This window comes from Pseudorca crassidens, chromosome 1 (genome assembly GCF_039906515.1).
Source record: "Pseudorca crassidens isolate mPseCra1 chromosome 1, mPseCra1.hap1, whole genome shotgun sequence".
Lineage (NCBI taxonomy): Eukaryota > Metazoa > Chordata > Mammalia > Artiodactyla > Delphinidae > Pseudorca > Pseudorca crassidens.
The window spans coordinates 118,184,606-118,328,784 of NC_090296.1; the positions used below are offsets into that span (position 1 = coordinate 118,184,606).

At 49.0% G+C, this 144,179-nt stretch overlaps 1 long non-coding RNA gene across 1 annotated transcript; it reads right to left on the bottom strand.

Moving 5' to 3' along the window:
* Positions 1-37,554: 37,554 nt before the first annotated feature.
* LOC137231567 (uncharacterized) lies at positions 37,555-80,066 on the bottom strand. Its single transcript, XR_010946660.1, has 2 exons — positions 79,008-80,066; positions 37,555-42,020 (listed from the first exon to the last, which is right to left on the bottom strand). It is a non-coding gene; the product is annotated as an uncharacterized lncRNA (long non-coding RNA).
* Between the last annotated feature and the right edge of the window lie 64,113 nt (positions 80,067-144,179).

The window sequence follows — 144,179 nt, forward strand, 5'->3', positions numbered from 1 at the left end:
CTACCTCCTAGGATTATGCTGTGAGGATTAAATGAGTTAATACATGGAAAGTACCTAGAAGTGTATCTGGTATCACTAGTTATTATCACTTCCATATCACTGTATTGTGATGAAGAAACTATATTCCAGTAAGTTCAGAAGGCCATAGGGCAGCAGGCCTATATCCAGACCTCCCAGGCTCCATGACTAACTGTTCTTCTCTGTGAGTGAGTGTGGGGTAGGCATGGAGCTGAGGGATATGGGGGTTGTCACAGCACCTGACCATCCATGCCCAGCCCCACTGCAGGACCCTTTGCATCCTTCTTCATGATGGGATGTGCTACATGGGTGGGAGGGAATTAGTACATGGGGGAGGGGGAGGAGGCACATTTCAAATGAGAATTCTGAGACAGAGCAGAGCACCATTCTAATGGCTGGCTTGCATAGTCATATTTCAACCTCCAAACCTGAGGATGAGTGGTAAATTGGGGGCAGAGACCTCTCTTTGCATCTCTTCAAGTCACCGCCCGTAAATGACTGCCTGAAATGAGGCTAGGAGAATGTTTTCACCTTGTTCAGGTCCAGTTTTCTCATCTGCCAAGTGGGGATAATTACTGTAAGGAAGAAAGGAGATGATAATTCAGTGAAACCATGTGGAAGAGAGCTTTGGAACCTGTCATGCATTAGCAGAGGTTGACAAACAGTCAGCCTGAGGGCCAGACATATTTTCCTTTGAATTAGCATAGCAGGACTCTCCAGTTGCCCCAGTCCCCACCACTCCCTATTGCCTACTCTCACTGTATTTACGTCACCCCTGAAAGCATGTGAGTTTGTCACCCCTGCTACACAATATTAGTTACCAAGGTGCCCGATTTTCTGCCAACTTCCAGCATGGAGAGCTGGCCAGCTGGGGAGAGATGGTGCAGTTCTTTGAATGCCCGGGATCTTTCCGCTTGGCGCAAGTCATCAGACTCCACCGAGGTCCAGGTCAGAGTCCCATCAATCAGTCCTAGTAGTTTTCCATGAGCTGAGAAGAAGTCAGACCCACATGAATCCTTGGACATGCCTTCCTTTAGCCTTTGGGTACAGAGAATAACTCTGCAGCCTCCTAAACATGCCGAATTCCTGGTCTGCTGGAGCCTGGAAGGCCGGATGCTGCTTACAAATCTGACTCCTGGATGCCTGAAATTCCACCATTATCAACACATTCCTCCCTCTTAAGCGTTGCCCTGTAAAGTTGAAAGATCTACTGGGAGACACAGGAAAGTGAGTCCAAACTAGGCTGAGCAGATCTTTAAGGATAACCTTGGTGGGAAGGCAGATTTTATAAGCTGAAGACAGAGCAGGTGAGAGAGGGGTTGAGGGGTGGCGGGAAGGAGAAGGAAAGAGGGGCAGAGAGGCGCCTGAAGATGAAGTTTCCTTTTAGAGGGTAGGAGTGACTGTGGACGGGAAGGAGAAAGGGAGAAGGGGCTGGAAGCAGGATGGACGCTCAGGCCAGCAGTGGCCCTGGAAAGAAGGCGTGGACAGCCAGCTCCACAGTGGTAGGCAGCAGCATCCTCTCTGAACAAACCTGCAGGGACAGAGGTGGATGAAACAGCCCCCCAAACTACTCACCCCTTCTCCTGCTGCCTTTCATCCCAACCCCCATAAACACAAAGGAATGCCAACCATCCCCCTGCTGGGAGGATTCTGCTCCCACTGGGACAGGAACAAGGATGAATGAGATCCCTGGATCAGAAAATATAATCTGGTCCATCTCATCAAAGGCAGAGGACAGGTGCACAGGACCCAGCTCCCACCCCCAGAAAGAGCCACCTCCTTTAGGGTCAGTTCTAGGAGGGATTAGGGAGGGGTGAGGTAAAGAGACTGATGCCTCCAGATCCCTCGACTTCACTGTGTGACGGACTCTAGGCAAGACACTTACCCTCCGTCCTCAGTCTCCTCATCTGTAAAATGGGGACAGTTATGATAACTGCCTCATAGGGCTGCTCTGAGGATTAAGTGAAGGGATTCTAGGGATGGGTTTTAAGCTGAACCTTATGGGGTGTGTCTGACTTTGACAGGTGTTCTAGGCAGGGAGCAAAGGCCAGGGAGTAGGGGTGGAGACCACAGGGCGTATTTGGGTACTGGTAGAGAAGCTGGAGCATAGCCTCTGGAGGGGGAAACTCATTCTGGAAAGGCAGGCTATGGCTTGATAGTGGAAGGCCTTCACAGCCCAGCTAAGGACCCCGGGCTTTATGCTATAAGCAATGGAGAGCTACTGAGGGACCCTGACATGTAAGAGAGGCCTTCGACGGCCAGAGAAGTGATTTGTCCCAGTCTGCAGTGGATGCCTGGGTTATGTCCCATCTGGCCAAATCACACTGAGGAGGAGCCATCTCCTTTAGGTCAGCTCCTTATAGCGGATCCCGACCTCTTTTCTTCTGCCCTTAGACCCTTTCTTTTTCTACCTTGGGCGAGGACTTGACCGCGAAGTGAGATAGACCTGGTCTCAGACACTGGTTCCAGCACTACTAGCTAGGTAACCCGGTAAGACCCCGAACTATACAAACCTCAGTTTCCTCATCTAAAATATGGGGAATGGCATCGATTTCCCAGAGTTATGAGGGTGAAATGAACTGGTGCACGTGGGCGCTGGGCCCAGCTGGCTCCTGGCAGGTGCTGGCTGGGACCAGGCGTGTCTTCCTCCACCGTGCAGGCAGGACCTTCTGCAGGGGGCTGTTTACTCAGCCGCCGTGGGCAGCTCACACTCACTCCCCTGTACGGCTCGAGAGCAGCGACGGGGAGAACAATCCGTGCCTGGAAACCTCGAGGCCAGGCTTAGACCTATTGGAAAAATATGAAACAATTATGAACCACGAGGAAACTGATTTTCTCTGTGTGCTTTGGCAGAGAGCAGGAAACCCACCTCGAGCCTAGACTTAAGCTGGGGAGAGGCAAGGAGGAGCCCGCTATACATGCCAAAGGTCCTGGGGTAAGAACGCAGGTTTTCTGTGGACCTACTGATGTGCTCGACACCTTCATCCATGCAACAGTGGTTCATCATGCCTCCTGTGTGCAAGCGCTGATGTAGGAGCAGGGACACAGCTGTGAAAAGACAGACAGGGTCCCTGCCCAGGGTGGGGTAGGTAGCAGATAAGAGGAAGTGAAAACAAAAGCATACATCATCTCAGGGATGGATGCTATGACAAAGTAAAGGAGGACAAAGGTGTCATGGAAGGGGCATATTCAGAAAGGGCTCTGAACAAGGAGAAATGACCTGTCAAAGAGAGAAGAGCATTTCAGGGGGCAGGACCTCTGCAGAATGCTCACCTGCATCCTGTCTGCTCAGCCTCGCCACAAGTCTGTGCTCTGAACATTGTCCCCATAGTACAGGTGAAGAAACTGAGGCTTGGGGAGAGAAAGTGTCTCACCCAAGATCAGAGCAGTGGGAGGATTTGAGCCAGCCCTTCAAAGCCCGCGCTCTTCCCTGCGATCTGGTCCACCTGCCCTGGACACAGGCCAAGGGACCCAGCATTTCACACTCTTCCCAGGCTCAGTGAGGTGAAAAAGTGAGTTTGCCTTTCTCCAGATCCCCTACAGGAATGGCCCATAAGCCCGCAAGGACCCATAGCCTGGCACGCTGCAGTGGCAGTGCCCGAAGGTGCTGCCTCAGGAGCTGAGGTGGTTGATGTCCAGCAGTTCAGAATGTTACCCCAAAAGGTCTTCCCTGGGACTTTCCCTGTGAGCCTGTGCGGCTGGAAGTTAGAGCATGCCCATGTGCTTGAGCAGCAGAACCTGGGAAACCTCCCAGTGTGTACAGCCCCGTCTGCTGAAGGGCTCCCAGGAGACCCTCCAGTACTCAGTCTCTGTGGTCCAAGAGGGGCAAGAGCACCATGGGAGGAGTGAGCTGCCCTCCTCGTTGCAGGAGGTGACAGGCTGAACGGGAGCCCTGTTGGAGCTAATAGCCATCTCTCCTCCCGCTCTTCAACAGCCCCCTTCACGGGGTTAGTCCAGGGTTGGGAGCATGTGCTCCCACGGGGCGGGGAAATGTACAGAGGGCCCTGCAAACCTGTGGGGTTCAAGTTGTGGGTGAGGCGGTGGGTTCCAGGGCCAGGGGTTGTGGCCGATTTCTTCGACCTTGTTCACGCACTCACGCGAGGACAGTGGGTCCTATCACACAGTAATTTCATTTACAAAATCTCTAACGTTCTTTATGGTAATGAATTCATCCTAAGGTATAGGTAATAATTACCTCATTCACATACACTTTCTCTCATGGGGGTATTTCAAAGTGAATCATCACAAGAGTAGTTTGACACCTAAGTGCATCCATGGACCAGCAACATGGGCGTCACCCAGAAGCATGTTAGAAATGCAGACCCTTAAGCCCCTCCCTAGACCTGGAATCAGAGTCTGCACTTTAGCAAGATCCCCAGGTGATTTTTATGCACATGTGAAATCTTTAAAAGAAGGTATAATCACGACTCTCAAAAAACATAAAATGAATCTGGGTCAAAGATTTTTTGAAACTCATTTATTAACGAGGAAACCACTAAGATGTTCTAATCATTTACAGGAGAATGCAAAGAGTAGACACAAATACAGGTCATCACGAATCTGAATTAATTTACAAATAGATGCAAAACTGGCAAAAAGTCCATAGAGCAAAAATCAATTGCATTGCATTGCATTGGATATAATTTGCATGTCTACGTACAAGAATCGTTTATATTTCTATCAGTTTTCAACAACTTCCAGAGTTGTAAAATAGCTGAGATAATGAAAGATTGAGAAAAAACAAAAGCCAGAAAGGTACTCTGGACAGGATACCCGGTAATCCCTGCCTTTCTTTCCCTTTCTTTTTCTTCCTCCCTCCCACCCCACCTTAGTCTTTCACAACTTTTCTTGACACACAGTAAAGTTTGGTAAGCCCAGTCCTACACCACTTCTGTCTTCTGGCATGCCTGGACACAGATAGTCTCTGCAGATCATGACTAGAGGAATTTTTGAGCAAATCTCAGTGCTTTCAGGGCTCTGCTGGGGAATTAGCAGAGGGGCCAGACCAGGCCTCAGGCGTCAAGCACTGGTTCAAATAACAGAGCAGAAATTCAGAGGCCTACAGAATCTGCGTTGCTGCCTACTGCTGGTGGGGTTACTTTATGTTCTCTAAAATACTTCATTTGGAAAGTGAAACATGTGTGCACTTGTTAGTTTTAATCTCTACCCTAGGTCTGATCAATTACACCAGTTGGAAATTCATTTTCAGAGGCAGTGACTCCATGCTATGACTTCTCTGATAAGTATTAAGGTTTTGTTAATTAGTAGAATGAATGTTAAAAAGGGGTTTTCATTGTACATCAGTAATGGAAATACGTGAGTTAGCTAGAATCTGGTGGCAGCGTTTCCAGCCTGAAGGAGATATGAGAATGCAGCGAGTCTGGGAAAGAAAGGCTCCCCAGACTTGGTTCCTAAATGGTCTGCGTGCAGCTACCGACTGGGCAGGTTCTTTTCTGGCTGTCTCTGACCGGAAGCATAGCAGACTTTTACTATTACCGCCGTTAACTCAGGTGGACTTTCATTGGCGATGCTATCACAACACCTAAAAAGACAGAGACCCAGGTCTTCACTGAGCTCACGGGGGTTGTCTGGCTGTGGGTTACTTGCAGTAACTGCCCATAGGTGGGACTCCGTTCTGCCCATGCCTCATTTTCACCGAGCCTGGTGTTGAGAACGAGGGAGAAGATCTAAGTTCTCACCTACCCCTTAATTGTTTGCTATCAGTATTTACCAAAAAGAACTACTCATTGTGTATCAGCAGGGTGGCTTAGGGGTCTAGAGAATGGAGCAAATGGTTAGGATCACCATGTCTGGATGGGTCCTCGCTCTTCTGGGGTAGTTCATCACAGAGGTTGAGAAGCAGAACGGCAGCATGCAGGTCTGGGGTTGAATCCTGGCTTCACTCCTCCATGGTCCTGTCACTGAGCTGCTTGTTTATACCCTGCAGGGCACCAGGATTGGGGCTAGGGGCTGTGAACAGCTCAGTGGACATGACGGACAGGGGGTTCATAGAAGCAGGGAAGGGGCATGATAGAAAACATCCCAAACATTGTTTTGTAAGTTACTATTATGATAGCACCATGGAAGGAAAGTCTATTGTGCAAAGGAGTGTATAGGGGAAGACCTTTCCTTGTCTGAAGAATTAAAAAGACTTCCCAGAGGAAGCTGAGACTTAAGAATCAGTTGGAGGGGACTTCCCTGGCAGTCCAGTGGTTAAGATGCCAAGCTCCCAATGCAGGGGACACAGGTTTGATCCTGGTCGGGGAATTAAGATCCAGCATGCCACACGGTGTGGCCAAAAATTAAAAAATAAAACAAAACAACCCCCCCCCCCGCAAAATTGGAACCATCTAATTAAAAAAAAAAAAAAGAAGAGTGAGTTGGAGGTAAGGGGTGTTAATCAAGCCGAAGAAAGAGCAGGGACAAAGGCCCTGAGGTGGGAGGTGTTTGGTCCACTCTAGAGATGCAAAGAAGGCCCATGTGAGCAGCGGCTCTCAATTGTTTGCAGGTTGGCAAACTACCTGGCCCACTGCTGAAAATGTGCCTTCCTGAATCTCACCTCCAGAAATTCTAATTCCAAGGGTATGGGGTGAGGACCTATGGATCTGCATTTTTAACAACCATTGCAGGAAATTTCAGAGAATAACATTGTTTTGGGCCACACTTTGAGATACATTGTGTTAGAGCCTCGTGAGAGTGACATGACATAAAGGTAGGTCATTTCACTTCTCTAAGGAGCTTAGTTCAAGTCCGACATGGGGGTTGTAAGATGGCAGGAGGATTAAAGAAGAGAAGCGACATCCAGTGCCCAGCACAGAGCCTAGCATGCAGCTGGTGCTCAGCAAATCGCTGCACATCTGCTCCTGACCTTCTACGGTCAAGCCCGTGGAGCTCTGATGCCCTGGAGGAGTGAGCACTGGCTAGGAGTCGCATGATCTATACTCCAACCTCAACTGGGCCACTGATGTGTCACCCCACCTTGGCAAGCCCCTCTCTCTCTGAGCCAGTAAATCACAGTTTCCCCACCTGCAAAAGAGGGAGTGTGATCAGGTGACACCTAGTCCTTACCCAATTGGCAGCTCAATCACCACCTGCCATCTTGAATCGCTCACATCTAAGAGCTCAGGCCTCCCTCACCAAATTCAGTGATCCTTGGCCTGGCTGCCCATTAGAACCATCAAGGAGGCTTTAAAAATACCAGTTAGGAGCAGAAGCCAGAAGAACTACAATCCTGCAGCCTGTGGAACGAAAACCACATTCACAGAAAGATAGACAAAATGAAAAGGCAGAGGACTATGTACCAGATGAAGGAACACAATAGACCACATAGACTTAATTGATATTTATAGGACACTGCATCCCAAAACAGCAGATTACACTTTCCTCTCAAGTGCACATGGAACATTCCCCAGGATAGATCACATCTTTGGTCACAAATCAAGCCTCAGTATATTTAAGAAAATTGAAATCATATCAAGCATCTTTTCTGACCACAACTCTGTGAGATTAGAAATAAATTACCGGGGAAAAAAATATATACCAGTTAGGGATTTCCTTGGCGGTCCAGTGGTTAGGACTCCATGCTTCCAATGCAGGAGGCACAGGTTCGATCCCTGGTTGGGGTAAGATCACGCATATGGCACAGCACAGCCCAAAATAACAACAACAACAACATAAAAAAAATAAAAATACCAATTAAATCAGAATCTCTTGGGGATGAGCTCCAGGCACTGGTAACTTTTCAGCTCCCCACAGCAAATCCAGTGAGAACCAGTGATCTAATTCCTTGAGTTCCCCTTTTTTCCAGAAGAGTTAAAACAAAGGGGCCTCAGAGGAAACACTCTCTTCCCCGCTTCTGGTCTAAAGCCTCAGGGAGCAGCCCAGCCGGTAAGAGCCTTAGATATTATCCAGCACCCACCCCCCCAAACTCTGTTTTTTAAAACTAATTTTTGATAATAATTTTTAAGAATCTTGCCTGAGTAAAAATGCACATTGTTTAAACAAAATCAAATAATACAGAATGGCTTTTCACCTACCCCTGCCATCCCCAAAGGTCACCGTATTTGGTTTAATCAACCTTACTGAGGTATAATTTACATACCATTAAATGCACACATTTAAACTGTATGGTTGGATGAATTTTGACAAATGTATTTTGCCTTCCCTTCACCCCACTTCCCACCAACTCCCATGAGACAACACTTTAAACAGTTTTCATTTTACTTTCTCTGGTAGTTTCCCTATGTCACGTGTTTATACTGATACTTTTTGATTTATCTATTTTAGGTAAGGTGACATATCGTTAACCCTCAACCAGCAGACTGTTGAAAGCAAAAAGGAACAGAACTAATAATCCCACAGGACAACAGGTGTGAAACAGGACTGTTCTAGACCAATCAGGGTATCTGGTCGAGCGAATGTTCTCCGTTTATGCCTAGCCCCGATGGATGAGGAGTGGATTAGTATAACCCATCACTAGCTCTCTTCCTCTTCCCAAGTGTTGCTAATTCTGTCCCTATTTTAGTTTGTCTGTTACTTAACTTTGTAAGTTTAACTAATATATATATATATTTTTAAGAAGATGTTCGGGGTAGGAGTTTATTAATTTACTTATTTATTTTTGCTGTGTTGGGTCTTCGTTTCTGTGAGGGGGCTTTCTCTAGTTGTGGCAAGTGGGGGCCACTCTTAATCGCGGTGCGCGGGTCTCTCACTATCACGGCCTCTCTTGTTGCGGAGCACAGGCTCCAGACGCGCAGGCTCAGTAGTTGTGGCTCACGGGCCTAGTTACTCCGTGGCATGTGGGATCCTCCCAGACCAGGGCTCGAACCCGTGTCCCCTGCATTAGCAGGCAGATTCTCAACCACTGTGCCACCAGGGAAGCCCCATAAGTTTAACTAATATTTGTAAGCCCCTACTGCTAGGCCCATTTTATAAGGATATCCCTATTTTCCCCTCCATTTCTGTTCTCTTCTACCTCCCAGTTTCTTATCTCTTTTGTCTTTGTGTTTATTTTGTCAAGGTTGATAGCATCTGCTTCTATTTTGTAGTCATTATTAAGCCGTTCCTATTTTGTCTATAAAAGCCCCAAAGCCCAGTGTTTACATTATGTTGATGATGTGACTTTGTTTCCTGTGAGCCTACAGTGTATATTGTGAGTGATCATAGCTTCTCCATGTTTACACTATGATTATCCCTGGGGCTCTCACAGGAAAATGCTTCCAACATCAACATTAAATGAATTTTTCTTCCTTACTCTCTATCAATTTTTCTAAATCATGTCAAAATTTAGTTTCCTTCATATTTGAGTCCTTGATTTCTGGTTGGATTTTTTTTTTCTTCCTCCCTACCTATTGGCGTTTCCTACTGTTTTGTTTCAGTAGGAGAAATCCATGTCACTTCACCATGTTCCTAGAATCTTCCAGCCTCCTTTTATATATCACTTGGAATCTATTCCTTTCTTCTTTCTGATTTTATTCTATCTGGGTCCCTGAGTCTCTCCTCTTACTTGTTCTGAGGATTTCCTGGGTTGGCTGTCTACCAGTCATCCTGGAATTCTTTTACATTAGATCACTGGATTAATTCTACCAGTTTTTATCCTTCACAGTTTCCAAGTTGCTTTACTGGAATACATGTTCAGATGACTTCTCAGAAAGGCAGCATGGGAGGTAATTTCTGAGTCCTTGAATATCTGAAAATGTATTTTTTGCCTTCACTCTTGACTGATAGTTTAGCTGGGTACAGAATTCCAGGTTCAAAGCCATTTATACTTAGCACTTAGAGAGGGAATATTAGCAAAAAGGTTAAAAACTCAGTCTCTGGCATGAGACAACCAGGGTCAAATATTAACTTTACCATCTACTGGATCCAGCAAGTCAGTTAACTCTCTGTGCCTCAGTTTTCTCATCCAGAAACAGAGATTAAAAATAGTGCTAACTTATGGAGTTGTGATGAAGATTAAATTAATTTATGTAGGTAAAGTGCTTAAAATAGTGCCTGCACATACTAAGCATTGATAGGAAGCTGCTAGTCTTCTGTCTTCTACTGAAGCTGATGAGGATTACGATATCAGCCTGATCCTGCTTCATTGTCAGGAGAACCAGATGTTCTGTTTTTTTTGTAAGTCAATGTTCTGGTCTCTGCAGAAACGTTCAGGATTTTTTCTAATCTTTGACATTTTTCAATTGCTCAATTCCATAGCTGCTTGACATTCTCTCAGGCCTTTCAGTGTAAAGACTCAGTGTCCCTTTCTGTCTCTGGGGATTTTGTCAGTGTTATTATTTCTATGAAAATTTTCTCCCCTCCATCCGTCTTTTCTTATTCTGGAACTCCTACTGGTAGTTGGATGTTGAACACTTGGAATTGATCCCGTTTGAATATTTTTTTTCTCTCTAATATTTTATGCCATGTGCTCAATGTTCTGGAGATTTTCTTGACTTTGTATTTCAACCTTTCCATTGATGTTTACAACTTTTGCAATCATAATTTTAATTTCCAGAGTTCTTTCTCATTCACTGATTGTTTCTTTTCCATGGCACCTTGTTCTTACTTTTGGAACTCCACTCCCTCAGCTTTTCCATCAGCCTCATGGTCACCTCAGAGGTATCTTTGTGGAATTCTTGGGCATTTGGAAACATAGTTTAAAACTCTCTGTCATATGCATTTGATCAATAAACTTTCTTTGAGCACATGACCGGTGCTAGGCACTGAGCTGGGTGCTGTGGACATTCCAAAGAGGACATTATGAAGTTATGGTCCCAGTCCTCAAGAGCCCAACTGTTGCAGAGACAAATATGGAAATAAATAATGACAGTACAACAGGGGCACAAGAGGTCCTCCCGGAGGGAGGAATAACAAACAGCCTTCTGGAGATCAAGGAAGACCTCACAAGGGAGGTGGCACTTGAGTGCCTCTTAAGGGATGATTAGGTTTCCAGACAGAGAAGAAGGAAAAGAGCGTCCCAGGCAGAGGACACAGCTGGGCAAGGTTAGGGAGGCTGAGGGAACAGGCGAGGGAGAACCCATATATCTAGAGCTGAGGTTGTGAGGCTGGCAGGCGCCAGACCATGAAGACCTTGTGTGCCTTCAAGGGGGTCTGGAATGGGCACTTTGGGCAGTAGAAAGTCATCAGAGGGGCATTAGCAAAAGAGGGGCATGGAGGGGATAGTGTGTTAAAAGGTCCCTCTGGAAGTTCTGGGATAGGTGGATTGGAGGGCATCTCTTCATCCGAGAGCTCTCAGACAATCTCCCCCCGACTCCCACCCAAAACTAACCTCCCCAGCACTGAGGAATATTCCTTATCCGTCCTTAGTGAAAGTCTTCTAGGCGCCCCCCTGGCAAGGTCTGAACTCCACATACACACTATACTTTCTATTATCACTGCTGCTAGTAACAGTTACAGTGTCCCTTATGAACACAGGTTGTTTTCCGATGACAGTGTTCTTACATCTATCACCTCACTTGACTTTTCCAGTGGTTCTCTAGGAAGGAAGTCAGATTCTTTCTCTGACTTTTCAGAAACCCTCTGAGGTAGGTACTATAATGATCCCCATTTTACAGATGAGGAAGTGGAGGCACAGAGGGATAAGGAAACTTGCGTAAGATCCCAGCACTCATAAGAAGGAGAGCTAAGATGTAAGCCCCGGAAGCCAGGCTGGAGTCTGTGTGCTTACCCACCGCACATGCCCTGTCGCTTTGCTCTTCTGCATTTTCCTCCACACCTAGGAAAGATCTGGGCACATAGTAGGTCCTCAGTGAAATGTACTGAAAAGGAGGCTGGAGGATGGAGAACAATGCAGGCAATGATTAAACGGGCACCTACTTATGCTAAGCACGTAACAGGGATTATTTCATTCAGCCCTCCTGCCAATCGGGTTGGTCTTGTTTTATCTCCATTTTATAAGAAGGGCCCTATAGCAAGGAGGTGGCCAGAACCTGGACTCAGACAAGGCTGTCTGATGTCTTAACTCCCAGGTCTGACCCTCCTCTCTGATCTCTCCAAATGCCCCTGGAGGTGTATGTCTATGGGGGACACCCCGAAGGCATCCTGGACCCCTTCCTCCCATTGTCTTGGTCTTGACTGCCCATGTGAGCGTCGGGCTCCTTGGGGTCATTCTCTCCTTCCATCTAGCCCACCCTCTACAAGCGTGGCACGGACCCAGCGTGCTGGTTGCCCCCCAGGAAAGTACACGGGAAAGACTCGGGTGCTGCCTTGGCCAGAACGAGTGTTCACTAAGTGTCAGGAACCACTGTTCTTGCTGTGACTGAAGTTTGCTTCCCAGGAATGGGGCGGCCGCGGCACAAGGAAGGGTCCGGGCCTGGGTGGGAAGATGTGGTGGAGCCCCAGCGCATCACTGGCTGGTTGTGTAAACGGCTGCCTGAGGCCTTCACGTGGAGAAAGATTGGGAGACAGAACAGGAGGGAAGGGAGCCCACAGCTCTGGGTCCCAACAGGAAGCCCAACAGGCACATTCAGATGGAAACCAGCTATAATTGGGTGGTACCTCTGGGGGCCGCTTGCAGGGTGTCTGGCTCAGTGGTGAGAGGCCCGTGGCAGGAAGATGAAGTGGTGATGAGGTGACAGACAGGAGGCCTTGCAGGCGGGTAGATGGGTGCGTGGTCACAGTGCGTGCTCCATCAGCTACTGACTGAGGATTTGCGCAACTTTCCTTTGCTGTCTCAGCCGGTAGTTAGGTTTAAAATAAATTCCAGGACATCAAGCTCAGATTTCCAAACCCGCATCCCCAGGCCCCAGGCAGACGTCTGGCACGATGGTGTGACGAGCAAAGTTCATCTCTGGCTGCCTTACCTTCTAGGCCCCCCTCCCCTCCCTCAGAGCTCTCACCACTAAGATCTCGGGCATTTCCTCGTATTCCCCCAGGAGCCTCTGTCCCAGCAAATCCCAGTCCTTCTGGGTCCTGCTCCCAGCTGCCAGCTTGAGGTCAGATCAGCATCTTACACCAAAGCAGCACAGGGCTGGGGGAGCAGCGGCCGTGTATAGAGCACAACTGATGGGTCAAAGCTCGTGGCTTAAGGTGTTAGCATCCCCAAAGAGATCTGGGGACCCCGGAGGGCAGCACAGCACAAGGAAGGAGTCCAATCACCTAACGGTGGGACATCCAGCAGCTGGGCCATCTCTGCAGGAAAAGACTCAGAGCACAAACATGCCTGTCCATGAGAGTGGGTCCCAGAGGTAGAGAATTCCAGAGCTGGGAAGAGCCCGCAGGCTGTCCTGTCTCACTCCTTCCTCTTTTACAGATCTGGGAACCAAGGCTAGGGGAAGTGAGGTGACTTGCTCTCTCTCACACAGCTAGGAAGCTGCTGAGAAACTGAGCCAACACCCAATTTCCTGAGGTGTGGCCCTGCCCCTCCACGGCCAGCAAACTGAGCAGGCTTTCCCCAGGCGGGGAACCACCAAGAATTCCACGCAGGCTGCGCCCGGATTCCTGGCTGCCGCCCTCCCCAGCCAGCTCCACCTCAGCCCTGACCCGGTGGCCTTGGCGGCCTCCCTGCCATCTCCACTTGGAGCTGAGCAGTCTGGGTCTCCAGCGATTCCAGACGCAACAAGGGCTGAGCAGTTCCACTCTGGCTTGCCAGGAGGGTTTGCAGCCAAGCCGTGCTCCTCCAGGGGCAGAGGGCTGACCTGGGATGGCGGTGCTGGGGACATCAGGCACAGCTTGCCTTTGGCCATCCCCAGGGACCTGTCTGCCTCACCAGCTCAAACCCCCGCCCTCGCCCCCACCATAGACTCCTCTCCACCTGGACCTACCCGCCCCCCTCCAGGCCACGCTATTGCTTGAACCGTGCAGCCACTGCTCCCTTGCTCTGTAACTTATGCTTTTGCTGTCCCCTCCAGCTTTTCTTTCTGGGTCACCAAATGTAGTAGTGCTGTTCCCCCCTCCTCCATTTCAACCCCAGCCTTCAAGTTCCACTAGCACCTTGTATATTCTTTATAGCGGCTTGAGTGCTTTGTTTTACTTCACACGCTCTGTTCTTGCCTGTGAGCTGTCACTGTGATCTGGCTTCAGTTGTCATTTGCTCTTCAGAATCTAGCTCACTGTCTGAGCAAACATACTGTTGGGTGAATGAGAACATAGATGGACAGAGGGAAGGATGAATGAATGTTGGATGGATGACGGATGGATGGATGGAGAAGTGGATGTCAGCTGGCTGGATACAAGGATGACAGAATGAAAGGACAAATGGACGGATGCTAAATAGATAAGTAGGTGCGTAGATGTTGGGTGGATGGATGAATGGATGTTGGCTAGCTAGCTGGCTGGCTGGCTGGCTCAGTAGATAGATGGTTGGATAGAGGGAAGGAAGGATGATTGGACGAATAGTTGGGTGAATGGAAGAAAGAATGAATGAATGGATAGATGGATGGATGGATAGAAGAAAGAAAGGAAGGATGAGTGGATGGTTGGGTATTTCATCCCTTTGATAGGACAGTCAAAGACCTCTTACCTCTTATATCTGTGGGATTTCTATTTTCCCAGTGCAGAGCCCTGACCACTGAAGGTCCAAAGTACAATGTATTATGTTGCCAGAGAATCTCTCTGTTCCTCAGGTCCTCCTCAGCCAATCCTGAGAGAAACAAAGCAAGAGTTTTCGGGCCCACTTGATGGATGAAGAAAGTGAGATCTAGAACTGTTTAGGATTCCCAAGAAGTCGCAAAGATAGTATATAAAGGTCCTGTTTACACTTCACCCAGTTTCTCTCAAGGGTCGTGTCTTACATAACTGTAATGCAATGTCAAAACCAGGGAAATGGTGTTGGTGTGGTGTATGTACATAATTCTGTCATTTTATCACGTGCGTACGTTCACTAACCACGGCAATCAAGGTACAGCTCGATCATCTCCAAGATCTGCCTTGTGCTATTTTCCTACAGTCACGCCTCTCCGTTCCCCCAACCGTCCCTTGTTCCTGGGAATCATCAATTTGTTCTCCATCACTGTACTTATGTCATTTCAAGAATGTTACATAAAAGGAGTAATCCAGTGTATGACCTTTGGAGACTGGATTTTTTTGCTCAGTGTAATGTCCTTGACATTCATTCAAGTTGTTATGCGTCTCAAAATTTCACTCACTTTTATTGCTGAGTAGTAGTTCACGGTATGGATGTACCAAGTTTGTTTAACCATTCACCTACTGAAGACATTTTGGTGGTTTCCAATTTGGGGCTAGTACAAATAGAGCTGCTATGAAGTCACATACAGTACAGCTTTTTCATTTCTCTGGGCCAAGTGCCCAGAAGCGCAATTGCTGGGTCATACGGTCAGGGTATGTTTAGACTTGTAAGAAACCACCAAACTTTTCCAGAGTGGCTGTGCTGTCTTACGTTTCCCTCAGCAGCGTATGAGCGCTCTGGGTTCTCTGCCTTCTCATCAGCATTAATCTTGTCACTCTTCTTTCTTTTAGCCTTTCTGATAAGTGTGTAGTGATATCTCACTGTGGCTTTCATTTGCATTTCCTTGTTGGCTAATGACGTTGAACACCTCTTTGCCGTCTGTACCTCTTCTTTGGTGAAATGTCTCTTCTTGTCTTTTGCCCGCTATGTGCTTGGATTGTTTCCTTTCTTACTGTTGAGTGTTGAGAGTCTGTTAATATCTGAGTAGGAGTCCTTTGTCAGATAGGTGGTTTGCAAATAGTTCTCCCTCGTTATTTATTTTAGTGCTGAAATTGCCCTTGTGGACTTTTAAAAGAAAGTTTTCATTTCCTCATCTGACAGGTTGTTTTCTAGACCCTACTGTGTGCTTGCTGGGCACTTGTCTAGGAGCTAGGAATAGATAAGACAGATAAGGCAGGGTCGTTGCCCGTGAGGGGTTCACAGTCCGGTGTCCAGGAGTAGAGAAAAAAAACAGATCATTTCAACACAACGCAGTCAATGGCACAAAGCGACATGGATGCGGTGTGTGGGAACACCATTGCCCAGGGAAGACAGGCAAGTCGGAAGGATGAGTCTGCTCCTGTGGGCGGGCGAGGAGTCACGGGCATCCTGACCAGAAGCAAGGGCTCACGCAGCTGTACTTGGGTAATTCAAAATTCACAGCAGCAGGGCTAGGAGGCCGGAGGGCACTGTGGGGCCGGTGCTTTGGGGAATTCCTTGGAATTGGGTTGGCATCTTGGAAGGCACTCCCCGGTCGTGTGACCTTGGACAAGGTCAGTTAAGGTCTCTCAGGCTCAGTTTTCTCATGGGCAGAATGAGCTTGTGGTACCTACTTCCCAGAGGCTCTGGGAGGATGAGACATAGTGAACATGACACATTTAGACCAGGGCCAGGGAGGTAGGATTAGGTGCTTGATGAACACTGGCCTTGGAAAAGCCCTTTGGGAAAGCTGAGCAGGCTTGGCTCGCAGGAGAGAACTCCACCAAGGTCCTGCCCCTTCCCGAGGGTCTCTCTCTTGGGCCTGTCTCTACCGTGGTTCATCCTGCCCGAGGGAAGGAGGGAACTTCGTCCTGTCTAGGTCAGATGCCTCTCCCTGTGCCCGGGACCACACCCTGGGCCCAGGGGCAGTCTCCACCGATTCACACACACTTCCTTTGGTTCCTCCCAGCAGCCCTGAAACCTCCCTGGGCCTCCAGCCTAGCACTCTCTTTCTTTCTCAGCAGGCTTTCTTGGAAGAGCTGTTTATTTTCAGTGTCGCTTCCCTGTCACTGTTTCACTCCGTGTGGTCTGGCTCCCCGCTGCCCACACCCCAGGGACTTCCCTCGTCAAGGTCCTCGTGGCCTCCGTGACCCTGACAGCCTTCGCTGTCTCACCTGATCGCCCTGCAGCATCTGAGAAGGCCGACCACTTGTCTTCTGGAGCCGTTCTTCTGGCCTGGCTCTCAAGGCTGTGCCCCGGCATGACTTCTCCAGTTGTCGGGGGAGCTTCTGCTGAGGTCCTCAGCAGGTTGCTCTCTGTACCCACTTCTGTCGTGAGGCGTCTCCAGGGGTTGTCCCCCAGCTCCTCTGTCCTCCCTCAACACGCTCACATCCTTCCTGGCGCTTATCTGATCCCTATTCAAGTCTTCCGTTAGTTTCTGCCGTCTGAAGCCTCAAGGATCTCTATCGTGAACTCCAGACCATGGCATCCAACTGTCTAGTCAATACCCGTCTACACCTCAAACCCATTCTGAGTACCATCGCGGTCACCCTCCTCCCCAGACCAGCTCTTCCTCCGCAGTATTCCATCTTTCACTGAGCACACCACAGTCTTCCAGCTGTCGAGAACAGGATGCAAAAACACAGGGAAAGGGATGGTTGGAGAGGAGAGTGATGAGTTCGGTGTCCACTTACACACCAGGGGACACTGGGGTAGGGAGGCCAGAGAGCAGCTGTGGGTGTGCAGCTGGAGTTTGGAAGAAGGATCAGGCAGGAGACATGATTTGCTGATGTTCCAGCTGAGCCAGGGGCAGACCTAAAGCCTAGCTGGAAACCACGGCCCTTTCCCAGGAGTCCCTCAGCCAGATGGCCCTTGTAGGTTCAGGCCTCCCACCTCTAGGCTTGTGGGTTGGAGGGTGTAATGATCTACAAGGGCAGAGAAGGAAGGAAGAAAGGAACGGCTCCTCTCGGTTAAGCAAGGGGAAAGGAGATAGCCAAGAAAGAGGGAACCGGGAGGCTGCAAGTGACAGTGGCTCTGGGGGATTGGGGTCGGGAAGCACAGGGTTAGGGGCCAAAACAAGAGGTGAACTTGATGTGTTTATGAGATTTGGGGAGGAAAGACTGAGTTACGCTGCACCCCACTCCTCGTCAATGTGTGAATTTGCACTTCCTGCCTTCATCTGAGAAAGGTGGGAGGGAGGGACCACTAATGACAATGATAAGACAAGCAACACAAAAGATGGTAAATGAAAACTACCTCTGACTGTTATAGAATGGAAGAGGGATATTTGTGAGGCAACAAGAGAAAGCAGGCACTTGTCCTACCTTGATACACCACAGACAGTTATTGAGGGCACACTAGTGCTTAGCCCTTCAGATACTTGTCACATTCTACCTTCATTGCCGTCGTGTGCAGCGTATGGGTTTATCCCCATTGTACAGATGACGAAACTGAGGCTCAGGAAGATTACTCAACTTGTTGTTGACCACACAGTTAAGAGGTGCTGATGTCTGATGCTGACCCCCATGTTCTTCTGGTTGTAGTTTTGTTAAGTATTTTATCTTTCAAAATAAAGTGATATGATCATAGAGTTTAAAAAGTCAACGAGTTCCACAAAATTTGTCAAGGAGAAGAGCATTCACCAGCCTCCCTCCCTCATACACAAGTACTTGCAACTTTTTTAATGGATTCAGCACGAAGCATATAAATGTTCTCTTATTCCTTGTTTTCAATACAGACCTGCACCCTCAGCTGCGCCTCCTACCCTTCATCTCAGCACAGAGATTCTGTCTTATCTCCAGGCTTTTGTCATGGGAAGAAGTGGACGGTTGCCCAGCTATAAGGAGCAGAGGCAAGGATCCGGAGTTCTTATTGACTTATTGCTTTCATTCTGAAATCCTTACTTTTGCCCCTCCCTTCACTCACTTCCAGAAGTATCTGATGCTTTCAGTTCCTGAGGCTTTTGAGGGTTCTGCTGTGTAAATCAGGTTGGCTTGCAGCTTTTCCCAATACCAGCTTAAGGATCCTTGATATTCTCCTGCTGAGACGGTTGCCACTTGTCCATCTGCTTTCCAGCTTCCCCAATTTTGTGACTCTTGTCTTCTCTCATTCTCCACATCCTTACGGGTTTGTGTCTTCTGCCTTCAAGTTCTACCTTTACCTGGGAATCCAAGGCTGCTGCTCTCTCTCCAGACACAGGTATCTTGTGCTGATCGTGGGCAGGTCCTGTATACATGGGTTACTTCTCAGCCACAAGAGTCTCTCAGAGAGAAAGGAAATGAGCTTCTTGGTGTGAAATCAGCACATTTCCCACACAGGAGTCAAGACACCTAGACCTACACTGACTTGGTTACTATCTTCCTGGGCAACCTAGAGCAAGTCATTTTACCGTTTTTTTTTTTTTTCCTGGATCTCAGTGTTCCCATCAGTAAAACAATACAAATGTCACCTGTAACCCTGAATGAAGAGAATGAGAATCAAATGAGATGAAGAAATACATAAGAGATACAGTTCTCTGCATAGTTTCAGGCAACACAGATATCTGAGATGAACATTTCCGGTCTCTAATTCAGGAGGCATTGAAGCTGTGCTAGGTCCTCCAGATTCAGAGATGGGAAAAGCAGGTCCCTTTCCCTGGAGAAGCTCATGGCGCAGCAGAGGAGACAGAGGAATAAACAAAGGTTGCTATATCGTGAGCTAAGCAAGAATGCAGGTTGTAGGTGAGGGCACAGCAGGGGAAGAAACCAACTCTGCCCACTGGCGTGGGGAGTAGAGAAGAACTTCGTAGGAGCTGGGAAAGTCTGCACCATTCAGAGAAGAAGAGGAAGGTGTTCAAGACAGAAGGGCTAGTATGAGTGAAGGAAAAAAGACATGAATCCGCAAGGCGAGAGCAGCGAGCTGTAGTGTCTTGGGGCCGGGGCTGCGTGGCTGGAGTGGTCCAGCTTGTGCCCCCCAGCTATGCCGTTCTCTTTCTCTGTGAGCCAGAGCTGGGGTTTCACCTGGGCAATGGCATGGTTGATTCTGCCTGAGGGAAGGTTGCCTCTGGCAGCGAGATGAAGGGGGGCCCAGAGAAAGGCCAGTTGGAGCTCAGAGATCTGTCAGGATGCTGTTCCCATAGACCAGGGGAAGAGTGATGTGACCTCAACTAGGGGCGGAGCAGGGGAGATGCAGGGGAGGCTGTGAGCTTCAGGAGATCTGTAAGAGGCCAAATCGTCAGGACTCGGTAATGAACTGGGTATCGGGAAAGGCTGAAGAGTCTAGACTGACCCTTGGGCATCCAGCTCTGATGGCTGGCTGGTTAGTAGGGCTGTCCCCCAAGCCAGGGGGGTACAGGAGGGAGAGGAAAGCAAGAGAAGGCAAAGGGTTTCGAGGTGGGCATTGGGAGTGTGACGGGCCTGCGAGACACAAGAGGGGATGACAGTGAGGGAGCCGAAAGTGTGATTCAGGAGAAAGACTACAGCGAGCAGCTATCTGGGCACTAGTCATTCAAGTAGAACCAACACCATTATCATCACCAGTATCACCATCGCCTTCATTATTACCAACATCACCACCCTCATTGTGACCATCAGTTCTACCACCATGACCGTCACCACGATCACCACCTCCACCACCACCACATCCATCACCAGCCTGTTCTTTGAAGATTAGTGCCCTTCCCCCAACTTCCCAGAAATTATTGTCTCTTCCAGGACAGAGATAAGTCACCTGGGCCCATGCGTGCCCATGGCAGACATGCAGGAACTACGACTATTCCAACCAACTAGGGACAAGTGGACATCAGTGTCAGAAAAACAGAATCTCTGCTCCTTGCCACCTCATCCAGCCGGCCCAGGGTCTCCTCTGAGTGGTTGGTGCACCTGCCCTCAGCCAGGCCCTGAGTCTGCCATCTGCTGTCACCCCAGCCAGAGATATACTGGGCCAGGGCCCACCTTCTCAAAGCGACCAGACTACTGTGTCCCGTGCCTGTTTTAATACCCAGTACCCAGCGTAGAAGTCTCCCACTCTGCCATCTTTACCACAACTTCACCCTCCTCGGGCTCTGAAATTCTATCCCCTTGCTCCCCCAACAGCTCTCTTGCACGTTCCTCCTATTCGAGGTACCTCAGCGGTGGTGTGTTTGTGTAGTGAGCTCCTGGGTCCTCCTTAAGCTTCTCTCAGATCCCTCTGGCCATAATCATACCTCGTCTTCTCAAAGAAGCACATGCTCACTCCTCCTTTGGAGTCAGGCTTCAACATGCACTTGCTGTGTGACCATGGGAAAACCACTGACTTCTCTGAGTCTCAGTTTCTTCATCTGTAAAATGGGCGATAATACCTTCTCCTTTACAGGACTGTCATCAACCTTGACTGACATAGCAGAGTCGGCTGGGACCTTGCCTGATGCATCCTAAGTGTTGTGTCCATTTTCGTTACCTCTTTGTGTCCATTTTCATTACCTCTTTATTTTTCTACCCCACAACCCATTGCCTCCAGATTTCGTTTTTGTCATTGTCATTTATGGTCTTGATTAGCCTATCCTAATGTGGCATTAGTTACATAAGAGCAGAGTCTGCATCGTATATGTCTTTGAATCTCCTGCAGCTCTGTGCCCATAACAGGTGCTCCATAAATGTTGGTTGAATGACTGAGTGAATTGATTTAGCAGAGAAGGTACATCTTACATTCTTTTGTGCATTCTCCAACTACACGACACTGGTTTGGGGGGATGTTTGTACCCTGCTCCCATCCAGTTGTGTGGATATAGCAGGGCTGGCCAGATTTCAAACAGCATCTATTACTGAGACAACATGAGCTGTTTCCATTGGGTCCTTAAATGGACCTGCACTAACCAGGGAAGGCTTCCTGGAGAAGTGACGATTAGACCAGAAGTTCTCTGAACCCAGCTGTACTTCAGAACCACTTGTGGGATTTAAAAACCCAATGTCCACAGGCCAGACTCCGGGCCAATTAAATAAAGGTCTCTGGGGATGGGAGCCAGACGTCAGCAATTGTTATATCTCCCAGGTGACCCTTGTGCAGCTCAGTTTGAAAAGCTCTGGGTTAGAGGCTGTTTTTGAAAGACTCAGGTAACGGGAGGGGCAAGAAGCTGTTGGGCCTGGAGGTCTGATGAGATGCCCAGGGGTGTCGTTGCCCTGCTCTCCTCTGCTGCCTGTGTTCTCTCTGCCTTTTTTTTTTTTTTCCCCCACTCACCTCCAGCTCACTTTCCCTGCTGACGTGATGGAACATTTCCTTCCAGCGGCTGCATTAATAACATCGTGTATCCCCGGGGAGATTATGAGTCTCTCTCTCTCTCTCTCTCTCTCTCTCTCTGTTCACAGCCCCCTTGCCCATCAAAGGCTGAGGGTGCAGGGAGGGGACAGGCGGGATTTACACTGGTAACTCCAATTAAGACAAATGTCAGCTCCCTCTCTGCAGGCTGCCGGCGCTGGCGCCCTGTCGGGTGGCATAGGCTCGGTGTGGGAGAGCAGGAATATTTTGCTGTAACTGTCAGACTCTGACAGAAGCAGCCAGAAGGAAGCAAAAGGAGAGCATGAGCAGGAGGGCAGTCCTGGCCCAGGTATCTGCTGGGAGGCGGCTCACAGATCCCACCCCCACCTTGGAAGCATCCCTGAAGGACCACTTTGGAAACACAGTGGGGCCCGCAGGCCCTTGCTATGGGGGTGACACCTAGAAGCAGCTCCCTGCCCCAGGGACACCAGGACTGGCTGTTTGTCCGAGGCTGTGCCAGGGTCCCCTATCTGCTGATTGAAACAGTCCCTCCTGTGCCAAGTGACGTCTCTGGACCAGCAGCGTCTACGTCACCTGGAGGACTGCAAGAAATGCAGAGTCTCAGGCCCACCCAGCCCTCCTGAGTCCGAACCTGCAGATTAACAAGATCCCTAGTGACTGGAACACACGTTAACATTTGAGAAGTGCTGGAAATGTGGACCTGGACTCGAGGGAAGACAGAGCCGTGGCGTGGTGTGGACAGGAAGACACTGTGGTGTCAGGGGTTCGAGGCCTGGCTCTGCCCAGGAGCTCCTGGATCTCCTTGGACAGGTCATTTTGGCACCATTTTCCCAGCCTGTACAATGGAGACAAGGATACCTCCACATAGGACGAGCAACTCATGGAAATGCTTACAAATGTAGGTCATGATAGTGATGGAGGAACAAAAAATAATAGTGATAGTAACAAGCATGTAGTAGGCACTTCAGATGTTCCTGGACTGTTCAAATAACTTTATGTAAATTATCTCACTTAACTCTCATATATCACTGAAGCATTATTATTATCCCCATTTACAAATGGGAAAATGGTGACTCAGGAAAGTAAAAGAATCCAGCCAGGTGTACACAGGTAGTAAAGGCTGGAGCCACACTGGAACCTATACGCTTAACCATTATGCAATCACTGAAGCTTTCCTCCCAAAGCCACCCTCTACTTATGCTTTTGCAAAAGCAAAGAAGTCTTCCCTCTCCTGGGCAACACCGGGCTGCCTCCAAACCATAGGGACACCACCATCGGGACTACCGAGTTCTCCCAATTACAAGCCAGAGGGCAGCGTCCTAGACCCTGCCTGGCCCCCTAGTAGCCTGTGACCCTGGTCACATTACTACCCCTATCAATGGGCAGCGTTCTGTAATCTTGGCCTCTTATCTTCCTCACAAGGCTTCTTGGGTCAAAAGAGAGAATCACAGTGTGAGTCCTTTGAAAGCTACAGAAGTAGAGCCATGGAAACAATGAACCTTGGAATCAGCGAGAACAGGGTTCATATTCCAGTTCTGCTATGTCCTGTGACCGTAGGCAGTTTACTTTATCTCCATGGGCCTCAGTTTGCTCTTCTGTAAAATGGGAAGAATAACAATCTGCTTCCTAAGGTGGTTGAAGAGATTAAAGATGGTTTGTTTTAAAGGCTCTAGCACAATGCCTGGCATGTAGTAGGCACTCAAGAAGGAGTAACTGCTCTTCTTTATCAACTTCATCAAACTCTTCCTATAAAGGAATCCCGTGGGTAAAACGGGAAGGCTCTGGTATCAAGGACATCAAAGAGGGATTGAGGGGCTTCCCTGGTGGCGCAGTGGTTGAGAGTCCGCCTGCCGATGCAGGGGACACGGGTTCGTGCCCCGGTCCGGGAGGATGCCACATGCCGCGGAGCGACTGGGCCCGTGAGCCATGGCCGCTGAGCCTGCGCATCCGGAGCCTGTGCTCCACAATGGGAGGGGCCGCAACAGTGAGAGGCCCGCGTACTGCAAAAACCAAAACAAAACAAAACAAAAAAAGAGGGATTGAGTCTGCTGAGTCAGCCGACTGTCTTGGGGCTGGGGGCCCTCAGCCAGGTGCCTGCAGCTGTGTCTGGGTGTGTAGTGGGCATGGAGTTTTGGAAAGTCCTGCCGCCAGTGGCCACCTAGTTAGCACAATATCAGAGAGTCTTGTCTGGAGAAATTATCTAGAGAAAAAAAGAATCGTTGGCTTTTTTTTTTCTTTCTTTCTTTTTGGTAATTTAAACCACTTCAGATGTAAATTACTTCTAGAATTTTTTTTCTCTTTTCTCTTTCTTGAACAGAGTGGCCCAAGCCTTTTCCTGGCGACTTGCAGTCACGCTTGTGAGCAGTGTCCGCTGCTGTGTGCTGTGATACGCGATGCCCTCAGGGCCCCGGACTGAGGACAGAGCCCCACACGGCCACAGGTGGCTAACAGCAGATCCTCCCCAGCTGTGGCCTTGTGGTTCCGACACAGAAGGGCCCTGTTAAAATGGAAACATCTGAGTGGGAAGCACATCAAGACACTGTGGTCTGTGACCTCCTCCTCTGAGCGAGCAAGAATTGATTTCTTGGGTTAACAGCAGGTATCTGGCAAGGCCCCAAGGTGAGGGTGGTCTCAGTTTGAGAAGCAATGAGAAGGGAGAAGGACAGGACTTGGCCTTGGAGCTTCTTCTGGTGCAGACAGGAAGGGATTCAGACCTGCCCAGGGGATCTGCTGGTTTAGAGGACGCCACAGTCAGGGTGGCTGAGGGGTGAACTCCCCTTGTCATCACCGAGAACGCTCGGGAGCCAGGGGCAAATACAAGTGCAGGTACAGCAAAGGCTTAACTGCTGATTAAGGGCTGTGAGCCCCCTGCTTCCCACAAGATAAAACCCCCTTGCTCAGCCTTGCACACAAGCAAAGCAGCCTATATCTCTATTTTTATCCATATAAATAGCTTTTTTTAAGCCAGCGATTTGGCTGAAGACATGGAAAGCATGTGCACCGAATTTGCAGATGACTCAAAGCTGGAGGGGGTGAGAGAATTAAGGTTCAAGATGATCTCGACAGTCGAGAATGCTGGGTCAAAAGCAACCAGATGAAATTTAACATCAATAAATCTAATGTCTTGAATGCAGTTTCCAAAAATCAATTGCACAAGAACAGGATGAGGTAGACCTGGCCTGACTGCAATTCACATAAAAAAGATGAGGAGGTTTTAGTCGGCCTCAAGTTCAACGTGAGCCAGCTGAGAGAAGAGGCGGTTTGGGGTGGGGGAAGGAACACATCCTCGGGCTTAGGTGGCGTTAACCCTTGGTGATGAGGGGAGAGGGCGCTGGATGACTACATCTGAGAGTGTCAGGCCCAGGAGGGATAGGAATGAGAGCCAATACTCAGCAGGTACTCAGGACACAGCACATCTGGCCCACTCGCTCGCTTAAGTTCACACAGCCAGTGGGTGGTGGGTCCATGCTCTTGACCGCTCCACTCTGCTGCTTCTCCATCAGACAACAGCCTGTCTACTTTCTCTTCTGCATTTTACAGATGAGGAGACAGGACTGGAACCGCGAGCACGCCTTGTCCACAGTCACCCAGGGAGTGAACTGCAGACTCAGGCCCCCCTGGGACCCTCTAGTCAACGCTCTTTCCCTCTGTCACGCGGGCTGACTGCCATGTCAGGGTGGCTGAATGCTTACCTTTAAAGCATGAAAGCCTGTGTCGCATTCTGTGTGGTACTTATTCCCCAGCAGACTCCACACCACCCTGCCTTATCAGGTGGGGTAATGCACAAGGTTTAGCTTTTTCTTTGTCACCAGGAGTCACTTTCAAGGTTAACGATGACCGGTCACCGTGCCTAATTCAGCCACAGCGGGATACGCACACTGCATAGAACCTGAGATTTTGTGGCAGGTGTCCCTGTTTATGTTCCCATGTTTGTTTCTGCAATTGTTTTCCAGTTAAGCTGCTCAGGGCCTCACTTCTTTCTCATTTGTCACAATCAGCCAGCCTTTCACATTAAGGAGACCTAAATTGAGTTTCTGCCCTGGGCCAGGCATAGTGTTGGGTCCTTCACATATATTATCTCAGTTAAACATCATGACAACACTGTGAGCTAGGTTATTGTTATCCTCATCTCTCCGTGAGGAAATTGGCTTTACAGAGTGACCAATCTCCCAGTTTGCCTGGGGCTGAGGGGTCTCCCAGGACATGGAACTTGACATTTTGAAACAAGGACAGTCTGGGATAAACGGGGGTGATTTGGTCACCCTAGGCCCAGAGAAGTTAAATAACTTGTCTGAGGTCACACAGCTAGAAGGTGGCTGAGCCAGGATTCAAAATTAGTTCCCCTGATACCAGATAAATCTTGGTAGAAATGAATGTGAAGTAAGAGCGAATAAATTCCGGCCAACTCTCTGGTGTCTGACTCAGACTCCTAGAAGACTTGTTCTGCTTCTGACTGATTAGGATGTATGAGCATGGTAAGAGAAGGTGACCTCAGTGGTGAGAGGCCCACAGATGAGGTCCCCCAGAAATGAACAAGGAACCCGAGGAAAAAGAGAGAGTGGAAGAGAGGCAGGGAGGCTGACTTTGAGCCATCAAAAAGCTCTCATGGGAAAGAAGATACTCAAGCCGTGAGGTCCTGGGGGCCCATCCAAAACCAGGGAGCAAAGTCACGGGGAGGCAGTTGTGGCCCCATGTCAGAACTTTCCAAAGATGGGGTCAATGGAAGGAGCTTTCTCGGAGGTTGATCATGATCTTCCTTCCCAGCGCTGGAGGCGTGTAAGGAGAGGCCGGGTGATCCTCTGCCAGTGATTCTGCAAGGGGTATTCTTCTAGCACATGTGAGCCTGGGCTGGACGAGCTCTCAGCTCCCTTCCAACTCTGGGACCCTCTGGCAGACGTGGGCTCTCTTCCCTACAACTGTAAATATTTGTGCATTCCCAAGTTATAAAGTGGAGCTCTTGCCTTACAAAGGTCAAGACGACAGGCTCGTTTGGGGAACAGTTTGCTTAGTGTTTCTTTAGGCTGTGTTTCCAAGACTTCTTGTCATCTGTGTTTGGAGTGGACACAGAGGCAGGATTTTTTTTTTTTCTCTTGGTGAAGGAGGATTGTTCAAGAGGAAGGGATGTAAATGGAGATCATTCAAGAATGCTCAGCCATAAAAAGAAACGAAATTGGGCTATTTGTAGTGAGGTGGATAGACTTAGAGTCTGTCATGCAGAGTGAAGTAAGTCAGAAAGCGAAAGACGAATACCGTATGCTAACACATATATATGGAATTTAAGAAAAAAAAATATGTCATGAAGAACCTAGGGGTAAGACAGGAATAAAGACACAGACCTACTAGAGAATGGACTTGAGGATATGGGGAGGGGGAAGGGTGAGCTGTGACAGGGCAAGAGAGAGGCATGGATGTATATACACTAACAAACGTAAGGTAGATAGCTAGTGGGAAGCAGCCGCATAGCACAGGGAGATCAGCTCGGTGCTTTGTGACCGCCTGGGGGGGTGGGATAGGGAGGGTGGGTGGGAGGGAGACACAAGAGGGAAGAGATATGGGGACACATGTATATGTATAACTGATTCACTTTGTTATAAAGCAGAAACTAACACACCATTGTAAAGCAATTATACTCCAATAAAGATGTAAAAAAAAAAAAATGCAGGAGCAAAGCCGAATGGCAAGGACACTTCCTATACGTGGCTACAGCAGAGACACGCTCCCACCCCGCCTCTCCTGGTGAAGGATCAGCCTGGGGGGCTCTCGTCCCATTGCACAGGGCTTCCTGGGAGGGGAGCTGGAAGGGTTACCCCACCCACTGCAGTGAGTTTGGTCCATCACCTGTTTATGGGTGAGTGAGGAGGTGACTGGTCATCAGGTTTTGATGCTCATAGCTGGTGCGGCTGTTTCAGCTCCTTCCCCAGGAGCCGCAGAGGCAGAGATGGGGAGATACAAAGATCACGTGTTGGTTGAGAGTTGGAGGGGAGTCTTATTTTTCTTTGCGGGTCACAGCATGCTTTTTATTGCTGGTCTCCTGTTCTTCACATTCTGGTTCCTCTGCCGCATTGACATATCCTTGAAAACACAGATCTGAGGTGAGCGCCTTTCCACACCTTTCAGAGGAACTCCCGCCTCTGTCCATAAACACGCCCCACTTTGTCACGTGTGCCATTTCCCACGTGCCGTTCCCTTGGCCTGGACTATTCTTCCCCTCTCCATGCTTTGGTTTCCATCTGAGAAGGGGGGCAAAAATAGTATCTGTCTCATCAGATCGTTGTGGGGATTTGATGAGTTAATACATGCAGGGCCCTCAGAATACTGCCTGACATTCCAGGGTAGCTGTTTCTGTTCTTATTTTATTTGATGGCCCACTTCTACTCATCCTAGCAGAGCCCGGGTCACCTGCTCTGTGAAGTCTTCCTTTTCTTCCCCAGAGGTAGCTTTGTTTTTTGTTGATTTTCGGGTTTGGGGTTCTGGGTTTATTTGGGGGCTCTGTGACATTTACTCGTTGGGACATTTCATTGTAATGACCAGCCCACATGCTGGTCTCTCCCACTAGATGGGGGAAAGGAACCCCCAGGCCGGTTGTTTCCAACTCTATGCCTGGTACACAGCGTCTGACATGTGGTAAGAGCTCCAAAATTGTTGTTGCCCAAATGAATGGAAGGGTGAGTAAATTAGAAAAAATGTCTGGTGGTCCTGAGAGCCGGCCCTGTTTGTTCCTATCAGGATGATGTTGTCTTAACCCCAAGAGACCCTGTTCTCTGCATCCCCACTCCTGCCCCACTCTCCTCCCCATGGTGTTGGACAGACATCTCATTTTCCCACTTCTCTAAAACATTTTAGGTTTGGAAAATAGCAATCATTTAGGAAAATGGGTAATTACTGAGGGCTCAATCACGGAAAGCATGTAACTCCTGGAGTCTTTAGTGAAATGTCAAGGACTTGATTAGAACAAGCCCAGTCCCTGGTGATCTGAAAAAAATATGATCTGTTTGTCCTAGAGGGGGAAGAAGGATCACTCTTTATTTACAAACCAGTCTGGCTAATCCCTTCTGACAATATGGGAAGTCATTCGGCTCGGCTGAAGTATTATTTCAGGGCTCCCTTAAGGAAGAACTATCTTCTACTCAATTAAAGCAAAGCCTGAACTTGCTCTGACCCCGTCATTCCATGGACAGGAAAGCTGGCTTGACTCCTTCCAGCAGGGAGGCTGCCCGGGCTCCAGGCCGAGTTCTTTTACATCAGGACGTCTCAGCATTTACTGGGGTGAGAAACAGGGGAGGGGAAACCATCCCTCCCCAGTTCCCTTTAGCCCGGCCCAGGGTTGGGTGCTGGGAAAGAAAGAGGTTGCTGAAGAGGGAAAGAGACCAAGCCTCCCAGCGCTTTGGTCCCTGGGGGCCACCCCTGCCGGCCCAACTCCAGGTGAGGGCCCAGAAGTGATGAGCGGCCTCCCAGTGGCAGGTGAGGGCTCCTCAAAGGCCTTTGAGCCCCCACCTGCCTGGCAGGAGAACTCAGCTTCCCCTATCCTGTTCTATGTAGGTCGGTGCCTCCAAATTAAAACCTGCCTGCCAAGCCCCGCCCCTGTCTGCAGGAATAAGCAGTCTCCTCATTTAGTGGAGACCAAACCAAGATGAATGATCTCACTGGAAAAGCACACGCTCAGAGAGTCTCACCTCCCCCTGCCCCAAGCCTCACCAACCCCTGGGGAATCAGGAGGGAGAAGGCTTAGCAGGGCCAACTGCTGTAGGAAGGGGTATGTTAGAGGAGAAGATCGTCTATGTGGGAAAGTGTCATTTTCTTCTCGCTCTTCTCAATTACGAAATAATAAGATAGTTAACAATCCAATAGCGTGAATGTCAACATTGGCAGGGACAGCCACAGGAAATTTAATTGCACGATGGGTGCCAGTGAAAGATGGTATGTGTTCTTCTTGGCTTTTCTTAATTCTCATTAGGATAAAATTTACTGATCTTACAGACCCACGAACAGAGGCTTGTCACCAGGCCAGGCATGGGTCCTAACAATGTTGGCTTCCTTTTCTGAGTCCCTGGCCTCTTCTTCCCCTTAAGCATCATCTTGGATTGGGGCTCTTCTCTGGTTGTGAACATCATCAGCTCTCCAGTTTCTTTGCCATGTCAGAGGACCAGATGTTTTTTATTTGAGAGCAAATTGACACATTAAATTACACTGTGCAAACATTAAAGCCAGCCGCGGGTAAACAGGCCGAGATTCATTGAATTTTACGGGTCACAATAATGTTTATGTAATTTAACAAATTCCTGCCCTGCTGCTGAGTCTCTCCAAGAGGTATTAATTGAAGAAAGATGGGGTCTGCCCAGAGGCTCCCCATGCCATCCCCGCCTCTCGCTGAGGCCTAGCGCATTTAGATCTGGGCATCAGAAGTTCCTGTGCAGAGGAAGGAACCACTGCTAGGTCTCACTTTGTCTTGAAGACATCTCCTATTTCCATGCACACGAAGCCTTATGAAACCTCCTTGGTCTTGGACATCTGTTGGATTTGCCTGTCCAGGATCCATCTATCCTTTCTCTTGATAATAGCACTGGGATTTTTCTCTAGGAATCATCCTTTCTAACTTATTATCAGTTTCTAAGATTCCTTTAGAGGCAGAACTCACGCTATGGTCCTAGGGATGTGGGCACATGATGTACTCCATTCAAGGCCTGGCCAGTCAGAGCATTCCATTAGCCCCTGGCCTTGTGATTGGTTCAGAGAAGGGAATGTGGTCAAATCCAGGCCAGTGAACACCGGTCGGCCCCAGCATTTTTACAGAAACTGGCAGACTCAGGAGCTCTCTTTCCACTCGTTTCCTTAAGTGGCAAAATGGATGCTGGGAGCTGCTGGGCACCGTTTGCCACCAGTTGGGAAAAGGCTGCCTGGGAATGAGGCCAACACAGAAGAAGGCAAAAATGGAGAAAGGCAAATTCCTATGAAATTGTTTCGAGCCCCTGGATCCAGTTGTGGTTGAAGTCTACACCTGGGCTTTTGGGTTATGTGACTTAATAAATCCACCGTATCTTAATCCACTGGTTAAGCCAGGTTGAGCTGAATTTCTGTGACTGCATATTCAGCGAAGCAAGAGATCACCCAGTGCCTCTCTGTAGGGAATAGGACCTCTTCCCCACATTTCCTGCAACATTGGCATCAGCTCCCGGGGGTCCCCCTCTCATATCTGATTCTCCAGTGCTCCCCTAGGATACCTGCCACCCTCCACTCCAGCCAGGTTCTGCTCCTAAACATGTCCTGCTTTTCTCTCCTCCCTCCCTTCTTTTACTTTCCTCTTATTGTCTGCAGTACCATTTCCACACACCCCCACCCATCTACCTGTCCATCCTTCAAGGCTAAGTTTAATTCTCCCCTCCACAAGGAAGCCACCCTACCTATTGAGAACTCCCTGCTCTGAGATCCCAGATGCCCTCAGTAGGCTCCACATCTTTGGGCCTTTATAGGGATTAAAGATTTATAGAATTTTTTATTGCTTCTTGTATTATATGGTTGTTTTCTTCTCTTCTGTTCCCTATAGCCTAAAAAATTCCTGGTACAGTGCTGGGCACATGAAATCATAGATTATTAATATTTGAAGGTATATTAGAGATTATAAAGATCACCCGGTCCCCACAATTTACAGTTGAGGAAACTGAGGCCCAGAGAGGTGAATTGACTTGCCCAAGGTCAAACAGTTAGTTTATGGCCAGGCCAGGATAAAATTCCAGCTGAATGTTCTTTTCACAACACCAAGCTCCAACATTCTTGTTGATTTATTTTCTGGTTAAGTGTATGTACACCTTGAATTGGCATCGTACCATCTGTTAATGGTACTGAGTCAGCACCTGCAGAAGGAAGAATGGTGGACTTGCCTGGATCAGAAGACCTGGTTTTAAATACCAGCTGGGCTGTATGACCTTGGACAAGTCCTTTTGCCTCCTTTTTTCCCTTTTCACGACTGCAAAATGAGAGTCTTGGCCTAGATCTGAGGACAAGTCTTATTTGTGGCCTTCTCCTGGCGATTGGTGGGACTGACCGCAGCGCTGTGTGGGAAGGATCTGGAGTGGCATCTAGCTCAGTAGGAAAGAGGGCCATGACCTGTTAGCACTGGTTCTCTCAAGTTCAGGAGCATGGGTGGGGGCATGTCAGCAGGCACACAGATATTTGCCCCACCTAGACGAGATGATTTCTGAGGTCCCTCCTACTCTGTTATCCTAGGTAGTTAAGTCCTGGTGCAAACGCAAACACGGAGCTCATATCCATCTTTGGGGCCCCCGTCAGGTCCCATCAGCTGTGGGCTGCCTCTCTCTGTAGCCTTCCCATGCACGTGGCACCATGAAACTTCTGGACTCCAGGATCCACACCTCCACCCAGCAAAAGTTCACTTGGACCTTACGCTAGATCCACTGAGCAAAAGGAAACTTAGGGTGTGAACTTGGTAGATCCAGTGGGTCAAGTGATGCAGAAGAGGCATGAGGTTGTGGAGAGAAGCTAATGGTCAGGGAACTCTGGGGGTCTGAGGAATCTACTTCCATTTTTGCAGTGTTCTCCTTCTGGTAACAGACATCCTCCCAACCCCCAAGGGGAAACAGGGGCCTGGAATGATAGACCATACAACTCTGGTGTGAGTTCCCCTGGAGGGCCAGGGGCCATGAAACAGGGGTCACCTGGAGGATCTTATCTGTCAGCCTGCTCCTGCTGGAGGAGGCCTGCCTAAGGTCCAACTTCTGAGATGTCAGAAAAGTGCCCAGCTGGAAGGTTCACATGCTGTCGGGCTGGCTTTTCACTAGCACCCCTTTCTTCCTCACTTTCCCAATATTTCCAGTGGAGATAGTAGTCCTAATATGCAAAATTGTGATGAAATAATCCACTGAAATAATTTATGTCAAGTGCCTGGCACACAGGGCCAGGTAGGTGCTTGGCAATGTACCTTCCTCCCCAACCTCAGCTCCACTGCCCACCAGTCTAAGGAAGTTCAGACACTCATTTAACAAGCCTGCCTCTGAATGCTGGGTGTTAGTGGTACAAAGGCGAACAAGACGTATTACTTGGCTCTCTTTCAGTCACAGGTAACAGGAATAAAATCCAAAGTAGATATAGCAAAAAAAAAAAAAAAAGAAAGAAAAAAAGTGGGATGGCGATCTTCTGGCTCATAGAAGTAACTACCTTCAGGCATGGCTGCATCCAGAAACTCAAATGATGGCATTGGGGTTGACCTCTCTTGCCCTTTATCTCTCAGCCTAGTTTTCTGCGTGTCACAGGCAAGACGGATATCGGAAGCCCCTGTGAGTTTAACAAACCCAGAGCAGGTGGAAGGAAGGCTTCTGATTGGCCTGGCTTGAGTCATGTGCCCATTATAGATCCGGTCACTGTGGTGAGGTAAGACGGGATATTCTGGTTGCTCAGGCCTGGGTCACGTGACCAGGGAGAAGGCAGGATCAGCCCCGTCCAATCCTCATGGAAGGGGTTCCCTCTGGAAGGAAAAGTTCTTCTCTCAGGAGAAGCTGGATGGAGTAAGGCCTCGGGTGTCTTTATAGCATGGCTTTTGGACAGGGGTGGGGAAGGGGAGGGCATTTCCTCTTTTCCGAAAATGGTTAGGAAGCACGCTGGATCCTTTCTGGACTTCCCTTGGGATTTCATGCCCCAGTGGGCCCTCCTGTCCCCCTCGCTGAGCAGGGATGATGACAGCTCCTCATTGGCACCTCGTCCCCGCCTGCTGCCCTGTCCAGAGACAGGGAGCCAGTGGCAGTGTAACCAGAGGTCTCTGGGTCTCTAGTTTTCTCCGGAGAACATAATGACATGATGCTGACCGCACGGGCCATGGACTGGGGCCTGGCGGCAGAGGTTTCTGAAGATTGCGGTTTGGTTCCTGCCGATGTCGACTCCTTTCTGCCTAACTTTAGAAACCCATGGTTGGCTTCCCCTGCATCAAAGAAGTCAAAGTGTTCAACTCCGGAGGGTGTGTATTTTTAAAACAACAACAACAACAAAATCAAAACAAAACCAGAAAGGGAGAAAAAAAATCCAATGATCTTTCAGAGGCAAAGAGACTGAGCACACACAGCCCTGAGCTTCAGGGAAATGCCCAGTGACTGTGGTCAGCCCAACTTAAACATATCTCCTCTGTTTTTAAAGCTAAAAAAAATTCCAAGTGACCTTTAATTAGTAGACCCACTTCTTTGCTTCCCATCAAAGCCAAGTGTTTCATGCAGAGCTACATTTCCTAAAAAGGCCTGGGGCTGGAGGCTAAGCTCCCTCACCTTGCCCATGGTGATGACCTGCAGACAGCACTCCCTTCCGGTTTCATGGTTCACGGCTACGCTGAGTGGGTGCTGGTGCAGGAGCAGAGGCCTAGGAGAGTGACCAGGCCATGAAACCTCAGTGAGGAGGCCTGGGGGTCCCCCAATCTGTTAAATCCCCGCTCTGCTCTTTCATTAGCTGTGCAACCTTGAGCGAGGGCTCTAAACTCTCGTCTCTGTCTCCCCTTCTATAACATGGGGGGTCCTGATACCTGGTAGCCCACCTTAGGACGAAAGATGTGGGCTTTATGAAGAGCCCCAGACCCTCTACAAAAGGATGAAATTGTTGCAAATCTATCAAATGCCTTGACTCCTCCTCCCCCTTTTCTTTATCCTCTTCTTTTTATTTAAACATCCCTCCCCTTTTATCTGTCATGGCCCCTCTCCTTGTATCTTCTCTTCTTTCTTGGTCCCCTCCTCCCATGTCCCATGGGGACATCATCCGTCTTGTTTCCAAGCAACAGGAAGCTCAAAGGTGATGCCGGTACTAGGGAAGAGCGGGGTTTCCCGAAACGGTCGAGCTGGATTTGTATAGGCGTCATCACCCGGACATTCTATTTGTCCATCCTTTCCAGGTCATCTGGTCTGCTCCAGCCCCTTGGACGCAAAGCTGTGAGAAAGCATTCGCCCTTTTAGACCCAACTGGTGGTGCAACCCTCCAGGAAATTTCCCTCTGCTGTCTGCCCAAGTTGGCCAGACAACTTATCCTCTGACTGGGGGTCACACATCATCCGAAGACAATGATTATTTGTTCTGAAGGCAGCAGAAGGAGAGGCAGGAGGCTTAAAATAAAACATGCGTGCACACACACACACACACACACACACAGAAGTCCAGTGTATAACACTGATGCACTCACATAGACTTCAGGATTAATTTATAGATGCTTCTTAAGCTGAAGTGACTCATTCAGGCAGCTGGGACAGGCCAGGCCATGCTCCCTGGGCTCTCCATCCGCTGAACCTTTCCCTCCTCAGCCCCAGCTAATGCAGAGGAAGAAAAGCACTGATGCTGGCCACACACCCCCATGTGATCAAGCCCCAGGTCTCTGCACTCAAGCCTCCTGGAATGGCAGAGTCCTAATGATTTTTTTTTTTTTTTTTTTTTTTTTTTGTGGTACGCGGGCCTCTCACTGCTGTGGCCTCTCCCGTTGCGGAGCACAGGCTCCGGACGCGCAGGCTCAGCGGCCATGGTTCACGGGCCTAGCCGCTCCGCGGCATGTGGGGTCACCCCGGACCGGTTGCACGAACCCGCATCCCCTGCATCGGCAGGCAGACTCTCAAACCACTGCGCCACCAGGGAAGCCCCCGAATGATTTTTTAACTTCCTTAGTTGTTTTCTTTTTTCAACTGAGGCAGTTTACAGAGAGTGCAATGTACCTATCTTTAGTGTGCAACACAATGACTTTTGATGAACGGATATACCACGTCAGTCACGTTATAGAACATTTCCATTGCCCCAGAAAGTTCTTTTGAGTCCCTTCCGGTTACACCCACCCCAAAGGTATCACTCTTCTGATTTCTATCACCATACCCGAATTCTGCCTTTTCTAGAATTTCATGTCAGAGGAATCACCCTATATTTGTTCTCTAGTGTATCATTTTTTCACTCAACCTAATGTCTGTGAAGTTCAGCCCTGCTGTTGTGTGCATCAGTACTTCAGTCCAATTTCCTCTGACTCCTAACCCAGTGCTCGAACACATCACTGTTTGTTTATCCAGTGCCTCTGTTCATGGACATTTCTGTTGTTTCCAGTTCGGGGCTATTGTGAATAAACCTGCAACAAGCATTCACGTACAAGACATGGTGTCGACGTATGTTTTCATTTCTCTTATAGATAAACACTGAGGAGTGGCATTACTGGCTCATAGGAGGCAAATATTTAAACTTAGAAGAAATTTATAATTGAAGTGGTTGTGCTATTGACACTCTCACCAGAACTGTATGAGGGCTCCAATGCCCTTCATCCTCACCAATATTTCCTGGTTTTAGTCTTTAATTTTAGCCACTGTTGTGTGTATGGAACGGTAGCTGATCGCGGTCTTCATTTGCATTTCCCTGGTGACTAATGATGTTGAGAACAGCTTCCTGTGTTTATTGGCTGTTCATATACCCCAAGGTCACAAATAGTTTCTCCTAGATTTTCTTCTAAAAAACTTTATAGTTTTAACATTTACCGTGGCGTCAATGATTTAGCTCAAATTAACGTTTGTGTGTGGTGAGAGATTCAAGCCTAAGTTTATTTTCACTATATATATCCAGTTGTTTAATATATTTGTTGCAAAAACTTTCTAGGTCCCATGAAACTGCTTCAGCACCTTGGTTGAAAACCAATTCACTGTATATCTATGTCTATTTCTGGTCTTTCTAGTCTGTTCCATTTATGTCTTTCCTTGTGCCAATGCCACACTGTCTTTATCATGTAGCTTTACAATAAGTGTTGACTCAGGTAGTTTAAGTTCTCTAAATTTGTCTTTCTTTTTCAATATTGTTTTGCTTATTCTATACCTTTGCTTTTCCATATGAATTCTTAATAACTTGTTTCTTGTCATTTTCTACAAAAACATCTGTTGAGATTGTAATTGGGGTTACTTTAAATTTGGAGAGAATTGACATCTTAACAATATTGAGTCTTTCAATTCATCAACATGGAAATCTCTTCATTTATAACGTTTTCTAAAAATGTCTTTCAGCGGTGTTTTGTCTTTTTTATGACAAATATTCATATTTTGTTAAATTTTTTCCTACATATTTTGTGCATTGGGATATTCGTGTAAAAAAGCACTTAAAATTTCATTTTCCAATTTTTTGCTGCTAGTATATAGAAATACAATCGATTTTTTGTATTTAGACCTTGTGTCCTATGATCTTGCTAAATTAACTTACTAGGAGTTGCTTTGTCGGTTCCTTAGGATTTTCTATGTAAAAAATCATGCTGTCTGTAAAGACAATTTTAATTCTTTTGTTCACATTTTAATGCCTCTGTTTCTTTTTTGTTCAATTTTATTGCGTTGTCTGGGATCTCCAACACAATGCTGGAAGGGGCAAGAGCAGACATCATTGCCTTATTCCCATCTTAGGTGGAAGCATCTAATTTTTTTTTATTTTTATTTTTTTGTGGTATGCGGGCCTCTCACTGTTGTGGCCTCTCCCATTGCAGAGCACAGGCTCCGGACGCACAGGCTCAGCGGCCATGGCTCACGGGCCCAGCTGCTCCGCGGCATGTGGGATCTTTCCGGACCGGGGCACGAACAAGCGTCCCCTGCATCGGCAGGTGGACTCTCAACCACTGCGCCACCAGGGAAGCCCAGCATCTAATATTTTATATCTAATATTTTGGTTACATTTATGGTAGGGGTTAGTTTTGTATAGATACCCTGCATGAAATTGAGGAAGTCATCCTCTATTCCTAGGTTGCTGAGAATTTTTTATTATGAATAGATGTTGATCTTTGTCAAATGCTCTTTTAGATCTACAGCCATATAGTTTTTCTCCTTTATTCTATTAATATGGTTAATTACATTGTTTGGTTTTTAAAATATTAAACCAACCTTGCATTCCTGGGATAAACCCCAACTGACCATGATGTATTACTTTTTTTATATGTTTCTAGCTTCAGTTTGTAAATATTTTATTAAGGAATTTTGTATCTGTGTTCATAAAGGATATTGGCCTGTATCTTAGTCCACTGAGGCTGATATAACAGAAATATCATAGTCTGAGTGGCTTAAACAACAATCATTTTTTTCCCATAGTCCTGGGGACTGGAAAGTCCAAAATCAAAGCACTGGCAGATTTGTGTGTGGTGAGAGCCCACTTCCTGGTTCACAGATGGCAGCTGTATTCTCTCTGTGTCCCCACATGACAGAAGAGAGCTCTTGGGGGTCTCTTTTATAAGGGCACTAATTCCATTCACGAGAGCTCCATCCTCATGAACTAATCACCTCCCAAAGGCCCCACCGCCAAATACCATCACATTCGGGGTTAGGATTTCAACATATGAATTTTGAGAGGACACAAACATTCAGTCTCTAAGAGTCTGTAATTTTCTTTTCTTATGTCTTTGTCAATTTTGGAATCAGGATTATGCTGGCTACATAAAATAAGCTGGGAAGTATTCTCTCTGCCTCTATTTTCTGAAATAATTTGTGTAAGATTGAATTATTTTTTCCTAAAATGTTTGTTGATGTTTGAGTGAGACCACTAGAGACTGGAATTTTCTCTGTTGGGAGATTTCTTATAATTAAGTCAATCTCTTTAATAGATACAGAACTATTCAATTTTCTGTATTTTTTATATGTCAATTTTGGTAAGTTGTGTTTTTCAAATAATTTGTCTATTTCACCTAGGTTGTAAAATTTGATAGTAATAATGTTTTTCATAATATCATCTTGTTGACCCTTTAATTTATACCAGACGTTGTGGGTAAGACATTGCAGAAACCCTGGATTCTATTATCTTCTTCTGAAGAATGTTAATTTTTGTTATGGCTGGAAGTTAAGTTACTGGATGATCACTTTAAACCTGTAGAGGTTTGAGTTTGTACTTCCTTAGGGATGTAATATCTTCTTTCCCTTAGTTTTAGGGTAAATCCCTTGGTTCTGGGACATACCTTTTATTCTGCTAACTTGGTAAGACTCAAATCCAGATTCTCTCTCTGCATCTGTTGCTGAGCCACAGCTGAAATCTCTTCTCAGCTTTTCCAGCCTCCTAGTTAGTACTTCCACCGGGCTTCTTGATGTCACCCCCATGCATGCACCGTTCAGGGGTCGGTCAAGGATAGAAGGGCAGTTTACATGCAGATTTGGGGGCTCTCCTCTTAGAGGTTCTCCCCTTTCCAGGATTTCTCTCCTCAGTTCCAGCTCCTCTGGCAGACTTGAGCTCCAACTTCTGACACCTAAGATCAGAAATACTATGGTTTTCTAATTGAGTTCTGGCTATCCCATGCCATGCAGACAGGGATACAGTACACTCGGGGGAAGATTCATATAAACATGAATCAACCGGTAGTGTCGTCTTCTTTCAAGGGCCAGTCCCACTCCAGTCTCTGCTGGGTTTTGGCAGCCTTCCAATACTTTCGAATACTTGTTTTGTATATTTTATTCATACATTAAAACTACATTATGTGGGAGAGTTAGTCCAACGCAAGCTACTCTGACATTACCAGCACAGGAACTTAACCACTTTAATATTAAACTTGGGGAAAGTGATGCCCGGAGAAGAATAGTGATCTGTCCAACATCACATAGTAGTTATTGGCTGGGCCAGGTCTCAAGACCAGGTTTGCTGGCCCCTCTTGCTGTATCTTGGTGCTAGGTAACCTCTGATGCTTCACAAGGGGCTAGTGAATGAAATTCACGTAGCCTCAGGGAGCCTCACTGCAGGCATCGGGTGGAAGACAAAAAGGAAACTGAGAAATTATGAGGTCGAGAAATTATGCGATTATTCGGGGCCACCAGAGACTCAAGTAGTAGGTCTTAGAGGCAAAGGCCCAGCCCGCAGGCAGCTGAGAGGACCGGGGATTTCACAACAGCTTCAAGTACAACCTGCCCAGTTTTACATCTGTAGTCCAGACCCACTGGCACCTTAGACTCAATCTGCCCAGAGCTGAACCATCATGGTTGTCTCCATCCATGATGTATTTTCTCCTGTGTTCCCTAGCTCCGATCAAAGCCCTACCATCCATCTCCCTGGGTGTCCGCCCCAGAATCTGAGAACTAGTCCCTGACTGCCTCCTCATGCCTTGTAGAGATTCACACAGATCCCACATCCTGAAAATCCCAGGAGTCCATTTCCTCCCCTTGACCTCTCTGGTTTTCATTCAAGGTTTCTTCCCTTCTCCCTGGTTTACTGCTGTGAAGTCCTGACAGGTCCCAGCTCTGGTGAACTCCTGTACTCATCCTCCCCTCAATTCCTTTTCTTCCAGAGTCTTTGTTTGTTTTTTCCCCCTTAAACCAAAAATATGATCCTTCCCCTCCCTACCAGTCAGGGCGATCACAGCCTAGTGGGGAAAACAGGCAGATTAACATCTGGCTAGGATACAAAATATAGATGTGAATAGTAATTGTGAACTTGGAGAGCATCACATCCCTTGTATGGGCGGCCCTCCCCTCTGCCTGAAGAGGACTTCTGAGGAGACACTAAGGAAGAAAGAGGAGTGTTCTCGATCATCCTGGGCTCCACGCCACTCCCACCCCGCACCCCACCTATGCTTACATTTTCAGAAACATAACCAATAAAGACCAAAAGAAGCAAAACAAAAACAAACGTTTAAATGAGGTGTTTAAACATTTGTAATAACTGCTGCTTTATAATAAAATCAATTTCTCAACATAGGGGTAAGAATTCCTCCTAGACGCACTCTCCAAGATTCTCATTTTAAAACTAAGGGAAAAGATTGACTTAATGTTTTTCAAACTTCAGAAAGTGAAAAGGGCAGAAAGCGAGATGTCGGACAAGATAGAACTTCTCGGGGCTTCCCTGGTGGCGCAGTGGTTGGGGGTCCGCCTGCCGATGCAGGGGACACGGGTTTGTGCCCCGGTCCGGGAAGGTCCCACATGCCGCGGAGCGGCTGGGCCAGTGAGCCATGGCCACTGAGCCTGCACGCTGGAGCCTGTGCTCCACAACGGGAGAGGCCACAACAGTGAGAGGCCCGCGTACCCCCAACAACAACAACAACAAAAAGATAGAACTTCTCTGCACCCTCCTTCCCTCCTCTTTAAGGAACAAAGTGATCCTATCATCCCAGACAGCTCGCAGGTTTGCTGCCTGTTGCAAATTAGACAACAAATGTGAAGGCCCTTTGAGAAATAGAGTACCATGACACAAGGAATTACTATCCCACACGTATTTACGTTCATTTTGCCTTCCGTCGCTATGAGAAATCCCTTGCTTCAGTGCACCCAGGCCAATTCATATCCCAGAGACACAAAATAACTTGAAGAATTATGGGTAGGGACAGGCCCAGAAGGTGGAACTCTGATATTTCCAGGAGACAGTGGGAGTCGCCACTATCTCTAGGAGGCGACAGGACCATACAGGGATCTTCTTAACATCTTTTGACCATCCATGATGACAAGTGCCAGGCAGACCGTGAGAACTGGTGGGGGGTTGAGACCCGAGCCCTCACCTGGTCCCAGCACAGAGCCCCCAGCAAGGACCACATGTGCGTATCAGAGGGAAGTGTCTCGGCTCTACTAACTCTCCACCGTGCCATGTTGGGAACATCACATCTCTCCTCTGAGTTCGGTTTCTGACCCTGCTCTCCACTCCTCCCCCTGTCCCAGAGTTGCTGGGAGAGCGAGATGAGATCAGGGAAAACTACATGAGCTGTGTACATTTACGCTGCTGTTGTCCTCATCATCCGTGCGGCCTGTGCTTTGGTGGAATAAGCCCGTCTGTACAAGCAAGGCCTTTGAAGGTATCCTAAGTGTGGCAGCCTTCAACCCAAGCCAGCGACGGAGCGTGGTTTTCATCAGGAAGGCTGGCAGGAGACCAGACGCCACGTCGCCTGCAAAGCCTCAGGACGCAAACCCTGCCCTGCCGGGCGACCTGATTCCCAGCCATCCCGGCCTCCTGTCCAGACCTTTCCAGGGCCCAGTTTCCACGTGGCACTTATTCCTGGGGTGGCCTGGGGAAGGAGGTATTTTTTTCCTTCCTTTTGCTGGGGACTCTTAGGAAAGGCAGCAGGATTCAGATTCCCAACTGGAACCCCAGGCCGTCCCCTTAATTGATTTCTTTTGTTTCCTTCAAGTCCTCAGAAACGTGTCGACATCCGTTTGGAGCTGCCTTCCGCCTGGCGCACGCTGTCCAACTTTCTTCAATTAATGAGCTGAGACTGGAATTGAGAGCCTCACTTTTCACAGCCCCAGCGGGGACTGACCCTGCTGAGGTGATAAGATAAAAAAAAAAAATATGCTGTCAGTGCTACATCTGTGAAATATAAGTTATTAAAAAGCGGACACGCCAGCTCACACGGACAGGGCATTCTCACCAGCGATTATTGTTTTGGCAGTGGCGGGTCTTCCCCCTTCCCTCACCTCTGAACTTGGCTTGCCTCCTGCTTGTGTCTTTGCGCGAGCCTGTCCCCCACCTAACACGCCCAGTCTGTGAACTTCTGGCTCATCAAAGCTCAGTCAGCTTTCAAGGCCCAGTGCTTTGGATTTTTCATTCACTCAACCAACATTTGTTGAATGCCTACTGTGCACCAGACTCCTTTCTCATTTATTCATTCTATAAAATTTCTTAGGTGAGGAAGATGGATGCCGCCCTTATCTTCACAGAGCTCACGGACTTGGAGGGACCCAGAAAATGTACAGGGTGACTCTCGTATGACGTGTTGGGTGCAGGGCAGTGACAGATACGGTTGTGGGGTGTTCTGGGGGTACTGGGAAGGGGCACTGACTTCTGGAGAAAGTGCTGTAATTTTAAAACTTTTTCATAATTAAAAATTTCAGATTTAAACAAAATTGTATTACAAACCCCTACGTACCCTGCTTTAACACCTATCATATCACGGCCAATCTTTTAACCTATACTCCTATCTACTTTCCCCGCTGAAATCTCACGCTGTTTCTGAGCAAATCCCAGACGGCACAGTGTTTTATTCACGAATCCACAGCCCTTCTTATCAGCACCTCTCATCGGCTTTACAGCAGCATTATAGGCATTATAATTAGGGAGCCACCAAGACGTTGAAGAAACACTCACTGGCTTTGGCATTAAACACGCCTGAGTTCAAATCCTGTCTCCCATATACCCACATGCTGTGTGATATTGGTCAAGTTACCTAACCTCTCTGGGTCTCACATTCTTCATCTATAAAATAAGGATAACATGACTAGCTCCTAGTGTTGTTCTGAAAATTAAATGAGATAAAGTATGTAAAGTGCCTAACACGATACCAGACACATAGTAGGTGCTCTGCAAATATTTCTTTCCTTGTCCTGGTTTGCCCCGGATGACTGTGAAAGTGCAATAAAGCGACTGAGTATGCTTGACAATGACACTTCACCTATGATGTTCTAAGATGCTAGTGGAAGCTCCCGGAGGGCAGACACCTGACCACGCACAGTGCAGACCCAGCCCAGACAGCTGCTCCAGGAAGAGCTCCTCCCTGATGTCAGCCTCCCTCACCTACTCTTTCTATCACGTGAACCGTTCACCAGCCACACTTCCATCATTTTATGGTTTCACCGAAGACAAGCGTTGCGGTAGGTTTTGTAAAGTTCAAGTCGAGAAGGTGGCCATTACCTTCACCTCTCATAGGACATTGGGGAGGAGGGGGCACTCGGCTAAGGGGAATGTGTGCACCAAAACCAAGCCCCCTAAGCTTGCTTTTAAAAAGCTCGACCTGCTTCTGGCGACCGTTGCCAGCACCAGACTCCTCTCTACTCTGGGTGGCAGCCGGCGATACAGCCCCCAGAACTCAGACAAATGCGGCTGTCTCCAGAGAGGAGTCCAGGGCCTGGCTGTGACGTCTGGGGCCAGCCTGGTCTTGGACCTCGCTGTGTGTTTACAAGTCTCCCTTTGACAATTCAGTTTTGAAGATGGGCTTCATTAAAGGGCAATTATAGTTTAAGTAACTTGTTGGCTCACTGCCTAATGTGGAAAACTCGACTGTGACAATCAGATAATTCTGAGATTAAGCAAGACAGCAATTGCTACTGAAAGAAGCAGCTTAGCAAAAGCATAAAAGACTCTCCCCAGCCATGACCTCATCCCAGCTGCCCCGTCTGAGCAGGAAGTCTGAGTCCAAGGAACCAGCAGGCTCTGGGAACCTCTGGCATTGAGGGTGAACTCTTCTGGGAAAGGGGACCACAGAATGCAAAGTGCTTTCCCATCCGAGTGGCAAGATGCCCCCTTGCTCTCAGGCTCAACTCTTCTAGAGGCTTCTCACTGGGTACTGAGGGCCACCCTTCTGTCTCTGCCGTGACCTCTTGCTCTTCCCCACCACACATCTCTGCTTATATTGTCCAGTCTCCCAACTCTGCCCCTAGAAGGCTGTCTCCTTTCACTTCTCTGAGTATCCATGAAGCTTCCTAACCCAGAAAGGATGACACACTTCAAAATTCCTGCAACACTTTGTATCAGATGGGAAGCTTTCTGTTAAATGTCAAAAAAACCCACCCCAAAATATGACTTACGCACAAAGGGGGATTTATTGACTCTTGTAACTGACAAGCCCAAGGATTATTGACTTCAGGCATGGCTGGATCCAGGGGCATTAAACAATGGCCTCGCCTCTGCTTTTGTCTTCTAGGCTCCATTTTCAGAGGCTCTTTCCTCACTGCAGCAAGATGACCACGGGCCATTCTAGTCCATCAGAAGAAAGCCTTGCTTCCTAGTGGTTCTGACAAAGGTCCTAAGATCAGACTTGACTGGACCATGTAAGTCACATGACCGGGTGGACTCAGTTCCCTGATTGGACGCTCCTGAGGCACGTGCTTTACCACAGAGCCAGGTGGGAGCCTATCAGGAACACATGGCCTCAGAGTGAAGGAGACATAGATCTTCAAAAGGAAATTTGGGTGTTGTTATCAAAAGAAGAAATAGATACTGAGGAGCCCCAAACCTAACTAACATACTTTTGTTCTCTGCCATGCATTTAAATGTCTACTCCGTGAAAGCCCTGGCTCCCCAGAGAGGTGTTTAGTTCCAACCAGGCAGTCGTCCTGAAAGAGTGGTCCCCAACTCCTAAAAGGCATCACCTAGGACGTTGTTAGGAGACACTTGTTCTGGGGTCCCACCCCATACCTGCTGAATCAGAAACTCTGGGGTTGGGGCCCAGGAATCTGTGTTCTAACAAGCCCTCCAGGCACCTCTGATGCTGTAAAGCTTGAGAACCACTGCTGTAGGGCAAGAACTGTATTTCATATTCCTCTTGTTGTTAGTATTCAATATTCACTATATGAAATAAGCAAATAAATGAATGTACAGCAGGAGGCCCTGAGCTGCCCCTTTGAAGTAAGGCATTCACTCCTCAAGGTCCGTTGGGTTGCCAGCAACAGAACTTACTCTGGTTAATTTAAGCATGTATTTAGGCTTCCTTCCCTTATTCTACTGGCGCATGGTAAGTGCTTGAAAAAACAAGTTAGCTGTTTCGATTCCTAACTTAGCACTGTGCTAAGTTCTGGCCCTGGGCGGTAACCAAACACAGATCCGGTCTCTGTCCTCTGGAGCCGCAGACTAGCAACTATCAAAGAAATCAGACAAATGAATGAAAATGGGCCATTCTGGGAAGTTCCCCAAATGAAAGATGCTGGTATAATACCAGGGTATATCAGAGGGATTTATCAATGCAAGGAGATAAGAAAGGCAGAAACCGGATTTGTTAGAAACCTCTGGAATCAAAGAATCAAAGGAGATCTGAGCTCCTGGCCTCAGGAAAACCATAACCAGGGCCACCCTGAGCACCACAGCAGCCAGGGCCGGTGGACTCCTTGTCCTGGGCTCTGCCTTTAAAGGGACACGCTGTCAATGTTTTTTCTCAAGGCCCTCCACTCAAGCGTCAGAGTCTAGGGAGGAAGAAATGGCTTGGCCCAACTTGAGCCAGGTGCTCTGTACCTGGGACTCAGCCGCAACTGGAAAGGCAGGAGAGCACCCCAGAAAAGGGTCTTGGGCCATCACGGAGAGCCAGCGTCGTAGAGTGACCAAATCATTCTGATTTTCATGGGACTTTTTCAGTTTTAGCTTTGAAAGTCCCTTGTCCGGCTCCACCCAAGCTCCTGAGGCCCCTTGGGCTGGAGGCAACCTGCCAAGGTCTCCACGCCTCTGCTTCCGTGGCCAGTGCCGTCCTGACTCCACCCAGGTCATATTCATGAGGGCAGCAAGCAGGGGGTGATGGACAGAGCTGTGGTCCAGCCATGATCAGAGCCCAGGCCCTGCAAGACTCAGTGAACCTTCCTGGGCCTCGATTTCTTCCTCTCTAAATGAGAGGCTAAGGAGTCTGGACCCTGGAATCCTCATTTGGGTCTGCAGAACTCTCTGCACGACACTGAGCTGAGACTGGGTCATACAGAAAAAAGAAAGGGTTGTTTCTGCCCTCCTCCCCCCCGCCCCCCGTCCCCCCGTCTTTACAGTCAAGTTACACACAGAACGGAGATTGCACTCAGGTGACAGAAAACCAGGCCAGCTGCTCACACTTCCCAGTCTGGGTGCAGGACACAAACGTGGTGGCCCTGTAAGCACCAGGATACCAGGGGCGGCTTCCTGGAGGAGGGGCTGGGTTTAGCCCGCATGTTGGGGAACATCGATGAGGCTCCCTGGCTCTCCCTGGCTTCCTATCCCACACTTAGCAAAATTTTGCTTCTTCGGCCCCAGACAGCTGAAGGCCTGCTTTGTCAGACGGTGTGCTCAGAATTACATCTGGATGGGCACAGGGATTGGATGGAGAGGGTGGTGAGTGTGATGCTGTGATTAAATCCACCTTTGAGGCTGGACCAACCTCCCCGAGGCTCAGATCCCAGGCCTTTTGCGTGGTATTTAAGAGGAGTTCGGAATGTGGATCTGGACTGTTGAGGGGGGCCTGGGAGTAAACCCTAGGCCAGTGCAGGGAGGGAGAGGGAGGGTGGCCTCTCCCATCACTGTGTTCATTCGTTCCATCAATATCCAAACCTTCACTGAGCTCCTGCTTTGGGTCAAGGCCTATTCATATATTCTGCAGTCAATGCTGGAAATTTAGAGAGTGTCTCCATCCCCTCATTTTACAAATGAGAAAACTAAGGCCAGACCCAAGGCACACAGGGGGTCAGCGGCCTGCCCAAGACGTGTCAGGAACAGGCATGCCCCCACTAGCAAAATGGGAATGACTCTGGGAGGCTGGGGCCCTAAAGGACCCAGGCCTCAGCGGGTAGGAGAGGGACGCAGGGGCAGGTGCTGGGGGTCGGGTGCAGCTTCAGGGGCTGGGAGGGGCTGAAAAAATCAGCAACAGGTGAAATTCAGACAATTGGCCACAGGGCAAGCTCAGCATCCTACTACCACAGGACAAAGACTCCTGGGAGTCTGGCTGGAAGCAGGTGGGAGGTAAAGAGGGCACTTTACTGAAAGACCCAGCTTCGTGATTAAATTCGGGAGAGGCCAGGGTTCCAGCCTTGGAGACACTGAGGTGCTAGGGCTGGTCCTGAGTGAAAAAGGTGGGGCTGTGGCATCACAATATCAATAATAACAAGAATGACAAGAAAAAGCTTCCCCAGTACCTGGTACGCATTGTCTTGGTAAATCCTAGCAACAAGTATATCCCCATCTCACAGATGAGGAAACTGAGGCACAAAAAGGGTAGATTCTTGCCCAAGGTCACACAGCTAGCATGTGGTAGAGCTGAACTTGAACAGAGGCAGCTAGATTCTAAAGCCCATGTCTTGACAGCATTCCCACCCCCTTCCTTTCTGGGTCCTAACTTTTCTAGTATGCACATTGTCAACCATACACAAAAGCGGAGAAAACAGTTATATTGATCCCAAGTGTACCCATCACCCAGCTTTAATGTCGATCCACATTTTGCAATCTTATTTAATCTACAGACCTACTAGTTTTAGGAGGGGGCTGGAATATCTTAAAGCAAATCGCAGACATCGTATTTCAGCGCTAAACACTTCAGTATGGGTATCTAACGGACAAAAAATGTGTCTTTCGCATAACCGTGATGCCATTATCCCACCTAACCAAATCAACATTGACCTCTGGAGGTCTTCTACTGCAAATTTCTCTGATTAGCTCAAAGATGTCTTTTTACAATTGGTTTGTTCCAACCAGGACCTAAGTAAGAGCTACCCAATGCATTTAGTTGCTTGCATCTATCTGATGCTAGTTTCCCCTCCCCCCTTTCCCATGCCAACTATTTGTCCTTCCCGTTTTTTTTTTTAACATCTTTATTGGAGTATAATTGCTTTACAATGGTGTGTTAGTTTCTGCTTTATAACAAAGTGAATCAGTTATACATATACATATGTTCCCATATCTCTTCCCTCTTGCGTCTCCCTCCCTCCCACCCTCCCTATCCCACCCCTCTAGGTGGTCACAAAGCACCAAGTTGATCTCCTTGTGCTATGCAGCTGCTTCCCACTACTGGGCATATACCCTGACAAAACCATAATTCAAAAAGAGTCATGTACCAAAATGTTCATTGCAGCTCTATTTAGAATAGTCAGCAGATGGAAGCAACCTAAGTGTCCATCATTGGATGAATGGATAAAGAAGATATGGCAGATATATACAATGGAATATTACTCAGCCATAAAAAGAAACGAAATTGAGTTATTTGTAGTGAGGTGGATGGACCTAGAGTCTGTCATATAGAGTGAAGTAAGTCAGAAAGAGGAAAACAAATACCGTATGCTAACACATATATATGGAATCTAAGGAAAAAAAATGGTCATGAAGAACCTAGGGGTAAGACGGGAATAAAGACACAGACCTACTAGAGAATGGACTTGAGGATATGGGGAGGGAGAAGGGTAAGCTGTGACAAAGTGAGAGAGTGGCATGGACATAGACCACCAAACGTAAAATGTCCTTCCTTTTTTGGTTTGTTTGTTTCTTTCGGTACGCGGGCCTCTCACTGTTGTGGCCTCTCCCGTTGCGGGGCACAGGCTCCGGATGCGCAGGCTCAGCCGCCATGGCGCACGGACCCAGCCGCTCCGCGACATGTGGAATCTTCCCGGACCGGGGCACGAATCCGCGTCCCCTGCATCAGCAGGAAGCTGAGGCAAGGTTCAACGGGCAAGGCCAGGACTAGAACTCAACGGACTCAGGTTCCCATGGCTCCCCGCTGACCAGTTAGACCCCCTCTCATTTATTCTCTTCTACTTTTGAACCAGCAGAGAAGTTAGGGAGAACGGGCACCCTCAAGCACTGTGAGTTCTCCGAATATAATTCACTTTAATCTTTTAAGCATTTGACAGTATTTGCTTGAAAGAAGGAGCAACAAGTACATAATTATTGCACTAATTAAGCTGCCAAAAACACAAGCGTGCGGCAAGAGCACCTTTGAAACGGGGAGCCCAGGACGCATTAGCATCTGCTGTAAGCTTATTAATCACCTAACAGGCAATTAGCAAGCTGTTACTGTTTGAGGCTGCTATGTAAATAAATTCTTGGGTTAATTTCTTCCTCTGATAATAAAGAAAACATTATGAAAATTAGCTAAGCGACAATGTAAATGATCTTCACTGTTAATTATATGACAGTGTTACATATGCAAGGACCCCAGTGCTGATAAGGGCCCGGCTCCCTCCCTCCCCATCGCCCACCCACAGCCCCCACCTTGGCTCTGCCGCTTTAAAAATAAAAGTGTTGACACAGGTAATGGGGGCGGGGGAGCCTTGGGGACTGGAGTCACAGCTGTTTGCTTGCAGCTTGCCCAGAGCAACTGCCAATGCTGCAGATCAGGACGGGGCTGTTTCTTCGCTGGAACCTGAGGTGGCCCTGGGCTGGCCTGTGACCCCCAACTGGCAGCAGGGGAGGAGAGAAGGGGCAGAAGACCAGGCCTGGGGTCCTCCCCAACCCGGGGCGGCCTGTTCCTACAGCCTTCCCTGCAGTGTTGAATGAAAGCTTCCTAGGCTCTTGTCATTGTCAACCTGTGGCAATTGCTCTGTATGTGGCCTCTGGTAGACGGGGACCTCCTGGCTCATCCGTCTAGTCAGGTGTGTAGTGCAAGGCAGGTGGGAGCCCTTGGCTCCAGAGTTTAAATTCTGCCTCTACCACTCAGAGGCTATGTGACCTTAGACCAACGACCAAACTTCCCTCGACCTCAGTCTCTCCATCTGCAAAATGGGGATGATGGTAATAGCACCTACATAGGGTTGCTGTGAACGGTGAAATGGGATCCTCAGAAAGTCCTTAGCACAGAGCCTGTCTGTCGTGAGTACCCAATACATGTTCACTATTAGCACCATCATTGACCTGATTGTGTGCCAAGTGCCGGAGCCCAAGAGGAAAGGGCGGAACTGCCACCCCAGGATTGAGACAGCAAGGGCATGGGTGTTAAAAATAACCAGCCCAACAGGCTGCACAGACCACAAGCCAGAGGAGAGAAACAGACAAGAACTGACGGTTGAGGCCAGAGGGGAGAGGGACAAAGCCAGTGTCCAGCTTCCTGGGGGTTGGGTCTTGGGCACTGGTTCTAAACAAGTCCGGTGGGACATGGTGTAACGGAGCAAGGACGGCCTTTGGAATCGGGCAGAAGTTTGTCTCTCTTTGAGAAAGTTCTCTGCTTGCGCCTTGCTTATGGGGTTACGAGGATGGAGAGACAGACGGGACAGGCTCATGCAAGGCCTGACACTGGTGGATGAATGCTAAGAATGGGTCCCTTAAGCTGTAGGATGGAGGGCAGCCCAGAAAGCCTCCTCACGAGGCTCGGCCCCTGAGAGCTTCAAGGTCCCCTGGGCAGAGGTGAGGGACCTTGTCATGCTGTTGAAAGTTGCCCAGATGTCAGCATCTTGATGACCAGGTTCTGATGCCAACTGCCTTACACCAGCCTTTCCCAAGCTAGTCCTATGAGAGAATCAAGGGAGAAAAAGGACTTATGGTCCATTTAGTTAGGGAAACACTTGGCTACACAGGTTTCATTTACTGTGGGACTTTTCTAAGCACTTAAATGCTTATATGTCCAAATCACAAACAAAGTATAATTTCTTCCATACTTAAAGAGCCACTACAATCAATAATAAGACTAGAAATCCAATTTTTAAATGGGTGAAGTTGTACTTTCTTAGACCCTAAGAACGCATATACCCCATGAGCCAGCAGTTCCGATCTTAGGTACACACTCTAGTCTGGAAAGTTTTGCCCCTGTGCACCGTGTCCCAGGATCGCGCTTCCTGATAAAGTAAGAGCACAGAGGTCCTCTGCCCCAGGCTCTGCTCTCTGGGCACTCGGGCAAAGCCAAGCCCTTTTGTACCTTTAGATTGGTCCCATGTGATATATCATACGTCTATACGTGTCTAAGTGCTAAGATGCCTTTGAATCTCCAAGAGGGAGGTTGATATAATATATATACATTTTCTACTCTTATTTGACTCTGGACCCCCCCTTTTTCAGGAGATACCTGTTAACCTCCTGGCATTTCAGGGACACAGTTGGTAAACCACAACATGCCCCGTGCTACTTGTTCCCAGTTCTGTCCTCTGGGGCCACCCGGGACCGGCCTCTCCTTTACCCCATGACAACCTCCTTGTAAACGGAAGGCCTCGCTCATGGCCCTTATTCTTCTCCCCTTTTTTTCCAGTTGAGGGTCTTCAGCTCCTTCAATAAGGTCTTGGACTGGCTCTCCCAGACCCTTCGACAGCTCAGCCACGCTCCTCTCAGTAGTCTGCAAACCCTGATACACCTTTTCATCTGCGACACCTAGAAACAAACAGATCTCAAAAAGCTGCCCACGAGCACAGAGGACGGTGAGGCAATCACTCCCCAGGGTGTTTTGCCTTCCAGGCTGTCTGTGTAAGAGGCGAGACTTCCCTGCTGGCGGCTGGATCACGCTGCAGGCTTCTACTGACCTCATGGTCAACAGACGCCACCATCACCCCCTCACCCCAGCCCAGGTCTTTTACACAATACAGCTGCGAACCAGCCTCCCCGTCCTGTACTTAGGCAATTGATTTTCCTGAACATTCATCCCTGTTACGCTCTGTCCTGCTAGAGTGGCCGCTTGGTAAGGCCTGCAGCATAATGCAAATCCTAAGCTGGTCAGCACAGGGGAGGTGGAGAAGGTTGCCCTTGGCTGGCTTTGCCACCAACCAGCGGTGTGACTTTGATCAAGTCCTGTCTCTTCTTAGAGTGAGGAATGGCTCTGAAACACCTGGGTTGCCCCTGTCCCTCCCAGCTGTGTGACAGGCCTGCTTTCTGTGTCTGCCCCCATCCAGCTGCTGGCACCTGCGTGTTGACGAGCTCAGGACCCAGGGGGAGAGGACCTGAAGGCCGCCAGTGACCTCCCTCGGGGTCAAATGGAACCATCCGTCAAGGCACTGGGGCTACATTTGTTCCTTGAGCCCCTTCCTGATTTATGATCCAGCCTACGTTTTGGTCCATCTTCTGTTTCTTATTCTGCCTTTTCTCCTGCATTGGTTCCTACCTGTGGAAACACCTAGCACAGTGTCTGGCCTGAAGGCTCAGCAAAGTATGAGTCCGTTTGTTTCTTCTTCCTTCCATCTCAATCTTGCTATGACAACGGTCTCTGCTTCCTAAGTCCGGTCTTCTGTTATACCTGATAATCACGGCTTTGAGAAATGGAATGAGGGCTCTGTGGCAGACGTGTTCCTTCAACTGACCACTAGGGGCTCACTGAGTGGTCCTGGCTGGTTCCCAGGGGCCTGACCTGGGCGGGGGTGGGGATGGGATGTGGGGGTGTGGGGGTGGGGTGTGGGGGGTGTGGGGGACTCCATATTAACGCCCATTGATCTTGGAACAAGGGAAAAAATCATTGAACTTGTTTTGCCTTAGTCTTGGGTTAGGAACTGGGTTTTATTTCCACTCTCTGTGTTACTAAATCCTAACCCCATTGCAAAGACCATCCTGCGCACCTCAGGAACCCTTTCTTCCAGGGACACAGGAACCCAGATCCAGGAGTGATGCACTTTTTACAAAATAAAAATAAAATGGAAATGTATCCTCCAATACATTGATCTAACAGGTGAACAAAATATACTAATGTGACTAATGAAAGAGATAAAATCATTAGTCCTTTTCCATGAAAGGGACAAAACTGTCTCACTGGGTTATTGGGATGTTTAAATGCCATAGCCGATGTGGTCTGTCCCGGCACGTTACAGGTATTTCATCTTTTGCTTTTTCTGTTGTATGCCGGGGATATTGGTTCCAGTTATTCTGGTGTTAGGGCTTCAGGGGGCCTTAAAGATATGCTAATTAATTCTCTTTTTACACTGAGACCCAGGCAGATGGGCTAGTGGCAGAACCACTTGTTAAACTCATCCTCCTCCTGCCTGGAAACTTTACACATTCATAAGGTGATAACAACAGCTAACATGCATTGAGGGCTGACTACATTTCAGCACTTAATTCTATAACAACCTTATGAGGTTATTGGATAATAATTATAAAAAATTATTATTTTCCAACTTTGCAGATGAGGAAACAGAGACGCAGAGAGGTTGAGAGACTTGCTCGAAGTCACTCAGCTAGACGTGGCAGGGCAGGGCTTACAACCCAGCAGGCTGGCCTCAGGACCTGTGCTCTGATCACCACACACACTGTCACCTCTTTCACAGCCTCCGAGGCTGCAAACTCTCCAGGACCCAAAGGGCCAAAGCACTGACTGGGAAAGGGCTGCTGGGTTCCTGCTTCTCCTCTCGTCCTCTGCAAGTTACTCTCCACGCAGCTGTCGGCACCGGCCCGATCAACTATTTGATAGCCCTTGTGGGTGGGAGAAAGGGAACACAGCAGTCCTTTCTGTTTGTTTCTTTACTCGAGGTAAAATTCACATCATATAAAATTAACCATTGTAAATGTGCAAATCAGTGGTAAACACCACAATGTTGGTGCAACTATCACCTCTATCCAGTCCCAGAACAATTTTCATCAGCTCCAAAGGAAACCCCATGAGGCAGTCCCTCCCCATTCCCTTCCCCCACCCCAGTCTCTGGCAATCACTTTCTGTCTCTATAGACTTGCCTATTCTGGACATTTCATTTAAATGGAATCATAAAATATATGCCCTTTTGTGCCTGGCTTCTTTCACTTAGCATTATGTTTTTGAAGTTCATCCATGGTGTAGCGTGTGTCAGCGCTCCGTTCCTTTTCATGGCTCTATAATATTCCTCAGCAGCACCTCCTAATCAAAATGGAAGGCAAGGGTCCCTTCCACCTTTGAGCAAGGTGTTCCCTGGAGCCAGGCAGGAGGATGCAGGTGCACATGAAACGAATTCAAAGAGGGAAGAGGGAGACAGACAGAGAGAGATGAAAAAGGAGGAGGAGAGGAAGGGAGGGAGAGAAACGCATTTGAACAGGGATGAATGCAAGTAGCAGGGCTCCAGCAGATGCAGCTTTAAAGCCAGGAGGGTGTATTTTGGTGACATTCAAGTGTCAGGAAATAGTAGTCAGGTGGCCCGGCTGGGCACAAGGCCTCAGAAATCACAGTTTGTCCTGTATTTCCCCATCCACCCACTTTTCTCACAACCTTCTCTACTTCTTTCACACGTGTTCTTAGGCAGGGTTGGCATCTGCAGGCCTGTGAAGACAGTGGAAGTCCCCTGGTCCTCCGACTCTGCCCCCGGATTTGGAGCAACCTTCCTCCTTTCCTCTGCTAGGGAAGGCTGCGGGAGGGTCAGGGTCACTGCAGGAGCTGGCGGGACTGCCCGTAGTCCCTCTGCAGGGATCAGAGAGGCCGGGACGCCTACTACTTAGCTGCGGGCTAGGGCTGGGGCCCCACCCCCAGGACTCAGGAGACAGGCCAGGGCAGGGGTACCTCACACACTAGGCAGGGAGGTCGGGGGTTGGGGGGGAAGTGCAGCTCCCTCACTGCAGGATGCAGGACGGGGCTTCCCTGGGAGGGTTCAGTCAATACAGAGACCTTCGCTCTCCCTGGAGCTCAGAGAGCCACCTTCTCACACCTGGGCTTGGCTTCTCTCAAGCCAGGGAGCCGGACCAACAGAAATATTGACTCATGTCAGGTTCAAAGGGTTTTGATGTCCCAGATTTGTTTTAGTTTAATGGTTCAGGGAATTGTAGATTCCCTTCTGATTCACACTGGTTTGCTGAGGGTCTCTCCTTGCCCCTGCCTGTTCTGTTTTGAACGTAGGTTTGGAAAGTGGCTTACAAGAGCAATTCACATTTGGGTTTGGTTCAAGGATCAACAAGTGGGTGCAGTCAGTTCTGGCCTGGGCTTGGGCTTTGGTTCAGAGAGGACAAAGCCACTGTTCACACGGCAGGGGAAGGACAGTCACCACTGCCCGTTCTCAGCCACCCCCAACTGCAGGTTGAGCTCCCCCGCCCTTCCGTGCTGCATTTAGTCCAGGAGCCCTGGCCCTCCACCCCCAGTGAGTCTCCAGAGGACAACACTTGGATTGATTTTGAAACTGTGACAGTAAAATGGTTAATAAAACCCGGATAGATCTGTATAGAGGTGCTTTCCACACGGTACGGGCCCTGCTTACATGAGTGTTATTCATCGTGGCTGGGCACGGATGCCCAGAGCACCTGACACAAAGGAGGGGGTGTGTAATCGCTGCCAGCCTCCAGTAGGGAGCCCCAACTTCCCCTGTCTGCTTCAGCCTCCAGTGAAGACGGAAATGTCTGTCTCTGGTGACCTAGCTTCCCCTTTCTCTAAGGCAATGGCTCTCAAAGTGGGGTTCCCAAAACAGTCGCAACATCACCACCTGAGAACCTGTTAGAAATGCAAATTCTTGAACTCCACCCCTTCTTGGGGACCCCCAGACTCTGGGGGCAGGTCCAGCTCTTGTTCTAATCTCCTTCAGGAGATTCCAATGCAACCTCCATCTGAGAACCCCAGCTCCACACAGCACCCTTCCCACCCCCCTACCAGTCTTCAGACACCCTGGGTTTTCAAACCTTATATTTCCTCTCTGTCAAAAAATACCTGACAAATTCAGATAACACTAGGGCTGAAAGTTTCCTCCTTTATGGACAGGGGTTTCCACTTGAAAAGAGGATAGAATACTGCATCTCCAGCCCTGGAGACTGATGTGTCCGCTGAGAGAGGTCCCTTTATGGGGTGAGGTGGGTGAAGGAGCACCTCGTGGCCCCAACTCTTCCTGCTGGTTCAGAGAATTGGGATCTGAGAGGTAGAAAAGCACAGAGGCTAGAAGTGTGTGTTCTGGAGCCAAAACACCTGGGTTCAGGCCCCAGCTGGGCCCGGTGCTGGCTGTGCAACCGTGGGTAAGTCATTTCCTCTCTACCCTGTAGTTCCCTCACGTGAAAACTGGGGATGGTAATAGGACCTATCTCATAGGGCTGTTGTGAGGATTAAAGCATCAGTGTGCGTACAAGTTCTTAGAACAGGACCCTGTCCCTCTCCCAGGGACCGCCAGGGGCGCTCTCAGCCACCTCCCTTGGGCCCAGGGCTCCGTGCTTCTGCAGATGCCCCCATCCAAGGGCTCCTGTCCTTGGAGAAGCAGGAAACCCAAGGCAGAGGCTTGGAGATGGCGACGCAGCTCTGTCACTGCCACTTTCGGCCTGAATGGAATTGCAGATCCGGGCAGCTACTGGTCCCCTGTGGGACCATTGTGATTACCAGAGGCGGTGGCCCCAAAGAGCTGGCCTGCTCCCCAGAGGAGAGAGCAGAGGGCGTGGAGAAGCAAGAAAGGACTCCAAGGGGGGAGAGAGAGGAGAATAGATGAAGACAAAGAGAAGGGACACAGAGAAAGAAAAGAGGGGGAGGACGGGGGGAGGGAAGATGTACAAAGACAGGGAGAGAGGGAACAGGAGACAGAATGGGGAAGTTGGCCAGAAGGAGACTCCAGACGAGACATGCACTTTTCACTTCCCCTGTCCCTCTGCAGCACATCACTTAGCCAGGCTGTGTCTGGGAGCAAAAGCTCAGCCTCTCGGGGGGCCCAGCCTTAGCAAGACACAAGTGAATCCACTCATACCCGCTCTGGAGACCCAAAGGCAGCCACTCCAGCTGGGGGCTGACCAGGGAGCTGCTGAGGGGCTGGGCATGCGCGGCCCACACGGCCAGACCCTGAGTCCCCAGTGAGGAAGCCCTGCGGGTGCTCGGACCCAAGGCTGATTTCCCCACCAGGAGCGTGGTTCACACGGAGTGGAGGGGAGAGTGGGCCTCAGGCCACCTTTCCTACAGCACGTGCCACAGCCTGGGGCAGTGCTGTCTCCCCTCCCGGCTCCACCCTGGCTTTCACCAGCTGCTGGGGATGGAGAAGGATCCTGGCCTTCTGCTCTGCCCAGCTGGCTGCACCTCTGGGCTCTGCGGAGGGCCTGCGATGCGCTTCCTGACACCCCTGCCGGTGCCACTGAGACACACGGGCCCGTGACTGTCACGTGTCACCTCCACTTTAAGCTTTGCCTGCAGTTTGTGGATCAAGAGGTTGTGTCCTCTGAACAACAGCAGGTCATGGGGAGCGTGCCCCGGGAGTGCCAGGAATCAGGCCTGACCAACGCACACACTTGCCCAGCTGGGTCCCATACAAGGGTCCCAGGAAGGGGGTCCATGGGGGCAGCCACACTCTGCGCACCAAACGGAACATCCCGGAAGAGGCTGCATCCGCCCGGAGGAAGGGACCGTTTCTCTCATTTGCACAAAGTTGCCCCACGGGGTGATGGGACCTTGGATTCCAAAGGGACACACAGCCATCATGGATTCTCCTGTAGATAGCCCAGCCCCTGCGCTCCAAACCCTCACTACTTAGCACTTTACAAAACACCTCTGTACTCCAGGCCAGGGCCACACGCTGGCTGAATCTGAACACTTGCCCGCTCAGGTTTCATTTCTTTCATTGAACTCCAGTGCCTTCAGATGAGGATGTGCCCTCTTGTAGGCCACAGTCCCCGCCTTTCACTCCTGCCCTGCCTGTCTGCCCCTGCAGCCCTGAACTCTGATTCATGTCCTGGAGGAACCAGATGGCCTCAGGCAGCCCACTCGTATCTGGGAAAACTGTGCAGGACGCAAGCATTTGGTCATCCCCCAAGCAAAGGTCCACTTAGGCTGGAAACTCCTAGCTCAGCATGGGGTCCCAGACTGTCCCCTGTCCCCAGCCTGGGCTGTCCCTGCTCCCTGAGATGAGGCCTCTGGGGAAATGGGGTCTACAGGGAACAGAAGAAGGAGTGGGCCGGGGGGGAGCCAGGGAGACCCCATGAGCCCCTTCCCGGGGGAAGTGAAACTGTCTGGAGGCCAGCAGGGATTTCAGGCTGGAGTCCAGGGCATTAAGATTTCTGGAATCTTCGCCCCTCTGATTCCCTGCTGCCCAGTTTGTTCTCTCTGTCCCCTCTGGCCATTTCCCTGTGGAGATTAACAATACAAGCCCTCAAATGCCAAGGCGTGGGTGTTTGTCTTCCCAGATCTGAGTCGGGGGGAAGGGGAAGGCTGGGCTCCATTCTGCACAGCAGAGAGGGGATGGCTTTAGTTCCGAAAGAAAGCAGATTACAGCCCCAGAAAGAATAAACGGGGTCAGTGTAGGGGTCATCAGGGACTGAGGGGAGGCACCAGGGCTGTGTGCAGGGGGTCCCCACACCGACAGACCCTGGGATGGGTGGGTCCCGGCAGACGCTGGTGACCCAGACTATCCCACCCATGAGGATGCTTGCCCTCCCATCAAAGCCCAGGGTGAGATGCTTGTTCCTGAGGGCCTCACGCTCCGCTGGTGCCCCCAGGGGAGATGGACGACATGGATGCCACGTCTGTTGTCTCCTCGCAGCTCACCTCTGCTTCTGCAGAGTAGCACCTCACCCAGGCTCACAGCTCTGTGGTGTTTACCAGGTGGTTCGCACCCTTACCTGGATGCACACGTGTTTACTTGAGCTGTGCTTTTATTCTTGGTATGCAGCAGAAAAAAACGAATACATCAAACCGTGGTTTAATGGACTTATTGCCTAGAATGGGGCTGAGTTAAAGGCATTAGTTGATGTGGGTACAGCTTGTTTTATTGCGCTTCACTTTATAGCACTTCGCAGATATTACGTTTTTTACAAATAGAAAGTTTGTGGCAACCCTGCGTCGAGCAACTGTATTGGTACCATTTTCCCAACAGCATTTTGCTCATTTTGTGTCTCTGGGTCACATATTTGTAATTCTTGTAATATTTCAAACTTTTTCATTATTATTATATTTGTGACGGTGATCTGTGATCAGTGATCTTTGATGTCACTATTGCAAAAAGATTATGACTCACTGAAGGCTCAGATGATGGTTAGTCGTTTTTAGCAGCCAAGTATTTTTTCTGTTTTAAAATAGAGTTTATATTCAATAAATAAAATAAAATATGGACCATAAAACATCAATCAGAACAAAAGCCGGTCTCCCAAGAAGACATGCAAACGTCCAGCAGGCACATGAAAAGATGCTCAGTATCACTAGCAGTCAGGGAAATGTAAATCAAAACCACATGCGAGGGGCTTCCCTGGTGGCGCAGTGGTTAAGAATCCGCCTGCCGATGCAGGGGACACAGGTTCGAGCCCTGGTCCGGCAAGATCTCACATGCCGTGGAGCAACTAAGCCCATGCACCACAACTACTGAGCCTGTGCTCTAGAGCCCACGAGCCACGACTACTGAGCCTATGCTCTAGAGCCTGGGAGCCACGACTACTGAAGCCCACCCACCTAGAGCCCGTGCTCTGCAACAAGAGAAGCCACCGCAATAAGAAGTCCGTGCACCGCAATGAAGAGTAGCCCCCGCTCGCCGCAACTAGAGATTACCACTTCACACCAAAAAAAAAAAGAAAGTAAAATAACAAGTGTTGGTGAGAATATGCAGAAATTGGAATCGTGTGCACTGTTGGTGGGAATGTAAAATGAGTACAACTGCTGTGGAGAACAGTCTGGCAGCTCCTCTAAAGGTTAAACAGAATTACTCAGTAATTCCACTTTTGGGTGTAGCCTCAAAGGAATGAAAGCAGGGACTGGAACAGATACTCGCACTCCCACATTCACAGCAGCATTACTCAGGGTCACCAGAAGGTGGAAACAACCCATGTGCCCATCCATGATAAGTGGATACACAAAGCATGGTCCGTCCACACAGTGGAACACTACTCAGCCTTAAAAAGGAAGGAAATTCTGACAGGCTACGACATGAATGAACCTTGGGGAAAACTATGCTCAGTGAAATGATCCAGTCTCAGAAGGACAAACAGTATCCGATTCCATTCACATGAGGTCCCTAGAGGAGTCAGATTCATAGGGACAGGAAGTAGGACGGTGGGTGCCAGGGGCTGGGGGCTTAGTGTTTAATGGGGACAGAGTGTCAGTTTGGGAAGATGAACAAGTTCTGGGGATGGATGGTGGGGAAGGTAACACAGCCATGTGAATGTGCTTAATGTCACTGAGCTGAGCGCACTTAAAAATGGTTAAGATGGTAAATTTCATGTTATGTGTTTTTTTTACTATAATTTAAAAAACCTTTAAATTAAATGCACTGCAATAAAACTAAAAAAATGGCACAGAATTCTACATACACGTGTGTGTGCACATGCATTCATGTAAAACTGAACTGTGATAAGCTCTGTGGATTGCATCAATATCAATTCTCTAGTTTGATGTTGTCCTATATATTTGTTTAAATTGAAGTAGAGTTGATTTACAATCAACTATACTGGGTTAGTTTGAGGTGTACGTACTGTCCTATATTTATGCAAAATATTGGGGAACTGGGTGAAGGAACATGGGACCTACCTGTACAGTTTTTTCACACTTCTTGTGAATCTTAAACTATTTCAAAACCAAATGTAAAAAAAAAAAAAAAAAAAAACCTCAACATGAGTGGGCAATCTAAAGGTAAAATATAAAACCACGCAGGTTTTAGAAGAAAATACAGGAGAAAATGAACTGGTGTTAGACAAAGAAACCTTAGACATGACATCAAAAGCACGAAAAAAAGACATAACGAAAGCCACGATTAAAGAACGAAGGACCAGCTACAGACTTGGAGAAGATATTTGCAAATTACATCCAACAAAGGACCTTGTACTAGGACTATATAAAAAGCTGTCCTAACTCAACATTATAAAAACAAACCACCCGATTTTTTAAAAGGGCAAAAAAAAACGGACAACAAAAAAAACACTTCACCAAAGAGGATGTTTGTTTCATGGCTCATAAATACGGGAGAAGTTGATCGACATCGTCAGCCATTCTAGAAATGCAATTAAATCCATGATAAGACACTGGCTAAAATAAGGTATTCTGACAATGGCAAGTACTGACGGGGATGAGAGACAACAGAAGCTCTACAACAGTCCTGGCGGGACACAGCCCCTCTGGGTCGCAGCCGGCAGCTCCTCGGAAAGTGAAACAGACACCTGACATATGAAGCAGCAATCCCTCCTGGGTATTTATCCTCAAGAAATGAAAGCTCAGGTCCACACAAAAGCCTGTACCAGAAGGCTCAGAGCAGCTCCACTCGTATTCACCCAAAACTAGACACAACACCAATGTCTTTCGACACCGTGAACGGACAGACGGGGGTACATCCGCCAGGAACACCACCCACGATAGAAAGGAGCGGGTGTTGGCAGCACATGGCTCGGATGAATTTCAGAGACGCCAAAGGTCACGCACTGTACAACTCCATTCACAGGAGATTCTCCAAGAGACAAAACTGTGGTGACGCAGCGGGAACAGATGGTGGTTGCTGGGGTCAGGGCCGGGGAGGTGGCACCCCAGGGGGCATGGGGGCAATGGAATGGCTCTGAGCCCAACTGTGCTGTCTGGAAGGGTACAAAGAAGAGAAGCAGCGCGTAGACCTCACTAACGCAGAGCTGAAACCTCCAGTAAGCAGGACGAGGTCTGGAAAACGGCCTGTCTTTAGCTTGTGTGATTCCCAAACATAAGGAAAGCAAAATGCTGGCCACACAGTACCTCTCTTAGTGTTACAGGCTGTTATCCCCCGGCATCTGTGCCACCAGAGTCACGTGGCCCAACACCCACGTGAGAACGAAGAGCACAGTTAGGGTGTGGGCTCGCCAGGAGAAGATCTTCATAGACGCTGGATTATGTGCTGCATTGGCTGTGCCCGACCTCATTGCTCGGCCCGTGGGCCCGCCCGCCGTCCAGTAGTTCCTCCAGTGAGGCCTTGCCCACGGGCACAGGGGACCCCTGCCGCAGCCCCTCCGCCGCCTTGCATTCGCCCCTCCGCCTGGGACTCGGGCCCAGCCGCCCCCTCCTGCACCTTGATCCCACGCCCCATTTCACAGCGAGACCTCTTCCCAGACCTCTGGGAAGGGGTCTCAGCGCTCACTCTGCAGGGTCTCCTGCAATCAAGTATTTTTTAAATTAAAGTATGTACATTGTTTGTTAAGCCATGATGCTACTGCACACTTAACAGACTACAGGATGGTGTAAACATAACTTCTGTATGCACTGGGAAACCAAAAAACTCGTGTGACTCACTTTACTGCAATATTTGCCTTATTGCGGTGGTCTGGAATCGAACCCGCAGTATCTCCAAGCTGTGCCCGTATAAGCAAGTATATTAAGTAAATAACAGTACAGGTGTTATGTAGGTAAAGCTAAAAATGGTGGTGGATTGCAAAAGACTGAAGTTTGGGAAACCCTGTGTTATCCCAGACTAGGGGAGAGCCTCCACCTGGACTGTGGGCCATTCTGATGCCAACCTGTAGCATGTAAGATGGGCTCAGCTCAGGAGAGCTGGAAAAGGCTGGCGCTGAGTACACGTGTGGAGGATGTGACGTGCCCTGGGCTCACCCAGGACAGAGGAGATGCTCAGGGCGCCTTGTTTCTGGGGCTTATGTCTACATCTTTCCTCCAGCAGCCTTCCCCCTTGTGATTGTCCCCTTTGAGGGGAGTATCTTGGGGAAGCCGGTTTCCTGGGGAGGTCCCGTGGTCCTCCCCCGCAAAAGCTACAGCTGGAGAGAGCAGAGGTGCAAGTGAAAAGAGGCTTCAGAGACGCTCTCCTTCTGGATTATTCCTTCCTTAGGAGCCAGGAGGCCCCATAACCAGCTGGGGGACCCCGGTGGAGCCCCTTAATCCCTCAGAGGCGCACTCTCTTCCTCCCCCAAATGGGGGTCACATTGCTCATTTTGCACTGAGTGGGGAGTGAGATGATGCAGGAAGGACCGTGGGAAATCCACAGCGCCGTGGCAAGTGTCTGACTTGCCCTCTTTCCCCACCTGCCTGCAGGTCAGCCCCGACCCTTCCATCCTGCCACCACTCAGAGCCCCTGGGAAAACCCAGAGAAGGGGACAAGTGGATGAGGTGCTGCCCCTGCAACGCCCCTCAGCCAGCTCGGCGCTGCAAAGGTAGACTGCCCACAGTGCAGTAGCCGGCTTTGTCAGGGAAATTACTTCGGCCCAGCATCATTTTTCATGTGCCTGTTCAATAAAATAATTATTGATGGCCTCATCCATTTAAGTCACAATCAAAACAGCAGCCAGGATGAGGCAGTCCTATATCACATCACCAGAGCAAAAACTATTTTCTATCAATTCGCAAATACATTCACATTTAGGTGAAAAATTACGCCATCTAGGATCAAATATATCAGAGGCTGGGAGCCAGGAGGGAGAGGACCGGGGTCTGAGGGTTTCTTCATTATTCATTGGCGAAGCTTGTGGGAGAGCAGAAGAGCAGCCCTCTGCCTGCGAATGGCATCGGCGGAGGGTGGCGAAGCAAGGCCAGTCCCCGGTGGAATCAAGGGATGGTGGCCCCGTCTGGGAGCCAGGCAGGCAAAGGGCATCTTTCCAAGGAAGGACAGAGGGACACGTGAGAGTTAGACAGGGGATAGGCCCACAGTTCCCAGGTGTTAGCTGTGTGCCAATTCTCCAGCAATTGTCAGCATCCAAGATGGGGGGACAGCCAAAAGGTGGAACCTGAGCAAGAGTAAAGAGAGAGAGGGAGGGAGAAAAGCCAGAGTAAAGAGAGAGAGGGAGGGAGAATAGAATATTCACCAGATGCTGCTGTGTGCCAGGCACTGTGCTGGGTTCTTGGCATCAACCATCTCATTGAATCCTCCAATAACCCATGAGGTAGGCCGTAGTATCTCCACTGCCAAGGGAGGACAGGAGGCCCAGAGAGGGACGTTCACTCTCCCAAAGGTGCACAGCTTGTAAGGGACAGAACTCAATTTTCACATTAAATCTGCCCGAACCCAAGTTGTATTCTGGAATGTAGCTTTATTCAAAAACTTATTGGTAGGCGAGTGCTGGGGGTGCAGAACTGAGATTGTTTGTTAGGGGGTTTTGTTTGTGTTTTGGAAGGAATGTGTTAGGCCAAGGCACCAGCACTGTTTTCTGAGAATTTAAGGGAACTGGGAAGAAATAATGGATAAATAGATTTGTAGTTGCTGTGGGCTGGGTGGACTGGAGGGTTTGGGAGGAATGGGGAGAGACTGCTCATAGGTATGGGGCTTCTTTTGGGGGTGATGGAAATGTTCCACCATTGATGACGGTGTTCGTTGCAAATGGCTGTTACTATACCAAAGCCATTTAATTGTACCCTTTAAATGGGTCAATTGTACGATATATGAATTACATCTCACTAAAACTGTTAAAAACCCATCAAGTCTATGCACATTTCTTGGTCATCAAGGCCTCTGACACCTGGCTTGCCCTTCCTGATGGCAGTGTTTAACCTGCCCTTTAACCCATGTCCACAAATCCGTCACTAGTTAGCTTCCCATGCTTCAATTACCCACCTTCTCCTACACGCGGATGCTTCTGCCCACCGCACCCTGGGCTCCCCACCCAGTGTGCCCTGTTTCCCCGATTTTCATCACCAGTCTCACCAGCCACCACAGCTGAAGCCTCCCGCAGCTGGAGCCGGTAGGAGGGCTGCTGCTCCAGGGTCTGAGATCTCCGGAGATTTCCTTTGCCTGGAATCAGCATTGCTCCTGTGGCCAGGGCCACTCACACCAGCCTGCTTATCACTTCCTGGTTGTGGGAATTTCATGGTGTACTAGTCTAGAATGTGGCTCTGGGACAGATGACTGGGTTTAGATCCTGGCTCTGCCTCTTACCAGCTGTTATAGGCTACACTGTGTCCCCCACCCCAAATTCACATGTTAACGTCCCAAGACTGTGACTGTATTTGGAGATAGGGTGTTTAAAAAGGTAATTAAGGTAAAATGAGGTCATTAGGGTGAGCCCTAATCTGATAGGACTGGTGGCCTTATAACAAAAGGAAATTAGGACACAGGGACAAAGGGAAAATTTGGTGAAAACACAGGGAAAAGATGGCCATCTGCGAGCCAAAGAGAAAGGCCTCTGAAGAAACAACCTTGCTTCCACCTTGATCTCAGACTTCTAGCCTCCAGAGCTGTAAGAAAATTAATTTCTGTTGGGTAAGCCATCACTCGGTGGTACTTTGTTATGGTAGCCAGAGCAAACTTGTAAACTAGCTGTGTGACCTTGGGCAAGTTATTTCACCTCTCTGTGCCTCAGTTTCCTTTCCTGTCAAAGGGAGATAATACTAGTACCTACTTCCTAGGGTTGCTGTGAAAACTAAATGAGCTAGATGTGCAAGGGTCTAGACGGTGTCTAGCACGTAGTAAGTGCTGTACATGTTACTATTATTATTATTATTATTCAGGCACGCAGCTCAGCAAATATTTTCCAGTACCAACAACTTTAATAAAAGGTCAGAGCTTTACTTTAATAGTTACTCCCTTAGATTCACAGAAGCATGCCAAAATATTAGGATATTTTTGTTGCCTTATTTGACAAAGGAAAAGCTGGATACAATCTCTCAGCAGTGGTCAAATTAAATCAGCACATCCTACAATGGACTTTAGGCAGCCATTAACCAAAAGAGGCTGCTCTGAATGCTGGGATACAGCTATACAGGAATAAACAAACATACAGAAACAGACGTACGAAGATAGTAACGCTTAGCACAATGGGTATTGGACAACCCTTTTTGTGTAAGTATAATATATCATGTATATACAGAAATATCAAGGCTGGTATGTATACTTTTTTTTTCCTAGAAAAAGCCGTTTAGGTTGCCTAGGAGAATGCAGCAGCAGCAAGGAGGTTTTAACATTTTATTTTATACCTTTCTGAAATGAACGACTTCCTTTTTTAAAAAGTAATGTCACAGGATTATCTGCACAGTGGATTATGGGTCCTTTGGTTTTCTAGCCATTATTTTTCCTTGTTAAACAACACGACAACAAAGGCCCTAACAAGAAGCTTTTGTAAAACAACCCCTGACTCCAGAGGCACTGCCCTGAGTCTAGGCGTGGATTTGTTCATCACTGTTCCCTGCTATGAAAAGGTCAAAGGCCTGGGTTCACCCATTCTACCATGGGAGGGGTAAGTCCTTAAACTGCCAGGGCCTCACCCCCGCATCTGTAAAACAACACCTGCTCTGGCCACCCTACCTTGCAGGTGGTTGGTGGCATCCAAGTCATCACGAGAACTCAGCTGTCCCTGCTTTGCATTTCTCCCCTGGGGTCAGTTCCAGAGCGTTCAAAATACCAAGGAACACGGCGGGGTCCAAATCACTCCAGAGATGAAGCCGTTCTGGGCGCCCTCTGTTTGTATGACTGTCACACCACTAACCTCCTGTCTTTGGGACATTCTAGCAGGCGTTAAGTGCCTGCTGTGTACAAGGCAGAACTGTGGACTCAGAGGGGATGTGAGCTGAGACAGAGACCCTGACTCAGGGGGTTCCTAACCTGGTACACAGAACAGCTCCAGGACAGAGTTAAGCTCTACAAGGATGCAGAGAAGGATGGGAAAGGTTCCTTCCAGGTGGAGGACACAACAGGAAAAGCTCTTTGAAGTGGTGAAAGAGGGTCCTATTTCCTCCTACAGAGATATGGGGAGGGTATTCCAGATGGAGAAAACAGCATGAGAAGAGGCGCAGGTTGGCAGAAAGAGTGAGAAAGAGCCACCTCAGCGGTTCTCAGGGGGCTGCAGCAGGAACTGGTCCAAACAACGGCACCCACTTCCCGGGCAGTTTTCCAGACCCCACTGCGTGCCACCAGTCTCCTAGTCGTGGCACGCACCTGGGACGGGCTTCCTGTTTCTAGCTCTGTCCCACTGTGCCCCCGGCTGGGGGGCCCAAGGGCCCCTTTCCTAGGCCTCTGCCCCCTTATATTCAGGGGCAGCATCCCTTTCCCTTCAGGGGCCTGTCACACACCCAAAGATCACCACACCCCTCATGATTGCCCCCTTCTAGGGAAAGCATGTCTGGAGACTTGCTCCAAGTCCCAGCCCTCTTGGGCCAAAGGCTGGTGTCCTTCAGCCTTACCTACCTGGTCTGTGATGGAGAAGCCAATCACGTGAAGCCAGGAGTGGCCTTCCACCATCCCCTGGCAGGCACCGCCTCAAAGCTACTGGGCCCAGGAAGGAAGGACCTGCCCAGCATCCCATGGCTGGTCAGTGGACGAGCCAGGGCTCCTAATCCACAAGGGGAGGGTGCATTCGTTCCCTCCAGCTTCACTGCTGGGGAGAATTCCCAAAGACAGCCTCACCTGCCCTCGATACCCTAGACCTCCACTATCAGCGACACCCTCTTACAGATAAGGGGTGACAGCCCCTACTGAAATGAAAGCAGCAGGGCTGAGTGCGGAGGAGCAGGGCCCTGGCAGGCGTTATTGCCCAGCACCTCTTCAGGGTAGCAACGCTCTTGCAAACCTGTACAGAAGCTGTTCACAGAGCGCTTTCCCACCGTTAGCTTGTGCCCTCAGGAGCTGGCCAAACGCCAGCTGGGTTTGAGTGGGAGGGAGGTTGAACTCTGAAGCCCGGGCCCCGCAGATGCAGAGGGCCCCCAGGAGGAGCAGCAGGGAGCAGCTTGGGAGCTGAGGGTGATGGCTTCCCCATAAATGTTCCAAACCTGCACAGCTGGATAAAGATGGGAACGACGCCGGAGCCAAGCTTATCGGCTTCCTTAGGATCAAGGGTCAAGAACCAGGGTCGCTTGCCCGGCTTCCTCAGGCAGCCTTGGCCTTCCAGGCTCTGAGTCAGATTCCGGTTCCAGAGTCTCCACCCGCAGAGGGGAGAGCCCCATCCAACCAGGAGGACTGACCCCGGCTGCTCTCAGAGGGCACACAAAGAAACAGCTCCCTGAAGTCGGGAGATCCCAAGAGGACACCAGGTGCAGGATGTAAACACAGTGATTGAACAGACATCTGTCTGCACAGATCCCCTGTGGGGCTGGCGCCTGTAGAAAAAGGCACTGCCGGGGGCTTCCCTGGTGGCGCAGTGGTTGAGCGTCCGCCTGCCGATGCAGGGGACACGGGTTCGTGCCCCGGTCCGGGAGGATCCCACATGCCGCGGAGCAGCTGGGCCCGTGAGCCATGGCCGCTGAGCCTGCGCGTCCGGAGCCTGTGCTCCGCAACGGGAGAGGCCACAGCAGTGAAAGGTCCGCGTACAGCAAAAAAAAAAAAAAAAAAAAAAGGGCACTGCCAAACCAATAAAACGGGCTGCTCGTAGCTACCTGGGGTTGGGTATCTGGGTCTTTGGCCCTGCAGACATGGCCAGCGGAGTGCAGTGTGGCTGTGGGGTGTTCCTTAAACCACATGGGGCAGTGATGGGGAGAGAGGGTGAGTGAGGGGGTCCTCCTCCTGAGAAGGGTAAAGGGCCCCAGGTGAGTCCCAGAGAGCACCCTCTCCAGGCTGATCCCCTCCCGTGGGCCTGGGAAAAAGTGACAGAGCAAAGACAAGTTTGGAAAGGAGGCCTGTCTGCTCAGTGGGCCTCTATGGCCCTTAAGGGAAGGACCCCCAAGCAGGGTGAGCCACGATGGAGAGAGTGGGATGCAGCAGCGAGGCCCGGCCTGGAGAGGGAGGGGGACCAGAAGGAGGAAGGGAATCTTCCCCCACCATGTGGCCGTGCTGGGCTGCTGCACCTGCCCACCCACCAGCTTTCAGATCCGGGGCCTCCGCCTCCTGTGGGTGGAGGGCGCCTGGGTGCAGGCCTCAGCTGCGGCCAGAGAACGGCTGGGGCTCAGGAGCCCGTTCGGGACATCTTCTGCTTTCTTGGGGGTGGTCTTGCTCCCCTCTGAGCACGTGTGCATCCACACACAGGCACACACAGACATGTTCATTCAGGAAATACTTATTCAGCACGTTGCCCCAGAGCTTGCTCCAGGTGTCGGGAATACAACAGAGAAAGCGAAACAAAACAAAACAACAAAGCCTGCCCTCAGAGCACTTACATTCTCGGCAAAAGGATGGCAATGAGAAAGGCGACACTACTTGGTCTTGTACTGTCCACTATTTAAATTCATTTCCACAGGCCACTAATTACACTCTCCTTTCTGCCCAGAACCCGCTGCAGACCCTTCAGAGACTGAAGGCCCTGACCAACAGCCCTGCCCTGTCCCCCTCCCCCAGTTAGCTTTGCCTTAACTCTTCTTCCCTCTCTTCATGCCCCACCCTGCTCCCTGCACGTCTCCCTTCACCTCTCGGTCACTCCCCAGACCTCTCTCTCCCCCAGTGGGACCTGTAAGGTAGGAGTCAGCTGATCTTCAGGGCTCACACTTGCCCAGGGACCTCAGGAAGCAACTCTGCCCACTGCAGCCAAGCTGATGGGTGGGCTCGGAGGGCCAGCTTGGGGACAAGGGCTGGCCCCCCTGCAAAGTCAGTCAGGTGGGTCTCCTGGGCCCTTAAACATCCCTTAGACCCTCCTGGTCCCCAGATGATAAAGCTGCCATGTAGAGATTGCTTCTTCCCAGCCAGGATCTAGCTAAGCCCTAATAAGCATCGCCTCATTTAACCCTCCCAATAGTCACGTGCAGTGGGTACCATTACCATAACTTCACTTCCCCAGTGAGTTCAAAGAGCTCAAGGGGACTTCCCAAGATCACAGAATAGGAAAGTAGCAAGACCTAGACTGGAACCCGGATCTGCCTGACCCGCAAGCTCAGGCTGTCGACCCTGTCTCTACTGTTTTCCCCCAACCTCTCCTCCGTGGGAACTTCTTTTGTCTTCAAGTGGTGACCAATAAAGGCCACTACATTTGTCACCCAGGGGTATTTGCACTTCATACACTTCAAGTAACTGAATATCTTTCTAGACCTAGATAATATATCTGTAATGGTGGAATTTCAGACAGACAGGGGCAAAGTGATCATTTTCATTTGGGAATAGGGCTTTCCCAGAGGTCCCACAACCATCCCATACGGGAGATTTCCTCCTCAGCTTTCTCATAAAACCGCACCCTTCCCCCTCCAAGTTAAGCAATCAGACCCCTCTGTTCCCTTGTTCATTACTCACCTAACTTGGGAGTTAACTCACCTCCAAGGCAAATGTTCTAGACCTACTAATTATCACAGGATGATTAGGAATGGGGAAATCCAGTTACAGGTAAAATCGGGGCCTTCCCCCACCTGCCCTCACATTCCCCTCTGGAAATCGGGGTGTGCTGTGTTTTCCTGTCATCTCCACCCTACGGCTCCCACCAGACCAACCCAAGCAAGGGCCAAAATGCCCGGAGGAGAGCTGAGCCCTGCCCGGGCCTGCCCAAGCTGCCGCAGTCATGTCAACATGGCAGTCCTGCAGAAAGTCTTCTCCTGCCCTCCCCAGAGGTCTGAGACCTTCAACAGCCTTATCCTTGTTCCTCACCCGCAAGGCTCAGACTATCTTTCACCCTTCCCACCTCCCCACTCAGAGAGTAGAAAACACTGGATAGGGTAAGGGTCTCTGACCAGGCATCCGTGCACCTAAGAATGGGCCTCGATTTCAGGACACCCTCACCCTCACCCTGAGATAGTCGGCAAAATTCTTTACACGTGAACATATCTGCATTCATCTGGGAAGACTCCACAGCTTGCAAGAGACCCTTGAAAAGCCCTGGGACCTCCCCTCTCACCACACAAAGGGGTAAGAATCTAAGGCGTCACTGAGACCACCCCTTATTACACTTTACAAAGAACTGAAGCATCTGTGAACTCCTCTAAGGCTTGCAACTGCCGGAGAGGCAGGTTGTGAATTAGTGGTTTGGGAGCGCCAACCCGCAGCTGGACCGCCTGAGTTTCATTCCAGTGCTGCAATTTGTTATAGCACCTCGGTTTCCCTATCTGAAAAGTGGGATCACAGAAGTGTGGGGGGAGGAGGAATTGGAGGAAGCCGGTCAAAAGGTACAAACTTCCAGTTATAAGATAAATAAGTACTAGGGATGTAATGGGCAACATGATAAACATAATTGACCCTGCCCGACATTATACACAAAAGTTGCTAAGAGAGTACGTCCTAAGAGTTCTCATCACAAGGAAAAAATAATTTTTTCTATTTCTTTAATGTTTTTATAGAGATGAGGTGATACACGTTCACTAAACTTATTCTGGTAATCATTCTGTGACGTACACAGGTCGAATCATTCTGCTGTACACCTTAAACTTATACAGTGCTGTATGTCAGTTATATCTCAAGAAAACTGGAAGAAACAATTGGAATCACAATTGTCTCCACCACACAGAATTATCAGAAGGATTAAAATAAAAGTGGTTCACCAAGATAAGTACTAAACAGTATTCCCGGCCTATAGTAAGTGCTCAATACACGTTAACTACCATTTATCAGCCCGTTTAGGAAAGGAGACTGGAGCTCAGAGAGGAATCGACTTGTTCTGGGGCAGCAGGGCGGGTCACACGTAGCACATCCCTAGCTGGGAGCCCTCTCTGGAGCAGAGACTGGGAAGGGATTTTGAGAATACAAAATTGCTGTTGCTGGAGGATAACGTGATGGTAGGGATATTGCTGGGGTCCAGTGGGCCCGGAGAACAGAGACGCCTGCTGAGGGGCTGGGGTGGGGGGGGGGATGCGGGAGGAGCTCAGGCTTCGCTGGGCTTTTGAGCTCAGGAGAGCTGACCCCTAGTTCTGACACTGCCCACGGGCTGAGCAAGCTCCCTCCCCTCTCAGGACTCCTGTTTCTCATCTATGAGGTGAGGTGGGGGCAGGACCACTCTGCAGGATTTTAGCCCATAGAAAGGGAACAGAAGGATGAGGCTCAAAAGTCCCAGGCTCTGTGCAGGGACTTGCTGAGGGTCAGAGCCATCCGAGATAAAGTGGGCTGCCGGGAAGCCGGCAGGTCTAGGAGTTGGGCAGAAGCTGGACAACCACTTGCCCAGGAGGTAGAGTTGAGTTGAGTTTAGTCAAGTTTGGTCAAGTGCCGGATTAGGAGCTTGGTTGAGTCTCAGATCCAGTGACCTCCAGTGAAACCTCCTAAACAGCCTGGGGCCAGCTGGGGATGTCCAGGATCCCAACGGCCAGCCTCAAATGAAGCCAAGGGATGCGCGGCCTTTTGGTTTCCTCCTGGATGAAACCTCCTTGGATCACGCAGCCTGGCCGCTTCAACTGGAACTAGTAAATCCCTGGAGGGACCCTCATTTCATAGTCAAAAGGAAGAGGCACAACGATGGACTCAGGCTGAAGTTACTCGTAGTCAACCCCCCCTCCCATTCAGCGAGACCAGAGCATCGTGTCTCCCTTGCCAATCTATACACATTCCAGGAAGGGGGAAGCCCTGAGGATGGCCCCGGGCAGCCCAGCCTCCCTTCTGGAAACCTGGTTCAGAGCTGTGAGGAAGCACCACAGCTTCAGAAGTTCACCTCCCTGCCCTGGGGGACCCCAAACACCACATGAGCACAGAACCCAGCCCAAAAGCGTGGACAGCCACACAGCCTGCGGAGCTCAGCCAGCTGCACACATCTGGAGAAAGTCATGGCAACCTGGCATTGCTGCAGATAAGACTAGAAGGACTGGTTCTGCCCCTCCGGGATGGCAGTGTGGCACGAGGATGGCCAAGCAGAGGTTCAAGACCCCTTCAGATGTCGATGGTAAGACAGGCTGCTTCAGGGAGGGATGGGGGAGGGATGGAGGAGACAGGGACGGAGGAAAGAAAAAGAAGAGGAGAGGGAGAGAGGGAGAGAGGGGCCCTTCAAGCCTCTTCAAGCTCCCCATCCCTCCCTCTTCCTGGCAAAATATTCTTTCTCTTAAAAATAATAATAATTCATCCTTTCCGTTTCTGAAGTAGAGCTTTGTAACACTAGATGGCTGATCTGAAATTATAACTATTTTGCCCTTAGACGGAATCCTTTTTTTTTTTTTTTTAAATGGGAGAAGCTGAGATATTTTGAAAGTCACCCCCAAGGCAAGAAGGTTGTGTATAAGGCACTAATTGTCAGCACTCCCCGGGGGCATCCCCACATCGGCAGTGCCCGTTCCCTGGGGGAGTCTAACTCCTGCGCTCAGCTGGCCAGGCCAGCTCCCCCAGCCAGGCGCGGGGGAGATAAAACACAGGAACACAGATGATCTTACATAACCGAAGCGGGACTGAACATTTTCAGCAAATTACCTCTGTTATGAGCCCTGCCATAAAATCGCCTCACAAGTGAATTTAGTTTTTCTTCCCTCCGTGCCCAATCAATTAGCACATGAGTAATACCAAGCCCATTAGGACAAACCGATGGCGGGGGAGTTATGTCATCTGCTATAGAAGTGATTACTTAATATACCAGTTGGCTCCGAGGAGCTCTTAGCCGCACACAATCTTGCCATAATCAATAGCAACAGTCAAACGAAGCTGTTTCCAACGAGAAACACCGCTGGGCAGCGCAGGAGCCTGGCCCAGCATGGGGCGCGGAGCCCAGCGGGCCCAGGATACCAGCGCCCGCCCGCGCCTCCCTCCTCCCTGCTGCCCTTCCAAGCAAACAGGAGAAGGCTGTGGTGAACAAGAGAAATGGAAACACAGAGACAGGGCGACAGAAAGGCACAGGGACAGGCATTGTGGGAATTTGTATCCAGGAGGGAAAAGAAGGAGCCCAGCCTTCCCCCCTCTTCCGGATTTCCTAGCAACCGCAGAATGGATTTTCCCAGGGAACATCTCGAGGCTCCTGGGAGATGAAAACCTCCACAGAGTTGAGCCTGTGGGGTGATACCACGTGCGTGTGTGTGCACATTGGTACACGAGGGCATAAACAAGGCCAAGGACCTACACCTACATGTATGCATCTACACGTGTGTGTATGTGTACATGCTGGCGTATACCTGTGTGTATATGAGTGCAGGTGTGTCCGTGTGCTCCCATCACTCTCAGAACGCAGTCATCCTGCACGATTGGCCAGCCTCCAGCATCAGTTTGTGGTCATAACCCTGGGCTGAGGAACCCAAAGGTCAAAGCTGAGAGCACCGCCCCCAGGTGACGGAGAAGGGAAGAGGGGAGCTGTGGTGGTCACTGCCCTGGGTGCGGCATCCTGGGAGGACACTGTCTTTGGAGCTAGACCACTCCCCACCCAGGGTCTGGGCCCTGCCCTGCCACCTGGAAGAGCAAGTTGCTTGATCTCCCTGGGCCTCGGTTGCCTCATCTGTAACATGGAGATGTCAACGTGCCCCCAGAAGCTTGGGCTGAGAGCGAATGCACGGAACGCGCTCAGCACGGCTTCCGCGGGCTCCTCCGCTGAACCAGAGCTGCGGTTACTAACCCCTGAGCTCCTGGCATCTCCCTGGCTGCCGGGACCCAGAACTCCAACCTCTCCCTGCTCCTCAGGAACCAGAGGAACCAGGCCTTGGAACTTTCCCACTTCCCTCCCAGCTCCTCCAGGAAGAGTGGACACATCCCAGGGAACAGGCAAATCCCAAGGGGATTGAGGGTTTATGGCCCCAGCCTCAGACCCAGACCCTTCTCCCTTGGACAGACCTCTGTCTCCCTGGCTAGCAGGAGTGGCTCCCTGGAAAGGTAGTTATAAGCCTTCATAGTCAGGCGGTGCTGCTTTCAACCAGCTACAAGCTCCCAGGCCAAGGGGGACAGCTTGCATGGGTAAGCCAGGGGTCCAGCACCTCAGACACATAGTGTAAGGGTCACAGGCCTTGGAAACCCTCTGGTGCAACCCCTCCTCCTTTACAGAGGAGGAATGAGGCTTCCAAGGGGAGCTAGAGCCAAGGCCTGCATCAGACCCAGAGATGTGGGTCTAGCGGTGGGGTTTTGTTCCCTGACAGTGGGTGGGAGAGCACAAAGTGGGCCACGAAGCATGCTGGGAGGGAAAATGGACCTGGGGCTATGAGGAGGGGCTAACTGACATCTGGGTGTTGGGGAAATCAGGGAAGTGGGTACAGAAATGGGTGCCCAGTTCTCTGAAATGCTGCATTTTTGGAAGCACACTCACAAGCCTCTTTCCCTCCCTGGCCTCAGTTTACCCATCCATACAATGGAAGAATGGACTGTATGAACCCATAGTCCCTCCCACGTCTGATGCTCTGCGATTGGGCTGCATCATCCCTGGGGCATGACTGATGTGAGCTATCATCTTCTGGGCAGCTGGGGATGGAGAGGAGGAAGTGGAGAGATTCTGTGGAGGTGTGGCCATGTCCCTAAGACAAGGAGGCTCTCCTTGACCCCCACCCCTACCCCCTACTGTGAGTGAGGAGGGAAAGGCTTCCTTTCACTTTCCTAATCACACTCAGGTGACTCTGGAGAGGCAGCTTGGCAGAGGGGTGAGCTGTGCCCCCTTTCACTCACTCACTGTCCAGCCTTGAGTGATCTTTCACTCACTCACTGTCCAGCCTTGAGTGATTACGTGGTCTCTCGGAGCCTGTCTCCCCACCTCTGAAATGGCTTTAAGGGTGGTATCTCCCGCTGGGGTGGTTAGAAAGAGTCAGTGAGCATGCAGTGAGGGCCTCCTAAGTGCCAATCACTGCAGTGAACAAAACAGACATCCTGCCCTCACAGATGGACATTTAAGATTGGGCAGAAGGGGCTTCCCTGGTGGCGCAGTGGTTGAGAGTCCGCCTGCCGATGCAGGGGACACAGGTTCGTGCCCCAGTCCTGGAAGATCCCACATGCCGCGGAGCGGCTGGGCCCGTGAGCCATGGCCGCTGAGCCTGTGCGTCCGGAGCCTGTGCTCCGCAACGGGAGAGGCCACAGCAGTGAGAGGCCCGTGTACCGCAAAAAAAAAAAAAAAAAAAAAAAAAAAAGATTGGGCAGAGGGACAAATTAATAAGAAAAATAGAAAGAATGTCCGGAGTGGTAACCATTGTAGAGAAAAACCAAAGAGGGAAAGGGAGAATGGGGTGGGTGGGTGAGGTTTAGTGAACAGGGCTGGAAGAAAAGAAACTTGTCTCTGGACCTCAACTTCCTCATTTGCAAAGCGGATACAAGACCACCCACCTTACCATGTCCCGGGGTTTTATCAGGGAATAGTTACGGTCCCTGGGGCTTTATGGGATTTAAAGTCTGAAGGGTGAAACAGGACCCAGGGGATGACTGGTATGAAAGGGACAAACGGCATGCTAGCTCCTGTTGCTGTGGTCAGGGCCACAACTCAGGGCAGGGATGCCCCCACCCCACCCCAGCCACTCTCACTGCTGAGCCCAGCTACCATGAAGACTCACTCGCCCCCCATCCCTTGTCCTCTCTCTCCAGCCACCCTCCTTGCCACGGGGAGGACACAGCCTCCTCTTCTCCCTCAGGGCTCTCTCCAGCCCAGAGCTCCTGCCTAAGCCTCTGCCCCTGCCTCCCTGCCCATGTATAGCAGAGAGGACCGAGGACACTCAGGCCTCCAAACACTTCACTGAAAGGCAGTTTTTCTGGTGGGCAGAACATTAGATTTGAAGACAGGAGTGCTGAATTTTAGTGCCAGCCCTGTCCCCAGCTGCCATGACATCATGAAATTCTTGGGACCTCAGTTTCCTCATCTGTAAAATGGACACAATACCACCCACTCTATTTATATCACGGGAATCTTATTCAGGAAGAACTAACTTTTAACACAAGGTAAGCAGCTTAGTAGAACAGAAGGGGCATGAACTTCTAAAATAGAGGCTTGAGTTCTTGTAATCCTAGCTCAGGAGCTTCCGTGCCCCTGGATCCTGAACAAACTCTTTCCTGGTGTTGCTTCTTCCTCTGGGAAGTAAAACCTGACCGGCAACTGATGTAAAGATTAAATAAACCCGGATAGGTACTCATTAATTTCTGCTTCCTTTATTGATTCCCTGCCATGAGCGAGGCCCTAGGAAGGGCATGGAATTACCAGATGTTGCAGTAGCCAGTCCTCAAGACTGTCCCCAGTGCCTGCTGGTACCCCTCACGCACTGAATAGGCAGACCTTTGTAACCCACTGAGTTTACAGAACAGATGGGGTATGACTTCCGAGGCTAGGTCGTACAAGACTTTGCTGCTTTTGCCTTGCCCTGTGGATCATTCTTTGCGGAGGAAGCCAGCCCCCACGTCGTGAGGACACTCAGGCAACCTTGTGGAGTGGCCCCTGTGACAAGGAACTGAGGCCTGCGGCCAACAGCCAGCATCACCTTGCCAGCCATGTGAGAGCGCCACCTTGGAAATGAATCCTCCAGTTCAGTCAAGCCTTCAGCAGCCCTGCTGACATCTTCACTGCCACCTCATGAGAGGCCCTGGGCAGAGCCACCAGCGAAGCCACTCGTGACTATCACTATCCTGGGCCGCTGGCACGCCTAGCTCTGTTTCAACATTTATCACGAAAGCTAACGCTACGTGCCCCGCGCGCATTAAACACAGCAGTTCACGTGGACATCACCATCCCGACTCATTCCCACCTCCACCTGCACAGAGTTCCAGGATCGCTGACGCACAGACGCTGTGTAAGATCACACATGCTTATTGTTGCTTTTACGTTTGTGACGGACGGAGCAATAGATAACGAATGCAGATGAGGTCTCGGCCCTCCTTAACCTGGTTTCAGAGGAAAGAAAAGCGCACGGAGAGGCGGAAACAGGAGGCAGCAAGGCAGCGTGTGGTCTGAGACCAGCCCATCACAGCATCAGGAGCTTCTCCGTGTACAAGGCCCGCGGGATGGATAATGTGTGCGATTATTCCATTCAAAGGCCTGGGAGGTGATGGATGAGAAAGTATCCCGGAACGCACACTCTCTGCCCAGACGTGAAGGGCTGTTATAAGAGGAAGAGGAAATGCCTGTCTTGGGCCTGAGAGTCGGATCCCGGGCCCTGCCACCGAGGAGACAGTGAACAAGCGTGCTCATCCACATTTGACGGGTAGCTGTCCGAGGTTACGGCTCTGGAACCTCGGACATTGGCGCAATGCACCCTTGCCTGGTACTCAGATCCACAAAAGCCCAGTCTCCCAGGAAGGGTTACTTTACTGTGATTTTCAGAAGAGGGGAAAATGGGCTCCTTTGCTCTCCAAGCGGCCCGGCCGCCCTCTGATTTTCACAGGTAATGGGGCAGACAATTGCCTGTACTGAATGAGCGGGACCTGTTACCCGTGGGTGGAAATGGGTAATGAGAACTTAAATCCCGGTGCATCCCCCAATCACATTTGGGAGGCAGCTTGCAAAAATGATTAGATGGTTTTAACATCCACTGATCGGATGGATACCCATCTCTTGCAGCGACCTCAGACGCATTAGCCTAGTAATCCTGCCCGGGCAATCAATCCCTCGTGCTGGTGGAGTGGCCTCTGTCCCAGACGTCTCCGGGGGGCCTCCCAGAACCCAGAGATTTGAAATAATTAAAATCCTGTGTGGCATGCTGCAACCAGCTCCCCTTAAGCGTAACTCGGATAACCCTGCAGGTCCTACCTGAGCGAATAGCTCTAACCTTCCTGCCCCTAGCAGGAAAGTGGGACCACAGCCAACGCACTGGGGCAGATTCTGTTTGGTTTTACATGCCTGGATGTAGAGGTGCTCCAAAGAGGCAGTGTGGTCCAGTGAAAGGAGCACCAGAGCCCTGGGGCTGGCTCAACTGCCGGTGACCATGTCATGAAGTCACATCCCCTCCCAGACCCTGCGTGTGGGGACGAGAGGACCAGGTCACTTCTGGTCCTCTGTCACTGTCGACCTGTAGAATTTTCCTGCATGTTCCAGAGTGAGCGCCTCGTGTTTCCCTACCCAAAACTCGCCTGCTCCTACCCAGCCATCATTCTTCTTTCTGTAATCATGTTGGTACTTCCTTCCCCTTTATACTTCTTCTGCAGCTCCTCTCATCTTGTTTTTGCAGAACTTCAACCATCCCACCACCTGATCCGTGTCTGGATTACATCAGGCTCCTCCTCTTAGATTTCCTACGCCAGGCCTCTTCATTCCAGTGAATCTCCCCTTAGACACAGCTTTCAACACATCACCCTTCTGTTCCTAGACCAGCAGGAGTTCCATGGAGCATGAAGCTCTCCTTAGCTCCCCCAACACACGCCCTCCGGCACCGTCACCATAGCTGCTCTCCTTCCTCAACACCCCCATCACCTGCAGGCTCCACTCGCTCCTCTCCCCTGGCTTCTCAGCCCTTCCCCACGCCTCCCATCATCCTCCTGCTAGTCTCAGCAAGTCATCCTCCCAGAAGCTGGACTTACCTGCTCGGTCTCCTTCGGGTGCCTCTGACCGGGAACTCCTGCCGCCCCTACAGCAGTGACCTCCCAGATTCACGCAGACTCCGACCTACTTGAGGGTCACTTGCTCATTTCACTTTAATTTTTCTGTTTGAACATTTTGTTTCTGCAGACTGATAAGATCTTTGAGAAAGTGCCTCGTTCAGGGTAAATACACAGCTAATGTTCCTTTTCTTTAAGTGCTAGGGCCTCTGCCCTTGAGAATATTCCTTGAGGAATATTCTACTAAATTTGTATCCACAGAATTTAGAGCTCAGAGGGACCCAAGAGACCCCTGTCTAGATGAAGAACTAAGCCCTGTCCTCAACCCATCTCTGTGAGAGGTTAGATTGTAGGGTAAGAAGTAACATTCACTTTTTCTGGATTTCAAACATTAGATAGGAAAAACAACAACAACAACAACTAAAAAAGCATTAACTGGGTAGCAGGAGAACCGGGTTTGGGTTTAAGTGTTGCCATTTGTTTGCTGTGTGACTTTGGGCAAGTCACTTGCCCTCTCTGGGTCTCAGTGAGGAAGCTGTACAAAACGTACTCCAAAGTGTGCATTTTGCTTTAGAATACACACACACACACACACACACACACACACACACACAGCCCATTAGTTTTGCCTGCAGATCTTTTGTAGGGCATTGGCTCCAGGCTGAGCAGGGGAGAAAGAATGTCATCCACAAGCCTCCTGAATCTAAGCTGCTCAGAAACGGCACCGATCCATCTGCAGCTTCGCGTTCCCCACACCATTGCTGCCAGCTGCCCTTTCCTCCCCAGGCTGCCCCTTCCTCCCCCCCGCCGCCCCTTCCTCCCCGCACCGCCCTTGAGCCAGGCAGGTCAGACCTCTCCCACACCAGGCAGGCATCTCAGCAAACCCTGGCTGTTCCCGACTTTCCCCGAAACCTGGCAAGGCAGGGCCGTGGTGGGACCTGGCTCCCTTCTAGACAGGACCCTCGTGGAGAATCACCTCGGGCTGGCAGCTTTGGAATCATCTGGACAGGCGGCAGCTGACTGAAAGCTCCCCGCAGCCCATCAGAGGGCAACGTCCCCTGGCCCCTCCCCTGGTGCAGCCTCGGTGCCTCCACCCCCATCCCTGTGCGAAGCTAAGCCCAAGGCTTCCAGGCCAGGACCCTGGGTGTGGAGACCCAGCAGCCTTGCTCTCTGAGGGCACGTGGTTTCCTGAGCCAGTCCCCGAGGTTGTGGTGTTGGTGTGGCTGGTGTCCTGCTTGCAGGAAGGAAGGGGGCAGAGGGTCCTCTGAACGCACAGGAAGAGGAAGTTCCGAGAGGAAGAGGCCCAGACGCAAGTCCCTCCCTGAGGGACTTCAAGCGCATTCTTGGCGATACTGGCCGAGGGGAGATCTCTCTTCCCCAGCTCTTTATTTTGATAGACATGGCCACCCATGATCGACAGGGAGCACTGCTGAGGAGGGGCCCCTGGATACTTTCTGAAACAGCACCCGACTTCCAGAGCGTGGAAGGCCATTAATTATTGATCCTCAGGCGGGAGCTTTACCTCTGTGGGAAGAGTCGGCCCTGAGACACTCTCCTATATGGAGCTGCGGCAACTCACCAGGTTATCACCCACTTGGTAGCAGAAGAGGGGCCACATGCAGCCGCAGCCCCTGCCCTGCCAGCCTTCCCCCCAGGCGCAGAGACCCCCAGAGCCGAATTATTATTAGATTATCACCATTATCATCTATTAAAAAGAGTCCCCACCAAGGCAGCCCACCTTCCTAATGGGGGCGCCTCATTAAATTCCCATTGCAAGCAAGGCCAGGGCTTGGAGATCAAGAAAAACCAAGCACTGAGAAAACAGACCCCACCGCGTCCTTATTTATGACACAGAGCTTTTTATATATATGAAAAGCCGGCCATAATTTGCTTATAAATAATTGACTTTTCCTAGATTAAAATCTCTGGAGGGACCAGTTTATTCACAAGACGCTTCTGCCTACAGTGCAAATTAGGCCCTTTCAAACCTGTCTTATCTCCACCCCGAACGTTATGAAGAGTGATTTTTTTTTTCCCTTCATCCCCTGTAATAACCTTCAACTAACCTTTAAACCGGAGTGAATAATTTAAATCTTATTTTCATATCAATGGAGGAGTCAAGCCAAGCAATTATCTTTTATCTGTATATTCTGTCGTCAGAGGGGCAAGCATAATCAAGTTTTCCCAAGCGAGCCAGATGAGGGAGGAAGAGTGAAGAAAGTGAGAGATGGTATCTGAAGACATTAACGCAACAATGAATTATTCAGTAATGAGTACAAGATCTGTCATCTCACACACACACACACACACACACACACACACACACACACACACACAGCTTTACATCTGCCCATTGTTCGAGGCACGCCAAGGCTGGCAGTCTGGGAGAGGGGTGCCGGGAAGGGGGTCTGGGCTAAGCATGACAAATCGGCAGATCATCTGCTCAATTAGGACCGAGAGCAGGTGCACGGGGCACGTTTGCAGCCTAGGACGGCATTGTTGTGGGCCAAAAAAATGGGCTGAGGGAAAACACCTAATTTGCGTGACAGTGATTTAAAGCAGCTCAAGCTATGATTTTGCTAAAAGGGGTTTGGGGGGGAGCAAGAAAAATTTCAGGGAGGGGGCGTGGAAGAGAGAAAGGATGATAAAAAATAAAATAAAAGGCGAGAAAAGGTTGAAATTCCCCACGGTGCTCATTAAAATTCTACTGCGCGTGTCTCTTCCCGGGTCCCCCTGGACTGCCCATGATCATTTTTATTAATTCATAAAATATCGCACCAGTGATCGAGGCTGACGATTAGTAGAGCCGACAACAGAGGAGCTGGTGAAATATTGCAGCCACTTCTATCGGGTCTCTCTGAGTGAAAACACAACATCACATGAAAATTCATCCTGCAACTGGGCTGTGGGCAGCCAGGCTGGCTGGGGAAGCAGGCGGAGGGACCAGGGCATCTGACGTTGCTCCCGCCGCCGCAGCTGTCTCCCTAGACACCCAGTGGTATCAGCGGACATTTCCCATCCCCATCCTTGGGCTGCTTGAGACGGAAGTGTTCTTTAACCTCCCATACAAAATGGGTTGTCAAGCATTGGCAAGAAGCAGCTTGGAGGTTTCTACTAGAAACGTAGCTCCTGGCTTGGCAGGTGTGATGGCTTGTGTGGGACGATGGCAGGACACAAGAGAGCTGAGATCGCCAATGCTTACCCTGGACTCTTTTTGAAATGTCCAGGCCCCCTGCCCCTTCCCAGGAATTCCATTCTGTGGCGATAGAAGAAACCCATCCCTGTGTATCATATAGTACCATCCCCATTGGACAGGCAAGGAAACTTGTGGTTGGCCAAGTTTAAGAGTAAGATTGATGTCTCAAGGGTAGCAGGGACAGAGGTCCCGGTTGCAGGAAAAGCCAAGTCAAATTTTGGGTTTAGTTATAATGATCGATCATTCTTCTCTCAGGTTTCTACTGCAATTCTTTTTCCTTCTAGTTTCTGATGCCATTTGTACTAATTGTTCTATTCTTCATTTGAGTCCATATTTTAAGCCACATCACGTACTTGGTGATATTAGGTGGGAAGAAAGACTAAGTCACCTTTTCTCAGCACTGGCCTCACCCTGAAGGCTTATTAAATTAGAATCTCAGGAAGAGGGGTGGGCCCAGGAATCTGCATTTAACCAGCTTGCTAGGTGAGTCTCACTCACTCCATTTTGAGAATCACGGGCCCAGAGAGATCAGAGCTCAAAGCCCTGGCTGCACTCTAGAATCACCAGAAGACCTTGTGAACAAAACTAGCTCCCTAGGCCTCACCCCAGAGATACAGATTCAACTGATCCGGGATGAGACCCAGGTTACTGGTATGTGTTAAAAGATTTCCAGGTGTTTCCAGTGAGTAGCCAGGTTTGAGAAACACTCAGAAATGACAATACTAGAATAGTCTCCCTGATTTTATGCCCCAGTTCCCAATTACCAAATATGATCTCACACACACCCATTTATACAGTGCCACTAAACTAGGCAGAAAAAAAAATAAAAGAGGTAGCATGAATTACTTTAAATATATATTCATGATCCTCTTTATTTTAGTCCTGGACAGAGAGTCCAGGGTAATTTGCATGCACGATGAAATATTTCAGTTTTTACTTGGAAAATAGCAATGCTATCTATAATGTGGGAAGGATGTTCTTATAGGCTACACGCAAAATCCTTTTTCTTCTCAATTAGCTTGTGTAGACATCAAGCTTGCTGGGCATACGTTCTGCATTTAATATATTTGTATAGCTTCTACTGGGATCATTTTAGGATTCTGAGTTCCCAAGTCTAGAAGGATACAAAGGCAGTTTTCATCTTATAAGCTTGATTTCAACTAAAACCTTGTTTCTCTTGAGCAAGTAGCTTAATTTTAGACTTAGTGGCAATATGAATTGTAAAACTGATTGCGGTAACTTCTTTGCTTTAGCCACTGGGAAACTCAGGGCCAAATTTGCCATTTCCATCAAGCAACGTTATGGTATATGCTGTGTATACTAACCTTCATCTCCCCTTTCTGCCTTGTAAGTACGTAAATACGGATAAAGAAAAATTAAGTAAGTAGGAGCTTGTTTTGGTACTTGTTGGATACTTGTCTATCAACTCCTGGACCAGAAGGTCACAAATTCAAATGCCTGTAGGGACCAGGCAGATAACATAAGTGAGTGGAATGGGCCTAGGGCACCCTAGAGAGGGGTTGTGAAAACTGGGGAGCACATACCCCACTTAAAGGTTCAGAAATTTAAAAAAAAAAAGTAACCACTGCATTGGTCAGTCAAAACACATCTGCAAGACAAAACTGGCCCCCTGGCAGCCAGTTCCCTAATCCATGGGAGAATGTCCAGGGCCTTGGCCCCCAGGACAGATAGATAAGGGACACTTTCCTCGTTTTGGAGAGATTGTTTACACCCGCAGCCAAATCTTCATCCCTAAATTTTCACTTTGGAATAACCATTCCAGCCTAAATGGGAGGAAAGGTATTACATTCCTGATTGAAGAGAAGTCGGTACCCAGGAAATGTTTGGTAAATGAGCTTTTGAACCAGGTGCATCCTTTCTGCTCCCAGAACTCTGCTCTGGAGTGTTATGAGCTATTACAAAAACAATACCTGCTCATTGCAGACAAAATAGAAATAAGGAAGCATGACAAAAAAGAAAACAAAAATACATATAGGTGAGACACATACAGGCAAGGTAACCACTTAGCGCCCCAGTGTATACATTTCAGGCAGGTGTGTGTGCTTGTGTGAGTATAGGACCTACATCTACTTTTATTTCCAATTTACATTCTTTGGGGAACTTCTTTATTCCAGGGAAGAATTTATTATTATCCTAAATTAGTTTCTTAGTCTCCTAAGGAATGTAGCCGGATAGATGTGAGAATCACAAAATCTCTTCCAAAACCTTATTAATTAAGTGAAAAAATAAAACAGCAAAAAGAAAAATCAGAAAAATACTTCATAAAATTTTAGAAGAAAACTTTCCTGAAATTAAAAGTTATAAGTCTATATTTTAAAGGGGAAAAAATGCGGAACAAATAATACCACAACAGGACTTCCCTGGTAGCTCAGTGGTTAAGAATCCGTCTGCCAGTGCAGGGGACATGGCTTTGATCCCTGGTCTGGGAAGATCCCACATGCTGCGGAGCAACTAAGCCCGTGCACCACAACTACTGAGCCTGCCCTCTAGAGCCCACGAGCCACAACTACTGAAGCCTGCACGCCTAGAGCCCGTGCTCCGCAACAAGAGAAGCCACCACAGTGAGAAGCCTACGCACCACAACGAAGAGTAGTCCCCCGCTCGCCACAACTAGAGAAAGCCCGAGCGCAGCAATGAAGACCCAGCACAGCCAAATAAATAAATAAATAAATTTATTTTTTAAAAAGTCACTGGTCAAGAAGGAGAAAGACACCTTTAAAAAAAAAAAAACACCACACATATCTTGATGAAGTTACGAAATGATAAGAGTATAACAAAATTTTAAGGTTATTCGGACTAAAAATACAAATCACTTCTAAGAAGCAAAGTCAGATGACTTCACAATTCTTCACAGAAATACCGTATGCCAGAAAACCATGTAAAACTATCTACAGAGTTTGGAAATGGGGGAGTAACCCCCAAATTTTATGCCCAAGCAAAATTTCCATTCATGTATAAAGCCTCCCTCCCCCCAAAAAGATACACCAAAACCAAAAGTTAGCACACAATCCATCATAGACCCAAACCTAAGAGGGAAAACTTCAAAGTTCTAAAACAGAGCATAGGAGAACATCTTTGCAACCTGTTGCAAAGTTGTATTAGATAAGAGTGAGCAAAGGTTTAGAAATGAAAAGGGGCAACACAGAATGGGAGAAAATACACTCAATATGAATATATGACAAACGATTTGTATCTAGAATATAAAAAGAATACTTATGACTCAATAATAAAAGACAACCGAATTTAAAATGAGCTAATATTTGAAAAGACCCTTTACCAAAGAAGATATATGAAAACTCATATAAGCACATGAAAAATGCTCATCCTCAGTAGTTATAGGGAAATGCAAATTATAACCACAAGGAGATAGCACTTTATATCCTTAGAATGTCTAAAATAAAAAAGGCCGACAACACCAAGTGTTGGCAAGGATATGGACCAAGTAGAACTCTCATCCACTGTTGGTGGAAGTGTCAAATAACACAACCACTTTGGAAAACACTGTGGCAGTTGCTCAGAAAGCTGAACATACATCTATTATATGATCTAGTCATTCCAACACTAGGTAATTACACAAGAGAAATGAAAACATATGTCCACATAAGGATTTTGTGCAAGCACGTTCATAGCAGCTTTATTTGGAATAGCCCCAAACTGAAGACAATCCAACTGTCCGTTAATAGGTAAGCAGTTCAACAAATTGTGATATTTTCATGCAATGGGACACAACCAGCAATAAAAAGGAATAAACTCTTAATAAACACAACAACGTGGATGAATCTCACAGACATTATGCTGAGCAGAAGTCGTATATGAAAGAATATACAGGTTTTATTATTCCATATATATGAAGTTTTAGAACAGATCAAAATAATTATTGTGATGGGGTTCGGAGAGATTGACAGTAAAGGGGTACAAGGAAATTTGGGGAGAGATGGAAATGTTTTATATCTTGGCTGTGATAACAATCGTTATGTGGGTACAGACATTTGTCAAGTCAACAGCTTTTATATTTAAAACAGAATGTGTGAATTTTATTGAATGGAACATGTACCTCAATAAAAGTATTGAATATAATTTTGTAAAAAAATAATAAACTTGGAAATATAATTATAATACATATGATGGATAATAAGAACTATTTTTCTTAGAATATAAAGATCTTTTACAAATCAATAATTTTTTTTAAAATCAGCCTCTTAGATCATTGGGAAGCAGATGTGAACCAGCAAATGAAAATAAGTCAATGAAGTACAAATAAATATGTGAAAAGACACTCAACCTTACTTATAATTAAAAACACATAAAATAAAGCCATCATTTCTCACCCACTAGATTTACAAATATTAACAAGATTTATAAAACACAGTGTTTTCTGGGGTATATGGAAGCAATACTCTAATACACCTCATCATTTTACAAACGTGATTACTTTTGTAATGAAAAATTTCATAACAAAATCAGTTCATCTCACTCTTTTGTCCCAAACGACCTGATGACTCATCATTGCTTTTGAAAGTATATAGTCCTTAGCCTGGCAGCCAAACCCTCTACACTCTGGTTCAATATTACAGCATCACCAGTATTTTTTGATGCACATTCTCTCATTTAATCTTTCCGATAGCCCTAGGAAGTTGGGTCCAGCAGGTCCACTGCTGGACTCCCAGGACCTGGCGTAGTGTCTGGCACACGGTGGGTGTTCAATAAATATTCATAGAAGGTTGCCTGAACACCTTTATCACCTTCTTCTACGACCTATATCAAGTCTCAATCTATCTCACCTTTATGATGTGCCCACCCTATGAGAAATGTGGCCTCAGGTGAAAGAGCAAGTAGAAGGACTGGGATGCAAAGGTGAAGTCAAAGTCCCTCCTTGTGGCTGTGGAGAGCAAAGCTGGAGGTCTGGCCTCACGGCCAGGCCACTCTACCACAGGCATCTGCAAAGTATGGCCAGGATGCCAAGGGTAGCACCAAGATGACCTGGAACAAGTGGGACAGAACTTCCAAGTTCATCTTGGCTTCTTCCCTCTTCCTTGAGTTCCTCTCATTGCTGAAGACCTTCTCCCTGTTCCCATGGTCCTTGGGATGTTGACTGGGTGTCAACCTGTTCCTCCTTTCCTTAAATACCAGGAACCATCAGAACCTTCCATTCCTCTTCTCCAAAGCCTGCTATCAAATCCGGGATCTAGAAGAAAGGTTGTTAACCAAGACACATCCTTAACTAGGGGAATGAGTCCCCTAGTTATTGGGACTCACGTGGGTAGGGTGGTAGGGGTGGGAGGTGGGCTCTTTGCACAGGGCGAACTCCATTCCTCCCATATTCCCGTGGACACAAGTGTGTCTGACCACAGCAGCTCACACCACTGATTACCAGGATTAAGTTAGCTGCACTGGTTGACTGAACAGTTGTCCCACTTCCCACATTTCTCCCTGAGCACTGAGCCCAAAGCCTGATGGAGGAAGGTAAACCCTTCAGAGAGCGGAGGCCCTGTCCTCAGTCAAAAAGCTATGAGTTAACCAGGCAGCTCTACTAAGCATGCCACTGCATGTTGCCCACAGCCCAACAATAGACTGAGGATGCCCAATTGGGAATGGTGTCCTGAGCTAGGCTGGCAGCCAGCTTCTCCCAGACTCTTCCAAACCTGCTTGGGCAGCTCTTCGGGGAATGCAAAGAAAGAAGATGAAAGGGAGGAGCATCAAGGAAGTTCCCAAATAGAGGCAAGAGTGAGTAAGTCGTTTCAGGCGCTGACGGTTTACGGACACTGAAATCTGGAGGCCCAGGAGGAAGCCTCTTAATGAAAACGTCTCTTTCAAATACCATCCAGGATTTTATCTAAAGAAGTGATTCCTTCGGACGTGTGGGTAGGGGGCTCCCAGGGTCTAGGATGCTTAGGGCCAATCAAAGAGAAGCCTCAGGCTGTAAGCTCGACAGAGGGAATCCAGAGCGAGGCATCCCTCAGAGAAGGAACAAGGCACTTGTGTTGGGGGTTGGCACTGTTTCAGCCACAGAAAACAAACAGCACAACTCAAACCCTCCAGGTGACGTTGGAACAGACAGAAAGACACACAGGGGACAAGTGCCTCCTCCTCTCGGAATCCGTCCCCTCTGGCAGCCCGCTCTCCCTTCTGAAGACCTCTGCACACGGATCCACAGAAGAGACCCCTGCGGGGGTTCCCCCACAACAGCAGACCCTGGGGCTCACTCTCACCAGGCACCAGGCTGGACAGGCACTGATGCTTGTTTTATCATTTTGTGCTCACCACAACCTGTGGGGTAAAGACCATTATCATCCTCATTGTCATGACCAGAAACAGGGCTCAGAATGTTAAAGAAGTTGCCCAAGGTCACGTACCCCGTGAAAGAGGCGGCGTGAACCCAGACGTGTTCAGGTATGTTGGGTGCCATGCTCTCCCAAGAATCGCGTCCGAGAAAGCCCTGGATGAGGCGTCGGAGATCCCATGAGGTTCAATCCATCCAAGGGTACAAATGGCCAGGTTAACAACCCAGCTACACGCCAGCAAGGTTTGAGGGGCATTAAAATCAATGTACTTGGAAAGCATGAAAGGATGGTACTTAATTAGGATGGCAACAGCAGCACAGAGCAGTATCATTTTTATTCTCTTTTCAGTTTCTTGTCATAAGGGACCAAAAGTTCAGAATATTTTGGGTTGGGGTAACGGGTTCTTTTCCAACAGAATTTCAGAAAAGTGAGTTCCAATCTCAATTCTGCTCTCACCTGCTCTATGTGTGGCTTTGGGGTCCAAGAAAGGAAGTGAAACATAACCTGAGCCTTGGAAGATGGCAGGATTTGGGGAAGATGGGGTAGAGGCCTGCCAAGGACAAGGTCTGGAGGTGGGCAGACCTCTCCATTGAAAGCAAGGGTCTCCATTCTCAGAAGTAGATGAACTGTGCCTACAACACTGTCTGCAGTGGCATCATCCCCCACTAGAGTTTACGCCCTTACCCGAGATGTTCATTGATTGACTCTTGTTGAAGTAACACCTATTGTACTGACCATGATGCACAAGGTCTATCCAGCACACACAACTCCCATCCTCAAGCCAAATTGGAGAATAACATAAAAAGCTGCCACCACAGAGCATGGTGACCGTTTTATTAAACGGATCAGATGAAAGGAAGCTATTCATGTTTAAACGGCTCCCTAGGGGTGTCCCAGTCGGAGTTAGAGCCTCCACATCTGATAGACACCTCCAGCATGGAGGCGGATGGGGGGGACACAGCATCCCTGATAGTTACAGTATGATATCAGACCTCGGGCACTGCTTTACACTTTCAAACAAGAACCAACTTGGATTCTCAGAGCAAACAAGCCTAAAGAGAAGAAACTGCTCCCTCAACTTTGAGAGCATGCCTAGTCTCCCAGACCTTCCCAATCTCTTCAAGAATGGCCTCAGTGACACCTTAAATATTGCATTTGGTTAGGAGAGGAGGAGCCACAAACCCAGAATGGAAGTCAAATTATTCCACAAATATTGCCTACTTAAAAAACATTTTAAAAAATATATCATGTTCAGTGGTGAAGAACTACTAAATTATTGAATTCCCTGAAGCATCCTACAGGCTTTCAAGTAGCTCATGAAGTCCCATAAAAGAATGCAATAGTCGAAAAGGAATGCTGAGCTCCATGTCAGAATGCCTGTATGAGCCAACGCTAAACATCTTCATGTAATCTTTCCACTTAAACCAATGATTAAACAGATGAAACAGATGATTAAACAAATAAAGATTAATGAAACAAATAAAGTAATCAAATCTGTATGGGTGTATAAACGAATGATTCCAGACAATATTAGAACAAATTGTCTAAAACTAATAACAAATGCTTCAGTTCAGTCCCAACAGCTTTTGTTGGGCTCTCGCTTGGATGTAATCAAAACATTTGTTTAAACTAAGATGGATATGAGGCGCTAAGATGTCAGTTTCTTGAAAGAGAAAAATAAAACAAAAGCAATGTCTTCGGTAAGGAGGTTGGCACCGCCAGTGGGGCTGCATTACTGAGGAATCTGCGAACGTTGCGTTAGGGATACATGGAAGTTTAGTATCGCTCTGTTTGGTACAAGAGGCTGTACACACAGGATAAACATAAGCAAGTCGAAAGAAGGTGGATTTGAGAGGGAGAGAAAAAACCGTTCAAATCTCCTCCAGCTCTTTAGAAACCTCTTTTTAATTATTAGTCATTGATATGCTAATTACAACGTGCGCTTATCTGTTCCTTCTTTTCAAGAGAGGCCAAATATTCCCCGATGTACTGTTGCAAGGAATAAGATGGTATTTCTTAGCAAGAATGCTCTATTTAGATTTTTCTTTTCATTAATTAAAACTAGTGAGTTCTTTGACCCTACTTGGAGTAGTTACTTGGTTTCAACCCTGCTTGCTGATTCGGGGGTTCTCACTGGCCACTCACTTGTAATTCCGGCATAGGAAATCTCAATACCTGCTAGTCCAAAGCCACGTCATGCGGGAGGCCCAACACCTGCTGCATCGGGATCTGCGTTTTAACATTCATCTGAGGGAGAGTTTGAGAAGCACTGATTTGTGTAGTTTGGACCCTGTAAAATTTCCTAGGCAAGTTGGCAAATGGATGAAGAGGGGGGAAGAGCCATTATCATTTTTCAAGGTAAAGCTCTGCAAGAAATGCTTTGAAAAAGTTGCTTTGGGACGAGTCGCTGCAAAGTTTCAGCCAGGACCACAGGGCACGTCGCTGGTAAGTAAGCGTGCATACGCAGTCCAGTCAGCGGGGCCTGTCTGCTGCTGTGCCCCCTTGCACTGTGTCCTGAGTGGGAGGGCCTGGTGGGACTGCTGAATGGAAAGCAACAGAAATTAGACTAGTCTAAGCCAGAAAGGTGAGTTATTTGCTTGTTTGTTTTTCATAAATTTACAGAGAGCCTCCCAGAACCCACAGACGGATGCTGCTTCAGGAAAGCACTGGGCTATGGTCTGACAACCCCCAGGATTTCCCCGCCCCCTCATTCTTCTGCTTCTCTCCAGTCTCTGCTTCATGCTCTCGGCAAACCAGCTCTCTCTGCCTCTAGTGGTTGCAGAAATTGCAGCTGCCTGCCCAGCGATACCCAGGGACATAGAATACTGCCAGCCACCTAGAGACTTTGTCTCTGAGGCCAAATTCCAAATGCAAGGTGAGAGACCCTGGATCTATTTGGACGGTGACCACTCGATCCAATCAGCTATGGGAGTCAGAGCATGTAGAACAGCCATGCCTATGGGGAACTCACTCCGGTGCGTGGCAGGGTGAGACAGGCAGAGACGACAGAGAGAGGTGTCCTCAGAGAAAGGGAAGTACAGTAACTTGCTGAAGATCACACAGTGGTGGCCCCAGGATTTGAACCCAGAGGTGCCCAGTACAAGCCCCAGCCTCCTCTGCTTCGTCGTCGATATCCTCCTGGATCCCTGCCCATCTTTGGTCTGTGTGAGGTAAGCGGAACTTCTCATCAGCCCCCTTCCCCTCTCTTCATGCGGGCCTCTCCCTTTTAGCGCCCAGACTCTGGCCTTCAGTGTCCCCGCATGGCTCAGAAAACACCCTCATTACTTGGGCTCCTTAGTGCTAACAAACTCAGCCCCCGATCTCTGAAGGTGATTTGCTCTCTGATACGGTAAAGTGATCTGTGTGATGTTACGGATGCTAAAGTGATAACATGTCTCCCTCCGGAATAACTCGTTGGTGTTTTAACAGAGGCCTCCTGGAGATGATATCTGCTCTGAAAAGTGGAACTGCATGCAGGGCTGTCACAGTTAACAGGGGAGATACTTGGAAGTGGAATGGCCTTTTGGGATTCCTTACTCATTCCCAAATCAATCTGTTGAGAGAGAGAGAGAGAGATCAAGATAGACAAGGAGAGAGAGAAACCTGTGAAAATGTGAGAAACGTGTTAAAAATACAGAAGTCCGGCCCGCACCTGGTACGCCGGATCCAAATGCCGGGAGGTGGAGCTGGGGAATCTGCATGTCTAGTGAGCTCCACTCCCCCCCCCCACCCTCGTAGGTGACTGGCACAGCCTACCTAGATGAACACTTGGGGACCACTTAAGTGGCCAAATGGGAACCCAGAGGGTCAGAGGAGGTGCCTTGCTCTATGATCAAACAGCAAGTTGGTGTTGGGCTTGAGAATGCTGGGTCTCTTGCCTCACAGTCTATATAGTGGTAGTATGCTCTCAAAGCAGGGCCAGGTGCAAAGAAAAGCAGAAAAAAAAAAAAAATCCAAGAGCAAAATAAAAGATAAACTTCCTTAGGCAAGAAGACATATCCAGAAGAGAGTCTTCAATGTGAAGCTGATAGCACCACGGTAAGGACTCCAGAACCGCCCCCTTCCCTGGGCCAACCAGAGTCCTCCTCCGCACCCCCTCCCAGGGCACAGACTCATAGAGATCAGCCCGCTACGCTCCCCACCTATCATTAATACTAAGCGCTACAGGAAGGAAAAGAGCAAAGAGTCCGAGGGTCTCATGTTCAAGCCTTGGATCTGTGCTCTGGGGGAGCCGAGAACAAGCTCCCTAACATCTCCACATCTCGGTTCCCATCTGAGCCTCAGTCCCCCCGGAAGCAGAGCCCAGGAAACAGGCTGGCCCGCAGGTCATTTACTTTGGAAGGAATGATGGAACTGGAGCAAAGGACCAGCCAGTGGAACAGGGTGGAATCCCATATAATCCTGTATAATCCCGTATTATTGTCAGCCACTGACAGGTGTGACCGTCTGAGCAGCCTTATGAAATACATCTGTACAACAGTTGCCCTGGGGGGAGGAACAGAGAGAACATTCCTCCACTGGCTTCTACTCATCACTGGTCAAGGGCAGCTCCACGGCTGCCTTCCTACACACTGGCTTCCCTGGATGCCTCATGCTTTGGCATCACAGAAGCCCCAGGGTAGGAAGTGAGAGGTCCGGAGTCAAGCCAGTAAAACCTGCTCAGAACTAATCATCACAGTGACTGGAGCACGACGGAGACAAAGATTTTCAGTGATACCAAAAAGTATGGATTGATAGAGTTCCCCAGAGGGTCATTATAGGAATTACAGGATAAGAACAGAGTTTCACCCTGGAAACTGAGCTGCAAGCAACAGAAACCAGCTCTGGTTACCACAAGCAGAAAGGACTCTCAGAGCCAACAGGAATCTGAAGAGTAAGACTTAGAAAGCGGGGGGAAAAAGAAGAAAAACGAACGTAGCTGCAGATGGACAAAGAGCAGAAGGCATAACCAGTTTTTGTAAGAACAGACTGCCTAGGATACAGGCCCCATGGCCAGGGCCACTGGACTCTGTCATGAGTCCATCCAAATGGTATCTTTGTCTTTGATTATTTGTTCATGATTCAGAGTCCAGACAGGAGCATCTTGACTGATGGGACCTGGGCCACGTGTCCAAACCTAAATATTCCCGGACGACTAGATACTAAGAGGAAGCACCTTGCCTTATTTGCTTTCCTAGGTGAAATGTAGGGCTTTGCCTCCCACCGAGACTCACCCAGAGGAATTTGGGATCGGGCAGCCCAAAGAATGAAGAACAACCACTACCTGACAACGTGTGAAATATGCCCAGGAAAGGCTGACGCTTGGTAGGTGCTCGATGACCAACAGTTCGTGGCGCCTGATGAAGTTATCACTCTGACTTTCTCTACACCATTCTGAAGCCCGTCCCGTTCTCATACCTCATATGTGACTGACCAGTGGATTTCTGGAAGGAACAGCAGCCCTCATTAAAGCAAAGCTAAAGCCCCCCCCTCCCCCGCCCAGGGAAGACTCCCCATGGGAAGGGGTGGCAGTGGTGACAAGTTCTCAGCTGTTCTCACTTAGTGTTGCCTCCCTGCAGGGTGCACTTTGATTTCTGCTGCCCAGAGAGATGTCAAGTCTCCTGCAGCAGTCTTTGCTCTACTCAAGCCCTGGAGAGTTCAAGCCTTTATGCTTTGTATTAAAGAGGGAGGCGCTGCCTGGCACCGTCGTGGTGCGGTAGCACGTGAGTATAGGAAAGGATTCTAGAGAGTTTCCTCATTGGATGAGGATGCCGAGTTCGGAACAGGTTGTCCAAGATCACACAGCTGGTGACCAGTAGGTCAAGGAAGAGATTCGGTTACAAAAGCCTGTCTCCTCTTCCCTTTGGATTGGTCAGCAACCTGCCCAGCCCCACCCACCCCCGAACATAATGCTTTAACCCAGTCACATCTCTAGAAAGTGCCTTTAAAAAGGCCCATTGGACACAGGACCAGGTAGAGCCCTACTTTTCCCCACCACTCACTCCTGAGCAATAGCCCTTTCCTCTCTCTAGGCATAAGACTGATGATACAGTACTTCAAGGGACCATGACAATGAGCCAGTTAGAGGACCAGGAAGCTCTGCAAATGTGCCAAGACAAGGATTTCTCATCCAGACACAAAACCATGTCCTTCTGGATCTGGAAAGAATTTTGGAAATTGTTAAGTCCAGTTACCTTGTTTTGCCCATGAAGAAAACCCCAGAGATGGACAGTGACTTTCTCAAGGTCACACAGCTAGTCAGTGGCAGATCCAGACCTAGAGTTTAAAGTTGATTCTCCAGGTGTGGTGTTCCTCCCATTCCACGACGCTGGAGAACGTTTCCCATACCAAATCGCTCAGCAGTTTTGTCATCTCTGGCAAAGCCCTTTGGCAAACTTTCACCCTTCCTTTGTCTTCAAAAACAGCACTCTTCTAGTCCCCTTTGCAATTGTCCACTCGCTGTCTTAAAATTACTGCAGTCTCGTTTGCTTATTTTAGCTACAGTGGGTCTGAAATTTACACTCGGTCTGTGTGAGCTTCTCCAAGCCAGACTCTATCACCAGGCGTGCCTGTCTTTGAGTGGAGGCCGTGAAGTACAGACCAGTTACGGCCAAAAAAATCAAGGAGGAAAGGGTTTAGCGAGCTTCTGCCCTCTCCACATTTCCTGGGTCACTAGAGAAGCTACTTCCATTAAGAATTTTCACTCATCTGTAACCCAGGAAATAAATCAGGTGCTCAACTGAGCCGCACTTCCAGGGTGGCCTCCCCACCAAGCATCAGGGAGTTGGCACCCTGGGCACCAATATTTATAGATCGGGTCAAGCAATGACACGTTAAGGATGTTCTAAGACACAGAGGTCTTTCCGTGCTCAACATCAACAGGGGAGGATGAAGAAAATGGAGCATGGGAGATCTGCAGAACATTTCAAGCAGCCTTCAAAGACCTGGAGGGCAGCGTGGGGAGCAGACAGGAACTCCCAGGGGATTGTTAACGTCCACTCCATTAGCCAGTAGCCCCTCCAATTTGAGGTGGTTACTTGAATCGTGGGTGTTTCAGCAAATAGCACGCCTCCCAGCTTCCATCCATCTTTGTATTCCTACAGCGCCTAGCACAGTGCCTGCCACACAGCAGGTACCCAGTGGCTGTCTGATGAGGGAATTAATAATGGGGTTAACGGCATAAGGCACTTCACAAAATAAAGTGATCCAAGTTTTGCTCACAGAATGAAGCTGTAGCCAACCAGAGGACACTTACTGAGTGACAGCTCGGCAAGGGGCATTGCACAGGGTGCAGAAGGGTGCCACTGGGCTCCTGCCTTCGAGAACAGGTGATTTGACAGAGGACACAAGTGGCACACACTCGGTGTGGCTGAGGTTTTAAATTTTTAACGTACTTCCTCTTTTTTTTTTTTTTTTTTTTTTTTTTTTACCGGTACGCGGGCCTCTCACTGCTGCGGCCTCTCTCGTTGCGGAGCACAGGCTCCGGACGCGCAAGCTCAGCGTCCATGGCTCACGGGCCCAGCCGCTCCACGGCATGTGGGATCTTCCCGGACCGGGGCATGAACCCGTGTACCCTGCATCAGCAGGCGGACTCTCAACCACTGCGCCACCAGGGGAGCCCCGTACTTCCTCTTTTGCCTGTTTGGAGGGTGACCTTCCTTGTCCATCCCAGGGAACCATGTGCCTGGAAGGAGCTTAGTCTTTGTTTCAAAAGGGACACGGAAAGAAAGATTGAGGCAATATTCAGTTATTGACCCACAAAATAGGATTATGCATTGGGGCAATAGTTTTGTAAGCCAAGCTATTGTCTCAAAGAGGATTTCTAAATTCCTTTATCTCCTTCATTTGCAAACCAATTGCCTCAGTTCACAGAGTCCCCCTAATGCGTGGACAAATCATGGGCCCAGTTTGCCATTAAGGCTCAGCAAAGATTTGGAGTTAGAAAGGGGGAGATATGAGTGGAGCCCCCCACTGTCCCCCTCCCCCCCACACCCACACTATATGGCCCACTGCAGCAGGGAGCAGTGAGCCCATCAGCAAGGCTAGGAGGAGACTGTAGGACCAGCGGTCTGGACACAGATCTGGCTGTCCCTCTCCCTCCCCCATTAAGACTGCATCCGTGAGAGTTAAAGAGAGGCTGAGTCAGCCAGGGATGTCCTTGAGCCCCCCCGCCAAGGCCAAGCCAAGATCTCCCACTGCCACAGGCTCTGGCAGTGAATGCTCCCAGGCAGTCAAGGCAGAGAGCACAGAAGAAATTCTGCCCAGGGGCTTGGACTCATCCCTCACACGCACATAGATTTATAAAGATGTTATAAGCCCCTGTCTATATATACACCTGGACCCCATCTTAGCAAGTGCAGTGGCTAAGTATTTTTACTCAAATAAGTAAAAATGTTCCTAATGGAACCTTTTAAAATGATCAGAGCCAACTATATTCAATCATATTAGACAATTAGTTTTTTTTTTTTTCCCCCACTGCTCATCAAGATTGGGAGGAAAATCTGGCTAGGCACAGGGAAAAAACCAACGGGTTATACTTTATCTGCATATATATATTGCTCTGCGAGTAATCGGATCAGCTATACACACATCTCCTATGCAGGGCAGAGTTGGATTATGGCCAAATAAGTGGAAAGATGGGAAGCTACTGGGAGTCCAGAACAGAATAAGGCAAGGATAGGATGGGCATTTCTTGTTTCTCTCTGACCAACTCCCCTTTCTCAGTTCCTCTGGTCATCCTGATTTTCCTTGAAGGACTACACGTCCCCCAGTCCATGTGGTCAGGGTGAGGTTATCAGTCACAGCCCCCCTGCTCCAACCAAGGCTTAGGCAGATACTCCCCTGACCAATCAGAGAAGTGTCTATCAACTTGAATGCAGTGATTGGCTCAGGGTGGATACTGACCCACAGAGGACCAATCAGTCTTCTCTGATCTTTAATATAAAGATGCTGCAGGGGAAATGGATACAAATTGCTTTTAAATTTCAAGCTATAAAGAACGAGGTTTGGGGCTGCCGGGGGCCATACATTTTTACCCCATATGAGGAAGGGCCCTGACTTACAGAGAGAAACAAAGAAAAGAGATAGATGGAGGCAAAGTTCCAAAGGCACAAATTGTTCCCCTGGATCCATCTGTGTCTAAAGTTAACCTTAGATTTCACAGTGACATGAATCACTAGTTTCCATTTTTTCTTCTCAAGCTACTTTGAGATGAGTTTCTTATCATTACCATCAAAGGAGAAAATTACTTATATAGAAATGCCAGGAAGTTTACCTGGAGAAGGTAGGTCTGGAGCTAACCCTTGGAAAATGGGAAGTCTATTTGCTTAAGTTTTTGGTTAACAGAGATGGAGAACATATAAATTTGAGGAGAGAAAAATGAATGCAGGTACCAATGGTGGTATGCAGTATGTGGGGATGTGCAGGAGTGCAGAGAGGAGCAGTGAGACCTAGGGTCAGAGGTTAGGTTGGGCCCAAGTTATCTAGACCCTAAATAGCAAAGAGGAGGGTCTTCTTTTTTCCTATAGACAATAGATATCCTTGAACAGTGTTTGAGCAGAATATGTCAATACAGAAACCGTCTCATGGGAGGATTGCTCTGACCTTGAAGCCAGAAATCTCATACAAAGGAAACTACATCTCCCAGGTGGTCACCCCCATGCATTCTTTTATGTCAGTGTCTATAGTCACAATCAGAATGAGCACTCTATAAGGGATCTTAAAGAGCATGGAGTCCCATTCCAACTTTTACAGAAGAGGAAATTGAGGCCCAGAGAGGGTATATGTTTTTCTTGAGATCATCACTAAACAAGCCAGTGGCAAAACCTGGACTAAGGTCTGAGTCCCCACCTGCCTAGATTGTAAAAGAAATGGCAGAGTCTCTCTGTGCAGCTTTTCTTATACGCCAGGTAGGAGGCTTAACACATGTATCAGTTTTCCATTGTTGCATAACAAATTAGCACAAACATAGTAGCTTCCAACAGCACCCATATATTAGCTCAGGGCTCTGTAGGTCAGAGGTCTGGCACAGCATGGCCGGGTTCTCTGCTCAAGGTATGATACAACCAGAATCAGGTATTGGTCAGGCTGAGTTCTCATCTAGAGGTGTTGAGGAAAAGTCTACTTTCAAGCTCATTCTTGCTGCTGGCAGAATTCAGTTCCTTGTGGTTGTTGGACTGAGGACCCTGCTTTCTGGTTGGCTGTCACTGGAGGGCTGCTCTCAGCTTCTAAATGTCACCCCAAGTTTTTGCTATGTGGCTCCTCCACTTTTAAGCCATAAATGGTGTGTTGAATCCTTCCCATGCTTCAGATCTCTGACTTTCTCTTCTGCAACCAGCTGGAGAAAACTCTCTACTTTTAAAGGGCCGGTGTGATTAGGTCAGCCCCACCCAATAATCTCCATTTTAAGGTCAACTGATTAGGGATCTTAATTACATCTGAAAAATCCCTTCACTAAGATTAGAGGTTGATGGAGAGAGGTTATGTGTGCAGTAGGGTCCAGTAATCTAGGGGGTCACCTCTGAATTCTATCCCCACAATACCACAGTGACCCCTGGGATGGGCCACTCATGAGGGGTGTCTAACGGCTTATTTCACTGAATTGGGGTGTATGTGTGTGTGTGTGTGTGTGTGTGTGTGTGTATTGGAGGAAACATACATATATAGAAGGCAAGCCCAACATCTCAAATAAGAAAACAGAGCTTATGGGTCAAAGCAAGCGCCCAGTGGCCAGCACAGCCTTCTGAAAAGAGCAGCCCACCCTGCGTCTGGGTTGCGCACCTGTGTTGTTCAGTGGAATCTCCTCACTATTGACACACTGTGACCCACTCAGGCGTGCCTGTAAAATTCAGTGCAGCCGGTAGCAATTCCTACCATTTGTGGCCTGGCCCCTTCCAACCCTCTCTTGCAACCAACCTAGGAACCTCAAAAGAAGATGCTCTATCCCTCGCCCTCCTGAGCAACCTGCTCTGGTTTGCAGACAGCCTGGAGGAGGCATCACAGTGGTGGTCTGTGCACTTGGCTGGTGACCATGCTGTAGCACTATGGGACTAACACCTACTGGGTCACTGACCTGCACCATCTTCCAGGGACCCAGGAGTTTCACCTTGGGTCCCATCCAACCCAGCCAAGCACCTTTATGTCAGCAGGTTTGCCCGTGAGCCACGTGGTCAGTCTTCAATAAATGATTGTCACTTAGCTCGTTTCATCAATTCCTTTACAGAGAGCTTGGAAGAGCTGAGAGGGAAAATCTGCTCAAACAGAGAAATCCAGAGGGAAACAAGGTAGAAGGGAGAACACTGATGTTCTAATTCTGGCCTCTAACCTCTCCCTCTTTTCTACGGGGAGTGCCCACCCTTTGGATCACCCTGCTTCCTGCCACCCTGGAAGCTCAGAGCCCCTGATGGGCCTTGCAGCAGGAAGCCCGCTGTCTAGGAGAAGCAGCGACTGCCACACTGCCTTGTGCTCCGGCAGAGCCCAACTCTGATCCTCCCAGCCTCCAGGAGGTCGGCTCAGCTCCGAGCAGTTTGTTTTTTGAAAAGTCTCATAAATTTCCAAGAAACTTCTCCAGACAACTGTCATGAGGCTGCACCTGCCAAACAAACACAAACAGAGCTCTCCTCCACCAGATTAGTTACTTAATTAAGAAGAGAAAGAGACAAGGCACATAATGTGGAGATAATTACCCACCTTGCCAAATCTCTGAGTGCAGCGTGGCACACGTCGGCAAATTGCAGCACGGCCGCTAATGCATATTCATCCAAAGTTGTAACTGCTGTGAACATTTTCCACACAGACAGCAATATGTTCAACCAACAGTCTGAGCTCCCTCTCGGATTCCAGCATCTTCCCACACCCTTCCCCTGCCTTCCCAGGCTCCTTCCCTGTCTCTCTGTGAAGGAATTTGCTAAACAAAGCAAATAGCAAACAAGTTACAAGTGAATGTGATCACAACCCACTCCAGGGATGCTGCTGGGAACAATCAATTCTGGACCCCAAAACGAGGTGTTTGGGTTTTTCCCCTAACCTATTGACTCATTTCATTTAATCTCATGCAATTGAATGAGAAGGATCTGTTGAGTGTTGGTGTGTTGGCCCAGTGCCCACCAAGTGCTGTGGAGGCCCAATGATGAGTGTGAGGGGGCCTCAGCCCAAGAGGCTCACTGTCCTTGGAGAGAGGAGCTCTCCTCTGTGAGCTAGGTAGGGCAGGTATTATTTTAATCCTCCTTGACAGATGAAAACACAAGGCCAAAGAGATTAAGTCAACTGCGAAAACAACACAGCAACTAATTAGGTGATATGGGCCTTGAACATATATTATCTGACTCCAAATCCTATGTACAAGGCAGACAAGGGGAAATTCTGCTCTGGAGACAAAGGAGGACAGAATAAAAATCAGAGCCTGGAAAGGCCCAGGAGATGAGGGATCTTCTCCTAGCTTTGCCACTTACTAATGCTCCTACCTCGGCCAAATCGCTGAACTGCGAAGGTTACCGATTTTCTCATAAATAAAATCAGACGGTGAGATCTACGAAACAGAAATGTTGGTAAGATTAAATAAAATCAGAGTCCTAAAACTGCTATCTGGGATGGTGCCTGGCACGTGGTAGATGCCTAAGAAATTGTCACACCATTCCCTTGGCTAAAATGGAAGGATAAGAGAGCATACTGGGAGAATAGGAGGAGAGATGAGGAAAATCAGTGAGACGGGAACCTCATTCAGGAGGCGTGATTTGAGCGTGTCTTAATGTGCAGTAAGACATAAGCAGACAGAAACGGAAGCCAGGACATTTCAGGTATAGATAAATGCATGGAGGACAAGACACATTCAGGAGAGAGTCAGAACCTGGGATGGGGTGAAGAGGGAGATCAGGTTGGAAAGTTAGGCTGGGGCCAGGTACTAGGGATCCTCGAATGTCAGGGTGAGAAGTACACGAAAAGGCATTTGGAATACAGTTTGAAAGGTGCTGCTAACGTTAGCAAGTTGGCAGTTAGGCCTTTGGAGAAGAAAGTCCATAAGGATGCCAATACATCCAGAGAAGAAGGAATTAGGCCTGATTATTTCCAGAACACGCTCAAGTGGTAGGAAATTGACAATGCTGTCAATTTTGTTTAAAAGTATGCTTAGGCCCTCCTTATCTGATACCCTACTCTCTCTACTCAGCCTTCCTCGCCCTAGGCCAGCCAAGAGAGCTCATGAGAAACCGCACTCAATTTATAAGAAAGATGAATAAATTAACTCACTTCAGAGAAACTCTGAATTGCCTTTCTCATTTCAGGTTACACCCTGAGGACCTCAAAGGACATTTAGGGGAAGACTATGGTTGGCCTCCCTGATGTAATCTTAAAAGATCAGGGCATAATATTTACTAACCCTGCTTCTCCTTAACCCTATGGTATTACCTCTCTAAACCACGTATAACAAATAGGTTTCGACTAGGATGCCGGCTCCAATTCACTGGAGCTGCCTAGAACACAGGGTGGTGAAACACTGTGAGGACACTTCTGGTTCAGAGGGGAAATGTGCCATGATTGATTAGCAATGCCTGTCAAGGACATGGTCGGGCGGAGTGGATACATAGGTATTTGCCATCCTTGGCAATTGTCTCTGGGTCTTTGGCTAGTTGAAGCCTTCATGGAGTCTTGGATTATTTTTCCCCATTCCAAAAGGAGTAGAGAGCAGGCAAGAGCAACAGAAGCTACCACACACTGAACTCCTATAGTCTTAGAATGCAGGGGAAGTGGCTTTCTTCTCTAATTGCCCTTCCATGGCTAAGGAGGAGTAACGGCCTATTGCAGTGGTTCTCAGCCTTCACTGTGCATCAGAATAACCCAGGAGCTTTTTTTTTGTGGCCTCTCCCATCGCGGAGCACAGGCTCCGGACGCCCAGGCTCAGCGGCCATGGCTCACGGGCCCAGCCGCTCCGCGGCATGTGGGATCTTCCCGGACTGGGGCACGAACCCGCGTCCCCTGCATCAGCAGGCGGACTCTCAACCACTGCGCCACCAGGGAAGCCTAACCCAGGAGCTTTTGAAAGGACATGGCTGCCCCACAGAGATTTGGTTTCAGCTGATCCTGGATTGGGTCAGGTAGCAGCGTTGTCGAAAGCTCCCCAGGCGATTCTGATGGGCAGTCAAGGTAAGCACATTTGTGCCGACTGTAAGCCCAACTGAAGAAGGAGCATGGAGCCCTGACTTAGGCTGCATCATGAAATCCTGTTCCTCGAAAGCCATCTGAAGGCTCTAGTCCTCATGTGGGAGGTGCAGGAAGCTCAGCTGGTGACATAAGGCAAAGATACAGGGACATGAGATCTGGGCGGGGGTGAGGGTTAGGGTATTGCCAGATCCCACAGAGACAGATCTAAGCTGGGCCTGGGGTTGATGGGCAGAGTTTGGACAGATTACCATGCATAAGACAAGGTAGCGTGTCATGAGATGTGGGCAGCGGCTGGAGGCTGGCTGGAGCAGAGGCCCCAGAGGGGAATGTGGGAGAGGAAACCAGAGATGGCCTGGGACCAGGCCCACATGGTCCCAAGAAGAATTGCTAAGAACTGAGGTCGTGAACCTGGGGCCAGGTCCTACCAGGTGTGAGCTCTCTCCAGATTTTTCTGCCTGCCAAGCCCTCTTGCTGGGAGCCTTGCATCTAGCCAGCTGCCGGCCTCAGGTACTGCCTTCTCCATTTGAGTTTCCTATTCAAACGAGTTATTTGAAACCAAATTTTCCTTCCGACCACAACTTCTTTCAATATAGTTTAATTCCAAAAATTAGCTTTCAGGATGATTTCCAAGGGCCTGTGCATGAGAGTTCATTGGGGCCCCCCTCCTTCCAGATGGAGAAGTGGGCTCCCTTGGCCAGTGGCCTTCTGTGCTTGAACCCCAAGGATCCTCCCCTCCAGCCTCCTGGGACTGCCAAGAGCCTGTTGTTTCAAATTGGCACCTGCCCATGTTGCTTCTCTTGTCCCTTCCTGTCTCCCACCTGTTCACAGGGACTTCTAAATTAGTCATCTGTTGTCAAGGAAACGCTCTGCTTCCTCCAAGGTGTGAATCCTGAGGGATTCAATTGTGGGGGAGGGGAAAGTGATTTACCGGGACTGGCTTGGTGCATACATTCATCAATACCTGGATGGCCGAGGCTAGAATGCTCTCGAAAGTTACGGTGCGTCACCCCTAACGTTAGCAAAACTGGGGAGGTTTATTAAAACTCAGACTCCTAGCCCCACTCTGACTTCCTGAGTCAGCACGTCTGACAGTGGGTCTGGGAACTGCTTATGGTGTTGAGAGACTCATAGTGGGAGTGATGTCTGGTGGTCAGAAAAAAATCATCTCCGGCTTTGCCAGTGTGCAGAACATAGTTCCGGAGGACTGCGGCATTTTCTTGAACTTGACCACGTGTGGGTGTTTCTCATAGTTATGTCTTTATCTCTTGATATTTGTAGGGGTGTGTGTGTGTGAGTGTGTGTGTGTGTGTGTGTGTGTGTGTGTGTCACAGAGCTGGAGAAGAAGAGACTCAAGGATTAAATAATAGAGAAAACCAGAACTGTGTTTTGGAATATTTTCTCTGTGCCCCGATAAGCAACTTCCTATTTCCTGGCAAGCTGCTTTGACCTCACATAGTGAAAAGGGTGTTCCAAAGTTATTAAAGACAAAGCAGCATTGAATTAGATTTCCATTCCTGATAGAACCAGAAAGGCTAAAAGAACGGCAATGGTCAGAAAAATTTTGTGCCGGAATCAGACACACGCAGCTTCGCCTGTTCCCCAGAGATCCACAGAACCTACGCCCCATGGTTGGTGGGCCAGGGGGTCCCTCTGTGTATGTATCTGGTGATCATTGTCACTCAGCCCTGTGACGTACTAGAAACTGCTTTGAAAACTGTAAAGCCCTATTCAAGTATGGGAGATAATTATTACAGGTGTTCCTTCTACCCGCTAATACTGCTCAAGCATCTCTCCAAGCCAGCAGCTTTGCCATGTATCATCTCATGGGGGGGACCCTCTATCCTCATTCCCATTTCACAGACAAGGAGATGGAAACATAAGCGACCTGCCCAAGTCATACCATCAATGAGAGACGGGGTTTCACGTGCTTCTAAGAGAAATTCCCTTTCCACTACTCTTCAACCATCCCTGCTGTCTTGCCTTTCTTTAACGGAAGCCAGGATTCTCTACACGGACAGTGACATCATGCCTGAGGCGTCTTAAAGGGGCAGTGACATTTTCAACCCAACTCATTTTAATTTGTTCTGATTAAAAATGCCTGCTGTTATACGTGCTATGGAGACCGTTAGAAGGAGGAAGGCAACAGTGGGAGAAGCAACGAACTCAGGGAAGTCGGGCAGTGATGCCCCGTGTTATAGAGCTGTCTGCCCATCCGCCCTTCCACCAACATGTGTTCACCTGACACCTACCTGCTCCACAAAGGTTCCGGGGGTGGGGTGGGGCACGGAGGAGAAACAGAAAACATGGCCTGCCACTCATTCCCAAGTCGGTGGGCCAGCAGGTAGATTCAGTTCTTCTTCACATGGCCGATGATCTGCTCTCTGAACCCCTTTCTCCTAACAAGGTGGAGGAGTATGGAGACAGGAGTCTTTCCCCAGCTCCCCCAGTCCTGTGCGCCTGACCTGAATGCGCTCTGTGAGGGATAATCCAGGCTCCGGGGCTGGGAGTGCCCTGCTGCTTCTCTGCTTGGAAGTTGTATCCCAGGACCGCCCCATTTTACACAAGCCTGCCTGGCGCCAGATGTGTATATGTGAGGTGCTTACTTTGCAGAACAATGGCTCTAATAAAGGTATGGGGCAAACAAGATGATAATTGTGTTTTTGCGAAGTGGGATGAGAAAACAGGATGCAAGAATAACGAGACTCTGTCTCCGCATCTGGGCTGATGCGGGGTCGACAATCTCTATGGAAAATGCTTTAGAGCCAGCTGCCTGGGACAAAGGACACCGGTGGAGGGCTGGATAACAGGTCTCCAGAGGCCATGTATCTCCCAGGGGAGTTCTCAAAGGGCACCCCGAAAGGCTGCAGTGAGGTCTCCCACCTGGAGAGCACTTGCCTTGTCAAGGGCACCCTGACAAGGACATACAGTTCCTGCAATGACGATGGGCTGTTCTCTTCTCCAGGTGTCAGAAGCAGACCCCAATCCCCCCACCCCACCCTGGGAGGCAAGCAGAGCTGTGTCTGCTTCTTTCCACTTTGCCCCTAGACACTCAGCCCACCGTTTTCTGTTTTCTTCCCTTCCTAGGCTCACCAGGAGGCTAAAACGTCAGTGGGGCACAGCCCCTGGCCTCCTCCAGCCTCATCAAGGGTCTTTGCTTAGGGAGATGGGGCTCACCCTCCGTGAGCAGAGAGTCTGTGCCAGGCCTCATGCTGGGTGCTTAGTCCATCTTCTTATTTAATCCTTGTAACCTCTCTAGAGATCTACGATCCCTGCCCCCTCTCTGTGCCCTCTGCAGTCAGACATCGTTAATCCTTGCCTCTACCACTTTTGAGTGGTGTTTCCTAACACATTTCCTAACTCCTGAGCCCCCCATCATTGCATCCATAAAATGGAGCTGTTAAAACCACCAACCTCTTTTTGTGTCCTTGTGAGGATTAAAAGAGATGATGCCAAATAAAGACTGGGGCACCGTTCCTGGCGCAAGATCAACACATTTGCACATTATTATGTGAGTTATTATTATGAGCTCAGGGAGTTATGAATGACTTGCCCAAGCTCACACAGCTGATAAACAGCAGAGCTGGATTTGAACTCAGTTCTGACTAGTTCTAGGGCTCGTCTACCAGAACACCTTAGGGTCTAAGATGTGGTCCTGGGACCAACAGTATCAGCATCACTGGAAATGCCAATTCTCTAGCCCCACCCCATATCTACTACTGAGTCAGAAACTCTGGGGGTGGGCCCAGCGATCAGCCTGCCCTCCAGGGGATTCTGATCCGTGCGCCAGCTTGAGAAACCTCGGTGTGGGGAAATACAGCAGGACCCTCCCTCAACTTCCCTACTGCCCCTGCCCACCCCTCACTCAGATAAAACTTCAGAACTTTTCAAAACTCCATGCAAGAAGCATCCAGTAAAGCAAATCTATAAGAGCCAAGAGGATGCGGCACAAAGGAGCAATTAGAAACGGGGGAAGTTAGCACCCACAGGAGGATCGTTATTTTGAGTGAATTTTTAAAAAACAACAACATAAGGTGAGTCGTATCTTCATAAATTCACAAAACCCCTCTCACACACCTCCCTTTCTCTGTGTACCCCCTCTCGGTTCCCTGTCCTAAGAAGGGCCACAGGGAACGTGCAAAGTCTCTAAGTCATTTTATTCTTTGATTGAGAAGAGCCACCTGCAGAATAGACAGGTGAGGGCCCCGAAACCTCAGGCTAACACCTGCTGTGATGATCCTGCGTGGGGAGCGAGCCTGTCTTCCCGCACTGAGGCAGGACCCGTGCTGATGGTACAGCACTCCGGGGACGCCTGCCTGGGCCCTCCCAGCTGCCAGGAGGCGGTGCCCGCCCATGCCAGCTGCCAGGCTGGCCTCTCTATGCTCAGGAACTGCACAGAATCTGAACAGAGGCAGCAGGTGGGAGCCCCACCGGGGAAGGCAATGAAACTCACAGCAGTAAATGAGTTTACTATTGTTGTTAACTCGGGAAATAAACGTCTCGAGCACTAATAAAACACTGTGTTTTCTGTCTTTATGTCTCAGAGCCCAGGTTTGTCCCATTGCCACAGCTGCTTTGTGTGGCCCTCAGTGACACTGGCAGGGCGTGGTGGCTGGGGTCCCCAGTGGCCGCTTCCTCCATCACCCAAGCCCCTCCTGGTTCTTTCAGGAGGTATCAGGAGATGGAGGCATAGTGGAGGCACTTGGCCAGGGAGGAAGGTTTGTATGGAGGAAACATGCACAGACCTTAGATGCATAAAGAAGCCTTATCATTTCCTTTCTGTTCAAGTGCAGTGTGTGTTGCATGTGTGTGCATGCATGTGTGTTGAATGCCTTTTACATTATGAGCACTGGACAGGGAACTGTGGTGACAGGCATGTTTCAGCTCTCTCTGGGCCTTGGTAGAGATTACATGGAGGCCCTCACAGTCCTGACATTCTGAGTCCATGAGCAGATTCTAAGGTGCTGAGGACAGGGTTTCCTTGGCCAGGTATGCACTGGACAAATGCAGGTGAGGACAAATCCTTTGGGAATCTTGGGCTCTTTTCTGGCCATTTTGGTCAGGCAAAAATGCTAGTTGCTATACCAAATAAACTTTAAATTATCAGGGGCTTAACACAAAATAAATTTGTTTCTTCTCCATCAGTGTGTTGCTGATTGATGGGCAGCTCTCCTCCACATGGTGATTCTGGGATCCAGGCTCCACCCATCTTGTAGATTTGCCCTCCTCCAGGGTCTCTGAGTTCTCTGAGATAAGACAGGCTTGCACCCCATTGGTGAGAACTAGTCACATGGCCCAATGGTGTTGCAAGGGAGCCTGGGAGATGTAGTCCTTGACTAAGCAATGGCTTCAGTATGAGCTGGGGGATATGAATTTCTGGTAGACAGCTCGTCGTCTCTGCCATGGGCTATGGAGCTCAGCCTATAGGAGGGATGAGCAAAGAAGTCAAGGTCTCAGGCCCCCATCTTATTGGGCTAAATTTGGCTGCCCCAAGTCCTGGCATCTGCCCCACCAGAAGGCTTCATTGTCACCGGGGTGGGGGGGAAGGGAAGGAGAATGATGGGTGACTCCACACAGATGCTCTCGGCTGCCTCAGTTTCTCCAACTGGAAAATGGCATTTCTAAGAGTACTTAGTTCCCCAGGTTGAGTGAGGGTTAAATGAGATGACACACGTGAGCACCCCCAGCCCACCATACATACCTGCACTATGAATGTTAATTAATGAAGGTGGGCGGGGTCTCCCTTAGAGTCAGTGAAGCGGGGAAAGGGGCAGTTAATGTGGGTGTGGGAAGGAGATAGTCTACTCTGCCCTCTGTCCTAACAAACGTCCCCAAATCTAAGCCCGTGGTCTTTACATCTGAGCCTGGCCACGGCCTTGTAAGTTAGAACCATGTGTGTGTTCTTGGTTTAAAATCACTCAAGCAAAACTGAACTGACACCAAACACCTTCCCTCAGACAATGACTGTGTGCACACAATCACACAGACAGAAGGAAACAGAGACTTTGTTTTTCAGAAAAAAATGCAGTTTTAGCTATAGATGTAATGTGCTATATATATATATATATATATATATATATATATATATACATACATATATATATGTGTATATATATATATACACATATATATATATATGTATATTTTTTGTGTGTGGTAAGCAGGCCTCTCACTGTTGTGGCCTCTCCTGTTGCAGAGCACAGGCTCCGGACGCACAGGTTCAGCGGCCACGGCTCACGGGCCTAGCCACTCCGTGGCATGTGGGATCTTCCCGGACCGGGCCACGAACCCATGTCCCGTGCATCTGCAGGCAGATTCTTAACCACTGCGCCACCAGGGAAGCCTAATGTGCTATATTTAGTGCAGGTTTTGCATAATCTTATACTGCCTTACATTATTTGAAGGTTTAAGTAAGTATACCAATTCCCAAATAATTACCCTGCTAGGAGTTTAGAGAGAGAGAGATAAGAGATGTGCTGTCTAGCTCTCAAATTGCTGATGACGGTGGGGACATGGGAAAGAACAGCCTGGTATGGGTCATTTAAATAAGAAACCCTGTCCTGATAATAAACACGGGCACCACACTGGGGGATGGCTCCAAGGGAGGACAGAGGGCATTGTGCTGGGTCCCCTACCAGGGCATCAATTTGACTCTTCCTCTGTGGCTCCTTTGCTTGGCCATGGGCGTGGGGACGCATTGGTGGGGGTGTGAAATGAGCCTGGCTTCCCCTCAGACAGGCTGGCTTTCCCATCCTTTCTGAGACCCTTGAAAACTGTGTGACCATCACGGTTGTAAGAATCTGAGTTGAGCTGTGTAGAGGGTACATCCAAGGGTCTCCCAAGTGGTCAGCCCACCCCAAGCTACACGAAGCTCGCACTTAATGCAAAAGGAACAGGACGCTCTATTAAGCTCTCAGGGGCGGCCCATGTGTTCTACAGACTCTGCTGGGCACGCGGTAAGGGCTAATACATCACTGAATGCCATGGGTGACGCTGCTGGGTTTTCCCCCCGCCCCATCCTTTGCCTCTTCTCTCTCTACCAAGGCAGCTGAGGCACTCAACTCGTAAAGAGTATTCTTTGCTTTACCAAATTCTCCTGCACTCATTTGAGGGCACTAACACAACAGGAGCCTAATGGTGTGTGTGTGTGTGTGTGTGTGTGTGTGTGTGTGTGTCTTCCCTCCTCAGCCTGACTGGATGGAAAGGACACAGACTTGGGAGTCACACTGATCTAGGTTCCAATCCCAACTCTACCACTCACTCAACGTAACTTTGTGCAAGTTGTGCAGCCTCCCGGAGACTCACATCCCTGCGTGCCAAATGGAGGACATACCCGCCAGGAGAATTGACGCAAGGGGTAAGCAAGATGACTTAGTAGATATTAAAGAGCTGTTAGTTTCCTTTTCTCACGTGTGATCATTTCTCAAGGACCTGGGTAGCCATGCAGCCTGGCTTCTGTACTCCGCTCTTGAATTTCCACCATTAGAACTTCATCTCTTAAGCCCTTGATCCTTGTAAAAATACATTGCCCATTGGGAGAAAACCTGGGGGACTGTGCCTGGTAGAAAGGGCACAGAGTAAGGGGGACTGGAAGATTCTGAAAGCAAACTTATAGATATGGATTCTTAGGCTGCATGGCAAGGGTATTCTAACTCTGGTTCTAATCCAACCAGTCGGTAGAGGGTACTGGGAGTGTTGTGTCAAGAATGTTGCATTGAGGAGGATTCTGAGGTCGCTTCTGGCTTGGCGGAGGGCATGCCTGGTCAGCTGGTGATGTCCACGAATGAAGACATGGGGTGGTTGGGTCTAGTAGGGTGTGGGGGAAGAGAACTGACCGCAGCCTAGGTGCTTTTGTTCCTGGGTACTTAGCTGACTTGTTCCTCCCCCTGCCATCACCTAGATTATTCCTCCAGGAGGTCCTCCTGATTGCCTTTCCCAAGCATTTCCTGCCCTTTGCTTTCCTTTCTCTGGACCGATGCAGCCTGACTGGCTACCGAGCGGTGATATGCTTTACTATAAGCCCAGCTGCTTCCAGTCAGAGCTGGCTCTTGTTAGCAGAGGGGAGCGGTTTTGAGCATGCAGCACCATGCCTCAGCATCCTTCTCCCCCAGCCTCATTATGATATTGTCGATACTCCCCTCTAAAGGGCACCTCTCCCGACTCCTTCGCTTTTTTATTAATGTGTGTGAAGGCAAGTCAAGCCTGATTATCATGAAGACAATTGCTAAATTCCTCCTGGAGAAGGCTCATCCAGACTGTGTAGGCAGTTTAATTTCAGAGACCCATTAATTGGCAAAATTGCTTAAGCAGCTGCTCTTGGTGTCATTTCAGGACCACATTGTGAGAAGCAGAGAATAGGGGAGCGGGAAAGAAAGCAGGACAAGGTCTACCCAGTGGCCAGCCTGGCCAGCCTTGGGACACAGGCCACCAGCCCAGCATCCCCCAAGGTCCACTCTCCCCAAGCAGACAGATACCAACGTTGCAGGAAGACCACACCATGGTCTTAGACTTGCTGTTCCCTTCTGACCTGCTTCTAGCCAGCCACTCGACCTTCACACCTGTATGCACACGCCATCATCTTCTCTACTGCCTCTTCCCCCACCCCAACCCCTTCCTGCCAGTAGCAAGTTCCCACTCATTTTCAACATTCTGGTCAGTGTCACCTCCTCCAGGAAGCCTTCCCAGGTTTGCTTCTATAACATCAATCTCCTCTTCCTCCCTGCTGTCTTTGTTCCCTCAACACTATTGTTTCCAAGACAGGGTCGTATTATGGACCCAGTTCATGCGTCTTTCTCTCTCTACCCTCAGCACATACAGCCTGTCATAAATAAAGGGCTGAATAAAGGTTTGTTACAAGGAATGTGCAAGTCTTACGTGTGTGGGTCATAAAGTTGTCCATTCATTCAACAAACATGTGCCAGGCATAGTGCTGAGGAAGGAAAGTGAGCCTCATTCCAGACAGAGAGAAAGTCTGACATGCTATCAAGAGATGTAGAGCCGGGGGAATTCTGAGGCGGGTGTAGCACTTGCAGCTCAGGAGATTGGAGAAAGGTTTGCAGGAGACAGGCTCAGACCTAGGACCAGGGAAAGGGACAGAGCAAAGCTTTCTGACGCTAGAGCCTTCCAGAAAGCCAAAAATATAAAAATAAATATCTAACTGTTCTGGTTAATACTCAGAAGACAGACAAATCCTGGAATGAACATGATTTCTAAAAAATGACTGGAGCATAATATGTATGCAGTAAAGACCATATATATGCTAAGTAGATGCTCACTAAATTCTTCTATTAGGATCCACCTTATAACTGCCACCCAGTCAAGAACTAGAATATTTCCAGCTCCCTAGAAAGCTCCCAAATGCCTCCTCCCAGTCACTGATGCCCCAGGAGTAACACTTTTCGATGACTATAATCACCACAGATTGGTTTTGTCTGGAATCATAGAGAAATCTTTCAGTGTTGGCTTCATTCACTCAAGCTTATGCCTGTGAGACATCCGTGTTTTGTGCAGCTATTGGAACAAATAGGTTTTTAATGATTAGGCTCCTGTGAACCCAATTCTGGCAAAGACTTCTTGTTACCTGTCACACATCCATTTTCCCTTTTTTTCTTACTAGCAGAACTCCAGTTTACATAGGGTGGCAACACGACTGTAAGACTACATTTCCCAGACGTCCCTTGCAGCCCAGGGTAACCAATGTGACATCAATGAAAGCCACTCGGTAGGGCTTCTGGGAAGCTCTTTACAGGGGACTGAGTCAGCCCAGAGGCCTCCTCCACCTCCCTCCTTCTCGTGCCTGGTATGTGGATGTGATTGGAGCTCCAGCAGCCATCTTGGGCCATGAAGAGACTTGAGAATAGGGTCACATGATAAGGAATATGGAGAAGAAAGTTAACAGAGCTTGGATCCCTAATGACATCCTGGAACCTCCCTGTGAGCCCTAGACTGCCTTCCTCCAGGCTGTGGAAGTCAATGATACTTGGTTTTTCAGTTACAGGCAGTAGAACCGAATCCTAACAATGAGACAACATTGGTGCCTGAAACCTCCTGGTTTCCATATGGTGCGTATGGAACAAAATCCGGATTCTAGGCCATGGCCCCCTCAGCCCTGTGTGACCTGGCTAACTTTCTGAGCTCTTCTTCCATTCCCTCCCTTGCTTTCCATTCACAGGGACCTTCTTTCTTCTCCTCAAATACCCAGAGGTCTTTTCTGCCTCAGGGCCTTTGCACATGGTATCCTTCTGGCGGGAACACTCTTTACAACACCTACCTGGTTTCTCCTTATCTTTCAATCTCACTGTAAGTACTGTCTCTTCAAAGAGGCCTTCCCTGAGTGCCTGATCGAAACTAGATGCCCCTGGTATTTTTCATTTGGGCACTTACCATACTTTATAATTATATAGTCCTTTGTTTATTTGTTCAAAGCCTATTTACTCCCACTAAACTTCAGTTCCATGATGGCAAGGACTCTCATTTTGTCTGGTTCACTTTTATGTCCTCAGGGCCTGACGTATGGTAAGTACTCTAGAAATACCTGACATATGGTAAGTACTCCAGAAATATTTTTGAGTTAATTAATTAATTTGAGGGAAATACAAAGGAGATTACAGTTCCTAGCTGTATAATAGACTACAGATCTCAGCTCTACAATAAAATGAAAGCAATAATATATATAAGATATCAAGATGGGGCTTCCCTGGTGGCGCAGTGGTTGAGAGTCTGCCTGCTGATGCAGGGGACACGGATTCGTGCCCCGGTCCGGGAAGATCCCACAGGCCGCAGAGCGGCTGGGCCCGTGAGCCATGGCCGCTGGGCCTGCACGTCCGGAGCCTGTGCTCCGCAATGCGAGAGGCCACAACAGTGAGAGGCCCTCGTACCGCAAAACAAACAAACAAACAAACAAAAAAAGACACCAAGATGAACAAAGCAGAGAACCAAGAGACCAAGGCCAGATTGGTGGGAGGATGTCAGGGACTCATACAAACAGGCAGTGTTCTGAGAATCTAGAAAAGAGGAGATGCGTGTGATCAGGGAAGGTTTTGTAAGATGGGAACAATTATAAGAAATACAAAGAAGGTGAAAGACAATCAGTATATGGAAGAAAGTCTCTTCATTAGAATCTGGTTCAATTGTCAGTAACAAAAATGTCACAATAACAATGGCTTAAAGAAGACACAAGTTCATTTTACTCTCACATAAAAGACGTTAAGTGGACACTTTCTGTCTTGCTTCGCTGCCATCTTCAGTGCATTACCTGATGGTCTAATATACCTGCTCGTGCTCCAGCCACTGCATCCAGAATCCATGCAGCAGGAAGAAAGAAGAAAAAGAGAAAGGGACAAAGGATGTATGCCAGGTTCTCTTACCATCTCATTGGCCAGAAGCTAGTTATATAGCCTGTCCCAGCTTCAGGGAAGTCTGGGAAATGTAGTCATGATTTTGAGCCCAGCTAAACATCAGGGTTCCATTATTAAGGAAGAAGCGCTGAGTGGATATTGGAATAGGACATCGCAGTGTCTACCGTAGGGCAGGGAAGGCATTCCATTTGTCTAGGTGTGGCAGATTGCAGAGGAGGCCGCGATACACCAAGGCTCCTTTCATCAGGAGGTGGAGCCTATTTCCCCACCCCTTACACCTGGACTGGCCTGTGACTTGCCTGGACCAATAGCATGTAGTAGAGTGACAGTAGTAGGAGAGCCATTTCTAAGCCTAGGCCTCAAGGGATCTTGCAGCTTCATCTCTTGCTGCTCTTCCAACACTGCTGCCACATGAACAAGCCTGGGCCAGCCTGCCAGAGGATGAGAAACCACAGGAAGAAAAACCAGCTGTCCTGCTGACAGCTAGATGACCCCCAGACACACAGGCAAGGCCATCCAGGACCAGCCAGCCCCCAGCCCATACTCTGCCAACAGAGTACGGACATGTGAGCAAGTGCAGACCAGCAGAACTAACCAACACACGTGTGAGATGAATCAATCATTATTTTGAGTCACTAAGTTTTGGTGTGGTTTCTTACACAATCTTCTTTGGCAATAGATACCTGATACAGGTGGAAAGGCCGCAGGTGAGGATGTACTGGAATTGTGGGGGGCTCAGTGGAGAGGAGACTTCTTGGGAGGATGAAGTCAAGCCTGCTTCCCCCAAATAATCCCAGTGATGTTTATTTATTCCAAAACAAGAGTCTTCCTGGGAGCCAAAGATCTTCCCAGGTGCTTTGGTTGGAAGAGCACTGGAAGAGGGAGTCAGGAGTCCCAGACTCCAAAATTCCACCGTCCACAACAACCGTGTGGCCGGAAGCAAGTCCCACCCCCTCTCCTGTCCCCAGGCTCCCCATCTGCCAGCGGTGGTGTGGACTTAAGCCTCGAGACCCCTTCAGTGGTCACAAGAAGGCCAAAGTTGGCCAACGAGGAAGCAAAGAAGAAGAAGCTGGGACTTAGAGAAACAGTACCTGGAAATGGATTGTTGGAAAAGCTGCAGTGATCTAGAACAGAAACATTGGCTCAAGGTAGAAGGAAAGGGGCTCAGTGCCGCCCCCAAGTGGTCACGGCCTTCCTCGGAGGGTCTTTCATGTTTTTTAAAGGTGATATTTGCAACCACTCCTTTTCTTTCCCTGGCAGAATCACGGAGGCCCCAAAACAAAAAGTGACTTTGATCTGCTTAAGCTCACTCACTGAGGAGGTGACAAATGGAATTCCAGCCCAGATCTCTGAATTTTGGTCCACTGCCCTCGCTACCACACTGATTACCCGGCCACCCTGTAAGCCAGAGTGACAATGGGTGTGGGAGGCTGTGGCCCCAGCTGCAGGGTGTCACACACCAGGTTGTTCTTTCCATCCAGTTGGGACTGGTCCCTGGATCTCTACACCTCCTCCACATCAGAGGGGCAAAGAGACAATGGACGCCCCAGGCTTCATTGATCCATGACTTCTCTGGCATGTTCCCACAGTCACACAGCTCCCCTCCCAAATGTGGGAAATGGTCTGTCCCCACGTCCCCCAATCCCACCTGGAGCAACAAAACACTGACTCAAGAGTGTGGTAGCACCACCTTCCCATACACAGGAGGGGAGTGGGCCCATCTGCTGCTCCTGTGCCCAGCAACCTGCTGCTGAACTCAGTTTCCGGGGACCGCGTGGCCTTTAGACCTCCCCACCCTAACCTCCACCTAGCAAGCCTCATCTGGGTTCCTGGCTTCTGCCCAAATCCCTGGTTCCTACTGGGACTGGCCAGCTGTTCAAAACCCCAGCTCAGCTGAACCCAATGACCAGCAGTGCCCCCAAGAATAAAGGAGCAGATGCTCAGGGCTCAAATATCGGCTCTGCTACTTGCTGGCTGTGTGATCCTGGGCATTTTAGTTAACCTCTCTGAGCCTCATACCTAAAACAGACATGATAAAACCTCCCACAAAGGGTGGCTGGACGGATCCAGAGTCAACTTTTAAATTGGACCGTGTATCTGATCGTCTCTCGTTGTTCTGGAACATAGTAGGAACATGTGCCCTATAGCATGTGTTGGCTCTCAGCGTGTCACTCTCCCATCTTGACTCCCTGCAAACTACGTTTCCCAGGCTCCCTTGCCTGCTGGCTTCCCATTAGGTTCAGCCAATAGGAAACATTGGCGGCAGATTGGAAGGCAGAAAGGAGGGAGAAAGAATCTGTCTGCTCCTGGCAGTGGCTCCAGCAGAGGCAGGGGCTGTGTGCCCTGGGGGCTACCGCAGCATCAGAGGCAGTTCCAGCAGAATCTGCAGAAGAGTAGAACCCCAGGTTCCCGTTGGGTGGCAGCACCCAAACAGAGCTGTGGGCCACAGGTCCCTGGACAGGAGCAGCCTCCTGGTGGAGGGGTAAGAAGCTTCATTTCTTTTTGCCCTCTGACCTTTTAGCCCCCTTGTAACCAATTCCTTGCATTAAATCGCTTGAAACTTTTAGAGTAGTTCCAGTCTCTTGCCTGGGTACTGACGGATGCCGTGGACAGCAGGTGGCCCACATCTGGAGGGTTTCTCACTTATTCCGTGCATCCTTCACTGAACCCTAGCCCAGGCCATTTGGGGGGCCAAGACTACCTGGGCACTCCCCACCCCCCACACAAACACACACACACACACTGCCTGACCCTCAGATCAGACCCAGACTTGGACCTTAGTTGCTGTACCCCTCAGATCAATGGCTCGAAACCTTTGTTCTCTGCTATATGAAGGGACCCAGCCCCTCCGTCCTGTTTACTTCCCCCGAGGCCTTGCCTTGGCCCCGGCAGCGCTCAGCTCACTTGTTCCCCACCCCTGCCAGGGGTTCCCAGCCACCCCAGTAGGAAAGAATCCTAAAATGCATATAGCTTCCTCCCCACCCCTTGGATGAAGCAGTGAAAGGAATGGCTTCTGCTGGCAGCAGAGCTCAGAGGTGGCCCTGGGGCTGGATCAGCCCAGTTAGCATCTTCCAGTCTGGCCTCTGCTCTTCAGAATAGCAAGATATGATTGTGCCCATTGTACAGATGAAAACAGTGTGTCTCAAAGAGATGAAGTGACTCGCACGTGGCTTTCTTCTGCGAAAGGCTCCCATCTGACATCAGCACTCACCCCTTCCTACTGATGGTTCTTCCAACTCTTCTTCCCTATCTTAGGTGCTCATAGGGTCAACACCCACCCCCCATTACACAGAGCCCTTAACTCAGGCTGAGACCCAAGCCCTGGACTTTCCAATCCTGAGACCCCCAACACAACACAATGTCTCAGATCCCATCTCTGTCGATTGCTATTTTCTTCCAGGAAGGAAATAAAAAACTCATCTATACTAAAGTGTCAGTGGGCTGAGGTGCCCTTTATTCCTTAGAAATATGTTTCTTCTGATCTGAGGTCTTCAGACCGTAGAGACCACCACCTCCATCTGTGCAGGAGGTGTGCTCCCCTCCCTGGCGGCTGCCATCTTGCTTCCTCCACGTGAGTATAGCCACCCGCCCCCACCTGGAGTCAGGCAGTGCACATTTAGACAGTGGTCCTGCCTTTCCAGAGACAGCGTTTAATCCAAGGAACACACTGTTAGCAAGAACTCATGACCACGAGTCAGGAGACCTGGATCTGATCTGGAATCGCCCACGAGCCTCTGACCCTCTCGCTATGGAATTCTGTTTCCTCTCCAAAAAAATCAGGGCATATGTTTGTGCAAAGCTGAACACCTACACATGCACTGTCTCATTCAATCGCATACAAGGCAAGGCAGGCCTCCCCGTTGCAGAAACAAGGGGATGGGGCTTCCCTGGTGGCGCAGTGGTTGAGAGTCCGCCTGCCGATGCAGGGGACGCGGATTCGTGCCCCGGTCCGGGAGAATCCCACGTGTCGCGGAGCGGCTGGGCCCGTGAGCCATGGCCGCTGAGCCTGCGCGTCCGGAGCCTGTGCTCTGCAACGGGAGAGGCCACAACAGTGAGAGGCCCGCGTACCGCAAAAAAAAAAAAAAAAAAAACAAGGGGATGGAGGGCAGAGAGCCAAGGACTTGCCCAATACCCCACGGTTTCAGAGAGCTGGAGCCTGACCTTGGACGCCATTCTCGGATCTGCATACTCACTTGGGGGCGGGAAGCTTTCTAACCTGTAAAGTCACTTAAAGGTTTATGCGTGAGTACCTGTGCGATGGTGATCCTGGGCAGCATGGCGGGCAGTGTCATAGGGCCGCCCAGGTCCATCAGCTCCGTCCACTTGGGGGGAGACCCTTCTCCAGCTGCAGCTCAGAGCTGGCTCCTCAAGGTGCCAGGTGGAATCCCAACATTCCCCCTGCCTGTCTGGGCCTGGCAAGCAGAGCCTGAGAACAGATGCCCAGCACCTTGTTCTTGGCGAGAATGACGGATTTGTGGGTCCCCTTCCAGGAGCCGCACTCACTCCCCCAGTACACGCTGTGTCAGCCCATCCCGAGCTAGTGAAAATAAACAGAGCCATTATCCCTCTGCTGACTGCCACGCAGTCTATTTATGCCACTTAAGACATGGGATAAATGGCTTCTCAGTTTCATAATGAAAGGAATATTTCATTTCGCAGAGCCGAGGAACTGTTTATTGAGCATGAAAACAACATTTATACCGTGCTTTGATAATAAACTTATCTGGAAGTTGGTTCATTTAGGCAGTGGCTTGCATCCAACTCAGTTGTCCCCGCTGAGGTTGGTGTGGGTTTGGGGAACGGGGGTACACGGAGCCTGTGTTCAGGGCAGGCTTGGGGCCCTGAAATGCCCTTTCCATTGACTGCATCGACTCACTAGTCCTCACGGCACTCCCTTAGGTGGCTGCCATTATTATCCCCATTTCACAGGTGGGAAACTGAGGCACAGAGAAGCTCAGCAGCTTTCCCAGGTCACAGAGCCAGTACTAAATGGTATCGAGTGGTACAGCTTGAATTAAATGCACAGCCAGCAGACTGGCTCCAGAGCCTATCCTCTTAACCACCGTGCTGAGATCTGTTCTCAGCCTAATAAAGGTCTAGAAGGTGGGAGGAATACACCAAGAGGAGGTGAACCAAGGAACTTGGCAGCCTTAGAAGCTAGAAGGGGCCAGGGAGCCTCAGAAGGAACCAGACGTGCTGACATTTTGATTTCAGCTCCATAAAACTCATTTCTAAATTCTGACCTCCAGAACTGTCAGAGAATAAACGTGTGTTGCTGTAAGCCACTAAGTGAATGGGAATTTGTTTCAGCAGCCACAGGAAACTCATTTAGTCCTCTACAGTACTATTTAGTCCTCTAGTTTGGTCCTGATTTCAAAACTGTTGTCCCATGGACTCCACAAATACAGCAGAATTTGTCAGTATCCCGATTTAAGATCAGAAAAAATCCATTGCTATCTATGTAGTTTGACCACCAAGGAGAATCCTGAAGTTCAGAGAAGGGACATGACTTTGCTCAAAATCATAAGCTAACAATGGCAAAGGTGGCACTGGAACCCAGGACCTTGGTTTCCAGAAGAATCCCTTGTCCCCTTCTGCAGACTCTCCCTCCTTTTTTGGGCAACCTGTACTTCTAAGGAGTGACAAAGTAGGGGATAACTGTGGCATCTCAGAGCTATTTCCTGTGTGAATGGGTATGTGTGTGTACATTTCTCTCTGGATTTTGTTGTTGGTTGGTTATTTTATTTTTTCCCCACAGCAGATTCTAGGCCTGTAGAGTGGGTAAGAGGACCTTATTCTGAGTTTGCATCGTCATCCTACCTTCCGGTTGAGGACTTTTTTGGTGAGGAATAGATAACCAAACCATTTCATGTTCCTCCTGGGCATGGCCCTAGCATCTAGGCAGGGCCATATGACTAGCTCTAGTCAATGGAATGTGATAGAAGTGAGATCTGCCACTTGCAGGCCTGGCTCCTAGAGCCTCCACAGCTCCCCTTTTTACATCTACCTTGCTCATTCGCTGGCTGGATGCGTAAGATCCCAAGGAGGACTTTGAGGGCACTTAGGTGCCCTCCTAAGCTAAGTAAAAAGGAGCAGATACTTGAGTCACCTCTTGGAGGAGAGGCCCCCAGCAGAGCCATCTGATGGCAGTACCCACACTGGACCTTCCGTCGGTGATAAGACCAATGAACACCGAGAATTGGATGCTTGTTGCTGCAGCATAACCCAGCCTATCCTGACTAACACAACTGACAAGATGGTACCCAGTGCCTCTCAGGTGTTCAATAAATATAATTACTGGAAGGGCCCTTAGAAAGGAGCTGTTTCTCTGGGTGAATATCAGATGGGGTCTGTGAAATAAGTACCCATATAACTTCTAGCTGTATCTAGCTATATCCTTCTAGCTCTACCTATAAATTCACTAAAAGACTGAGAGTTAGTAGGAGTGATTGCAAAAACCGGAGGAAAATAGCTTAGTAACTCTTCTGCTAAATGGTAACTTCTTACCAGACTTACCATTGCCTTCTACCCTTTGCCTTCAGACACTGCTCCATCTGGGAGAGTCTAAGGCCAGGACCAAGGTTCCTTGGTCCTGGCTTGAGTCCCTCCTGGTGGGATTTTCCTGTCTACTATTCTCGAGGGTCTCCTAGTAAAGATAAGTGATTCTTAGAGAGAGGGTCAGGCCCTAGGAGAATGGATGTGGCCCAGGAGGGAGACAGGGGAAGAGAGTAGAGAGACTGTACCTCTAGAGCAAGAGAAATGGCAGGGTCTCTCCAGGCAAGGCTGCAGCATCAGGCTAAGAATGCCCCTCCCCTCCATTCTCTTCTTTAAGAGATGCCGTCTGAGACTTTGGGAAGTAGATCCAAGCCCAACTGGCTCTCGAGGCCAATAGACATAAGAAAATATGTCCACCCTCCCAAGGAACCCGAGAAATGAGAATTGGACCAACAACATATTGGGGGAAGATTTAAACTACTACCTTTTGTCGATTGTAAAACACGTTTCTTTTCACATTTTGCCATTTTGGAAATCAGAATGTGTCTTCCAGCCATAGCATACCACAGTATAATCAGGAGCATATATGAATAGTGCTTTTTCTTTTTCATGGTACATATTTAACATAACAGTGTCTTAGATTAGATGAAATATAGTAGAGATGTGCTCTGAATCATTTATTAAAAGTGCACACTTTTGTTCAACTAGAAATTTTAGTGCAGCATTTAAGTCTCTAGGTACATGTTAAGATTGCAGGAGAGAAATCCCTGAGTCACCAGCTGGAGGAGAGGTGCCCAGCATAACGAATATCAGATTTTTAAAAAATACCTACATTATGGCATTTAACCACCAAAAATACTAAGATTACAGGATTTCAGAATAGAATGAAGTATGTAGTACTGGAGTACTGGACATGAGAACTGCAGTCTTTACACTGGGGTTATCTCTGGGTAAACGGGGAAGCCTGTCCCAGCCAGGACCTGCCTTACACACAGCAGACACTCAATAAATAGTCATTGAATTAATTAGAGTCTAGGTCTAAGGAGTGATCTTTCTTTAATTTTCTTTCTCTTACATTTTGTTTCTCTCCCTTGCTTCCCCAATTCCTATTTTCTATTATAGGAATGCATGGGAGTAAGTCTCAAAATTTTAAAATATTTACAGAAAATCCTCGGCCCTTCCTTCAAGTCTGCCTCTTTCCTATGCCCCAGCCCTCCTCTAAAAAATAAAAGTACTGCTCATAACTCTTACCAAAGTATGAATCTCTTGAATATGTCGGGTCTAACACTCAGCACTTTCCATGTACTATCTAGCATTTTGTTAATATTTTCTTATGGCTTTTAACTCGCCCTTCTTTGAAATTTAGTTATTTATCTGCTTGTAAATCTCTTAAGAGGGGGATCAGGTCTTTAACTCTTTGTGAACCCCTTTCCCCCCTCACCTAGGGCTGTAATTAACATTTAGCAAGTACTCAGATGATTGAGTAGATGAAGGGATGGATGGATGGATGGATGGACAGACGTATGGATGGACAGCTGGATAAAATTATTTACATATTTTTTATTCTTCAGTCATTGAGAAAGAGGTCAAAACAGAGTTTCCCTACAATGACAGAGAGTTCGAGGTCACCGAGGCAAGGATAGATTTCACAAGGCACGGCCGATTTATTCAATACGCAAATGAGTGAAAATGATAAAGTCCCCCCAAAGTCCAGCAAACCAGATGGGTGTCTGTGCCTGGTCAAATATGCATGATATATTCTTATTAATAAAGCCAGACTAGTATCCGCAAATTATCCAAGGAATACATTTGCCCACCCACAGCGATGGGGGAAGCGATTACTTATTAATAAAGCAATAGCTAAATCTAATTATATCCCCATCAGAGGCAGTTGGTAATAAAACCGGACTGGTCTTCCAGAGCTCTGTGACCTCACTGACCTCAAATCAAAGTTTAAACCATCCTTCAGCTTCCAATACATTCCCAGCACACCTACCAATTATCAGCACCCTGGTGTCGCTGTCTGCCGGGGGTCAGAGGTCACCACAGGCACTAGAGAGCTGGGAGCTGGAATGGGGCTTTAGAAATCTCATTATCCTGTTAACCATACATTTATCTGACAAGATAAAAGAGACTAGGTGACCAAGCTATCATTAAAGATTAATAGAAAGTATAAAAAATTCAGCTGCAACCAGCATTGCTGTTTAGAGCTTGTGATCGGCCTGACAGGGTTATTAATCAGAGAGCCAAAAAGATTTAAGTCTTTGCTCTTACTATTTTCTATTTTTATTTTTAGTTTAGTTTTGTTTTTTTCTTCCTCTGTCTCAAGTCATTACCTCGTCTCCTACCACCCCTAACCGGAGGTCAAAGGAGATTCCTGCTAATTGGCTCTTCTGGTTTCAAATCATAACCCATCGGGCCAATTATAAAATTGCCAAGACTCAGAAGTGACGCGGGATGCAGCAGAGGGACTCTGGTGAGCTGGGGCAGCGATTCAAGCCGCTTCCGGGGCTGCCGCCCTTCCTCACGTGCCAGACCTGTTAATCAGTGGGGAAAATCAATAGGTTTTTAATTTAATTCAGCCCTAGAAAGCACACCCAAGCCCCAAGATGATTTCTCCTCATTTGTGATTCCATTTCAGTTTTACACAGAATATTCTCAGCCCACTCCTACCTACGAATCACAGGGCAGGCTCTGTCGTAAGGTTTAGGGATTCTTTTTATTCTTTTCGGTTCTCTCCCTATCGCCCACCTACCCCCGCCACCCTGCTTCTTCCCTGGCATCATCCTTCGTCTTTTTGGATCATAAATCAATGTCCTTTTTCTATGCAGCCATGGACGGTGTGCACTCAGATGACAGCTCAGCAGGCTCCCCTTCTGCCCAGGGCCAAGGCAGAGGAGCTGGGAAGATGATGTAGTGAAAGAAGGAAGCGGTCCAGGACGAAAGTGCAGCTCCAATCTACCCGGTGGAAGGGACTGGTGCCTCACAGTCCCCAGAAGCCTGTTCAGGAAGCAAGTTGACCACAGATGCCCTGGGATCAGCTCAGCCTCGGAAGGGGGCACAGGACACCCGTCAGGCCCTCCAGGACACATGTCTGCAGCCTCTCCATCGCTAGCTGGGTGACCTCAGGAAAGTCAGCCAGCCACTCTGAGCCTGCTTCCCAGGCTGGAAAATGGGGAAAATCTCCTCCCTCTCAGGGTTGTTTGAAGATCAAAGGGAATCCTTGAGTCCAATCTCTTCTATTGTAATCACTTCCTGGCTTGCTCTAGCTTCCTCTGGGTTCCATTAAAGCTAATCTGATAAATCAATTAAGGATAAAATTCTATTGACCAGCCTCTGGCGAGTTGCCAGAGATCAAGGACAACATTTTATCCTGTGCAACTTCCCTCTCCCCACCCACTCAACACTCCCCAACAACACACACAGAAATTGAGTTGTCTAATGGCTTCGCCTTCCTGATCACAGGCACTGTTCACGCCCAGCATGCGTCTCCGTGAGTGTTCCATACGTGTTTGGTGAAGGAAGGAATGAATGCCTGGCCAGATGGAAGATCCAAACCACCTGCTAGGAGGAAACTTAAGGTCAAAGATGAGCACATAGGGCTGAGGATCCAGCCCAAGGAGCCAAGGAAGGTGAAACGGAAAGAAAAATCAGGAAGAAAAGAGACAGGTGGAGAAGAGGAGTGCAAGGTGGGTCAGAGAGAGTGGCTTAGGACCGAGGTCATGCACAGACGTGGCCTTTAGAAAGCTGTGACTCCAGCTCTGTGGCGTAGGGCTGGACCTGGTGGCTTCTAGGACCTGGCCGCTCTGGAAAGGATGGAGATGGTGCTGCCAGCTGCATGCCGGGAGAACCGCGACTGTCTCATTCCCCGGGGAACCAAAGCAGGAAGGGTGGAAAGAGGAGGGTCTTCCAGCAGGAGGGCCACTTGAGAAAAGTGACACTTCAAGGGACAAACTTGTAGTGATGTTACATAGAACGGGGCAGAAGAGGAAAGAGTGGAATTGGGAACTGAGCGAGAAAGCTAAAGTAATCGTCCAGGGGGACTTCTTCTCTGGCGGTCCAGTGATTAAGACTCTATGCTTCCAATGCAGGAGATGTGGGTTCAATCCCTAGTCGGGCAACTAGGATCCCACGTACCGCGTGGACAAAAAATTAAAAAAAAAAAATTAAAAATAAAGTAATCGTCCAGGGAAGATTCCACGAAGATGGTGGCTGGGATGACGATGCTTGGACATGATAGGAGACCAAGCAGTGTATTCACTCTCCACCTGGACAGAGTTCACCTGGCCCCTTTCGCCTGCCTGTCACATTCCTGCTCCTTGCATCCCAGGCACAGCCTGTCTGGCAGGTCCCTCCCAGCCCCACGCCCCGGGGACAGGCCCAGTTCTGCCAGGTAAATAGAAAGGAAGTACCGGTTTCTTCTTTCATTTCTCTCTCCTAACTCCCTCTGATTGCTAAAATCTATCTGTCTCATCTGCAAACATGTGGTGTTTTATAGTCAAAGCATTATATGTCTAATTGTTTACTAGATTATTTACTAGATGTGTACTTAATACATAATCACATTTTAAATCATCTTTTCCCCCAGAAAATAGTTTTCCTTTAAGCCTTAATGTCCATTGTTTGAAGACTTACACTTGAAAAACAAATCCAGGGAAAGACAAAGAACCCATGACAGTAATCAGTTGAACAGGCTGGCCTGGCAGACAGACATGGGGACAGTTTCCTTAAAGCCACACCTTTGTAATAATCTCCCGAAAGATTCTGGGGCTAAAAAAGGTTGTGTGTGTATGTGTGTGTGTCTGGGTGTATTTGTGTGTATGTGTGTCAAAGTGTATCTGTACACATGTCTATGCGAGCGTTTGTCTGTGTGCTGGAGGAACAAGAAAGAAGGAAGCTAGTGTTAAGAGTCTACCACTCTCCAAGTGCTTTGGGCATTAACTTCATTTAATCCCCCTTTACCCATTTTACAGCTAAGGAAGGTGACACTCAGGGAAGTAAAGAAACTTGCTCAGAATTACTCTGCCTGTGTCAGAACGGTTACTCCACAGCTCATAGTCAGCCCAGTCTTTGCTGAAAGTACTGAAGAAATCGAGGTACAATGTTTTTCCCCACCCAGTGGCATCTCCATGTTTTCTCAGATCTATTTGTATATTTTATAAGCATTTTCTGAGTGCCTTCTGGCTTGGGCATGTGGTAAAAACTTTACATATGTTATCTAATGCCATGCTCACAACACTTCTGCGAGCAAGTTTACTCTTCCAATTTCAGAGATAAGAAAATTGAGGCACTGAGAGATTAAGTAATTCCCCCATAGGAGCTATAATTCAAAAACAGTTTTGTTTGCCTCCAAAGCCTGAGTCCTTGACACTATATCACACTGACTTGCTTCATTATGACCCAGTTTTGAGCCTTGAGAATTCAGAATCTAGGTAAATAGGAAAACCATACACATATAAATACCAGAGTTGTCTCAGGATGATCTATATATAAAGGACAGCAGCTACTCTACATCATCAAAACTCATATCCTCTCATCTTCCCACTCTGTCAACACCCTCAGTATATTGGCTACTATGGGCTAGCTTTCCTCATGGTAACAAGATGGCTGCCACAGCTCCAAACATTATACACAGTCTTGACAACATGCAGTGGAAGAAGAGGGGCCAGTTAATTCCTATGTTCTCTCTTTTATCCTTTTATCTTCATTTCTTTTATGTTATGTCTACTCTATCTGTCTAAACTTTTTTCTGTGCATACATTGGGAAGATATTCACCTAATGTTAAAAAAAAAGTCTTTTTGTACTTTGATACATTGCTTGATTTGTTTTTGTAATAAACATACTTTAAAAGAAAAAAGAGACTGATGAAGTCAGGATTCAAAAAAACACAACAAAACAGACCTTATGTTGTCATTCACCTGCTTAAGATGCACCATTGTCTCCCCCACCACTGACAAGGTAAAGGACAAACTCCTCGGCAGAGTCTATAAGGCCTGCTGTGATCTATGGTCCCCATGGTCTTGCCACAGCACACAGGTCCTCAAACATGTCAGGAGCTTCTTTGGTCCTCCAGCTGGAGGACCTCCCCTCCCCTGCTTTCCCCGTGAAAGCCCTTTCTTCCTCAAAACCGAAACTAAATGACTGCTTCTTGGAGCCTCCCCAGGAACCTCTGTCAGAAGGTATTGCTCCCCTGTCCAGGGGCCATAGAATTGTATTTATCTTTCTATTTTAGTACGTTTTACAAACTGCCTTGCCCTGTGGTTAGTTTGAGACACAAACTAGCTGGAGCCGGCTTCCACTTGCTCTCAAGACCAGTTGGTTCTCTGCATCTCTCCCAAAGATGTCACACTGGCTCCTTGAAATTGGCCATGTGGGAATATTCGTACCACGGGAACTGGCAAGTGCTGTACTAGAGCATTTTTTTCCCTATGGAAAGCTGCTGGTTAGACATTCACCAGTGCACCCCAGTTTGGGTAGGTAGCCTTCTCTTCCACCCCGAAAATCGACTCACTGAGGTCAGCCTTACTCCCTTCCTCAAGCATCTAGCATGGTGCTTTGCTCAGAGCAGGCTGTTCACATCTAGATGATCAGCTTCTGGAAATGCGGTGTAAGCAGAGGGCCACCCAGGAATCCACTCATTCCCCAGCTATGAGCCCAGCCCACGCTCAGCCCCTGGCTGCGGGCTGTGCAATGCAGGTTTCTGCACTCTTAACAGAGAGACCGGGCCCCACCTGCTGAGAGTGAACAGGCAGGGCTTCACGGAAACAAGTGATGTCTAATCACCCTTGGTCTCCCTGGATCCCTAAATCTTACACAACAGAGAGGCTTCAGTGACTCCGGAAATGCCCCAGGCAGTTCAGGTCTTGGAAAACGCAAGGTGGATGGTTAAACCAGCCCAAGCAGCATTGATCATCAGCTTACTGGTGGGGTCCGAGGGTTCCATCCAGTTCCCTAAAGCACTGTCTGTACTTTTCAAGGGAGATTGCAAGCGACAGAGAGGAGGGGGAGAGGTGGACCTGGGAGATGCTCTCCCAGGATCCCTGAGCCCCCAGGTGTGCGGCCGTGACCCACAATGCGCCCAGGTCTGTGCAGGGTATGGGGGTAGGGGCAGGTCCTCAGAGAACCGACAGGCTCAGCCATGAGACCAAGCCACTCACACCACAAGACTGTATGGCCGTCCACACTCGCGCCCAAGTGTGCCCTGGAAGCCCGTACAAGAGGCAGGGGCTGGGTCCCCACCCCCCTGTTCCCCACCCCAGTGCTCAGTCTGCAGGTCATTCTGAATCATGTGCATTGAAGAAATCAATCTGAGTTCTGGCCTTTTGCACTTAGTTTCCCCATACGGACAATGAGGTACCTGGGCTTCGTGGGCTCAGTGATGTCCCTCCCTCCGCATAAGCTTTGCCACCTTCTGTTTCTGGGTTTGAGCCAGCCCACAGCTCAGGAAAGACTGAGTGTGCAGGGGGTTGCCCCGCCCCCTGACCTGCCCCGCCCCCCGACCCTCCCTGCCTCCCTGGCTCTGCCCCAGTGCAAACCACTGTCTGCTGCCTGGAGCTCACCCAGCTGGCTGGGAGCATCTCCAGTGCCTGCCTGTGGGGGCCGAGTGACGAGCACGAGATGAGAGGGAAACTCAGCACATGTCCGCACCGCCATCCCTCCCGCAGCTTCCTCGACTGGAAGGTCGTCAGAGGCACGTCAACACCCTGGCAGCTTCTCTTCTAGGCACACACGCAGAGAGAAGGCTGGGGGGCGCCTGGACTCTGCAGAGCCAGCCTGCAGTGTATGAGAGCCCAGTCACAGGAGGGGCACAAGCTGGCCTGCACCCCACCCAACAGTCTCCAGGTCTCTGGGGAGAAAGGGGGCAGAGAAATGTTTCTTACCGGAATTTTCTGCCTCCTAGACACTTCATAATTCGTCTCCTTTCCTCCTTATCATAACTCCATGGAGAGATGCTCTGCCCTCATTTTTCAGATGAAGCTCAGTGAGATGCCATGTCTTGCCCAAGGTCACTCTGGCCTCCGGGACGAAGATCTTTATGGAAGACAGCTCAAAGGGACTGAGCACCACACTTTGACCAAACCTAGGAAGTAGGAACCACCCATACACTTGCTCACCACCCAGATTTTTACAGGAAAACAGTGGAGTCCGCCCCTCCTACCTCAACTAATTGTGCCACTTACCGGAGGGCCATACCATGCGGTGAGTTATGGGATATGATAAAGCTTTTGTCCTTGGTCTGGGGCAATGAGGAGGCTTTGGAGCTTTCAAATGTGTCCGTGTGGTGAGGAGGGGGCCAGTAAGTGGGGGAATGGCTTGGTGGTGCAGTGGTGGCCGCGGGAGACCCATTGGAAGCTGTTGCAGGGGTCTACACGAGAGATGATGATGCTTTAGAGGCGGGTGGTAACAGCAAGAGGCAGAGAAGCGGGCGCACTCCAGAGACACGAAATCAGCAAGGGTGGGCGATGCACTACAGGTGGGGGTGAGGGAGAGGGAAGTCGAGGATGGTTCCAGGTCCCACTCTGTGGAGACCTGGGTGGAGAAGACCTGATCTTGGGATCTGATTGATAAGACTGAGAAGACGTGCCCAAGACGTCCCAGCCAGCTTCAGTCCTGGACTCCTGGTCAGTTTCTGAACATGCAGCTCACACTGAGCAGAGCAGGGTCCGAGTGAGGGGCAGGGGGCGCTGCTTTCTCTTGGTCCCCCTAGTGAGACCCTAGAGACAGACCCAGGTCATCACGGTGTGCTCCACACGCATTCCATAGTATCCCCCGCAGTCCATGGTGCACAGGGGTCCCGACAACATTTTTGAATTCTAATCTGTCTCTGGGAAGTTACGCCTCCTGGGAACTCAGATTCCATCTCTGTTTAAAGCATTCGTACTGACGATAAAATGATATCAGGGATGCGAAAGATCTTTGGATAGTACCAAGCGTAAGTGAATACGAAGTGTTTTGATTACAAAGCGTGGGGTGGGGCTGAGATATGAAGATGAGAAGGAATAGTGTCACAGGTGGCAGTGGGGGTGGGAGCAGACACAGCCCAAGCGCAGGCCTGGGAAGGGGACAGGGCAAGGCCATTGAAAAGGAAAGGTGGGTAGACCAGCTAAGTGCTTTCATGTACATTCTCTTGCTACTCAAAGTTCACAGCATCCTTATTAAGGGAAATATCATTTCCTCATCTTTCAGATAAGGAAACAGGTGAACGCAGTGGGACAAGGTGTCCACGCTCACCAGTTCCTAAGTGGCCAAGCCAGCTCTTCTCACTCTCAAGCAGCCAAGCCCTCAACAGATGTAAAATTGCTTCCCAGAGTAAAAGCTAAAGGTGGCTTTTAGAGGATGCCAGTCTCGCCAGGAACTAGTTGAGGGGAGGAACTAGTTGAGGGGAGGACTTTTGAAGGTCAAGTCTAATAACCCAGGGCAATTCTGAGAAAGGAATTGGCCTTCCTTGAGTTGGGCCCCAGCAAATAAGTGTGCTCTCCTCATTTCAAAAGCCCGCGTCTCACAGAGGCAGTGGGCAGGCCAGAGGGGTGAGGTTCTGTGCACGTGACTCTCCTGCAGCCGCTCTGGAGGGGCAGTAGGCACGGAAGACGCTGTCTGCTGATCAGCTGCTTGGGCAACACTTAATTGCTTCCCTGAACCTGAAACATATCAAACTGCATAAATAAATGTGCTTTAAATTATTAATAAAGGCATTTACATCTGAAGCATGAAAATTAATTTAATTTCTTATGCTAAACTGGCTGGCATGGCATGTGATTTGAAGATTCAAAGACACAAAGGACAGGGAAGAAAATGATGGGAGTTGCGTTATCTTGGGCATTTTGCATTTAAGTTCCTAGAAAATAATAAAGAAAGAAGGAGAGGAAAGAAAGGGTGGGAGGAAGTTCTCCTGCAGACCCAGATGAAAGCCACTTCAACACGAGAAGCAAGAACGGAGAGGCCACTTTTCCCTGGGGCTCCTGCATGTCGAAATGCTCTGGAAGATCCAGGGAGCCTGCGTTTCTGGGAAGGCTGAATTGGTTGGCTTTCGCAAGGGCAGACATAATTAAAGCTGAGGTTGGGATGGGTGCATCAGATGAACTTGGAAAGCAGGCTTGAAGCATCAGCTAATGCCTGTGTGCCTGGGGGGAAGGCACCCGGGGACCCCCACCACCTGCCCACAGCTCACCCTGACACTGTCAGAGCACCATCCCTTCGGCTTCCAGAAGCAAGGTGGTACTCAAATAGCCCTGAGTCTGAACCCCAGCTCGGCCACTTACTAGCTGAATATCCTTGACCCAACTTCTCCTCTCTGAGCCTCAGTGTCTTCATCTGCAAAGTGGGTTAATAGTATCTATCTCACAGCATCTTGGTAAGGATGCAGCATGGCATTGGGGAATTGCTGAATCCTGAATCCAGGCATTATTAGGGCAAGTGATACTCCCACCCACGTTCTCAGTATTTTTGATATCCATTGATAATGCCCAGGTACTTTTATTTTGTAGGAGAGAGAGTAAAGGAGATGTTGGATTGGGGGCTTGGTCTGAGGAGAGAGCAGAGAAAGAGAGATGATATGGGACTTCTCATCCAGCCCCTGGGACTGGGTTGAGTTCTAAGATCTAGAAGCTGGAGAGTCAGAAGTCGAAAGGTTCTGTAAGACTGTGGGCAGAAACAGAGCTGCCCTGGGGCCCATGGAGGTGGAGAGGTGCACCCTCGTCTCCTCCGCCTGGAAGGTCTGTGTGCCAGTGTTCAGTGTCCTGGTGGAGGAAGGCGGCCCCCTCACAGACCAGGGGTCATGCTGGGTAGCGGCAGTGGCCACAGACACGGGGATTCAAGCGGAAGAGGAAGGGTGGGGTAGACACCGAGAGTGACGAGGCCCCCAGATACCCAGGGAACACTCAGATCGAGCAGTGGGGGCCAATGCGAGCAAATGCGCCAAGGTTTTCTAGTCACAGGCTGGGGGGCTGGGACACCTGGAATACATCTCTGAAATGCCTGTCATTAGGCCAGGCATACAGTAGGTGTCAATACAAGTCAGCTCCCTTCCCACTCCCCTTCGTTCCTGTCTTGTGCATTTATCGGGTGTTTATCTTTTCCCTTACCCAGTCTCCAGGGGAGTCAGGAGTCAGGGTTCTGTACTTTAAACCCCAAAGAGAACCAGGACAAATCCTAACGCACCGACCAACACTTACTAAAACACCCGCTAACGCTGAGCTCTGCATTTTCCTTTTAGTGGTTGAGTCAGTGTTTTTACTTCTAATTCCCTTGAGCCGCAACAATCACCTTGTAAAGTAATATTCCCCACTTTACAGTAAGGGAAACTGAGGCCCGAGGAAAGTGACCTGTCTAAGGTCGTGCAGCTTGGAAACAAACCACAGAGCGGGGATCTAGCCTGTGGTGCTCTGACGGTGTGGAGAGGGCCAGGCTGAGCTGGGGCTAAATCCCAGCCCAAACTCTTAACGGTGGCCATCGCTGGCATGGGGTGAGCCCTTACTGAGTGCTGTGCGCCGTGCTAAAAGCTTTGCAAGCGACACCTGTACATCTTCACAAAAGCCCTATCATGGAAACACTCCTGTTATCCCTGCGTGCAGAAAGAACACTGCTTTGGAAAAGCTGTTTCCTTTCCTCTAGTCTAGTGAGTAGAAAGTCAGGATTCCAGCAGCTCAGGCCAGAGGCCATGCCTCTAACTACGAGCCATACTGCCTCTCACTTAACAAATTCTGCTTCCCCGTCTGTGGAACAGAACTGATGACACTGAACGCGCAGAGCTGCTGTGCGGACCATAGTGGGCCACAGCGCCCTTAACACAGAGTGAGCTCTCAAAGGACGCGTGTTCCCCTTCCCAGGCCACATGGCTTCCCAGACCCAAGCTGGGCCCAGAGGATGGAAATGAAAAGACAGACCCAAGATGGGTGACTGAGCAAGGAGTCCTCTGCTCCCCGGTGGGACGGGTGCCGGCCTCAGAGTTTGGTACCTGCCCAGGACCTGGGCATCTGCCTCAGCCCTGCCCTGGCTCTCTCTGCCTAGCAAGGGGTAAAAAGCACAGCTGGTCCTTTTTTCAACGATTTCCACTTTTGCTGCAATCAGTTAATGCCCGTATCCCGTTCTCTCTGCCGTGTGCTGTTTATTTCGCTATTTCTACCAGTAAAGGACACGGCTTAGTTGAAAGAATGGTGGCTGTAGCGTGAAAAGGGCCTGCATTCGAACCCTGTGGGGGCTTGGGCAGGTTACCATGACTCCGGGCATGCCAGGTTCCTGCCTGGCAATGAAAGGCTCCCTTACCTAAGGTTACGGCTAGCTGCGTGTCAGGGCCGTGCCGTCATCGCCATGGCATCACTGCTTCTCCAGCGACTGCCCTGGATGCAGTCTCAAAGGCAGCACAATGGAACAGAAAGGTCCCGTTTGCCGTGGGAATAGGTCTAAAAAAAAGGGGACACCTGCTCCAACTTTTTTTAGTAGTTTTCTTTCTCAGATATTAGCCTTCCTATTTGCCTTTGAAAACACTTCCAAACTGCAACACCGTGAAAAAAGTTCCTTAACTAAAAATGTAAGTAATGCTTATTAAAGACAGTATGTTAGTTTAGGTTGAATGTACAATGCAGGAGGACATTATATTATCCATCTTTAGATTTTATAGCAAACGGGGCCTCCTCTTGTAATCACAGTATGAAGTCATTGTAGAGGACTTGAAGAATAGTTTTCTATTTTACAGTATAATAGAAGTTTACAGATGTTACCTCTCTTACGGCACGCTTTTGGTCGCTGCTTTGATTTAGCCGTCATTGGGACGTTTGTTGGGGATGTCATCGTCAGTGACTGCATGACACAGTATAGTTGCTAAGAACAAATTGTTAAGAGAGCAGGGTATTTCTGAATCCCACATATTTTGTGTTGGGCTTGGGAGGAAACATCCCGTTTATTCAGAAATTGCTTTCACCCCGAGTCAAGAATTCCACCTGGAGGACGGGAATGGCTGAGCTACACACTGGCTTCAGTACTGTCCTCTCTTCCTTTCTGGGTCCTCTCCCTGTCCCCAGGTGAGTGCCTCTGAGCCCCCTGAAATTGTATGTAAACCAACATGTATTGTTTTCTGGGAAAGTATAAAAGAGCAGGAACCAGACTCTCGCTCGTCCTGGCTGTGGCTGTCCTCAACCCCAAACTCCCACATCATGGTCCCGCCCTCAGCCTCCTGGTCCCCTTCCTCCTCTCGGCCCAAGAGCTCAGCTCATGGTTGGGCTGGGAGTCTGGCCAGACCTGATCTCTAGCTCCCCATACCACGTGGCCCTAAGCAAGTCTCCTCGTTTCCTCATCTGTGAGACAGGAATGAGCCGTCTACCCCTGGGGATGATGGGACACCGCTATACGACGTTGTGACAGTGGTTTGTCCACTGTGAAGAGCCGTTGGTTATTGTCATTATTCTATCTCAACTAGATGATCAGCAGACACTCATCTAATTGGATTCATTTCTCCTAAAATAGCCGTGATCCAAATGGAAGGAGGAGCACTTGGGTTTCAAAAGGTGAAGTTGTAGGGCTTCCCTGGTGGCGCAGTGGTTGAGAGTCCGCCTGCCGATGCAGGGGACACGGGTTCGTGCCCCGGTCCGGGAAGATCCCACATACCGCGGAGCGGCTGGGCCCGTGAGCCATGGCCGCTGAGCCTGCGCGTCCGGAGCCTGTGCTCCGCAACGGGAGAGGCCGCAACAGTGAGAGGCCCGCGTACCACAAAAAAAAAAAAAAAAGATGAAGCTGTAGAGGAAGGAAGCTCTCTCCTCCTCCCCATTCCCACCTGCTTGCAGAGAATGGGATGCCTCTCCTCCCCCGCTTCGAGGTGAGCTGGGGAGGGGGCTTCCGGAGGGCACGCTGATCCAAGTGGTGAGCCCACCAGTCCTGGGCTGGATCTCGGCTGGGCAGGGGCACAGCAACCATGAGCCATTCCCTGCCCTTCACTTCCTGTGCTCGGGTGTGAGGGCCCCATGCTCCCTGCTCCCAAGGATGCCGGGCGCTCACCTGGCCTGTAACGTGCTGAGACTGGGCCTTTTTGGAACCGTGGCCCAGGGGTGCAAGCCACCCAGGTCAGACCCTGGAAGGAAAAAGGGGCAAGGGGCTCCTGAACTCCTAACATGCTTCTTACTGCGCCGACTATATCTCAAGTAGTAGAATGTCAGACCCTGATTTATTTATTTGTTCAATAAACATGTCCTAAGCAGTTACTACAAAGCCGTTTCTATGACAGTCCCTGGGAGTAGGGAGATCAGAGGAGGAAGAGAAGGAAAATCTCGACTAATGGTCTCATTTTCTCTCTCACATAAATTCTTCTCTGTTTGTGTCATACTGGGTTTCTGTTTCTCCGCAGCACACACACATCCTCTCTACACACACACGGATGCACGCACGCACACACATCTCACCCTCTGCTCTCCTGAGAGGGCCCTTGGCCGAGGCTGGTTTCTGGAAGCCAGAGGGAGCTCAGTGGGAAGAATAGGTCGATTCAGCGGGAAGAGCATCCTCCCCTCCCCCAGCCCCCTCTCCTCCCCCCTCCCCCCTCGGGCCTGCTCTGAGTTCCTCCCTGTGCTGGACCAGCCTCAGTGGCTCACCCAATCCTTGTTCTGCTGCACGTCAGTTTCTAAGATTCAGGAGAAGAAAAAGACAGAAAGGGAAGCGTGGGAAGCCCAGCTTGGGGCTGGGGCGGGGGGCGGCGGGCAGAGGGGAAGGGGCCCCCCCGGCTCGGCTCAGAGCAGAAGTTGCTGATGCGCTGTGGTCGCCTTGCGGTTCAGGCCCAGAGGCTCATGCAGGCGGCTGTGGGGAGCGTGATAACTGGCTAGCTGATTCGCAGAACCTCTCAAGGTTTTGTAATAAAAGGTGAGAGCACAAAGCCGGAGATAGCAAGGTGCAGCGGTGACAGTGGAGGGCAGGCCCGAAACCCGCCACCCTCTGGCACGGCAGCGCAAGTGGGGCCACCTCAGAGCAGAGACCATGGATCCGCGTGGAAGAATTCACTTGTCCTTGACTGGGGTGAGGCTGTGACAAGAACAGAGATGAGCTCAGGCGGTCCCTTCCTGGGGGTCCGCACATGTCTTGGGCCGCAGGCCACCTGCCACAGGGGTCTCCTCCCGTGCTTACCATCTCAGTGTAAACATGACCCAGGCCTGGGCCGCAGCAGGACTGGTAAATGCACAGGGAACGGATGCCTGGGAGGGAGGGCCGACAGGAGGCAAGGCCTAGTGCCTCAGACACCCTCAAAGTGCAGACAGAGCCACTGGGGCAAGGACCCACTGATGCTTCTTGGCCGTGGAACCGTGTCCTTGTTCCTTACCCTGGCATTCAAGGTTGCCTCGCTCTGGGCCAGCCTACCTTTCCAGCACCATCTCCTTCCACTTGCCCCATGGACGTGGTTGTCCCCCCAGACCGTTTGCCTGGCACACCACATACCTAGCTCTTTGATGCCTCAGTGCCTTTGCACCTGCCAGTTCCTTTGCCCATAATGCTCTTCCCTCTCCTTCCTGCCTGGATGATCCCTCAGGAAACTGCTCAAGTGTTTCCTCCCCTGTGAAGACTTTCTTTGCCCCCCAGGGAAGAACTCACCCAGCCCCTCCACCAGGTGTGCCTATGCAGTCGTCTACTTTGCACACTCCTCCACCAAGACCATTTGTTTTCCTCTTGGTCTCTCCTCCAGGCTGTGAGGAGAGGGACTCTGTCTTAATTTACATTTCACTCCCAGACTCTAGGTCAGAGTCTGGCATTTGGTGGTCACCTGATATTAATGGATGGATGGTTAGATGCATGGATGGGAAGGATGAAGGGAGGATCCAGGCAGGTGCGCCTGGGTAGGGCAAGTACTTCAGAGCCCACTACCTCCAACTGAGGGACATCCTAGGACCTGTACTCAGGCTAGAGGCCTGGGGTCCTCTTTCTGCCAGAAAGCCCTCTCCTCATACTTGTCACACTGTCATGCCTTGAATCCCAAGTAAGTGCTTGAGGCCTGCAAAGTGGTTTGAACCCCAAAGCCTCAGAGGGCACCCTGGGAACCCAGCTTTCCGCTTAGAAATTCCCCAGAGGATGGCAGGCGCTTCCCCTCGGCACGTCCCAGCCTGCTCTGCGCAGCGAAGGAGGACAGGAGGGTTGGTCGGCCGCAGGTCAGTGCCATTACTCACCCCCACCCAGGCCTGGCTACTGACTGCTGTGTCCCTCCCTCCCATACCCCTTAGAGTCCCCCTGCCCAGGACTGGAATCTCAGGGCCCCTCCCACGCCTTCGAGTGACCTCAGCGTCCAGCCCCAGCAAGAGGCTTCACCCCCAGAGGCATGAGCTTCTCAGAACAGACACCAGCCTTGCCCAGAGCAGATGGGCAGGGCCAGGAGGTGGGCAAAGGCCCACTACAACTGATTTAAACCAGACTTGGCCGCTTTTACTCTGTCTGAGCAGTAGAGGAAGTGAGTGGTTCACACCGGGTGAGTTGGAGCAGTCAGCGGTGTCTGGAAGCATTTTCTACAGCTGGATCCACTTCTGAGCACAGGGGAGACACGGCCTACACCCTGTGGCCCCTTACGGGACAGGGCCCACCACCAGCCCGCAAGAGACACTCCAAAAGGCGGCTATCACCTTCTGTCTCCTCAGCCCAGACCTGGACCGACCTTGTTTGGTGGGGACCTTCAGAGGAGTGAGGGAGCTCTGTCAACTTTCCTGCCCTGGACACACAAGGGTTTCCAGAGAACTCTGTCCACCTCTGTGTCCCTTCTCTCAAGTTCTTCAGAGAACTATTTATGCTCCTGGCTTGCGGGCAGCCAGACTTGTGGTGGGTGTCCTCCCTTCTGGAATCTTCCATCTCCACCCTCCTCCATGAACATCAAAGCCAGCCTGCTGCACCTCCAAGAAGGAGGTGCCCATGGCAGCCGGGGCCGTCAAGTCCTTGCCTGGTTTGCCCTGGGAGGCTCACGCTGCAAAGACATAGCCAGGCCTCTGCTGGGCCGCCCGCACAGGCCACCTCTCAGCCCTGCCTATTTTCCTGGACAGAAACAGGCCTTTCCTGCTCCTCTAACCCCATGAAGCCAAAATGCTCCTCAAAGAAGCAAATGAGAGGGGAAACCCAAACCAAAGACACCTACAGGGAGTCTCAGCTCTGGGGAGAAGGAGCTCAGCAGTGGACGTGAGTCCTGACCTCCTGTTTCCCGGCTGTGCCGTGTTTGGGCATATCCCTTCTCTGAACCTCAGTTCCCTCCCCTGTAAGATGGTCATGAGCACAGAAAGCCTGTGCACAGGGTCTTTTGGAAGCCGTTGGTGAGATTTGGATTCTGAGCTTAGGAGGGATGGCACATAGTAGGTGTTCAACAGACAACAATCCCCTTCCTGTCCCTTCATTGCCCACGTGGGTTTAGGGTCTCCACCTGGAGCACTCAGGCCCTGGGAGCCCACCCAGTGCTGAATCCCGGCTGGTTACGCCTTGGGAACTAATCTAGCCTGTGTGACCCACCCTCTCCTTTCGGTGATGTCGGCCCAGTCACAGTTGTCACATCGGAGGGCCATCAGGGAGCTGTACGAGAGGACACAAGCAAAGCATTTAGTGCAGTGCCTGGTATATAGTAAGTGCTCAACGAACGCTGGTGGCTGTGTGGTAATTTTTTTCCCCACACCGAAACCCAAGCACACAGCTCTCCTCCTTGATGCTAGAGTCACAGACACCGTGGCCCCGGGGGCCCAGGAAGAGCCAGGTGGGTGTGCTGCCCCAGCCCAAGCCCTCAGAAGCTGCTTCATCAACCACATCTCCCCACTGAATCAACATAACCTGTGGGTCAGGAACACCACCCCTCCTGGGGTCAGGTCAGGAAAGGTGCCGGTGAATTCACAGAACTGGAGAACATTTCCCTGCAAGCTCACCACCTGGGCCCAGGTGCACTGGGAGGTGTGTGGAGAGGCAAGCCTGCTCCGTGCGGCCGGCCCGTGGCCAGGTACCTGGTGGGAAAGCAGAGGCTTGGAGCAGCAGCGGTGGAGCTGGGGGAAACCCAGAGACTGTTTCACAGCGGAGAAACCCAGGTTCAAGAGGGAAGTGAATGCACCGGTTCACTTGACTGCCGATGCTAGCTCACATCACTGCTTTTGCCACCTTCCCACAGGCCAGGACGCCAAGAGATCTTCCTTCACACTCAGACATTGTACAATTTTCATCGCTTTTGAAAAGGCATCGTTTTTATGGCTGACCTCTGACCATTTTGTTCCTCAACTTTTTGTTGTGATCAACTCTTCCGAGGTGAAATTCGCATAACATACCATTAACCATTTTAAAGCGTGCAATTCAGTGGTATTAAGCGCGTTCACAATGCCGTGCAGCCACCAGCTCTCTCTACTTTCAAAACTTTTCATCACCCCATAAAACGCCCCATCCCCATCAATAACCCCTCTCCGCTCCTGCCCCCTCCTCCAGTCCCCTGGTAACCTCTAATCTGCTTTGTCTCTCTATGGATCTGCTATTCTGGGTACATCATATAAAAGGAATCATACAACATGTAGGTCCATCCACTTACAATAGGCATCAATGCTTCTTTCCTTTTATGGCTCAATCATATTCCATTGTATAGATATACTATTCATCCACGGAGGGACATTTGGATAGGGTCATCATTTCTGAACGTACAGGAAGATTGATAGAGTAAGGAATGAGCACCCATTTTCCCACACCCCGATTCAGCAACAGGGTCTGGACTAGGGCGAGGCCAATGAGGTGTTCTGGCATGACGCTGAAGGAGGGGCTCGCTTCCGGGGTCTGCAGGTGGAGGGTGGACGCTGAGAGGGGTGACTCCCTCAAGGTTGCACCTGAGGCATCTCGCCAGCCTCATCCTAGTCTTGGGTCTGTTGGACCATTTTAATCTGTTGCCATACTTGCTTTATCCCGCTCTCTAAACAGTGGTTTTTGCTGAAAAGTTTGAAGATGGGTTATGGACCACACGACACTTCGCTCCTCAGCTGCTCTGCTCGCATCTGCTCCCAAGGATGTTGTGGGTAGTAACAGATCCATTTCCCGCTGTGATTCCATGTCGCCTCCATCCCCCATCCATAGTCACGTTTCCCAACTGCCACAAGTACGTCTTTAACAGATTTTTCGTTTGGTTGGTTGTTCGGTTTGTTTTTAGCAGGATCTAATGAAGCTTCCCACATGGGTCTCTTTCACACTAAAATGGCCTGGTTTTCCCCCTCCACCCCATTGCATAGGCCATCTGAAGAGTCCAAACATTACTGTCTATTAGATGGCCCACACTGTGGGTTTGCCTGATTGTTTTCTCTTGCTGTCATTTAACCCGTCCCTCTGTCCCCTGAAGGTCCCGTGGCCTCTGAGTTGGGGCTAAAGGTTAAACATTTTGGCAAGAATACTCCATAGGGGAGGTGTATTCTGCACACCGCCTTGCCTCAGGAGGACTGTGATGCCAGGTGGTCCTACTACGAATGGATGATGCTAAGTTGATCAGTTGGATAAACACGTGGCCACCATAGCTCTCTGTTGTAATGGTCATTTTCCCTTTTTAATTACTAAGTAAGCCGGGGGACTCTTAGCAGCTGCACAAGTATCCTGTTCCCCAACAACCCTTCTTCACCCACTGGTTTTTAGCACCTATACACGATCCCTGCCCAAATCAAGAATGACACTGGACGTTGTGAAATGGTGACTTTCTAGCTTTATCATTCCTTCTGCAGTTCTCAGCTGGCATTCTTTTGTAAAGAAGAGCTTCCCACTTCCCCACACCTTCCCTCTTTCTCTTATACACACATACACACTGAATTCGTGGATTTTTCTATCTGTTTCATGTGAAATTTTAAGCAAATTTTATACTTGTTTAATTAACGATAGCCATTATTCTTTCTGATGCTCAGAAGCCCCAAATTTCACCAAAGGGATCCCTTCAAGTCTACTTCTTCTTTTTGACCTGACCCCACTGGTTTTTAAGCACATCCTTGCTTCTTGGAACAATAAGATATCCGAGACTTTCCCTGTACTTTCCTTTCCTCAGATCTGGAATCAGCCATTTCTCCAGAAAGGTTGAGTTCCTTTTGGTGGGCAGTGGTCTTAGAAATCAAGACTGGTGGACACTGGGTGGTCTCATTACTCCTGAGCTTCTTGCTTCTATGCTCTTTCAGTGGGCAGAGGTAGGAAAACTGAAATCAGTTTATAATATTACCAGTTCAAATTTAACAGTCGTTTTTCTTTCTTGACTCTTTTGTTGTTAATTTAATATTTGAATCTCTTTTCTCTTACACAGAAAATCTTGGTTTCTACTAGCATTAATATATGTACTTATTTGCTTTATGTTACGATGTTCATAAAACACTTGCAAAATTACCATACCATCGTTACTATTAACAGTAAATGTACTAAGTAAACTTAAGACTTCTTTGTAGTTTTATTTGTCCTTGGAATATATCCCACCACAGATGTATGGTCAAGGTGTATTTTTCAAGTTACTTGAAATAATTCTTTCTGCTGTATGGTTAGCCTCTCAAATTAATTTACAGTCAGGTTTATTTATTTATGTTTGTGAACTATTTGTGAGTTTTCTTTTTTCTCTGTATTTTAACTTGATTTAATTTTTTGAACATACAAACCATGTACACGGTTAAAAACACAAAACTATATTAAAAACCATGTTTGGAGCAGTTTCACTCCCACACCAATGCTCTCCACGCTGTTCCTACCCCCCCAACCCATTAGTTTCTGGTTTATTCTTCTTGTGTTTTTTTATGTATGTGTGAGTGTACGTGTTCATATATACATATTGTTATTTTCCCTTCTTTCCTACAGAATTTATGTTAGGGTGCAGATGAGAGTCCATAGAGTTCTGGGAGAGAAAACAATTTTAAAGGAGACAAATTTGCTTTTGAATCTCAGATCCACTCCCTGCTAGCTGTGTGGCTTGAGCTAGTCACATAACCTTTCTGAGCCTGTCTCCTTATCTGTGAAATGGAATAACAATCCCTACCTTGTATGGTTTGGGCTAGGATTAAGATCTTTGTCATATCACATTAAAAATTAAATTCTAGATAGAATAAGGAGTAAAATGTCAAAGACAGGGCTTCCCTGGTGGCACAGTGGTTGAGAGTCAGCCTGTTGATGCAGGGGACACGGATTCATGCCCCGGTCCAGGAAGATCCCACATGCCGCGAAGCGGCTGGGCCCGTGAGCCATGGCCGCTGAGCCTGCGCGTCCGGAGCCTGTGCTCAGCAACAGGAGAGGCCACAACAGTGAGAGGCCCGCGTAACGCAAAAAAAAAAAAAAAAGTCAAAGACAAACTAAAAGAACATTTTAAAAGTATATATTTTTTTAATATTACACCTTTCTGTGTAGGACACAAGCCCCAGAATACAAAGAAGACTGAGGTTGCTTTATAAAGATGCAAAACAACTCAATGACAAAGAACACCCCAACCAATGTTAAAACACAAGTAACAGACAAGGCGAAAGTGTTTGCAATATATTTAAAACACATCAGGTACAACCACTTTGAAAAACTGCTAGGCAATTTCTAATAGAGCTTAAACATACACCTACCCTGTGACCCAGTTATTCCATTCCTAGGTATTTACCCAAGAGAAATGAGAACATATGTCCACACAAGGACCTGTGTAAAAACATTCACAGACGCTTTATTCATAATAGATCCAAACTGGAAATGACCCTTATGTCTATCACCAGGACAATGGGTGACCGATGTGACAATGAGACACCACTCAGCAATTAACAGGAACCAACTACAGATACATGTAACAACATGGATGAGGCTCAAAAACAGTATGTTAAGCAAAAGAAGCCAGGCATGAAAGTGTTTATTTGTATGGTTCCATTACGGGAAGTTCGGGAAGAGTCAAATCTAATAGCCCGTGATAGAAATCAGAACAACAGCTGCCCCTGGGGGTACTGACCGGGAAGGGGCCTGAGGGAACTTTCAGAAGCAAAGAGACGTTCTGCACCGTGATATGGGTAATGACTACCTGCGTGTGTACATTTGTCAGAACTCTTCAAAGTCTACCCTTAAAATATACATATTTTACTGTATGTAAAATATACCTCGATTAAAAAGACAGTGGATTACACAGAGGATATATAAAGAGCTCCTAAAAATCACTAAGAAAAGGATAAGTACTATAGAAAAATGGGCAAAGACTATAAACAAACAGCCCATTATTAGAGAAATATTTATGTTCAGCTGACAAATGAAGAAGAGACACTCAGCTTCACAAGGAAGCTAGGAAATGTGTGTTACAACAAGGTTATGTTTTTACCCATCAGGCTGACAGAAGTTTAAAAGATTAATAATATCAAATGTTGGCACGAAAAGAAATCAGGGAAACAATCACTCTTATGAACTATGAATTGGTGAAAGTTATTAAGAGACAACTGGGTAGTACCTATCAAAATTTAAAACATACATGCCCTTCGACCTAGCACTACAACTCCTGGAAATCTATACGAAAGAGGAATTATTTTAAATCACTATATTTCTGTACCGTGGAGTGAAGTAGTTCTATGCGTACCAATATGAAAGAACATATAACTAAATGAACAAAAGCACAATGCAGAATATACAGTATAGCATGATCCCATTTATACAAAAAACACCTAAGTGTATAACTACACGTATACACACACACACACACACACACACACATATATATAAATGTACAGAGAAGGGACAGGAAATATTTGCTTTAAGTGCTGACAGGGTTATTTCTGGGGAAGGGTATCAGGGGTATTTGGTAAAGGAGAAGTTTCCCATATTGCACCGAATGTTTTTAGTACCATTTTTAAAGTAAAAGTGTATTTCTTTACTCTTGGTGCCATTGTGAAAACAAACATAAACTCTTTGATGCTAACTAAGGACTTATGAAGGAATCAATGAATGTATATACTTAGCCCTCTGTAGATGTACAGCATCGTCCAAGGGGTGAAAGGACCCCACAGAAACGTGTCCCATTCAAATCTCTGTACATTCACTTTGTGATGAGCACGAGATGCTAATCATGTAAATACGGTCCCTCCTGTCATCCAACAGGTACTGGAAAACATCCGACAACTGAAGTGTGTGTGTTCAAATGTATTCTTACAGGGGTGGTGGGCGTGAGGGCTGGGGTAGGGGGAATCCTTTCCCTGAACTTAATCACATAGGTTACCAACCCCTTACAGGACCCTGGCAGCCATGTGTGTTTTGAAGATCAAATCTGACGATTTTAGTCAGTGCTAGTGTACAGAGTCTGCTTGTTGTATAGTACTCCTGGCAGAGTCTGAGGCAGCACCTTATGGTCAAACACAAAACATTTCTGCAGCAAAATGCATGAATATTCATACCGAATATGAAGACCAGATAGCCACAGGTCAGTCCAAGTCAGATTATGCTGTCAAATGATTTTGTGCTCACTTGAAAAAAATCGATTTTTGGTGTTTGAGATCTGTCTGGATTTTGGGATTGTGGATAAGGGACTGTATTGCAAGCTGGTCGCTAACTAAACCTTACTATTTTTTTTATTGAAGTGTAGTTGATTTAGTAAGCCTTTTAAAAGCGATTTCTGACAACATAATGTCAGTGTGATGTGCCTGTAATTTTTTTTTTTTTTCCTTTTTTTGGCCACACTGCGCGGCATGCAGGATCTTAGTTCCCTGACCAGGGATCGAACCCACACCCCCTGCATTGGAAGTGCGGAGTCTGAACCACTGGACCTCC